This window comes from Athene noctua, chromosome 6, assembly GCF_965140245.1.
Source record: "Athene noctua chromosome 6, bAthNoc1.hap1.1, whole genome shotgun sequence".
Taxonomy (NCBI): domain Eukaryota; kingdom Metazoa; phylum Chordata; class Aves; order Strigiformes; family Strigidae; genus Athene; species Athene noctua.
In genome coordinates this window covers 33,452,749-33,596,927 of record NC_134042.1, presented here as the reverse complement: position 1 = coordinate 33,596,927, position 144,179 = coordinate 33,452,749, and the positions used below count along the sequence as shown (strand labels likewise).

Genomic DNA, 144,179 nt, shown 5'->3' with positions numbered 1-144,179 from the left:
AAAAACCAGAAAGGGGGTAAAATATTTTACAGTTGCTTAATAGAAAATGGGACATTATAATAGGTTTTTTGTTACAGAACAATTGTACTTCTACTTTGGAACATTTACGCCTGACATACTCTTATAACGGCTATTCATATAAACAAATACTTTTTGCCAAGAGACCAATATAGTTATATGATTTACGCAATCATATTAAAAACTATTTATCTGGATGATACAAAATTTAGAGAGTAAAGACCTGACCCCTTAAGTCCCTGAGAATATTGGTTTCACTAGGATCAGGATTTCACTCTCGTTTCTTAGTCTGACATACAATGATTAAAAAAACAGAGTATCATCTGATCAGCCTGTACTAAACTGACTTACAACGTCCTAGCTCATAGGCAGCTGTCACAGTAGCACAAAGGATTCACTATTTTTAAGCAAAACAGAGTCTAAAGATTTTTATGGCATTTTGAATATTGCAGCGGCCTTTAAAGAGCTTAGTGATGATACAGTTGGAATTAAGGTACAAGTCTCAGGTAATGTTTTGTGGCACTTGATACTTGCTGTTATTAGAATGTTTGGTTGCCTTCCTTCTTAGTGAGTCTGTAAGCCATTTGTATGAATCACTGAGGTCCTGAATGTACTGTGTCATGGTACTGGACCATCTCCATCTAAATCAATATGTAAATCCCCTTCCTTAAAACCAACAAAATTAAAGGACGAGATCTCAGTTTAAAAACTAAAAGGGTATCAGCCACCTTCATTTTACTGTCACCTACCTGGAAAGTAATGAAGAGAATTGATCCAAGTGAATATGAATCATAGGAATAAACACAGGGGGAAAGGTCAGGCTGGTTTTTCCTCAGGAGCATGGGCTGGTGTCCATCAGGCAAGACTGGCTCATATCATGAGAAAACACCATGCTCCCACTGTGATCTGTACAAAATGGGATGGACTTGAACCTCTTATTTCTCATTCTTCTGCCATATCTCATTCCCTGCTGCTGCTTCATTTCCTTGTGCTATGCCCTCTTACCACACTTTATTTGCTCGTCGCTGCTATCAACAGCAGCAGCTCCCTGTCCGTGCCAGGCCATGTCCCTCTCTGGACCAGATTTTGTAGTAGTAATATCATACATACCACAAAAGGAACACCTGCTCCATGCTATTCCTTCTTCCCCCAGGCCACCTCTCTTATTTCCTCCTACTCCCAATCTTTGTTCTTTCAACTTAAATATTCCTCCTATGTAATTTCTACCACTCAGGTTTGCATGCTTTTGCTGAGCTGCTGTTTCTTAGCAGTTAAAAACATTTTTCTTTCTTCCACATGGGAGGTCAGCAGCAAGTTTTGGGTTCCTAGTAACAGCTACTAAGTGCTATTGTAGTCAGTTGAGCTAAGAGATACCACCTGTCCTTCCTCTGCATCCTTTCAAAAAGCATATAGATCACCTGAGTCATACTGGCCATCATCTTGTGAAGTCCTAAAGGATTTTAAAGGGACACTACACACTGCCCTGGTTTTGGCTGGGATAGAGTTAATTTTCTTCCTAGTAGCTGTTACAGTGCTGTGTTTTGGATTTAGTGTGAAAATAATGTTGATAACACACTGGTGTTTTAGTTGTTGCTAAGTAGAGCTTATCCTAAGTCAAGGACTTTTCAGTTTCCCATGCTCTGCCAGTGAGGAGGTGCACAAGAAGCTGGAGCATATTGTTGCTCGGGCATAAGTCCGTGGGTGGTGAGCAATTGCATTGCGCATCACTTGTCTTTTCCTGGGGTTTATATTTCTCTTTTTTTTTTATTATATTCATTTCCATTGCAATTATTATATTTTTATGATTATTATTTGTCTTATATTTTATTGTAGTTATTAAACTGTTCTTATCTCAACCCACGAGCTTTACTTTTTGTTTGACTCTCCTCCCCATCCCACTGGGAGGGGAGAGGAGTGAGTAAGTAGCTGCATGGTGCTTTGCTGCCAGCTGGGCTTAAACCATGACAGGCACCCATGTTTAAACACCTAAATGGCTCCCCAGTTGTGGTCAGCCATCTTCTTTCTCCAAAATTCCACATTATCATTTGTTATTGGATCTTACAACTTGGCTGTACCCAGTACTGTTCACAAACATGCAGTGAACAGTATCTTAGTGGCAGGAATTCTCATTGCTCACATGAAGTCATGGAGGCTTCCTGGAAGCTGCCAAAGCCAAAGGAACTATGGCAGTTATTATGCCAGCTCATGACATGACCTGCTGTTGTAATGTATGCATCTTCTTCTTATGCCTACAGATTTCTTGTTCATGCCTTAGAAGAAAAATCCTTAGAATAAGGATGGTTTTCTCAGCACAGAGCTGTACTTCAAGGTGTGACTAAAAGAAAATCTGAAGTGTATCTCCCAAAGGACTGTCCGATTATACTGGTCAATTTTAAGTTTACCTCTTTGTTTCTGTCACTTGCTTTACCATTCTGTAATATTCTGTTTGGAGGTTATATTACCCATTTTGAACTCAATGACAGCCTTCACATTGCCTTGAATGGAAGGTGGCCTGGATTTCAACTGAATGTATAAATTACATGTAACAGGGACCTTTTGACAGTCTTCCAAATTCTTTCATTCTTTCCAGAGCAGGTTATGATGTATCTTATCAAGAGGAAAGTACCATATTGCATCAGATTTGGCCAAGATTTTCAAATAAAATGTTGAAGTTGAGATCCAGTATTATATCCTTATGTTAACTAGTCAATGCAGATGTTACACAGATACATTCTCATAACTCTTGCATAAATTATCATATCCTAGTTACTATTTATATTAGAAGAATGATTTGTACTCAAGCACCTGATAGTATGTTGTGTATTCAGTCCTGTACATCTCTACATATATCATGTGTTTATCAGCAGGAACTCGCAGACTAAATTACTGATAAGTGGTGAAGACAAGCAAGAGGCAAGTAAGTTATCCTGAATGAAGGCTAGTAAAGCCATACTGCTGTACCACAGAAGTCTGTGCTCCACATATACCACAGGAAGATTGCTTTTGGATATTTTCAGATTCTTCCAGTGCTCTCCACTGCATCCTTTCTATCTCTCATGAAGTGAGACTTCTTTCCTCAGTTTCTACCTATGGCATCATAAAAATTGCCCTCCTTGCTTCCCCCCCCCCAGCCTATCTGTGGCTACACGTGTCACAGAAACAAAATGTGCTGTTCATCCATTCGGAGAAAGGAGACACCTTTGATTAGCAGGAATCTCTTGTCTCTAGCTCGTAAGGTCTTTGAGAAATGGCCTGTCACTCAGTATATGTGTATGGCATTTAGCACAGCAGGGCTGCCCCACTGGAGGCCCGGGGGTGGTACTGCAATACAAATGTTAGCTGTGCACGTCTGTGGTAAAATGATGAACTGCACAGCCATGAAGCATCATTTATCACACAGCCTTCACTTCAACAAACAAAGCATGGAATATAATAATTTATAAAGATGTGTATTACCTTTTCTTTTGTCTTCTTCAGGGGGGAAATTTATATAACAACATGGTAAATGGTGACCAAGAAAGTTGGTACCGTCAGAAAACAGCACTGCAGAAGAAGTATTGCTTCAAAATACTAAAATGCTTAAGAAAGCTTCACTAGAGGAGGCTGAAAAATCAACAGCTGCCCTCAGTCTAGGAAGAGTAGGATGATGCTGCTAAAGTAACATTCAAAACTTACTTGAACATTTGTCTGTGGCATTAGGGGTTTTTAATTATTAGCTTTCCAAGTGCACTACAATTTATATCTGGCATTTAGTTATTGCAGAGAGTAAACTGTATTTAGTAATCTTGCCTATTCCTCATGCATCTTCTTGACAGACAGGCTGTACATCTGCCTGAAACCAAAGAGGTCCTCTCACACATGACAAAACCTATTGTCAAAACCAGACCAACAAAAATGATCCCCCAAAGTCAGTGGTCCTGTGATAGCAATGCACAGGAGAGCAGGAAAGGGTGGGAAAGGGAGTGGGAGAGCTTGATGAGAAAGAGTCTCCGGGGTGGACCAGAACCCACAAAGGGATGTGGAAGGCATATCTGAGACCACTGGGAAGGCACAGGGATAAATGCAGTTTCCCACAGACCTGAATCTGCAAATGGCTTTTGTCTCTCACTACATCTGTCTCCCACAGGGAAAAGTCTGGCATCTCATCTCCTGGGTCACTGGGAAGGATGGGGCTTGCCAGTGCATGTGTGACTGGGAGCTCCCAGCTCCTCTTCACACCCACCATTTACTCTGCTGCTAAATGCAATATGCTTTGCCATTACCTAGCTGTAATTTGTTAAATCCTTATAAAGAACTTTATCACTATAAAGAAAAGCTTCAGCTGCAGAGTTGAAAGGCTTGTTTCAAATGTGAATATTCCACATGAAAGAATTTCTCTTGTTTCAAGCCATTTGCATTTTCCTTACATGTTATTGATCTGATTGAACAGTTCCCAGATCAAAGGCACGCTGGTAAATGAGCAGCCAAGGTGGCAATACACGAAGTGGACAGCTGTTAAGAGAGCAGCTTAAATAATTGCTCAAGGATTTGTTGGGTAACATGATTAATGATTATGGAAATATGATGACATGATACCAAAGAGTAGTGTGCAGTGATTGATGGGGAAGTTGGACAAGGCCAAGCTTAGATGCCAGAGTATGTGAAACAGTAATATAGCTTGTAATTATGGTGTATGTGGTGCTTAGTTGTTAGGAAATTTTGGTATTCATTTTTTCCTTCTGATAGGAACTCAAACTGCAAAGTATGTTGTGTGCAATATTTCTCTTGTAATGAGGTAAGAAAAATCCTCCTCCTCCTGCATTGTAATAGCAGGACTGATTCAAAAAGACACCCTCATCTTTAAAAAAAAAAAAAAAGTCTTTTAAATCCCCATAAAACTTCCTGGAAGCTCATGCTGCTGTTTTAATTAACACCTGAGAGAACTACACGTAACACATTAAAGGAGAAAAAGATCTGTTTGTGTAATTGACAGTAGTTTGCATACAGACAGCATTTTTCCATTTTTTTTAAACCTCAAATTCCAGCAGCCAGCAGTAGCTGAGATGGGAAAGCAGAGGATGACTGAATTCCAGGCTAGAGCCACTCCATGGCAAAAATATTGCAAACTCTTGGAGTTGATTCTCTGTTGAAAGTTTCATGAGATTTCTATTGACACTGCACTGGTGGGTGACACAAACCCTCCCCCTCCTTCAGAAATTTTTGTTTAAGAACTCATGAAACAGAAGGTAATATTTGAAAAATAATAAAAAGCTATTATAAAATGTGAAATATTACCAGACAATTTTAGAGGTGAAAGTAGGCAGCAAAATCCTCAGTGTGAAACCTCAGTTCAGGAAAGTGGAGTGCAAAATTGTTACTGACTTCAGCATGGCAGGATTTCATGCTGGTTTTTTGTTTTGTTTTTTAAATTCAATTTCCTATATCGAATGTACTTGAATATAAATAGGATCCTACCCTGGATTTGAGACACACAATTTCTGTGTGCCAGACACTTGGCTGCTGTAAGTGAGGGGACCTCATAAAAATTTTCAGCTGGGTTGTAGTAGATGACAGCTATTAGGCCCAGAACTCTAGATCCTGCCATTAGATGGTTGTGGTATGACAACAATTGTCATAGCTTTAAAAACAGAATGATGTGGGTAGAGCTATTTAAACGACAACAACATTGCTCATGCTAGGCAAAGCAGACAGCTCTGGAAAGAAATATCTATATTTGAAACCTTGGAAATGTTGTTAATCTCTTCAGGGATGTGAGACAACAACAGAGATGGTGTAGGATTTGAGAGAGATACCAGGAAGCCTGGTATTTTAAAGCCATAATCTAGTTTTCAAGCCTCAAGAGTGAGTATTAGTGAGATTACAGTTTTGGTGAAGAGTTTTCATAACAGAAGGCAAGAGGTGGAGTTGGAGCATCTGTTGGCATTTAGGGACAGATTCATTTGTAGCCGTACGTGACTTCCTTGGCATTATTCAGGGCACAGGATTATGTGATGGGTCAAAATCCCAATGTTTAGTTACAGTCATGCTCAAACACCCTGAAATATTTTCTCTTTATTTAATCCATCACAAATACCATCTACCCCATCACTCTTCACCACTGGGAAGCCCACACCTCATTTTATAGTACACACAGGCTTCCCCATGAGAGAAACACCAGCCAGACATGCCAACCCTGGCTGGCCCTTCTGAGAGCTGTTTTGAGGCAACAGCAAATAAGCATTTGCTATAGGGTTCACGTACCATTTCAGTCATTTCAGTATTTTCGAAGTGTAGTCTGTAAATCCTATGTGTCTGCCCGAATGTCTCTGTGTACTGCAGTCATGGTGTTAGAACCAGTGAACTATAATTTATAACCTTGTGCACACCTGAAAAAAAATCTGTTGTGTGTTTTTATCTTGTTCCAGAGATTTGTTCTTACAGCATTTCTCATTAATATCAGACTGCTGGCACTGGCTTTTTTTCTAACTATATTTGCAACCAGCATCAAATCTGGGCTAGCCCCACCTGTCTTCTGCAATGCACCATGACAAATTCTGTGGTATATTGGGATTTTTGAAGCAGCATTCTTTTAAAACCAAACCAAACCAAACCCCCAAAAACAAGGAAAAAGTTTGTTATTGAGTTAAATGTAATCAGGACAATCTTGTTTATCTACTTTATTATAGCATTTATTTTGAGATACTTTGTTGACTGTTCTCCTGATCATTTCAGTTCTCATTATTTATCCAACTGCAGGTTGTGCAAACCTGCACCGTAGAAGTTTGGAAAGCATGTTAATACCACTGAAACTGTGGTCAGCTGAGGTTTTGTGCATCAATTTGGGGTGGAAATGATTATGATGTCCTTGTTTCAGAAAAGTCTGACTGGCAGGTGCTTTGTCCTTTCTCGCCCTCCACGGAGAGCTCATTTCTGGCCAGCCCAGCTTTCACATCCCCAGACAACCCCGCTGGTGTTCCAGGTTCCTGGAACTCCCCCACGCACCCCCCCAACAGGCAGTCCTGCTTCCAGGTCCCCCTCAACAGCCGGAGAAGTGGTGAGATGGCTCTGCTGTTGCCCGGCTCCTGGACCACTCCCTCTAGTACCTGACTGTTTGGTGACTGGGCAGACAAAGACATTTTTCAGACTGCCCATCTTCCTGGCTGTGGTTCTCCCATGAGGATTCCTTTACACCTTTAATGGGAAATTCTGTAGTTCCACTCTATTTTATATTTCTACTTGAGAATTTGATTTTTTCATTTAGTTATCTGGAAGTAGTTATTTAGCTGCAGGACAGAAATTCAGGTAAGAATGTGTGATCAAACCTTTCATCTGTGACTCCAGCTTTAAGCTCAGGTTAAACTGCTCTTGCTGTGTCTGGTTATTGCAATCAAATTATTAGTAAAAATATTAACTGGGCTAATTTGAATCAGTGTAAATGACTGATTAATACTTTAGGCATTATAAGAACCCAGTAGCTCAAGCAAAAAATGAGTAATTTTTTTTTCCATGAAGTACACTGGAAAGTTACCTGGATTATTAATGAAATAGGGAGCATTTGGCACCTTTTGGAAGGCAGTAAGGTTGGTAACAAAGCTCCTTTCACAGAGCCCATGAGTGATTTGCATTGCAGGAATCCCTAAGTCATTTTCAGCTTGTGGGTGCTTGTTGGCATAATGGATGTGATAGCTTCAAACCTACTTTTGACAGGAAGTTGTGCAAACCATAAAACATCGCTGATACACTTTGCACATTTGTTGGAAGCTGTACCAAAAGGGGTACAGCTTCCAACAAAAGTAAATGAGTGTGAATAAGTAAATGAGTGTGAAGGCAAAGGCTCAGATCCAGAGGAACTAGAGTTGCCTGCATGACGAGTTCAGTTCTGTGTCAGAATTGTGTCCAGCTCTGGGCTCCCTTGTACAAGACACACATGGACTTACTGGAGTGAAGCCAGCCAAGGGCCTTGAAGATGAATAGGGGTTTGGAGACTCTTTCATATGAGGAGAGGCTGGGATAGCTGGGACTGTTAAGCCTGGAGAAGAGAAGGCTCAGGGAGGATCTTACCAATGTGTATAAATACCTGATGAGATGGAATGAAGACAAGGCAGCTAGACTCTTCTCAGTAATGCCCAGTGATAGGACAAGAGACAATGGGCACAAGTTAAACCACATAAAACGAAAACTGAACACAAGAAGACTTTTTTTTTACTGTCAAACCCTTGCACAGTTTGCCCAGAGAGGTTAAGTGTCTCCATGTATGGAGATACTCAAAACCCAGTTGGACACAGTCCTGGGCAACTGGCTCCATGTGGCCCTGCTTGAGCAGAGGGCTTGGATCTCGAGAGGTCCCTTCAAACTTCAACCAGTCTGTGATTCCATGATTCAAAACCCATATTCAGCTGCTGCTTAAATTCAGCTGGTACATGCCCTGTCTTCCTGTGTATATCTGCTTCTGACAACTTGAGAGTCCCTTTGCTTCCTGGTCTCCTTGCAGTGTTGCCAGCAGAGTGCTGGGAACCCAAAGAGCCTTGTTCCACCCTGAACATGGCATCTCGAAAGTATCTAATTTCTGCCTCTGCCTGTGTACCGAAGTGCTTCAGTGCTGAGAAGCTTCAGAAGACAGGTACATAAGATCACAAACACAGAGTGTTACACTCAGGTTTCAAACCCAGGGATTCCTTTGTTAGTCTGTCCTGGTTAAACCTGGTAAGTGACCCGAGAACCAGCTATAGGGATCAGCTACATGGGTCCCACAGCAGCTGCTGCTGTTTTCCATTAACGTAGCTGGAGAAAGAGTAAGCAGTGGCATGTTACCTCTGCAGTTACCTTAATGGTTCTTTCTGTTAGAGAATCCACGAAGATGCAAGTTAAATTATTTCTTTAGCCCGAGATATTCAAACCCAAACCATTCACTGCCTCAAAATACCAGCTACAAAACTAGTCTACTGCAAAGTAGAAGCATTCTTCAAATTTTCTGCTGAAATTACTCAACTGTACTTAAAATAATCCATACTTTATTGCAACCAACTTGGAGTATGACAAGCTGGTCTAAAATCTGAAATTTTTCCTTGGGCATACAGCCCTTACTTAAGCTCAGTTTATTTTACAAAGCATCTACCTCAAAGTAGCCTACAGCCATGTTATTGGGGTATTCCCATGGGAGGCAGGAGCTGTAAGTATAAATCCTAACTAGAGAGACATAATTGAGACCTTGCAGAGGCAGGAATTAAACCACACTGCTCTGCTAAGCTTTCCTTATTGTGGTGACTGCACACCTTGCATGCTAGGTGTGAATGTTGCTGCAGATGTTGAGTTCTGCAGCTGTGTGGACTCTGTTTTGGAAGGTGCACACTTAAAAGATAAGTTTTAACACAGTAAGTTGCAACAGTAAATGACAAGTGCCTAAGCATCCTTCTGGATCTTGGCTTTGGTGGCTTAATCTTCAGTGTGTTTCTCCAGATCAGAGCTGAGGTACTTCATCAGAGGTGCTCGTGGGGGAAGGAGGGAGGAGGTGCCAGCACAGTGCATTATCACTGTATTTGCTTTTTCAATAGGCTCTAGTCATTAGTGCTGTCACATCCCTGGAAATTCACTCGAAGAAGACATTTGAAGGAGAACCTCTTTCTTCCTGCACACACAAACATGCACAAGCAAAGTTTTTTTGATGATGCTTTCAGATAAACAGCTACAGCAAAGCTTCAGTTTCATTTTATCTCCATAGATAGCTCCAGGAAAAAAAAAAAATCACTGCTTCTGCCTGCAGCCTAAACAACTCACTTTGCTGCCAAGTGCCATCTCAAAAAGAGGAACAATATAAACTAATTTCATACCTATTCAGTTCAATAATAGGTATTGTTCTAACTATACCTCTAGTGATAAGAGACAGAGCAGCTTATTTGCCATTGCTAAGCAACTGTTAAAACAGTGTGCAGAATTCAGCCAGCTCTAATGGGCTGATAGGAATCAGTGTCTGAAGTTCTGCTTGCATTCTGAAGTCAACAATAACTGTCCTTCTCTATTAACATTAACAACTGCCTGCACCAGATTGAATCAGGATTCTGTCTTAATGGTGTTCTGAATGGTCTGGTCTCCCTTAAGAGGAAATATTTAACCATAATGCATTAAACTGCTTTAATCCACTTGTTTTGTTTTGATGTAGTGATGAAGAGGCATAGAAGGTAACACAGGAAAAAGAAGGTAATATGAAACACTCTGCAGAAATAAAAGCTGGTGGTATGAACAGTACCAAGTTGCAGGCAGAGAGTTTGAGGTGTTTAGGCGGGGGTCTATAAATCACAAGATGACATTTTTGTCTGAGATGTAAAGGCAACTGCAAAAGTCCTATATATTTGGAAAAACGGAATCTAGGCAAGACAGATGTAAAAGCTTAAGTGCATTAAACTATGGGATTCTTTTCCAGCCTTAATTTATGGGTTCAGATTTTAGTAATTTGCATACCTGATTTAGGAGAAGGGACTTTCTGGCTCTGATCATGCCTTACTGAGATAAGGAACAGGCAAATGAATAAATGCAAAGGATGAAATGTTGCACAAGAGGTTCCTGCATTCATAAGCATTTCTTTGTAGCTGCAGAATGATTTTTGTGACCTAAAAGGAGAATGAATTATCATGAGAGGTTATCTCTTCAGATGCTCTGTTCCTTATCTGTGAGTAAGTTAAGATGCATGAGTAAGTAATGATGCATAAGCAAAGGGGCTGAAGGCTTACTGCTGCTGGAGCTGGAATTCTGTGCTTGTACACAGCACCGCTCTATTGCTTTTACGGGTGCGTAAACATATGATTAACGCTTATGCATGTGAGCAATCCCATCACATTCAGCAGAACCACTACTGTTCCCCGTTAAGTAAGCACTTAAATGCTCTGTTGGCACAAGCTGAGAAAATCAACACTTTGTCAAATGGAGCCCATGCAGGTGAGACAACATCGCCTTGCTTAGCCCACTGTGCCTCACACCATGACTTGCAAGAGCCGGCTCTTAATGTAACAGAAGAATAAGTGCTTTGAAATAAGGACTTCAGCCAGTGCCTGAGTCAGGAGACTCGCTCGTCACACAATGACATGAAAATGTGGGGGTAAAAAGTTGAGGCTGTCCCTTTGCAAAGCTTACGCCAATGTCTGAGTCACCACAGGACGTGAGAAAGCTGCAGGCAATGGCACGCAAAGTAGGCTTAGTCTGACTTCTCTTACGTAATTCCTATGTTAGGATCTTCTGTGCTCCATATAAACCAGAAAACATCAAAAAGCTGTTACTGAGAGTAGTGCTCTTATTTATTCATTTGTACGAGCCAAACGTGACTTTAAAAAGTAGGTATTTTCCATGCAAGCTTTAGTACAGGACCAGGCACTTTCCTTGCTGGTACTGGGAAGACCATTTATTTCTGGGCTCATTAAAAGGATGTTTGCACCCCCTAGTGTATAAGAATTTGCAAGAAATCAGGTTCTTATAACAGCCTTAGCTGAATGGGGATGTTTAATATTAAACCATAATAAAATCTCTCTGTTAAAATCTTAACAGCTTCAAGAGAAAGGATTGTAAACTCTAAGACCATCCTAGGTGTAATCCCTCATGTTCCTGTATTCAACAATTGTAGGACCTGAAAATGGGTTCTACTGAGTTGGATTTTTATCCCACTGGAAGATATCAGGGATGTACAGTAAAAAAAAAAAAAAGAGACTGTACTGCAAACAGACAATTTAAATCCAGACCTTCCTGAAACTCAGTGATGTCAGATACAGCTTCAGCCCATTAGTGAGATAAAGTCTGTAGGTGTGCTTTTCTGAAGGACAGGGATCTTTAGATCTGGACTTTACTCCAGTTAACAGAAACGTAAAAGTGAGAGGCATGCACTTAACTGTCCTCCAAAAACTGCTGCCCAGACTGTCACAGGTAAGTAGACTTCAAACTTCTGACAGTGGCCTGCATCCCTCTGTTTGGAATTAGGTCTTAAAACACCTTTTAAAAACTTCTACTTACAGCTGTAAATAACTTTCTCATCCTTCAGATGTGACTTCACTTATGGCAAGTTCTGCTCATGGTGTTAAACAAGGTAGAACCAGTCACTGAGACCAACCAGTTGAGCTTGCCTTGTTGGGACCAAAGTGGCAGTTCAGCTCCCTGTGTCCAGCCTAAGTCTGGAACCCAAGCAAAACCCACGTGCTCCTGAAACCAAACCAAACCCGAGCGCTGGCTCCTGACTGTGAGCGTGGGAAGGGAACGGCTTGTGGGCGCACCTTCTCATGGGTCTTGCACTGATTTTTGAGGGTTGGAATGTGTGACCCAAACTTTCGCAGCACCGTCTGGTATGTGCTGTTTGGCTGACTGTCACCAATGCGGTCATGGGAATGCTCTGATCTGACCAAATCACATATGCGTGTTTTCAAGAATTCCCCTGCTCACCCCTCCACTGAAAACAGGATTTAACCATTTCCCCTGAGGTGCCTGAAACCCAATCACTGCAGCCTTGGCAAGTGCCTGACAACTAGAAAAATGATATTGCCAAGGGAAAGAAGTGGTCTGTTTTCATTATCCAAGCAGAATTAAATGAAAAAAAGCAAACAAACTGCATAAATGATGAAAATTAAATTAGATTTTCTTTACTTTCATTATCTAAGTAGTTTCTTACAATAAATGTATTCTAAAATATGACTTTCAGCCAATGGTATTTACTATATTAAAACCAGACTGATTGTATTTACTGTACAATGCTTAATAGCTCCTCCAAGCCACTTTATTCTGTAATTTTAAATGAATACTTTGGGCTTTTTTCAAAACAAGAAACTTGGCTTTTTGACAGAATAGTCCTTAATAACTCGCACTGAAGATACTGCCAGGAGCTGTGATGATGACTTTTGTCAGGTATTCTTTTCTTGCAGAAGCATGGAGTCATCATGATATTAATGCAGAGTTCTTTTTGCCATTTGTGTAAATAAATCATAATAATGTAATATGTGAAAAGCACCAGCATATCACTGCTAAGTGTTCCCAAAGCCTTTACATTTCAAGGCTCAGTAGTACCACTGTGATATAAACCAGGCAAACCAGGTATAATGAGAACATGTTTTTAAAAAGTATGCTAACAAGAAAATTCTACTGGCATGTACAGGTGCCAATTGTAAAAGTAACACACCACCCATATTTGGAAAATTAAATCTAGCTACTTTAGAAGCTGGACTAGTTATTTGGTTTTTGTTTTTTTGTTTTAATTAAAGAGCCAGATCTTTCCATATCAATTAATTTCTGGTTTAGAGCCTTTCTTCTTCACTCTCATAAATATCCAAAACTGTGATTCCTGTTAGAAAAAATTCCAGCTGGAAAACTACTGAAGTCTACAAACTCTTCGTTGTAAATAAGAATGTGCTGGGACCACATGTCTCATTTCTAAGAACAGAGAGAAAAATGCTACCTGTTTCTTTCTGCAGATTTCATGTTGGTGTTAACTCCAGACCAGTGAGGTCGGGCTGTGATGGTACTGCTTAGCTCTGGCCTCTAAACCGCTCAGGGGTTTGTGAATATAAGACTGGGGTTCCTGGTCGCAGGGTGCAGAAATACTGACTATCAGGTTGAGGTTCAGGTGCAGCTCGACTTGGTGATGATGAAGTCATCACTCTTGCAGACTGTTTGAAGTGAGTTGGTGGAGTTTTAATTTACAGTAGATATTGCTGTTGACAGTAAGCAAGTAGGGGCTGGAGACCACTTGAAGTTTCAACAAATGGCCCGAGTGAACACTTGAATCCTTTTCCCAACCATAAAGGTGATGTTTTAGTAGGAGAATATGGTGCTATCGGTACAGAGCCTGTTACTGGGACACAGAACTCCTAGGTTTCAACTAGAATAGCTCCGGGACTCTAGATTTACCATCTAAAAGCAGTGTGGATAGGAAACAAGAATAATTTTTATTACACTATAAAAAGAAGTCTTGCATAAGCAAGAAAAATCTGCCTATCACACCTGTCATCTTTCACAGAAGGATGCCAACATAAAATGTAGGTAGAGTGATGTACTACTTTCTGGGGGATTCAGCTGAAATCAAATGAAGGAGTGAAGATGTGATAATCCCCCCCCAAATAGTGAAAATAACTCAGGATTTGGAGGTACGATATGGCTTGCGACAAAATATACTGGCTATATTGAAATTCCATATAAACTGAAATAGGCCTTTGCTCTCAGGGCTCTCAAAGAGATCGTTGTACTTTCCTGATCTTCCAATAATGCCCAATGATGTTTCCATAGGAATGGCAGAATGAGTTGCTTCTATTCCTTAAAATACTACACTGTGCAAAATAAAGATTATAGATGAGACAGGCCCCAGCATTAATCTTACATCCAGGATTGTCTGAAATCATATTTAAGGTTTTGATAGTTTCTTTCCTTTTTAAGGAAAAACAGCCCTGCCCTGTTTTGGTGAGGTGCTGTATTTCATTTAATAACCCATTCTTGTCCCTTTTGAATGTCTAATACAGTATTTTAGATTAATATTAGGGTGCTTGTTCACAGGGAGATTTTTTTTTCCTGCTTCAAGAAGGCTGAAGGATTTGAGCCTTTGCAAAGATGCTAATACTCGGTCAGATTTCCCAGCAGCCTCATGCAGCTATTATTCCAAGAGGCATCACCTTAAAGTCTTGGAGAGAAAGCATTACAGTTAATGCAGTTTGGCAAGTCAGTGTAATATTCACTGCATTACCTTGACATGGTTTAATGGCATGAGCAGCATGCACTCTGTGTCACAGAAAATTACCTGTTGACCCTTGCTGTAGCTTGATGCCTGTTCTTAACTGGATAGCTACAAAATGGTGTGGAAAATCTTATATGAACTCCACTCTCCCCACCCCTCTCCAGCTCTGTCCCATAGGGAACTAATTTCCTATCAGCTTGCCTATTAAAAAAAGAAACTTGCTTTGGTGTTTTCATTTGCTACAGTATTATTGCATACACACAATGGAGCTGACCAGCGAGCCTTCCTCGTGGCCTACCCTCCTAATGAAAAGATAAATCAATAATGGAAGTGAGTACAGAAAGAATTAAAGAGAAGGAAATGCAAAGGGACCTTTTTTATTGTGATGGGAAACAAAGAAACTGTGGAAGTCCTCTTGCAGGAAGCAGTCTTGATCCACTCTTGGGAAATTCTTTCTTCAGTCAGGAAACAGACTTGCACAGTGAACACAGAGGTGATCTTTATAGATGTGCAATGTGCAAGAACTAGATTTTACCCCTCTTCACAAATAGATTGAGAGTGACAGCTGGAAAATTTATTTCATGTTCTTGAAAGACACAGGATGATGTCAGAATCCCACAGCAGAGGCATGTCTTCTTCCAAGGACCTCTGACCAACAGATCAAATTGGTAAGCAGTTGCTGTAAACGTGCAGGGCAAATCACTCTATTGCTTGTCTCGTCTGCTCAGACTGCCAGGAAGATTCCCGGTGAGTGCCAGCCCCACTGATGGCTCCTGAAGTGCACACAGCTTCAGAGATGTGACCACCCAATTTACCACCTAAAAATTGGTTCTGCCCTTACTTTGGTGGGAATTTAGGCAACTGGCTGGGGTGGATTTTTGGAGCCTCTTGTGCTGATGCTGCAAGTTCATCCCTTTGGACTTTGTCTCCTCCTCGCTGCCAGGAGACTTATTGTTCAGATATTTGCATCACAGCTCCACCAGGAACCTTCTGATTTGGCACCTCACTTGCCCAGTGCAGGAGGATTTGCTGTGGGAAAGAGGCAGCAGGGTACAAAGTAATGGAGGAATATGCTATCGGTCCAAGGCATGAGCATGTTTACCATGTGGCTAGATGTGACTAGACTTAGGCTCTAAGCTTCTAAGAACTTGAAAGCTGTAAGCTGGAGCCTCCGACACAATAAAGGCTAGCATGCCACTCATCCACACGGATGTTGTACTCATTAGGCGTGAGTGTCAGTGACTGAAAAAGGTGGAAAACAGTAAAGAGGCAAGTCCTCAGTACCTCCCTTTGATGTCTCAGGTAACATGAAAGGCAGCCTATGCCACTGTTCTGGTACAGTGACATTAAATCAAAAAAAGAGAGAGAAATCATCGACCGTAGAGGAGATCCCTGCAATTTGGCAGTGCTCCCAATCCACAGAGCTTCTTTTCTGGTTTCTTCCATTAGCCCAGCTGCAATATGTGCAGAACCAGATTACTTATCAGGCCAGAATATTAACGTTCACAGCATTAATGTTTCGGGGCCCTTAAAATGAAGAACACTAACAGAAAAATCTTTTCAATCCTTTCATATGAAATCCCGCCATTCTGAACTGACAAAAATAAATGCAGTGAACTTTCAGTGATATTGCACCATATAAAAAGGTTATTAAAAATGTATTTGAAGGACTAGCTTTGTCAATACTAATGCACTGAAGAAACAGAGGGCTTCCCAGCTCAGGCACTGATGTGCAGACTTAGTGAGGGAGTGATTACTGCAATAATAGATTTTGGTAGCTTAATTTAAACAAGCATTTTTAGACTTTATATGCAAAGAATCGCCCTCTGTTATAAAAAGATGAGATATTCAGTTATATTGAGGTGAAATAAGAATATCTGTTTAAAGGAATATTGCTAAGTAGATATTGGTTCAGCTCTGAAAATGTGTTTGGAAGATGGTGGGGAGAGATAAAACAGAGCAGTGTGGAGGGATAGAAGAGTACTGGTAGGAATGGAGATGACTTATTGGTTTATTTGTTGATTCTAATTTCCACAGTAATCAGAGGGGTGTTTAGAGGTGATCTTACATTCCCTAAAGTGATGTGAACATAGCAACGAAGTGCCAGTGCATGAAAATTTTAGAGCACAATTAGTTCCACTTTGAGAACTATGTCTATTCTCTCACCTTGAACTCAGACACCTCTGACCTTGCCACTCATTTTTGGATTACATAACTGCTCAATCAAGATGCAGTATTCCTACTATGGGGTTTTGGCACATCTCTTCCAGGACCAAATGAAAACCAGTCAACCTTAGTTTATTGCTGTAAATGAGACTAGAATAAAGAGATAGCAAGGAGAGAAAAAGCCAAGCCTTCAAATGCTTATTTTCAGTCACTTAAGATGATGGTAAGAGATGTAACAATTTGTTTTTAATTTTCATTGTGGGTTTTTTTGATAATGCTCCCTTTGAAGAATGCAAAAAATACTTTACTCCTCCCATTGCTGTGTGCTGCCACTTTCAGCTTTGTTCTTCTCAAATATCATAGCTGATACATTTCTTTTGGTGTGTGAGGGAAGGTGAACATCTTTCACTCCAGCAGTCAGTCCCTGTTGAAGTGAGAAGGTAAGTGCCAACCGCCTCAGCTGTGCTGCCAGCTCTCACACTGGTTTTGTACAGTCCTAGTTTTGTGAGTCTCAGCTCCTAAAGTATCAGCTGCATTCTGTGATTGCCTTTTTGTGCAATTGTCCCAGGTTAATTTAATCAGTGGAAGTGCTCATTAGTTCTTGAGGACTGTCTGTCTTCAGGGTGTAAGGGTTTTAAATACTAAACCCAGTACAATTATTTTTGTTCAAAGAGGGTCCCTTTGTCCTATAGCTGGAATCTGGGGCAGCTCTTGCCCTAGGAGTGGCAGGTCCATCCCCATCAGGACTTCAAAAACCTTTCTGAGATCTTTTTTATTGTTCTGCCTTAGCAGTGATGTGCAGTAGCAGAAGAACACAACCACGGTTTAAGAGAACAATATGGTTACATGTAACAAGTTTCTATACACTTTTTTGTTGTTGTTGTTGTTGTTGTTGGGCTTTGGGTAGGTTGGTTTTTTTTGAGGGGGCGGGTGCGTGTTGTTTTTAATATGTTCTGGACTTCTTGTTCATTGATGCACTTGCATGATAGCCTCCAGTGTGGATTTCACTGACTTTCCCAAGTTCATATATGGGCATGTGGTAACTCAGGCTGAATGTGAAAAGGGACACACCAGAAAAAAATGCAAGGTCTTTTACACAGTAATAGGATTTTTTCCTGTTTTCTGGTGTGTAACAACTAATCATATCAATATTATTTTGATAGGGAATATTCTGTATGCCTTTGGTTTTCTACGGTGTTGTTCTCTTAAACTTCCATTGCATTACACACATGCACATTGACACATACATGCACAAACATGTCTAAGATTTTCTGCTGAGATCCTGCCATCTAGAAAAGCATTAAAGCTGCCACTGGCAGTTATCATAGATCGAAAAGCCTGCAACCTGGCTTATTATCAGGTATAATACCTCAGAGCAGACATGTCCCTAGCAAGAAACAACACAGCAAATAATGTCTGATTAACAGATAGATCTGTAATTTTAACAAGAATATCTTTGACACGATGACTAGAAATACAGCTTAGACTTTCTTGTTCTTTCCAGAGTTAATACAGAATTCAGAGGAAACTCTTAGTGGATTTGAATACTTATCTTCATGGAATATGTTCACAATAATTTGAATTCATACCCATGCAATGAATATCATTCAGTGGAGAAAATGGACCTGCCCCCTGTTGCTTTGTTGACTGTATCTACTAGCTAGCTGCCCCATGGCGCTTTGTTTTCCAAGAGTCAGCAATAATTGTTCAGAGTTTAATTTCAGATTTTACTGATGTCATTTATTACAAACTATCAGAGGGTTAATGTGAGAAAATCCTTTGATAGGAAAACTCTTTGGGCAGAAATCACGTGTTTATACATCTAGCACCCAGAGTGCTGCAGACCCTGATCCCGCTGTGGATTTTGGGGTTTATTTCCATTGTATAACATTTTTTATAAGACTTCGCTAAGCCAAGCCAGGTTTACGAGCATTGCATCCCTTTCCCACCAACTGATACAAGTCTGAATTCTACAGAAATAGGTATCACTAGAGAATCAAAACAGGGCCCTGAATATTGCTTTCTGAAAGGCATACAACTGGAATTTAAATAATTTTATCTGCATGCATGCAGTTTTAAAAAAAAATCAGTCCAGCCATAAGCAGTCGAAGCTCTGTGCAAGGCGTCTGCTTTTATGTGTGCTATTAGGAGGGATGATACCCAGCACCAGCACTGGATGCAGCACACTTCAACGAGTCCTACAGCATTGTCACCTTCCACCTTTTAGAAATTAAGTGAAGCTTCCACCTTCTAGCTCTGAACTCCATAACCTCTGTGAAGGTGGCCTGCAGGTACCAGGTGAGAGAACAAGCTAGGAATCTTTGCGGTCAATGCTTACTGGTGCGCAGGGGGCCATGCAGCAAGTGATGCTTAGAGAGCAGCAGGGCAACACCTCTGTCCTTCAGCAGTGTTTCCTAAACTTCCCAAGGCTACTCAACCTTTTCAGAAAAACTCCCACGCTGCACCGGCTTATGCAGCTTTGTCACCAGAAGTTTTGCTCCTAACCTGTAAAAATCAGGCTGCTCTTCAAGCATTCACCTACTTCTGGTTTCTCCTCTCGTGTTTTTTTTGGCTTGACTTCCGATCAGTTTTATTTCTTGGTTTGCGAAGGTCCCAGGGCCCCTCCTGCGGCCCGGACGCTCCCCCCCAGCTGCGGCACTGACCGGCTGGAACCGCCGTGAGCGGCCACCCGGTGCTGGCGGGCGAGGCTGGGCAGGCGCCAGCTTCCCGCCGGCCGAGGAGCGGCTGCGGGCGGGCCGCGGGCTCCTCCCGGCGGCGGCCGGCACGCCGCTCGGCAAGGGCGGGCGGGCGGAGGGCGCTGTGTGCGGCGGGCGGGCTGAGCCCGGCGGGGGGGGGTTGTGTCCGTGTGTGTCCGTGTGTGTCCGTGTCCGTGTGTGTGTGTGTTGTGTCCCGGGGTGTGTGTGTCCGTGTGTGTCCCTCTGTTTGTGGGTCTGTGTGTGTGTGTGTGTGTCTCTGTGTCTGTGTCCGTGTGTGTCTCCGTGTCCGTGTGTGTGTGTGTCCGTGTGTGTCCGTATCTGTCCGTGTCCGTGTGTCCGTGTCCGTGTGTCCGTACCTGTCCGTGTCCGTGTGTCCGTGTGTCCATGTCCGTGTGTCCGTACCTGTCCGTGTGTCCATGTGTCCGTGTGTCCGTACCTGTCCGTGTCCGTGTGTCCGTGTGTCCATGTCCGTGTGTCCGTACCTGTCCGTGTGTCCATGTGTCCGTGTGTCCGTGTGTCCGTGTCCGTGTGTCCGTACCTGTCCGTGTGTCCATGTGTCCGTGTGTCCGTGTGTCCGTGTCCGTGTGTCCGTACCTGTCCGTGTATCCGTGTCCGTGTGTCTCGCGGCCGGGCCTTGCCGGGCCGTTAGGGACAGCCGGAGACAGTTTTGAGCGGCGGCTCCATAGCTCAGTGGTTAGAGCACTGGTCTTGTAAACCAGGGGTCGCGAGTTCGATCCTCGCTGGGGCCTGGTGACTATTTTTACTGTCCGCTCCGCTGCCGGTTTCCATGAGCAGCGAGCCCAAGGCGGAGGTATTTTGGTGGTGGACGACTAGAACGTGCCTGCGGGCGCCGTGGGCTTATTATTAAAAGGAACGCTTACAAAGCACACGCTCCTCGCAAAATCTGAGCGTTAAAAATAAAATTGGTCACCGAATTAACTCATGGCTGTGCTTTGTGCTGGCAGGGGAGTCGGGGGGAACAATTAGCATTTTGGGAAGCAGCATGGGGACGGCTGAGTAAGTATTTGTACAGCTCACATCACCATTTCCCTGATAGGAGCTCTGGCAAAATGCTGTCAAGGGGTTTAACAGTAACAAACTGCCCCGGAGTGAAGAATAAACTGGACAGGAGTATCAGACTCTTCACAGCTTGTCAAGCAGGCTGAGCTGTGGGTTTTATTTCTGTGCTGGAGACTGGACAGAGGAGGTGTAATAATTCTTTCCCTTTTTTTTTTTTTTTTTTCTTTTAGGATATAGAAAGAGCTAGAAACCTCCGCACAAACCCTCTTGAGCGCCACAGTTTAAAAATATGCATTCATTTTTTTCCCAGAAAACTTGTGAGCAAGGCATTTCGTTTCTAGCACTGCAACCACCACAGCAATCGTTCCCAACATCAAGCAGGGAAATTAATACGTACACTTTGGCGAGGGGAAAGGACACCACCTGCAGCACATACGCCGCAAGGCGCTCAAACCGCGGCACAGCAGCTGCGCAGGCCGGCGGCCCTGGGAGCCGGCAGCTCGGCATGCCAGAGCCTGCAGCTTCATGTGTCGAGAAAGACGCGTGGGCTGTGGCGTGGGGTACCCTCCCGGCTGCTGTCACAGCTTCTCTCCAGCCTCCTTTCTCTGCCGAGAGTAGATCAAAGCGGTGGCAAAGCACCGGGCATATACGAGTTGCCATCGCCACGGTGAGAGGAGCAGGGGGCTGACAGCTATCCCCCTTGTGGCAGGAGCCCTGCTACGCCACGAGGCCCCCAAATCATGTGAATTTGCTGTGTTTTGGGGTTCTTGCACATGAGTGTTTGCTCGGAATGACTCCTTTTTTGCCGCATTGCCTCCCCGTCCCATCCGGGCAGCAATCTCAGCGTTACCAGCTGACTGTCATCCTAGGCAGGTCCTTGGCTCAGCAGTCCAACCCGAGTCCTTGTGGCAGGGTGACGGGAGCGGTGATAACTCCCCTCCTTTGAGAGGATCTGTTCTCTCCGGGGGTCTAGTCGAAGGCTGGGTACAGTGGTTCTCTGTTGACAGAGGGCCATGACCGACCAGAGCATTATTAGATCCCTAGGGTGCCACAGATGGTTTAAAGAAGCAGTCACGCGTGTGCTTACAACTGCTGCGTAGTTTGTTTAGTCTCTCGTAAGATCGTCCAGGGCAGGAACGGCCTCTGCAGCTGGGCCGGGCACAGCGCGGAGTCCTCGGGGTCTGCGCGCAGGAGACGGGGCTACGGCGCTTTGGCCGCGGAAGGGAAGATCACGCACGCGATGCTGGGCTGCTGCGCTCCTCACATCCGCGGAATGTCCCCGGAATAGGGTTCAGCTGTTCCCGTCTGTCGTAGATGTGAGCTGCCGCGGAGGGTTTTCTAAAGTGCTGACAGGCTACGCCGTGCGCCGCGGCAGCAGCGCGGGCGCGGGCCGCAAGCGCCCCATGTCGGCATTTAGACTGCGCTGCCGGCGCGGGGGTTACGCAGGCGGCGGGGCGCGGCCGATGCCGCCGGAGGCCTCCAGAGGGAGAACCAGCGCCTCGGCCCCGGGGGGCTGCGGGGGCTGGGGCCGCTGGGGCCGCTGCGGCGCCTGAACACCGAGCGCGGGCTGCGGCATCTGTTCCAGCAAAGCAGGCGGGAGAGCAACAAGGGCGAGCGGAGGGAGCGGGGTCCCGCTCCAACGTTCACTTCCGAAAATGTGGACCTCTGGGCCCCTCGGCGGGGAGGGGGCCGCGCCGGCCGTGGGGCTGGGGCCAGGGAGTGCCGCCCGGGCGGAGGGAGAGGTGGCCAGCTGCGGGCTGCCTTCAGTCCCGAGGCATTGAATGCTGTGACTGAATTTTCGTTTTTCAGGATTTTTTCTGACGGTTAAACAGGGCCTATTTTCAAATAGCGGACTCAAAAGAGGGTCTTTCACAGCTGCTGTGCTGCCGGGCTGCACACTGCAGGCCGGGCGGCCGGCTGTTAGCGCTGACCCGCCCGCGGGCTCCGGCAGCCGGGGCACGCTGCTCGGTGAAGGGGGCTGCGCTGTGCCCAGGCTCGGGGGAGTTACTCCTGGTGGCACTGCTCCACGCCTTTCTGTGGCACCTCCTGCCCAGTGGCAAGGGCAGTCGGTACCGCCTCCCCTGCCCCAGCGCAGCCGTGCGCCCGTGTGAGCGGAAAGCGGGAGATGCGCCCAGGCCTCCTCTGAGCTGACTTTCCCGGCCCTCTCCACGCCCCACGGGACACCTATACACCATTCCCTGATCCCAGCCAAGGAGCAGCCCCAAAATTTCCTCCATCCTCTACAAGTGATGTCACCCGCACCATTTCTTGCTATAAAGGAAGCTGATTAGTAGCTGGTTTTACTGACGGTGAGAAACCCGTCAAAGCTTTGCTCAAAAAAGCTGAGGGGACCTTCACTAGGTCCAGTGACGCAGTCCTTGACGATAGCACTAGAAAATGGCTTTACAATCTCTTTCTCCAAACTGTGGCAAGGGGCCTGGGCAGTACTAATTGTGTTTTCCATTTTGGACTGCTAGCAGAGCCCCTGAGAATTACCAATGTCTGGAACAACAGACACCTTGCCGTCACTGCAAGGCATTCTGAGCTCATCTTGGAGACATTTCTCCTTGTTATGTTTTTTCCAGGGAATTTGTGCCCATCTTGCTCAGTCCAACAGCAGGAGGCCTTATACAAGAAGAGGCTGTTTTCTTCACAAGTCTACTATTTTTCTTTCCAGACATGTAACAAAAATTGACATATCTAAGCATAGCTTACTGCAGTATGGTATCGTTTTTGACAATGGGAATAGGGAATCAACGTTGATGACTGTGAAACCGGTTTAGCCAACAGAGGGAAAATGAAATACAAACTCTTTTAATATTCCACATGCTTCAATATTGTACAGATGCTGCCAAAACATCACAAATTTCTAAAAATCCCAAACAACCTTTCCTCCACCAAACTCCAAGCACTTTCAAAATCTAAGATTAATGGAGAATATTTCCATTTCTAGTCACAAAAGAACTAAAGAAATTCTGACGTGTTTTTGGACTTTCTGCAAGTACTTAAAGTTTGATGACTTTGGATTTGTGACAGTGAGATAAAGCCAAAAAGTGAAAGTTGAGACTTTTTTTTCTTCACCATCAAGAAAGTCTTCAATGACAGTGAAAATGTTTACTTGTAACAACCTAAGGTGTTAACAGTAACACACACACACACACAAGTGTTTGTCTTCTAAAAATACTATTTTTAATCAGACATTGCTCTTTTAATTCTGTTCTGGTTGCTAAAGCAACACAAAATTCCATGTTTGTGACAAGTTATGCTCCTTGTCATGCTCTTCCAGGGTGTTCCACACTTTGGTGCCTGATCACTTATTTTTATGAGTTTAATGATTCTGTTACTTTGTGTAGAGTTCCTTTTGTAGGGCATCATTAACAAATTTGCAAGAGTTGTCTGAACATGGGTAGAAAGAAGTCTGAACACCACAATCACCAGCTATAATATTGATCCAGTCCAGTATATCCTAACCTCCAGACCGAGCTGTCTCTTTGTCCCTTTTCCTCCTCCTCTGTCAAGAAATCTCTCCCTTTTAAAAGAAAGTAATTTAAATACCACTTTTCAAGACCAGATGCAGGCCAAATTCATCCCCATATGAAGTGGGAGCTCATTGCATAAGACTTTGAACGATGATGCAAGGCAATCTTCACAGGGAAGTAACAGTAGATAAATCTGCGCTTGCTCGTATTCTTGGCAAAAGACCATATTTCTGAGCCAGTTAACTATGGATGGAGGCAGAACTAATGAACCCATTTGGCTTCTAGTGTGGATCTTATTTACTGTGATGTTAGCATATGAATAAGGATGCTTTGAAAAAACAGGGGCCTTTCTGGTAATGAGAAAGTGCAGATGAATTAAATCCTTCAGTGTTTGCCAGGAGAGTGACTGTTGTGTTTTAAAGAAAAATAATTTTTCCTATATTTTCAGGGAATCTTTCCTAACACTTGAAGAACAGAAGAAAAGCAAACAGAAATGCCTTATTGCAACTCCCCAAGACAGTTAACTAACTGTGCACTATGTGATACTAACCTTGCTTATATTTTAATACTGATGTCTGTCTATAGGTTTTGATCATGCACTTCAGTAGAGACATGTTGCCTACGATGAAACATGGCCTTTTTTCCATGCAGTTTATCATCTGATGATGGGAATACCAGGTCCTGACAGTACAGAACCTAGACACAGTACAATAGGTTTGAGTATGATAAAATGCATAGAGCAGTAGAGGTCCTTTAGAAATCTTGTGTGCAATTCGTTATGACTTGAGAATGAATAAAAAAGGGAAAGAGAGATTGAGTTTAGAAAGAATGAAGCACTGTTAATTTAGAATCTATGTATCTTATGTATAGACAAAAAAAATCCCTCCTGTTACCACTAAACTCAAAGGACTCTTCAGATTATTACAATATTTCTGGCTTTCACGTGACCAAAAATTAGTTTGCAAGTAGAACTAGTCTTAGGGATAAGGTGAAGCTTAAATAAGATTTAGAAATGCAAACCTAAAGTATTAGTAAAATTAAAAAGGTAATTCGGCTTTCATGCCTGCTTCTCTAGGACTGGTTCTCTATAAATGTATCCAGTTTCATCTTACCTCAATATAAATTAACATAAATTAATCTGGAGACTGTAAATGGAGAACTTGTACTATAAAATAAGGCTGGTATCACTGTCAACCTCTGTACAAAGCAGAGAGGCTGCTCTGCCGACAACAGGAGCAGGCAGAACACTACCCCATGCTGCATGTATCTGACCAGATTACTTCTCAGAGAGACTGTACATAGGTTTCTCATAAGTAAAGCACATTCGTTCCTTCTGAAGATAAACAGAGGAGTTGTTCCTTTTGGTCACCAAGTTACAGACTATTTTTGGACAGGAATGCTGTTGCTTGCAGTCCCCATGCTGTGTATGTGAGACTTGCTAATGACTGTGGTGCCTGAACATGTAAACAGTCTCCAATCACGATACGTTCCCTCCTGAGGAAAGGCTACAAGTATGTGTGCTCATTCCCTTCAGAGAACAGGTACTGTTGATCCCATCACCACAGCAAGAACTTTAATCCATACCAAAAAACATTTGCAATAGAAAATATTATAAATTTCTATTATAATAAAGAGCAAATCCACAGGATATTTCTCACTGCATGTAGCAGCTGTCTCCACCAGCGTGTTAATATTTTTTTAGATTGATAACACACAGCATTGGAAAGCCATACAGTTGAACAATGCAATAAAGAGACTATAATTTAAATATGAGCACATCTGTCTGTAGGGGCTTCCTCAAGACAAAGGATGTAAATTTACACTGAAAGCACTGTGTGTTTTTTAAAACAAAGTAAATAGCATGAGAAATCTTAAATTTAAGACACTGAAGTGTAATCCATGAGAGACTGTAGATTAGATTAGAAGTTCCTCAGCTATTTCTATTTTTTTAAGCATTGAGTAATGTGAGTATCACATTTTGTTAAGGCTTGTCATTTTAGAATTATCTAAGAACTTGGGATGTGCATGTTTAATTTGGGGCAAGGTACTTGCAGTTACTACTTGTAACTTGTTTTCTTCTAGAAGCTAGATGGAAAAAATCCCCAGGAACTGACTATGTTACGAGTATCTACCATACTTGCTGAAGTGGGCTTCCAATAAGACTGATAGTGGGAAGAGTAAAGCCGGATGATCTTCAATATGTATTTTTTTTTAAATCTTGGATTTGCAAATAAACAATAGTATTTGCATCCAGCTGTCATTCTGGGTGTTATATGTATTACAGATTGCTCACTGCTTTTTGGTCATTACTCAGTTAAACTGTAAATGTTTTTACTGAATCAGAAAGAGTTTTGCTTTCTGGTGCAGAGATCCCTGCCTTTGGTAACATACCCTGCCAATCAGCAGGCTACTAAGAAGAGGTATGAGAAAGCTCTCCCCACTTTTATGTTTTGAAAAAAAAGGGGTTTTTTTCCTATCGTTTTTTATATTTTTCCTGATATTTAATGAGTTTCCTGGGTTCTGCAGATCTATTCTTCCATGAGGCTGATGGAAACGCTGGTATATTTTTGTCCTCTTTCAATGAATAATAGCAGCTGTTATTCAGTATAAAACTTTTAAAATGACAGTCAGAGTGAATGTACAGCAGATCTCCAGGGCAATCAGATGTGTGTGTGCCAGCAGAGTGTGTTCACTTCACCTTGCAAAGATGGGCCATTTGAGTCTACTAGATTTTCTGAACTAGCCAGGCTGGATTTACTGGGGAAAGAAAAGCTTGTTCAGATGTTATAATTAACTGCTTAATAACTTCAGGGTCCTTACCTGATGAACAGCAGGAACTAAACTGGAAAGCACTGGGGTTGCCCCTTGAAAACTTTTCTACTGGGTGCTGTCCTGAGCAGTGTGTCTCTGCTGTCTGCTCCGTGTACTCAGTGGGGAAACACCTCTGTTTTCTTTCAAAAATCAGACCATATTTCAAAGGCTCTGTGGCAACTTTTGTGGTGCCATCAGTGTGATTCTCAGAAGTAGTAAAATACCTGAGTGAAATGTAACTTGTCCATATTGGGTACAAATTTCTCAGAAAATGCAGCAATATGGAGTTCCGCAGCTTGTCATCCGAGTCAGTGTACAGCACCACGGGCTGGCATTTTCAGCCCAAACTGAGCCTCTCATGCTTTGCTCTAACTGTACCTCATGGCTGGTTTTTAGGAGCTTGAGCTCATAGAGTCCAATGCGCAGCCTGTGAGCCTGAGCTGGTCCTCACGCTTCCCACTTGGTGAAGTAATTTGCTTGTTCCAGATTTGAGCCAGGAAGAAACCAAAAATGTGGGCCTTGTGGATGATAAAGGAGTTAGTGTTTGATGGAGAGCTCGAGTCCTGAGTGAGCATAACAACAGAGATATAATTGGAGGCAGTGCACTAGCTGTGACATGCTGCAACACCACTGTTGCTTGTTTAGCTTAAAAATGTCAGTCAGCCAATTAGTTCAGTGAAGCTTTTCAAAACATTGCTTGTGAGGTTATTACAATTAAAGCGCTAACACAAATAGCTCACATTCCAAGATCTGAGCAGCAGAGAAGAAATCTCAGCACAGGGCTGAATCTGGACCTGATAGAAACTGTGCAGATAAACCCTTGACAGGAGAATCAGGGATTTTCAATGCCTAGTTTTCACTGTGATTTTCATCTCTCTGCTCCATTCTGCATAGCTTGTGTAGGATGACAGCATGTCTGCTCAATTCCCCTCCAGCCAGCTGATGAAAAAGCAGACTGCTGAAGTATTACAGGTGTCCTTCATAAACTGGGGCTGTTACAGTATACAGCCCCACATAGTGAAGACAGGTTGTGTTCCAGCTGTGCTTCAGGGATGAGGGGAACTTGCTGTGCAAAGGAATTAGTGACTGCATTCAAGCACAGCAACATCAATCATGAAGAATCAATTCTCGCTCCTCCCATCAGAGCTGCAAAGTGCCAGGGGCCATCTGCCCTCAAACAGAGTTGATAAACACATATGAGGAAATGTCAGAGTGGTGCAGGCAAACCTAATACTCCTGAACCACCACTGACAGGAGCCCGTATCTCATCCAGCCCTCGGTGATGCTGCTATAACAGCTCAAGCCAGCATGTCTTTTATCCATTCTTCCACCCTCCCCTGGGCTTTCCACATATTCTTGCTCTCTTGGCTTCGTGCTGCTTTGACCCTTCATTTGCATTTATCTCTTACTGTTCTAATCTGCTTTTTAAAAAGTCCTCAATTTATATCTCTTTGTTGCTTTATCCCATCACAAAAGTCCTTAGACGTGCTTTTTCAACACACTCACAGAAAAGTTCAATCTTTTTTTCAAAAACATGCCACCCCCCCCGATAGATTTTCCTGTGATGATTTTTCAGTTTCGTTATTTTGCAAGACATTTATATCCCACTACTCCAGCATTTCCAATGTCATTTAATATTCAGCTTGGTTTTTCTGCTTCCTCAGAGGTTCAATTTCCTTTTGGCTAAGAAAGAGAACCTAGGTGAAAATGTAATGCAGCTGGACAATTAGCCACTAAAAATAGTTTGCTAAAGGTCTGTGCAATACAGAGACCTTTATAAACATCAGATTTGCAGATGATGTGGATTCAGGATGAGTAGTTTGCTTAATCCCCAGTGCTCTGCTAAATGATTTACCAAGGCTGCTTTTTAATAACCCTTCCTGAACCAGCTATATTCTCCTGCTGTCGACAATCCCCAAACTTGTAAATACAGTTGCTCGCCATGACCTACAGTTTAAGATAGATATAAAATCCTAAAATAAAATTATAGCGATATCTATATTGTTTTATCTCTTAAAATTTATGCCATGTTTGGTTAAGTCAGAAGGACATCAGCATCAGTTATTTAACAGCAATTGAATTAAAGTAATGTAACTGAGCAGGTAAAATTAAAGTCCAGGGGGTCTGAGTTACTAGTATTTGAGACCTACCTCGTTCAGCCTCTTGGTTCAGTGTATTTTATCTGAATAAAAGCAATGTCAATTCACTTATACTTTGTGCTCTGCAGCAGCATCCTCAGTCAGCATTTTACTCACACGTACCTCAAAACATCCATTGAGTTCATCCTAAGGAAATGTTGGCTAGGTGCTAAGCAAGGACTTCAGCATTTGGCTCTCAGTGATGACAAGTCCCTCAGTCCATATGTAAAAAGGGTTCAGATAGAAGGAACTGTACTGACACTGAATGTCAGTGAAGTGCAAGACTAAGAGCAGGAATTACACCTTGAGTTCTGCACAAGCTTGATTTGTAAGGGTAAGTTAAAAGACACTGCTTTTTAGCCTGTAACATCAGAGTGGAAAGTTACTAAGTTCTGTTCTAGTCAGAGTGCTCATCTTTGGTTATCACATGCCCTGAATTTCCGACATGTAGTTTTGTCAAAGATGCAAGCAACTTCTAAAATTGTTTAGATTCCTAAAGATCTTGAATAAAATTATTTAATCAGTTAAACTGTTGTTTTCTGAATAAGTCAAGGTTACTGTATGATTCTTAATTCCCCACCTTCCCATGCACAATCATTCCTGCTTCATTTAATGTTGCCTCTCTACTTTCTTCAATTTTTAGGCGTGTTCAAAAAAAAACCCAAAATCCCTCAGAACGTTTATTTGCCTCCCTCTTCCAATCCTACAACGTGAAATTGTGTTTTCTAATGCTAGCCTGTAGTTTTTGTCCTGAAAGAAGCATGAGGCTTCTGATATATTGGAATTAGCACCAAAGAGTTTTGTGATAGCAGAGTGATGGTGAGAAAACAGGGAAAAGGAAACCTTGCAGATGCTGAGAGATGTTTGCCCAACCCAGGTTTTGCTTTCTCCTGAGGTTTCCAAATCGCAATAACAATGCAACATGCCAGCTAATGCAAATGATGATCTGACCTATTATCTTGATAAGGCTTACCTATTGAAAAATGAGTGAAGGATATAGTTAACACTGATTGTTAGCTGCATTCCAACTTATTATCTGTGACAATAAAATTATTAACAGTTAAGCTTTAAAAAGCTAGTCAATTAATTAGTTCAGGAGAACTATTCAAAACACTGTCCTTGAGGTTATTATAATTAAATTCCTAATTGACATAGCATATATTTCAGACAAATTCTAGTGTAGCTTGCTCCACACAAATTGGCAAATGCCAGGACCTTGCAATATTGTAGAGTAGACCAGAGGCCCTGTTCTAAAGTTGATGAAAGAATTCAGTGAAATTGTTAGTCACAACAGGCACCTGAGGCTGAGTCAGTGCTTCAGCAGAACCAGAGGCTTCTTTTCCCCTTTCTCCTTGACCTCTTGACTGCTTTCTAATATCTTTCTGCTGAGCTACTGCCTCTTCTACTGCAGTTCCTTTCTAGATAAGAATGTCTTTGACTCAATGGTAACATGGGGCAGTTTCAGACTCCTGTCATTTGCTCTTCTTCCCCTCCAAGCCACACAGAACAAATGATATTTTATGTAGAGTTGTTTTGCTAATGTAGGTGGTACTACTTTGATGGGGATGCAAGAGCAAGTTTGGTAAAATACCTTGCTGTTGACTCAAAGGTAATGAATATGGACTGTAGTTTGGACTTGTGATGAAGATTCCTCCCTTCCTTGTTCCCCACCCTCATCGAGCTGAGAGCAGGAATCTGAGAAGCCAAAGATGTCATAACACTTGCTGTTTGACATAGGGCAGTCATCTGCCATTATACCTCTGTCTTAACTGGTTGTTAATTACAGGCATTCTGCCTTTGTACTGTTTGCCTGTGGATGAAATCTTACCCTTTTTTTTCGAGTGTCCCCTGTAGACAAGCCCTTAGGTGACTCTTGCTAATAACCTCATTTCTGTCACACCACAAAGGCCACAAGCAGAACCTATAGATCAGTTTCTACTTGAACTTAAATCAGATAAGGTAAGTTATAATTTAAAACCCTCCTGAGGGAGAGATTAGTCTTGCACAGTCTAGTAGCTGTCCCTGACCTTGCTTATTGAGTGAAAATAACCCATAGGAAATCTAATAGAAAAAGAAGCACTTTAGTCACATGTATTTTTACTTCATATAAGAATAGAACCTATTACTCGATCTCCTGTTTTTAAAGACAAGAAAAAGAACAGTCTTAACTGCTTTTATTAATGAAGGACTATTATTATATATTAATAAATAAGCCTAGAAAAGTTTAGGAAAGATGTATAAAAATATAGTGGACTACATCCAGATGTAATATGGGGCTTAGGCACATGTGATCCCACCCATTGTGATCCAATTAACTATGGCAGCCTGTCAGCTAAAGTTACTATAGGGGACTGCATGTATGCCTCAACTGCTCAGTTAATTGCTTGGCTCATGTATCTCAGTTGATGAAGATCAGTAATTTAGGAATATAATAAGTACTTTATTGATAGTCTTTGTAAACAGATGCACATCACTTTGTAAACAAATGTACATTTGCAAAATAATGCATGTTATATATTCAAAAAATCCTCCAATTCTTCCCAAATTATCTATTTTATGGGAATTTCATATATATCAAAATTCAGGACTTGTAGTTAATGACCTGAAAGTATCAATTAATGCACTGTGAATTAGTATAAATATATTATTGTACGATCTTTGAATTAGTCAATATTTTGTTAAAGTTGTAGATACTTCAAATTAGAAACAGTAAAGACCAGATGGATGAATTTATATGGCCGTGTGCCTTTCCCATCCGAGACTATGTTACCAGACATTCATCATGGCGCCAGTACAACCAGATTGAATTTGTTTGCTGTACCTCAAGGATACAAGACTGGTATTTGTTTCCTTCCTTTCTGTTGACATGCTGAACAAGGTGCTTTTTGAAGTGCCCCGAGAGAGGCATTTTTTCCACCTGCCAAAGTCATAGGATCTTCAGGCCAAAGGGTCCTAGGGAAGAGAAACTCAAGCATAGCCAGTGATGTCACGTAATACTAATCATTATTTCCTAGAAATACTTTGGTTTATAGATGGAGATAAAACTGCTAATTGCATTGACAGTTGCTGACAATCAGGGTCACTGGAACTCAGTTGTGGCTACTTCCCTCTGCCCTGACAGCACCAGTCATCCTGTGTAGGCAGAGAACTGGCTTAGCGGCGGCTCTCCTGCAGAGATGTTTTAGTGCTTCCAGACTAGCCATCTGCCTCGAACTCCATCAGTTTGTCCTGTGATAAGCTCAGGTATGGTCTGGCACACTTCCTCTGCACAGGGCTGCTCTCACTGCTGGCTAGAAATCACCCCTTCCCATTACGGGTGTGCTGAGAACAGAAGCTCCACGCTGTGAAGGATTTCAGAACTTCAAAAGTTGGCACAGTTTCAAACTGGAATGAGAATACTATTGACTGTTCTTTGAGCAGACCTTTTCCACAGCTGTCAGGCTTATTTTATGGTGATATAATAGAGGCCACACTCCCTGACTTTGCTTGTGGAGAAGGTTGTTTGAAACTGCAACAACTTCACTAAACTGAACATCCATTTCCTCTACTCCCTTCCTCCACCCAAAAAGGCAAGTTTTTCTGAAAAGCCAAGTTATTCACTTGGAAAGACGTTAGCTTTGTTTAACACACATTATTTTAATAAATACAAGCTGGCTGTTTCTTATCATGTTTATGTCTCTAGATGTTTATGCACAGATTGTTTCACATTTTGTTGTGATATCTTTCCAGGTATTAAACATAAGCTGACTAGCCTACAATTTTCCAGCTTCTTCTTTTCCCTTTCTTCAGAAGAGCACTATAGTTCTTGTCAGTCCTCTGTGTGTCCTCACAGTAGTTCTGACTGTTTCAATTATTTCTTAATCTTCTAAGGTGAATTTCAGCAGACTCTGTTATCATGCACATGGCATAGATTTTGGCTAAATATTTGCTGTCTGTTCTCTCCTAATTCTAGCTGGTGTTCCAGACCACTGAAACGTGTTAGGAATCTGGTCACAGCCACTCTTTTTATGAAGGCTCAGGCACTGAACGCTTTGTTCTTTTACATTCCTTCATATATTTTTCATCATTCCTTCTTAAGACCAGTGCAATGCTCTCCATCTTTTACCCTGAATGTATTTATCAAAGCTTTTCTCACTGCCTTTTTTGTCCTTTGATGGTCGCTGCTCATATTGTGCATCAGACTTTTGGATGTTATCTGCAAATCACTTTAAGTTATGCTCAGTGACCACCCATGTTTCCATTTTTAAACAATTAATTTTTGATTTTTAGATCAATAGCGAGCTTTTGATGTTCTTGATATTGAACATTTACAATACTTATCTCTCTTCTCTAGAGGGATAACCTGCTATTGTTTCAATATAGAACACTGCTGTATTCTATTCCAAAAATGTCAGAAGTATATTTCAACACTGGCTGAACTTTTTTCCAGTTTTATTCTATTAAAAAAAAAAATCATAGCAAATCAATTCCATTTCAGAATAATGTGTATTTTGACAGACTGAATATAAGACTAAAATAATATTTTGTCAATTCTTTTGCAGCCAACTGCTATTTCAAAAATGGACAACGTCCACAGGAACAGGAGAAAAGAAAGAGGAAATAGAAACAGTCTGACTACATCTAACATGGCAAGAACATCAGACAATGCTCTGTTACAGCAATGCTATTGAAGACTTACTGGCAATAGAGGTCTGGCAAAGAAAGCCCTTCTTGCCTTCTGCAGGATAAAAGAATATGTGGGACATCCACATCAAGGAACAAGCATGCTGCCCTAAGGCCATTTCCATGGGGAATGCAGGCCATTGGGACTGTGGTACCAGATGGCAGAACTGTAAAACATTTTCTATATGCCCTAGTTATCCCTGATAATCTGCCAAGCCTGGTGAATTTCCTGGACGTCAGGTTTTTTGTTTCTAGCTAAGTGGTGAATTTTCTCAGGTGAAGAATGTCCGACTAAGAACAAATCAGTCAGTGAGAACTTTCAAAATAGTGGAAAATGCTATGCTGGAAACAGTAGAGCTTAGGCCCAGTAGATGTAATATATCTGATTTTTACATATGAACTATCTTTGGAAATCTGTCCTGCTATTCTTTATTTGTTAACTTGAATAGACTGTAACTATAACTTGTTATAATCTGTGCTAGATCCCTATTCTGGAGGTTCACTCTACTGCTGAACTCAACCACAATGATGAAGCAGTCACAGGATGACCTGCAATGAAGTCTGTTGGCACAGCAGAGCATTCACTCATTGGTTTTCCTCTGGGTATATGGAGCCCCACAGTCCAGCTGTCCTCAGCCCCAAGAGCTGTGCTGACTCCCCAGCTAGGTTAAGGACATCTTCCCGCAGACTGCCTCCATCTCCACCTTCATAGGTACTCTGATTAATAATTTCATCTTTCAAAGACTAGAAAAGTTTCTTTAAGTTTAAATTCCAACCATTTTGTTAGTTGATATACAGCATGAGACATACAGCTCTGAACACAACCCATGGCCAAAACCTGCAAAATCACTTCTAAGTTTTGGTGTCTTACTTGAAAGAACTTCTAATTCTAATAAGAGTCTTCCACAAAATAGAGCTTGCCTACTCCTTTGGCCAACTTCAGAATTTTTTTTCAAACTGATTTCCATGAGGTTTTTTCTTCTTTCCACTCTGCCACTTCCAATTCTCTGTGATGGTTACAGCAGATAAGCTTCATTAGCAAATCAGTAGTGTTTGGCAGGCTGTCTTCATCTTCCTGCTAGGACAGAGTCACGCTGTTGCCAATAGTTTATCAGTCTTCTCAGACTGCACAGTAGACACTGAGGTACAGCATTCAGCTCTTCTAAGCCAGTCATGCAATCCAGTGGGATCCAGTCTTCTTGGGAGAGCAGACCCTGTGGTTCATTCTGGTGGCTGGAGACAGGTGAATGCCACCAACTCTGCTGACACTATCAGTCCTGGACATGACAGAAGAAAATGGAATATATACGAGCACTTGTGCTGTGCAGCTTTGCAGGACAGGATGGTGTCAAGGGCCCGGGTCAGGGCACTCTGAAAAGCTATGACAATGGAGAGCAGATCGCCCTGAACAGGCTTAGTTGGGTTAGTTCTCCTTACAGGCTTTACACAGTCCATGAGCCAAAGACAGAGCTCTTCTGATGTAATTGGAAGCATAGAGTAATAAAAGTAAGGTTATAGCCATATGGAGAGTTGATAAAGTAGACTGAGTATATTGGTTTATACAGATAGTTCAGATAATCAGGGGAACACCGTATGGCTGTCACAAAGCAAAGGATGTTTTTTTAGTGAGGAATCAGTTGTTTGATTTAAAAATAAATACTTTCAAACTGCACAATACACTTTACAAGGAGTGTATTATATTTCTAGTATTAGTTAGAATGAACCTTTCTTAATAACTGAAAACACTTGTATGACAGATATGTGAGCAGTAAGCATTAATTATGTCCAATTCTGCTGATTCTCAGATGAGTTTATGTGTGTGTTGCATCTCTGAAAAGACAGTAGTAGAGAAGTTTTCAGCCAGCCCGATGTGATCATTGGTATATAGAAATTGCATTGAGGTGGTGATCAGTACATGGCTTCTTGCAATTATAACAGGGCATTCTAGGACTCATGTTATGATAGATATTGTCACTTCCGAGGGCATTTCTTTTTTATTCAGACACTCAGCTTTGCCTTGTGCTTTACAAATGCACTTGAGGCAGACTGATACTCGACACAGCTCATGGTCTGGTATGTCTTAGCTCTGAATTTCAAACCAGCTGTGTTTTAGATCACTTAGCAGCTGATAATATAGGACTACCTTATAGTTTAGGCCAGATGGGACTCAGCTGAGTTTCTTAGAACAGCTGACATCTCAGTTGGAATAATTCTTGCAGCTAATCAGAAAAAGCTTGAAAGATCAAATTAAAAAATAAACACAAGAAGAAATCTAAAGCCTTTCTCTGACTGGAGTGTATTTGCTTTTCTGAGCTACCTCAGATTGTTTGTCCTTTTTCTTATTATACTTCACCCCAACCCTACTATGTGTTAAAATATTTAGCTAGTGCAGAAGATATAAAAGTTACTACACTGCAAGGGCTTAAGACAAATACCAAGGCTTCATGCTGAAAAATTCTGTCGGATTGCCAGGGTTACATATTGTGGAAGCAAAGCTAAATTGGGGGTTAACATGAGAGAAGTATGGGCAAAGAGTAAGGTATTGAAAGAAAGGAAAAGGATGCTTACATGAACTTTGAAAATAGTATGTTAATAAAAAACATTCGTTGTACCTAAGTTTTCTTTTAGCTCAATATCTAGAGCTTATGCTGAAGCTGGTCAGAGTAATCTGGTTCTGTGAGTAATTCTCAATCTTGATTTAAGTAATAGAGGGTCTCACTGCTCTTGGTAAATTTCTGCTTTTGTAGATTGTTGAATTTGGTTGTAGTTTTTCTTGCTTATTTCCTAGGAGAGTTTAGCTATGACTGCTAATACTGTTTAGTGAAATGATGTCTAATTATTTGTGTGCCTCTGTCAAAAACTGTCTTGTGCTGATGCTGAAATGCTCTTCCCAGGCTCCTATCAGTCTCCACTCTCCAGTGGCTGGGCACTTTCAGCTAATTGTGATGGTATTCTGACATCCCTGGGCCATGACCGGAGGTTAGGAAAATGAAGGCAAGGGGTTTGGAGTGTTCAGATTAAATACAATGGGCAGAATATGCCAGGTAATGATATTGCTAATAAAAACATTGGAGTATGGGTCTCCATTGGCTATTGAAAATCAGCTGCAGAAAACATGAACAATGTGCATTCTGTCCCTTCCTGACTGGTGCCCATCAGTTCTCCATAGATCTATATTGTTCATCATGGATAGCACGCCGCAAAATAAAGTCCCCCAGGCTGTGCAAGTGGTATGTAATGAAACCATAACAGTTCTATTAACCAGACAGATATCTAATTTTGGGATTGAAATGTACTGCTTCCTTGCTCATAAATTTCAAAGCCTACTTGCCCTTTAAAAAGTACCTAATGAGTTTTAAATCTGATGCCATTACTGCCACTTCACTTGGTGCTGGATTCATTGTTCTCATGCGCTAAGAGTAGGGAACAAGAAATAGCGACTGACCTCCAAAATACCCTTCATGATTTGTATATCTACCCTGCATCCCTCTAGTTATAACTAAGTTTCCCAGGGGAAAAGAAAACCAAACCAAATTCAGATGGATTTCATTACTTGAAAAGAACCAAACCTCTTAGGACTATCTGATTTAGCTGTTTTTCCTTCACTTTAGAACTTCTAGAGCTGATTTTTTTTTTTTTATTTTTTAGCTGTTATTAGCTGATTAGCATTGATCACATTGGAAAGCAGTGTGAGATTTTTCACCACAGAGCACGTCTTCAAGTTTTTGGTTCTTTTTTATGTGTAATACAAGCTGATAAGAACTGCAGTTGAAAGGAAGGAAAATTATGAGTACAGAATAAAAATTTATTCTTTAGATTCTCTTTGCAGCACAAGCTGAAATAATTTTGACAGACCATTGAAAGAGACGTGAAATAGGAATGTGGAAAATATTTTGTCCTCAAGTTCTTTTTGACACAAATGCAAAAACAAGGAAGAAAACTTGTTTGTAGGTTAAAAATACAGGTTTTTTTCTACTATGCTTTCCCTGTTTTTTTAAGGAAAAATATCAAGGAAATAATGCTGAGCAACTAAAAGGGAAGGACTTGTTTGTCCTGTTTTAAAACACCATTTTTTTGTGTTGCCTGTTGTTGCAACATATCCTCTCAATCACATAAACAGGTAATTGGGGGAAAAAGGTCCAATCATGTTTTCACTGTTAAAGGCCCAACATTCCTCCCCATGAAGGAAATGATGAAAAATTTTCCCTAGTGGGGACAGATAGTACCTGATATCTTGATATTTTCAAGGTGGCATTAATATCTAATACCTTATTTTTATTTGCTGTGGGAAAATGTTATTCTCCAGTATGCTGTCTTTCATGTTTTACTTACATAATTTAAAAAGGAATCAAATATATTTTTTCTCTTTGGAAGTCAGCGTAAAAAGCCTTTACTACCTGTATCAAAATAACAACTGTTTACCTGGCTTTTTCTACCCTCTTTCAACATTCATTAAGTGAACTGAAGTATGCTTACTGGGTCTGGATTCTTGTTAGATAACTCTAAATAAGGTCAGGTACGTTTAGCATTTGATTAAGTTGTACTTAAAGAAAATGTAGAATACTGCTAAAACTTTACTAATGTAGTTTTTTTTCTAATCAGTGTAGTACCAATTCTCCAGAATACTGATAGAAGCTAGGTGAGGTCAGGAGTGTCAGGCTTCACATGAGCACAGACTCTATCTCTCCTTCCCTAAGAACAGAGCCATTAGCTTGATGGTGGGCCTATTTCTAATAGGTGTAATTCTGTCCTGTTTATCTCCACTTCCTGCTATTTCAATGGATCACGGTGTTGTTTTCTCTACCATGTAATGCCTTGTGAAGTGGCACTGCGGGCTGTTCCATCTCTGTGGGAGCCACATGCTGGTTAGATGAAGTTACTTCTGAACTTATAAAGTCCCCTGAAATCATTTGGGAGTGTAAAGATCTCAAGCATTATTAATATGTTTGCAAATTATTGGAGTCTGTCATTTCTGATGCAATTATTTACAAAAGATATCATAAAACAGCATTTCTCTGAATAGTCTTTGCTCTTAGTTCCAGGTTATTCAAATAGTATTTTGTCCCAGAGCTTTTATTTCCAGACTTTCTAGGCTTTTCCCAGGGTGGTATCTCATCAGTTTGTTCCTCTGCTGCATTCTCTAACATCGTTGTTGTTCCTCTTCTTTAATTCCCCTACTTCTCCAGCCTCTGCTAAAGCAGTATGCAGAAGCTGTTCTTCTGCATAACTCCAATTACTGACCAGACTTCTTTAGGCAAAGATGTGCCTGTTTTGTTGGCTTTAAGATAATAATTTTTTCCTTAGATTTATCCTAAATGATGGATGACTCTTTTACTTCTCATTTTTTATTGAAGCTGGTTATGGTCTGTACTGTATCCCAGGGGGCAGGGGGAAGGAGAAGAATTGTGCTGCAAAATGCAAGATAATAACTTTTTCTCTACTGGTTTCTTAGATATGGCTAAATTGATGCAAGCAAGCAATATTCTTCCCTTCCTTCCACTCCCATCCCCTTTCCTTTCCCCTCCCTTACTAACACTAGGCTTCTTCTCTGGCAGCGTGTAAACTGAGTTCACAGCGGCAGTGAGCAGCTTCAGGCACTCAGACAGTGAAAGCACTGCATAGCCTTCCAAATAGGCTGCACATATACTGGCTAGTCAAGCTGTGGTAGAGCTGGTATTTTCAATATTGCCAGCTAATGTTGTGCAGTACTTCTTGACTGAGAGAGTTAAATTGCTCCCCAGCTCTACAAGATGTTGCAAAACCTACTTATGACCTGCTACTGCTCTGAATCTCTTACCGATGTAATGAATGTTCAGGTATATGAGCCTAAGAAACAGTACTAAGGCTTATAAGGGAGCTTGTGTTATCTCTGAAGTAAACAAAAGTAGCCTAAAACATTTTCTGAAGATCTATCTGTAACCTAACATTTCATCTGTATTAATATTTGTCAAGAGCTGAAGCCATTTTCCTGTTGACTTTGTGCAGTGTGTTAGGGAAGCTTAGCCTGTGCAAGCATCTAGGCTGTAGTGAACTACTGGCCATCAAAAAGATTTAAGTTGCTTTAAATAGACTTGTAGGAATCTGAAATACTTTAATCGCCTAGCTTGCAGCAAAGCATTTGCAGTGTCTGGATTTATTTATATTCTCCTCACATCCTCTGGAGCAAGAGATAATGGCTGATAACATTTCCTTCTACCCCACTAACTTTCCATAATTGTTGTACAAAGGTTTCTGCACATGTCCCCAGACTTAAAGCATGGTGACAGGGCTGCCTGTAAAAAAACAGAGGATCTATTTACTAGAGTAAATAGAAAGTGAAGAGTCAGGATTGGATATATATTTTATGAATAAGCAATATGTGGAGAACAATTATTTTTGTGAAAGAGTAGGTGGTTCATTAAATTTTAAAGTCGAGGAATTTGAAATTCTCCACTATCTACATGGTAGGTTTGTCCTGGCCTTGGACAAGGATAATGGCCAGGTGGAAATCTCCTTGTTGTGAGGAAGGAAGCAACGTATACGGCAGACATTACATAATAACTACATATTTAGTATCTACTCCTTAAATCTTGTTTTGGATATTTCAGTGGCCTTTTTGATATTCCAGCTCAGTTGCTTTCATCATTGCCATGATTTGAACTTGAACTGCATGTTTGCCTGATACAGGAATTGGTTGGATGAAGCTCAGAATGACCCAGGTTCAGGGTCCCGATGTCTGAACTCCTCAGTTAAACACACAGCGCCCTGCGTTTCCTGCTCCGCAGCACTGACTGATGGATTTAACAACAGGCAGACACAGATGAGGAGCTCTTTGTCGGGGCACTAATAGGCTTTACAGGCCCCAACCTGCCCCATTTGGGGTCTCCCCCACTCTACCCACAGCCCATGTCAGCCTCCCAGGGCCATCAGCCCCTGCCCCAGCAAAGCTGCAGCAGGGCCGATCCCCAGCTGCCCGGCCATGGAGCCATGGTCTCTGCTGAGCCAGGCCTGCCCACAGCTGAGCCCAGCCTTGGTCCATCCCACACCTGAGGCTAAGGCTGCCCCCACTGCCCCTGGCTCCCTGCTCCTGGCTGGGGCAGTGGAATGGGCCTGGGGTGCCAGGCCCTGCCACCCTGGGACACCCCACGTCACAGGGTGCATCTGGCCATTGTTGCACCCTGCGGCTCCCTTTTGGTCCTATTTCCAACTCACACCGGATTGGGTTTTCTTAATAAAATGTGAAATGCAACCTGGTATTTCATTTCACCAGAAAGGTCAACGTAGAGCTCATTTGGGAATGCTCTTTCATGCCTTATATGCTGAGAGATCTCCCTGTAGGACCAAAATGCAGTTTGTCCTGAAAGGCTGGGCCCAGTCTTAACTTGCGTATCTGCATAAAATGTATCAAAGGCTCACTTCAAAATTCACTCGCAGTTCATCCACATGCTGGACAGCCCAGCCCAGTTGGTCCCTCCACATACTTTTCACTTCAGTGCTCTTCAGTTTATGCTGAGTTTTTCCTTAATTTATACCATCCACAAACGTTTGAGCTTTTAATGCCCAAGGGGCATCCTGGAGTGAGACACAAAAGGCTGTTGCTGACAGCAAGGAAACAGCTGGAGTTTTGACTGTCTTGATCTTTGTCTGGTCATCTGGGAGGCCACCCATGCCTCCTAGACAGCTGTCAAGTTGACAGAAGAGAGCAGATTGTGCCGCATAGAAAATTTCTAATGAGATTTTTCTGCTTCAGTCAGAAAAAGTCACAAAACTAGGACCTGTGAACACAGCTCTTCGACTAGGCAGGCTTGAGCCACTTACAGAGGTGAATATCTGCATTCCTAAGATCTGAGTCTCGGTCTTGAACACCCTAAAGTCTTGTGGGCTATAGTACAGCAATGATATGACAGCTTGGATTCTGTATTTTGATGGCATTCAGCTCTAAGTTTAAAAAACCCAGTAGTCAGAAGACACCTCCTACTCAAATAGTCATGTTCCTGTAATCACAAGGACACAGATTAAAAAAGTCACCTGATTTGGCTGAATTTTCTCTAGTAATTTTCAGTGATGCTTAGACACAAACAAGGGTGGGTATTTTTATATACATACATACATAATCTAACTTCCTACCATCTCTGTTAACTCCAAGGTACATTTTTTTTAGTTCTGTAAATCAAGCACATTTCATATGAAGACACAGCTATAAATGGCACTAAACTTAGGGTGAGGAACAAACAGCTTAAACACAGGATCATATACACTGATGCTGTTGGTGGACCAGCTACAGCTTTTTTTTTCCCTTTCTTCAAGGAACAACAGGTTCAACCAAGAGCTTCAGCAATGTCAAGCTTTACTTAGAGCTAGCAGGAAAGTAATTTATTTGTAAGGGATAGTGAAGAAAAGATTGGATTTGACATGCACTTAAAATTGTATATCATATTTCTGGTCAGTTTAGAGGTGGAGCTGAAACTGCTGTGTGGATTTCCTAGGTCCTTTCACTCTTCCCAAGATAGCCTGCACGATTCACGCAGCTAAGCTGGTACTCCAGATGACTGCCTTGCTTTGTGCAGTGTGTGTCACTCTCTCTATCCCAAGTCATGCTAAATCTTGTTGACACAAATGTAATGGCTCAGAATCTCTCTCCATGGGGATTTCCTGTCACATCATGAATGAGCATGACTATTATATCACAGTAATTTTGTATAAAAGAGGTCAGCAATATTCAAGTTAAAAAAAAAAAAAAAAACAAAAAACAAAAACCTAAAAAAATAATTTGCTTCCAATTTGCTGCTTTGGACTGAAAGTCAAGAATTTCCAGGTATTTCTATTATGGCTTCGGATTTCAATATTTGATTTTGGAAGACTCCTTCTTCCAAAACTGATACTTTTTTGGCGAATTTTTTTGTGTCATTTTATTACATATTATTATAAGTTGCAGTTTGTCTTTTTGCTAGAATTTGTCACAAATGTTCCAGAGTTGTGTTATGTTAACAGAATTTCAAAAATACAGCAGTTAAGTGCTTTTCATACAGCAATAAAACCAAATCTAGTATTAGAAGGGATGAATACAGCCCACATTCAACTGCTGTTTGCATAGTAAACATTAATTGGCCAGAAAGAAATCAAATTTTATATAAACTTGCAACAACTTGCATGCTTGAAAAAAAAGGCTTCTTAGTTTTCCTATATTTATTACAATTTGGCCAAGATTTTTAGAATATGCAGTGCCTATGTGCAAGATAAAATAAGTGGGTTTTGTGTTTCTCATTAATCAGTTTGAAAGCTGAACATTTGTAGTGTCTGTGATTAAAATCTCTCAATATTGTCTTGTGTATTATGTTCTGTTTCTCAAAATGGCAGACATTCACAGAATTAATAAAAAGAAAGCAATCAAACAGCAAACATCCATTAGTCTGATACAAACTGGGACCAATAAGCCCACTGTACAAGGAAGCAGTCATCCACATTTCTCAGTCCTTGCATAAAGTCCAGATAGCTGGGTCTTTCAATGGCAAGTGACGCTAGAATCGGCAGCAGTCACTCACCTGAACCATCTGTTCTGTTCTCCATTCAGTGGGAAAGGAAAAATAAAATGGCATTGTAAAAGACCTGGTTAACATACTTGTTGAACTCAAGTATCTGGCAGCATCCAAGGCACGTGCAGCTTTTGTATTAGTATGAGTCTTCACTGAATTGATAGTTCTTCATCTGAAAACTGGCATGGTTCTTGCTTTTGTGTGTGTGTGTGCATGCGTGTGTGTGCATTGAATCTGCAGTACGTTATACATGCAGATGATTAAGCATTTGCCAACATTTCTCAATACTGAGATTATTTGGGACCATGAAGAAGAAAGAGGTAAATTGTGGTTTAAAAGCTTCACAGCGTAGCATGCACTGCTTAAAGTGGTCCTCTTACTGTGTGTTCATCTGACATTATACTAATAGAAATTCTCAAATGTAATAGAAAACAGTATTAGCTGTATCACTATAAAAGGTGGCTTTTTATATGCTACTTGTTTATTCAAATTTATTAAAACGGCCTGAAAATTTCAAATGCTTCTGCATATGCATAAGCATTTAAGAGCCAGATCAGAATTCAGTCTGGCTGTTCTGATTTAGTGCATTGAATGACTAATGGGATGAAAATCAGGAAGTCTGGGCTTTGTTCCACATTTTGCTGCTTGTTTGTAGATTTTTAAATCTGTTTGTGCCTCAGTTTCCCCATCTCTAAAAATAGAAACATTTCATGTGTCCATATTTGTAAAGTGTTTTAAGACATCAGCTAAATTTGGTCCATCAATGGAAAGTTGTATTTATCATCTCTTGTTCAGTGCCTGCTGCTCATGGACTTTTTAGAAATGGATTAATCAGATGCAGATGCACTGGTGCATTTGTGAGATTATTTCAGTTCAAGAACTAATTATAAAACCTCAAAATATTTCTGAAGATGCTGAAAGAAAAAAATAATGTAAGATTTAACAAAGGACTAAAGTATCAAGGGTGTAATGAATGAACAAATCTTGAGAAGTTTAAATAGACATGATGAAGCTGACCAGTTTTGTGCCTCAGTTTCTCTGTCTGCAGAATGGGATTAAGGAAATTAATGGCTTCCCAATAAAGCAGTGACAACTCAGTTCAGTCATAGCTACCCAGTGTGTTGAAGATGTCAATTGCTAATCATTACTTTGGTCTTTTTTTAAAGCCACAATAAGGTAGAACTAAGAAATTGACACTCCCTTTAAAAAATAAAAAGGTGGCTTCACATGCATGTTTACAAAAAGATTATTGGCTTTTCCAGGGGATCTGTTCCCCTTGATGTCCACAACAGAAATTAGGTAGACTTTTCTGGAAGTAGAATCAGATTCTTCTTCTGATATATCTAAATCTAACGATGTCGTGTTTTGGAATTCATATGGGTCACAGTTGGCAGTACTCTGACAGATTTATGGACCCTGACAACACCCAGATGTATACCAGGAGCTTCACACAGGTGGAAAAGGCTGCAAATGAATATATAGTGAAAGTCAGAGGATATGGTTCATGAAATCAGTTGGAGAAATTTGGATGAAAATCTAGTAACCTTCCTGCTATTGAGTCCTGTTGACAAGTGGCAGACATCTGTCCTACCCCTCATGCCATCTTGCTGGGTGTCTCACAATCAATCACACATGTTGAGTCATAGAAATGTCAGAGTCAGGGAAACTGAACCCAATCCATTTAGGAGTGAACTCATGGGGTGTGTAATTTTTTTTATAGCTAGTCTCACATAGTGATAATGAGCAGCCGTGTGGCATTGTAACCTACTCCTTATTTACAGCATAAACCAGTTTTATTCCTGAAAGGGCAGAGCCAAATGTTTTGCAAGCAAGCAGTCTGCACATTTCGAATGAGCTGTTTCTTTAAATCTAGCACTTGGTAATATGAACTGAATAGCATAATTACAGGTAAGGAAGTGGTGGTATTGTGAGGAGGTGATGGAAGGGTTTTTCAGCAAACAAGCAGAGCTGGGAGCTTGTATCCTGCTGTTGCTGAAGCACCACAGCATTCCCAGAAGCCACTAAAGGAAATCTTCAAAACATAAGAATATACAATGAGCATATCCTAAACAAAAGCATGTAGCATAAACTGGAGTTCGAGTATGCCTGTCCCATAATTAGCTAAGGAGATACGGACACGGGTCTTCTGATCAGGAGTCCTCTGATCTGAGCTCAAGGCTGGCAGACGGCTGCCGCCATGTAAGTAGATCTGAATAGATTACTTCTGAAAATGAAATAAATATCAGTAAGAAGTAGGGAGCAACAGGGTTTTTTCTTTTTTGCTGCAGCAGCTCTGGTTTAAATCAGTAAGATAGCTAGACTGGGCTATTTTTTTCTTTTCACACTGCAGAAAATTTGAGGAAGGCTGGTCTGTGGGCCTGCCTAGGTGCTATGGAGTCTTTTCTTGTATCAGTAAGAAATATTTTTACAATCACTCACACCTGTACAATATATAAAAGGGAATTTTGGTTTTTTGATAATACATATGTATATGGAGAGCATAAAATTAGAAACTGTTAGTATTTGGACATGACTCAAGATATGCTATGTAGGTAGACAACATAATATATTGCATAAAGTGTTGTACCACTTGTACTGCAACGCACTGTAATCCTCTCTAAAACTATTTTTCCTTGTCACTCTCTCCTGTCTCATAAGTAAGGAGTCAGTATGAATATGTTTATAATATGCAGAAGGGGCTTTTCACTGGTGTGAAACAATTACGTGTAAGCCACATTGCACTGGGCTTTTAGCCAGCCAGGGTTGTAGGCAAGAGCCGTATGTCATTTCTCAAGTACATGATACATCATTGCTTGAGACCCAAGCATATTTTACCACACACATTGCCCATCCGTTTCTTGTTTTTATCTGTGGATTCTGCATGTTTCTCGTTGCAAGCTCTCTGCCTTCTGTTCTCTTTGGAAATCACTTTGCTGATTATGGATACTGTCAGCACAACCAAGTGCAGAAATGATGCCACATCCACATTTCATGTAAAATTGAAGCTTATATTTGTGAAATTCATCTGTCATTATGATGCCCAGAGGAGCTGTGCAAAACCGAGGAACAATACAGCTCCTTCATTAGCAGATTAAAGAGAATAACACTCAAAGCAGTTACTGAAAAGGGTAAAATTTTTCTCTGGACTCTACTTGGTGGTGTCTGATATTGTCCATAAGCTATAAGGACATAACAGTTCTGGTTTATCTGTGGATTTATTCCTCTTGCAAAATTGTTCTTTAAGAAACCTTTTTAGTTTATTTATAGTTTTATTGAATAATGAATGACTGAGTGATTATTTACTTCTCAATCACCAAATAAATCTTTGAAAATGGACCAAACAAATAGGACTACCTGAATAGTGATGAGGACAAAGACTTTTTAAAATGGATGTTTCACACTGAAATCTGTGTTGTATTTCTGTATGTAGTGTTCCACTGGATCTGCAATAATATACACTTTTTGAGTATGTGAGATAGATAAAGGTGGTGAGTAGGGTTGCAACCTTAGAGGCAGAACCCTTAAACTGGTAACTGTGTGGTGCAGATTTTCTCCCAGGACAGAGGAAACTCAGTTCAGTCCTTCTCAGCATGATTAATCCCATGTTTTCTGGTTTTCCTCCTCTCTGTGCTGGTAAACTTCTGGCTGACGTGTTTCACTTTGCATAAATAATTAACTAGTTCCTGGAACCTCGTTTGAGGTGCTTTCTCCAGGCTAGAATATGATTCTCACAGCCTGGCTCCATGGCTAGGAATTCTTGTATCATCACCAGCACTGCCTTCCCCCAGCAGTGATGTGGATCTAGCCATAGAAATCTGGCCAAAACTACCTAGTAAATTCACTGCAGATGTACAGATAGTCTGTGGAATGACTGAAATAGTGTTAAACACTTACAATTATCTTTGTCATGACCAGTTTGCACTCTAAAAGACACAGATAAAATTAAGACAGCTGGAAGACCCCAGCTTCCTATAGCTGAAAGACTATGGTTGCATGCCTCCAGTGTGGCATTTTCTCTTCCTTTTCAGCATGAAGGAGTTGGTAATCTTAATTTTGTGAATAGTTCCTAACAGATATAGTGGAGGAAGAGCTCTAAAGAAGGACATGAATGAGGAGAAGTTAGAGATGCTGGTTATGAGATTACATAGTTGCTACATGCCTTGAGAATAGCAGAGGCACAGTGGCAAGACTGGCAAAAAGAATCCAGTTTGGATCTTCTTCCATACTCTGTAGGGAGTCCTTGCAGAAACCAGCACTGCTTCTGGTGCCACTGTTTGCAGACTAGTTTGAGATGATTAGTAAAAGTTCCCAATCCGTACAACCCTGACGAAAAGTGATTATTACAGTTACTTTATTATGTTCTCTTTTTTTGAGAGACCATCAATAGAATCTCAGGCAGAAACAATCCCTGGATATTTATTTCCTTTAGCATTTGGGTATCTTAAGTCACAATGAACTCTGCTTATTAGATAATTTGTACAGATTTGGTGAGTGCGGGGAGGTACCTGTGTTTGAGATTGTTAGTGATGCTGCAATTTATGCCAGTTTGCATGATACAAGTTACTACTGAATGGATGGAAGAAATGCTAATGGAGTCTTCCTTTGCAGTTTTGAATGGACTTTATATTAATTAAAATGTTGACTTTATAATCCTTGTCTATTAAAACTATCCTGTGTGCTTTTAAAATTAGGTTCAAGGAAAATGCAGATATACTTGGAGAAAGAGTATTATAATTAAAAATACAGTTTCAAAGCAATTAAAAATGGCTAGATTTGTGGATCAGTTTTACTTTGATCCTGAAATCCCATATAATCCGAGTACAACTCACTTTTAGTAGGATGATAATTGAACAGACCTCAGCTTCTTGCTTCTTTTTAAGCCACTGTGCTGTACTTCGGAATAGGCAAAATATATTTGCGGAAGCTTTAAAACTGGGGATTCAGACAACAGTCCTCCACTCCTAGTTTTGTCAAAAACTAAATATGTGCACTTTAGGACACACTTTGGAACAGCCCTTTACCTTGTCAGGGTGTGTCCTTAGTTGTAGTTTGAGGGTCATAACATTCCTTTACTTCAGTATTACAAAGATAAATTCATTAACACTCATTGCACTTGGGCGGAAGGAACTGTAGAAATGCATCTGCTGCCGTAACCTTGCTAAGGACTGGATGGTACTTAGTACTGTACGTGGTGGGGTTTGTGCAGCCTTAGGCAGGCTGTGGTTCAAGACCTATCCTCTCAGCTGGGCTTGTCTGTTCTTCCTCCTCATCCTTTCCCTTCGAGAGAGTTTGATTGTGAATCCTAGTCTTCAGTTCCAGTCTGTATCCCCATTTGCAGCAGATGAAATGTAGCGTAATGAATGCTGTTCCTGCAGTCATGTGTTTAAACTACTTCATTAACGGTGCCTTTACATTCTCTGCTAATATACCAAAAGAGGAGCTGAAAATAACCAGTATGTTGTACCGCTACTAGGGGACGGAAATAATAAATGTATGAGACAACATCAGTCAAAGACTCTAAAATTCTCTTTCTTTGCTACTTGACTGCACAGGAACAATTTTAGTCAGTAAGAGTATCTTTTCTTGCAGAAGGAAATTCAGTGCCAATGATATGTTGGGTTCTTATCCTTAGCTGAATTTGAAATACATAAGTTGACATGTCAAAATGTAAGACCTGAGATCTGAGCAAGATCTGAGATCTCTATTATTAGTTTTTTAACTCTATCTCCCAAGTTTGAGTTCAGTGCAGCACTAAAGATAGCTGAATTTAAGTATTGTTTTACTTGACATCAATATAAATGTTAGACATTTTCTTTTCAGAATACGGGACTGTGCAGCAGTAGAAGTCATTAACTGTAAACGCCTTTATGCAGCGTCATTTGCTGCTGGATTTGCATAAATTTTTCTAATGACTCCACCTGTCAGCTGTCACAGTTTCTGCACTATTTTAATATTTCAATGTTCAGAGTTAAGAAGGCTTATGAGATCTTGGATCATTTATTGGTATTCAGTGTGGGTTTCATTATTCCAGGATGGATTATGTAGGTAAAAACTGTTAGTCTAGTGGCTTCTTTGCAAGTAACTAGCAGTGTCTTATCAGGGGCATTTAATGTAACTGTACAGTATGCTTAAAATAATACAATGTGGGGTGTGCAGTGGACAAGATACCAACATTTGTTTTATTTGTATTCTAGGACACAAGGGTATTAAGGAGAAATGAAATGGCAGCTGCAGCTGTTGTAGGCATTCCCCAAAGGGATAGCACTAATAGGATATATATCTTCATCCACAGCTGAGTTAATTTTGAAAGAGAGGATGAAAAATGAAACTAACAACATACAAAATCTTGGATAATGGGTGTGGGGAGGAAGTAGCCACCCTCACTAATATGTGACATCATTGTGATAAAAAAGGAAATCCTTCAACTAGAAATCCTAAAAAAGAAGGTTTTGTGAGGCAGCTGAGGTATTAGTCTGTCTGAAAAAAATAACCTTTGGGGAACTGTATGTCTAATGGATAGTGTTTAAAATCTGCAAATACTGTATATCTGGAGTGCTGGAAAAGCATTTCTCAAAAAGGGAATAACTTTAAATCTTTTTTACGACTGACATTAAAGGCTGTATTTTCTATGTTTATGCTGTAGATGAAATATGGTGATAGAAATACAAAACCACAAAACCTACAAGAGAAATTTAGCTTTTAGTCAGGCCCTCCCTAACTTCATTCTGACTAGATTTATATTCTGCATTTCTTCTAAATGGTATAATTTTTTTTAATGGAGCAGAATGTAGCTTTTCATTTTGTCTTTGAGAAGCTTTCAGTCTGTCTCCTAGATCTCAGGGTTTATTTCTTTCTGGAAATTTGCCAGGTGCAATCCTATGCAGAAAAATGCCTCAAACCTTTATTTAATCTTTACTTGACTCTCCCACCCGAAGAGCATGATTCACAGTAAGAAGTCCTCATGTTCGATGATTTCTCCCCTGCATGCTGATGGACTTGAATGTCTTAAAGCTGCACCTTTGCTGGCAGTTCTCAAAAGTAATGTCCCAGAGGGGCAGATTCACAAACAGTGATGATGGCATGGGTGTTACGTAGGCAAGACTAATTTACCACTTGGTAAGCTAATAGTACACAGACAGGTCTAGAGAAAACACATCCAGCTGCAGCCTGGCTCTCTGGTGCATAGTCAGCCTAATGCATCATTCTGTTCCTTGAGTTCCTTTTTTAAACAGACTGATACTTAAGGAGCACAGCAGCCTTGTCCTCTAAAGTTTCTTGCTAAAGGATTTCCTTTTTATCTCCATGATCTGTCTTTATAAGCCTATGGAATTGCCATGTTCTGCAATACTTGGGCCTTTACGTAGAACTGTCATAGTAGTCTTGGGCAGGATCTAAGCAACTAGATGTGTTTCCAGAATCAAATGCTAGTTGATTTTGTGAAGTATCATCCTGCCAGTTTCTCTGTCATTAGAGTTGTGCAGGTGTCTCCAACCCTGGTTTAGGCATTTTGAGGAGCCCATGCAGGAACAACAAATGTGTGTCTGTACTCTGTCCAACTCTAGGTATGTTTGAACAGAAAACATTCACTGTTGCTATTAGGCTATGAGAAAATATTATGTTAAATTATGAATATGAATTATGTTAAGTGTACTAAGACAATGGACAAGCACCTTCTAGGAATGTCCTTTTATAGTATAAGTGTTCTGTCACTTCTGAGTATGTCACAGCAGTGTAGGGAGCTTTGGAAAAGAGGTTGCCAAGTTTTGGTGGTAGGACTCTCAAAATCTGAAAATACTTTCTTATTTCTTTTTCCTTTTTTACATTGTTTAGTTCATAAGATATGTTTATAAAATTAAATGACAGAGAGCAAATTTACTAGGATGGAATTTGGTCAAAGGTGCTAGCTGTGCTCTTTCTGCTATTCTTTATGTGCCTTTTTTTTTTTTTCAGTTCCTGTCATTTCAGGATTTTCTTCACAGCTTGTGTGTCATTAAGGATGACTATCACTAGACCTTTCTCTAGTGTTGCATCTGAGCAGGTGCATGGGTAGATCTACAAGCGTTCACAATTCTATTTTGTTCACAATTCAAGGCAAGGCCCCAGTTGAGCATGGTGACTAAATAGGCCTGCATCATTTTTACAAAAACAGGAGACTGGTTCAAACTACAGAAGTCAAATCTGGGGTTTCAAACACCCATTAGCTGATAAGATTCTGAAACTTCTCTTTATCTGTTATGAACACTGAGGTTATTCTGTAAAATCTATTTTAGGGTTTACTTTTACCAGGTTTGCTGGTCCAGAATATTATTAAAATTTGGGAAGATGCTGATATAAGTTTATTTTGTGGTAATTTTGGCTCAAACTAGAAGGAAAATATCTGCCTGTTTAAACCAATTATAGCTACTAAATTACTGATTCGGCATAATGGAACATAGCAAAATAGGTTATGTTAACACATAGAGCATCTGAAAGTGATAATAAGTCTTTGTTCTATACAATATATAATCTTGGTAGGATGTAAGAGTAAAGAAGTCCTCTTTACAAGGTTTAAAGATATTCAAAGCAATATTTTTTTACATCTTTTATGAAGTAGAGCAGAAGTACGATAAGCTTTGATTTTTCAAGATAGCAACCGTTCATTTGCTGTGGTGAAGAAAAAATGTTTACTCATGCTCACTTGAGCAAACTACTGGTTTTTGGTTTTTAATTTCCTTTTCCTGAAACGTTGAGAATGGGTTGCACTGATTCAGTGGTCCTTTGGGTTGGTTTTCTTTTTCTGTTTAGTCCCTGTGGAAATAGTGTAGAAGCTGTTGCTAAGAGCTTGTGGAAACAGAGGTGATAGTGAATCCTTTACTACTATCCAGGAAGCTCATATTTTCCTTTGGTTCCCTTCCAACACTGGAAACCTATCATGCTTGCTAATAGGAAATTTTTCCATGGATATAAACATTTTTCATTCATTTTTTCTCTTCATCATTGTTGCTTTCCCAATCAGCATAATTAGTTATGCTAATTGCAATATAATTAGTTACACTATGTTCCATGTTAAACCCATATATGTTACCAGCTGTTCTGCAGAAGAAAAAAGAGATGCACCTTAAAAGTAATCTCTGAGGATCTGAGGCAATATTGTAATGGATCAGCAGTGACAGCTGCATAGTGGGACTTACCCAACATAGAGAAGCAGAGTTTGCTTCTGATTTCACAGAGGCATGCGCAGTGCTGTTCTGCACCATGGAAACGCCTGTCTCAGTCCCTGCAGTGGAAGCAGTGAAAGATGAGGTTGTTTAAGTGACACATCAGAGTGTCATCAGAGTGTGAGGTTGAGTTTTTCAAGCCCAGTGCTCAGAGGTTACAGAAGCTTGTTGTCAGCACTGGCTCCTGCAGCAGTATTTAGCATTGCATGGACAAGGCCTCTCCCATGAACACACTTTCCACGGTAACCAGTTGTTTCACTGTTTTCTGCAGCAAAACCAAAGCTCTTCGCAGGGCAAGAAGGCAAACAGAGAGAAACAACAAAGTAAAGAGAGAGAAAGCAGTCAGCAATCCCATAATGTTTTTCTTGGACTCTGTGGTAAATTGTCACTTGAGTTTAATGGGGCCAAGTCTGGGTCCTGGGTAGTAAGGAAATTGTGCCCAAGTATCTGAATGTAAACTCATTGTACACGTGATACTAATTTGAGGGCAACATTTCTCATCATGTTGCAATCCATTTTCTGAAGCCTGCCTGTAACCTGGACCGTCACATTCCTATTTAAAAAGAAGAGTGTATCAAGACCAGTTACTGATATAGCACCCTGCTTGGTTCAAGTTATTGTTTTATTAATTCATTGTAATGAGATAATGGGAGATCATATAAAACCTAGCCACTTTTAGCACCTCAGGTGCTTTTACTTCTCTTGGTGGTGCTTCACAGGTAATTGATAGTGACACAGCAGTGTCTTTGAACAGGGAGCTGCTCGTTCAGGTTACAAAGCACTTTCCAGAGAACAAGTCCTTTGATAAAATTTACTAGAATTAATTTTTTTCCCCTCTGGGAGAATGAAGGGGGAACTGTCCTGCCTTGCTTCATGCCCAATGCCACACTGTCTGTGCTGCAGAGGCAGCGAACTGTGTCAAGCAATATACGCTGCAAGACTGGAGCCAGAGCAACCATCTGGCTAATTAAGGTGAGCATTGGCAGAGGTGAAGGTGAATCCTGTTAAATACTTGTATGACTCTGTAGGGTACAGGAAGAAAACTAACGGTGCAGAGAGTGTGATCAGTCCTCTGCTTTCCCCCACTAAGTGCTGAATAAATTGAGTAAAAGTTTTAAAGCATGAGTTCGGTTGGGGTTTTGTTTTTGGGTTTTTTTGTTTTTTTTTGTCATTAGACAGTGGCTTTATAAAGTAACATTCATGGTCAAAGCAATTGTCATGGTTTGAACCCAGCTGGCAGCCAAACACCATGCAGCTGCTTGGTCACCGCCCCCCTGCCTGGGAGATGTTGAAGTGAATTAGAAGGGTAAAGGGAGACTCATAGGTTGAGATCAAAACAGTTTAATAACTGTAATAAAATAAAAAAATAACAATAATAGAGTGTACAAACGGCTAATGCACAATGTGATTGCTCACTACCTGCTGACCGATACCCAGACCATTCCCAGGTAGCGATCCCAAAATACCAAGATACCGCAATTGCAATCCTGGAAGCGAGAGAGAAACCCCTCCTTCCTGGCCACCCCTTCTTTATATACTGAGCATGATCTTACATGGTATGGAACATTCCACTGGCTAATTTGGGTCTGGTGCTCTGGCTGTGCTCTCTCCCAGCTTCTTGTAGACCTGCACACAGTCAGGACGTGAGGAGTTGGAGAGTCCTTGATCTCTTAACAACAACCGTAAACATCAGTGTATTATCATCATCCTTCTCATACCAAATCCCAAACTGAATCCAAAACACAGTACTATTCTTACTACTAAGAAGTAAAATTAACTCTATCCCAGCTGAAACCAGAACAGCAATCAAGAACCACTATGGGCAAAATTTCTCTATTCTGCTGCTGGCTTAGCTGCTGTCTTCATATGTGATGGCGAGCAACACACCCCCTGAATACTTCAGGTTATTCATAATAATTGCCATCTTGTGAATCAGGGAAGAATATGGTATAGCTTCTTGGAAATCATTAAGAACAAGCTCTACTCAAAACAAGAACTGGTTCTTTACTCAAACAACACGCCTGATGAAATAATCTATATGAAGTTTGTGTTTTAAAATAGCCTTCGTATTATGTTCTGTTTAGTGTTCGAACTATTCCTTAAGGGAAAATGTAAGGGAAAAATATTTTGAAACCTTGTAACTTTTCCCTCTAATATATTTGATGATAGAATAGTAACTTATATCTATAACATCCATAACTATAATCTATCTTCGAGCTCATGGTTAGGGAGAAACAGGAAGAGGTAAGCACATCAGCTACCAGATATATCTAGTGCTTTTTCTGTGAAAACTTTTTCCAATGACGGTAACCTAGCATTTTAGAAAATGTCTTACTAAATAATGCAACACGATGAGAATGGATGTCTAGAACAAAACTGATGATGCTGTGGATCAGTTGTACACATTATGCACCTTCCAGGTGATTTCACTCCAGTCTTTCTAGATTGGTCTTGAGAACTGAGTTCCCATTGGTTTAGTTTAATTTGCAAAGAATCCAGGTTGTCTGTGCCAAGACAGCCTTCTGATGCAACCCAAAGCACAGTAAAGTGAGCATTACTCGGTGTTCACTTCCAGAGAGCCCTCTTGATCTGAACTTAAACACTAGTCTAGATACACCCTTCAGTTGATGCTGGATTAGCAGTAAGTATTTGTGGCATGTACCCATTAGAGGACTGTGCCTTCTCTGCCAAGTGCAGAGGAAGTATCTCCAAACACAGCCTCTGCACTTTAAATCTCCCCTAAGGCCTATGAAGTAGAGGAAATCTGCATTTATCTGTGATCTCAGTTAATTCAAACAGCAGTTATTCGGAACAAATTGTAATCATTCCTTCCTGTAACAAATGCAAATATTCAGATTGCCAGATGGATTTGAATGAGCAACAACCTGATTTTGGCTTACAAAAATAATAATAAAAAACTTAAATTGAAATATTTCTGCCCCTCATCTACAGTTAGAGTTAAAAATGAACAACATATGGAAATGTTTTGAGGAGTAGGAGACCACTATGCAGCATTTGGGCCATGGATTCCACCACATTGAGTCTTAATACAGTATATTGTTTGCATAGAAGGTATATGTTATGGAATTATCAATCATGGCCATGTATGTTCAGTGTTTACACAGTTTCCCCCAAACACCTTTGACTTCAATAGTCTTAATCAAAAGTACCTGCCTGTTGACTAATATCTAGTATTTATGATCAAAAATCATTAACTCAGAATGATAAATAACTAAGAGCATTGATCGTGGAGTATGAAATATGACCCTTTCCTAGTAAGTGGAGCTACAGTTGTATAATAAACAAAATGTCTTGGGATTAGCAAGAAATCTGCACAAAATCCAGTATTACTAGCAGCTTTGCACCTTCTGCTTTATTTGTTTGATTTGACAGTTTGTTTTCATTGCAAAGATGCCATTTCTTAGCTGCTTCTATTGCTGTTTCTGCTTTAGATGGAAAATATATGGGTTTGCTGGAAATTCTTTATTTTCTGTGAGAATTATCACACTTGGTATGTCTCAAGAACTAGGGGAACATTCATATTCACTATGGGACATCTTTTCTGGTGAAGCTCTTGTGTCAGAAAATAAGAGGTGAGGAAAACTGCTACAAACAATAGGCTGTTGAATATCTACTGTGTGATGTTGTGCTGCAGAGGAACCAATGGGCACTTGAGAGAACTGCAGCTTCTTTTTTTTTGCTAGCTTGGTAAAAATATTTCTCTCAGATCAAACTTCTGGCAGTGAGACAGACTGAACATGCAAAGGTGGCTTTTTTTTTTTTTCAAATTAAGGATCTCTACCATGAAGCAAAGGCAGTAAGTACATTTTCAAGGTGCTGTTCCATAAGAAGGCTGTGTCTAAACATGATAGTGATGTCTATACTATGTAGCTGTGCATAAATAATGAAATCTCTCCAACTTGTCAAGTGGTGCATGTATCGCTCTTGGCCATATTAGCAATACATAGGGAAGGCTAGAGGCTAGAGGAAAATGCTGCTTCTGGATAACCCTGATGTACTTCTGAACAGGGTAAGCTTTCTTTAGTGGAGATATTATCACATGCTCATCTCAGCAGACTGTCTTTCAAGCTTCAGTGAGCCCTAAGGCTCCTCAACAGGAAGGTGGCTAACAATAAAGCACTGATTTCTAAGGAGAGCTCTCTTTCTATCCTTCTATGTGAGCTGCACACATTAATTGTCCTGCCATTACAGGAATAATTCACTTTGTATAATTCAATTTCAGGTACTGTCTATGTATGAAAGGTGTCTAACAAAATCAAAATATCTTCTCTGTTCTAAGACAGTAGAAAGGAATAATGAGCCATTATTTAGCTTTTCCGCTAAACAGAAATTAAAGAACCCCTCTGTGCCAATGAACTTCAGATTGCAGGGGGACACAAAGAGTCAAAAGTCTTAGCTTTTTTTTCTCTCTCTTTTTTTTTTTTTTTTTTTTTTCCATTTCAGACTTGTTCTTTTTGTCCAAGTTGCATGACATCCCCTTTATCCCTTAGGTTCCTTCAAGTCTCTGTAAAACTGCTATAAAAGGATTGCAGCATAACATTTGTGTCAACAAAAATCCTTCTTATTAGATAAATTGCTACCTTGAACAATTCTTGGAATGACAGCCAGCATCCTTGGAGCATGGGGAAAGGGTGAGAAAGGTGAGACTGCCAGGGCATTTGCAGGTAAAGGGAAGATTCTTCATATTATCTACCATCTACCTGCCTTGCTGACACTGCCCTCCCCAACTGCAATAGCCGTCTCTACTGCAGTTTACCTGACATATGCTATCTTGAGAGCCCCCAGGTCCTGAGGTCATAATAGTGACAGACACAAACCAAGAGCTTGTGGTATGTTGTTGTGCTTCTCAGGGTTGGAAACTTTTGCTTACTAGAACTTTTCTGTGATATACTAACGTTACAACATCCTCAGGTCAGTGAAAGGAAAAATGAAAATGCCTTGCCTATGACCACATAACCAGGTTCTGGAGGAATTCTCAAAAATGATACATTTCATGAAATTATATACTTTAAGAACGCCTTCAAGTAGGGAGATGATCATGTTCCTCTTGCAGGTCTCCTCCATTTGCCAGCCCTCAGGCATAGCAGCTCAGGCCCACACTTGTGCTTGTCAGACCTCTTCCCTGTTGCTCCACATCCCAACCATGGAAAAAGAGCAAAGAGGGCAAATGGGCTTGCTCAGCAGCTCTGCTTGTCAGACCATTTCTCAGCTTCAGTTTGGGAGGTAACAGAAGGGCAGAGGAAGGGGAGCCCTTAGAAATGGATTGTGGTTGGCAGTGCTCGTGCTGCTGCACAGAGAAAGTTCTGCCAGCTCTTCCTAGGTTTTATACCTCAGCAGTGAAAAATTGCTAGAGGTTGAAATATGTCATTGGAAAGCTAAACCTGCAAGGGCAGAGTTTTAATTGTGAGGGTGCAAAGTGATATTTGTCCATCTGTACTTTGAGAATTGTGTTTTAAAAGTCCTTTAATTTTGAAAAGCTATAGGTGTGATTCCCTCTGAGATTGGACACCCCCACAGATATCTAAATAACTTCAGAGGAGAAGTGAAGCAATACCTTATGACTCATTCTTCAAATTTAAGGCAACTTGACCCTGACCAATCATTTTAATTTTTAACACCATTTGCAATGTATACTGTGATGCCAATTCAGGTTCATCAGTTGTTTCTCACCCGATGAATTGTGATTCCTGAAGTGAAAATGTGTGTACTCTCCTCTAATAGGAACCATCTAATAGGCAAGGTACACTCTTGGAAAGGCACTTGAGAATGCTCATCCTAGCAGCTGGGGGAATACTGAGAAGAGTAGTAAAGACTTACTAGTTTCAAAGTCTTTAATGATGAGGAATTTCTATTCCCTGCATCCCTCTACAAACTTACCATAAACTGAAAATCAGGATGCAGTAACAGCTAATGACTATTGCACTGCATAACTTAATGTAACTGAAAAAAAATATACTTAAGAAACTTGGAACAATAAAAAATGCATGCCATTTATTATCTGTTCTAATGAATCATGTTGCTATGAGAGTTCTGGAAAGGCATAAACTATCTTCTGATTTAAAATTTAGTCTATTATTATATACAAGCGCTTGTTAGTGTTGGCTAGCACAGGATTTCAAATTGCTTTATGAAAGAAAACGTTGAATCTTCTGATATTGTCAGTTACTCTGAAAGAAGGGACATTGAGAGGCAAGGGGACCATGCCGCTTCCTCATTTGCTAAAGCCTGAAGAGAAAGCCAGCACTTCTCCTTGCCAGTCTTGCACTTTGACAGCATGCAATTCTAGTAACTTTTAAGAATTACTGTGTGATATGCCCCACTAGCATTGAAGTCCTGACCTGTGCCACAGGTCCAGGAGGTATAAGTTAGGGCATGGAAACTCACCTTCCAGGTTCATTCGTGGCTGACAACTTGTGAAGTAGTTGTGGCTCAGCTCCTAGACCACTTGTGATCCTTGCTCTAGAGCAGGTGAAACCTTCCCTGCCTTGTGCTGATAACTCACAGTCCCAGCCCTCTGAAGTGGCCATGCCCTTTTCCCCTTGATGGGTAAGGAAGCGAAAGAAATGAAGAGCTGTAGAAGCGCATACAAAGGATCATCTTTATCCTGACCTGATTTTCTACAAGATGAGGCTGAAATTCTGCTGTTCTTTCTCAGTTGATGGACTTATGAGTGTTTCCAATCCTCCATATCTGGGTGTGCACCCTGTGTCTTAGCACTGTCTCAGGGTGATCTTTCATGGTTGTCTGCTAGCAGCCTTCCTCAGGATTTCTGGGCAGCATCGGCTGCAATCAAGCCTCACCACCCTGGGATAGAGGCCAAGCACAGATTCCCCTGATTGCACCTACTGCTCTTTTTAATGCTTTCCTCTTAATTATCCAGATTTCCTACTAAAGTAAGTGGAAGGTGTGAAGGATCAAGCCATCTGTGCTTCAAGCCTTAGAGCTGGAGTCTATGTTAAGAATCATGTGCTTGGCATTTGTGTTCCACTCCAAACAAATAAAAACTGCAGCTCAAATGATGCTGATAAGGTCATCACTGTTCCAGAAGGATTCCTGCAGAGCTGGTTCCATTTAGGTGGGTTTCTCACCTGTGGAGACTTAGTATGACTATACTGTAATTAAGAGGACACCTGCCATGTATGAAACATAAAAACCTTCATGAAAAAAATCAACATTCAGGCAGGTGATTTTCCCACTCACTGCGTGATTGGCAATAGATATGTTGTTGCCAAGTGTTGCACTGCAGAGTAGGTCTGGGCCAAGATTTCTTTTTCTACAGATAACTGGAAATTAATAGAAGTTACATTCATAGGACTGAAGATAAAATTAGAGTTTGAGAATACTTCATTTGAATAGATCCAGATCAAAGGCAAAATTCTGAGCTAATTTATATAAGGTTAATTTTGAGATTAGTCTTGTCGATGACTGTTCATCTCTATTATCACTTAAACCAAAGTATATAAAGTTATCCTGTTATTAAAAATTGAATCTATGTATCATTGCTCATCTTTGAGTAGCAGCACCTCAGACAGGCTTGTCTCACACGCAGACTCATGTCATATCCACTTGGTCCCACCTTCACCTTTATTCCATCCTCTCTGATGATTCTGCTGTGTTTAACAAAATACTTCATTTATTTTTTTGTTTGTTTTTGTAAATGAAAAGCGAACTCCCAACAAAACAAAACAAAACAAACCATCATCTGGGTTTAGGTAATATCTTGCTTGTTTAAAAAACAGATATAAAAGAAATCTCAGCATTTTATAATGAAGAGTTTTCCTGTGGTTATTTCAGTCTCATTATATGTGTTCCTATAACTGCCATAATATGGATATGACATATGCATAAATGGAAATAAATTAGGTAGAGCTGTCAGGGAATCCATTACATCTATAAATTTCTAATCTATTCAAAGACTCTTTCCCATTGGGTTCTTTTCAAGCTTTAACTGCTGCCAAAGAGATGGTGCAGTTTAACTATCACAGATAAATAGAGGAAGTTTTACTGCAAATACCTGGTTTATATTTACATTTCTGTGGGTAGGATTCAGTTCTTTAGACATAGATCCCTAATGCCATTTTACATTTCCTAGGACATGCTGCCTGGCCTCCATTTGGCACTGCAATCATGGTGCATGTTTCCCAGGTGCTGTAGTTCGGTTTAGGCAACTGAATCCGGTGCTTCAGACACAGTACATGGTGAAGTGCTATTCATGCTAGAAACCATGAGGGATGAGCTTTGATGAAGATATGGTATAAAAAAAAATAATTAAAAGAAGCTTTGTAGGGGCATCTTATGAAATTATTCTGAAATATCAAAGACAAGGAAACCAGTCCTACTGGAACCACACCTGAAAATGTAGGGGTGAGTCAAATTAAGAAATTAGGAGGTTATGAAGCTGTCCAGTTAGGAAAATCATCCTGCGTGCTGTTCCCGCCCCTGATTCTGAAGGATTTACTTTCATCTACTTTTACTTTCATTTACTTTTATTTTACTTTCATGTGATTGTCCAGTGGTTGACCTCTCAGTCAAACAGGACTGATAGATTTTTCTTTTTTCCTACAGGGAGCAGCTTTTTCTAAGGTACCAGGGAGGAGAAAGCAAATTTGATATCACCCAATATAATTTTCATTCTTTGAAATTATAGGCAGTAAAAAATTCTGAATTGATTTAATCCCTGCTCTGGATGTAGCTGTTATTTAATTTAGGAGAAATAAAAACTCTGATTTAACAGACCAGCTGGGAAACCCAAACTGTTTCATGAACAGTTACGTGTTCTCTGGTGCCTGGACCAAAGCTTTGTCTCTCAGAAAGTGCTTTTCAGTACTTGTCATCACAACCAGAACTGCAGACCTTCAAAATCACATTTCCTGGTGTTTGTCATGCTGAGGTGTCATGGAAGGGAACTATGGAATCATGAATAGTTACTGAATGACAGGTCAGGAAATGAATAATAGACAAACATATAAAATATTCTTTTTTTTTTTCCTTAAACATGGAGCATACTGAGACTGTCATTCAGGTCCTTGTAAGTGAGGGACACTCAGACATACTATTTACTGCTTGTCATTTCTGTCTTTTCCCCATACTCAAATGATCCTGCTTAAGCATTATGGTTCATATGCCAGTTAGTTCTTATACCTTACTTACCTGTCTTGAAGCAGTGTCAAGTAATGTTATGGATGAATAATGCAACAAACTTAAAACCATGCCCTCTGGCAAAAAAATAACTTTCCAAGGCAAGTAGGATGAATCATAGATAAAAATGTTTAAAATACTGAAAAGTATGCCTGAAACCACCACCCCAGCATAAGCTTCCTTTAGCAAATCAGAACCTATGGTAGGATTATGAAACCTAGGCCATGTGTCTAGATTTTCAAACTCAGTTATTGCTGCTATTTGAGTAGATGACATCAAAATGACTTGTCAAAAAGGTATGGAAGGAAACCAGGGAAAAACTGACATTAACTTAGGTCTTCATGACTGCACCCTTTTTCCAGGATAGCTAAATAGCATGGAAACTTGGTTTCTAGTGCTCTTCGGCAGTATTTTGATGGCCAAAGGCATTGCCTCAGAATCCTAATGCCCCAATAACCCTCTATTTCATACGCACATTTCTAAATGGGAGTCCTCGTGGGAAGGGATGAATTCTGACACGTATCAGACTTCACCCTGAAAACTGCAAGTGATGAATTATTTTCTTTGATCTTGCCTTGCCTGCCATCCTTGCAACACCGAATAAGCTGGTGTGTTGTGATTATCTGTAGGAGCCGAAAAGACTATGTGAGCAGATAGGTCTTTTTGAGCACTATATTCCTGAAGACCAAATACCTTCTTCCCTCTGTACCATGCACACTCCTGCCTTTGGGGGAATGAGGAAAGAAGAGTCAACACAGCATCCACTTTAACAGCTAAGCTTAATTCACTATCAAAAATATTAAAGTAATAGCAATGTTATACAATCACATCAAGAAAAAAATTGTTCCTACTTCAAAGACTGTCTGATGGGGATGATCAGTTGTAGAATTCTGCCTGGACGGTTTTAAGGGAAAATATCCCTGAAAGAAGGACGAAGCAAGGAGTTAGCTGCAGTAGTAGCTGGCTTTCAGCCCTGTTTCTCTCTAGGGGGTGGAGCAATTGGCAGTGGGGACTGTGGCTTTGCTCTGCTCTTCAGGGACAGTGAGCATGATGTGCCTGAAGAAGCCATATAAGCTTGTATGTGTACTCCAGAGAGGTCATCTTTTTCACCAGAAAATGTTGACCATGTTGCCTGGTATCTAGAAGTCATGGAGAAAATATCTTGCTCATTCTGAATATATGAAACATGCATGGTAATGTGCATATGTCAGGCAGTTCTATGGGTGCTACACAAAAGCTTCCTCTTCCCTTTGCAACCCACATGAAGTATGATACTATTTAGCAAGGGTAAAGGAATCAGAAAATGTTCATCTGAAAATTATTTGTCTCCTCCCTGCAGGTCAATGCTTAACATGGCTGTACCTGCTTCCACCAGCACATAAGCTGTCTACAAAAGCTGATATCAAAAATAAACTGAGTAATTGCATTTGTCTTTCTGTTGTGTACTACAGAGAACTGATACTGAAAACAGATGTAGTTTGGATGCGCTTCTGGTGGTAAGTATGATCTTGGATGTGTGCCAGGCAGTAGTTGTATTATTGGAATTCCTTAGACATGATATGATTTTTGAGAGTCTCAACTTTAAGTCAGTGACTGAAGCAACTGAAGTTGTTGTCAGGTTCCTTAGTGTGTCTCTGGCATAGTGAAAGCAAGTAACAGCATGTATTATTGACTCTGAAAGATCACTTGAAAGATCAAGGCTTTCCACCTGTTTTGACAGCCTCTTTGTATCTCTTTGGTGATGGCAGAAAAAAGCACTGATGTAGATGGAAATTCCAGCAATAAATACTGAATGTGCTTTATACCTTGCCCAGAAGAGGTGAGTTTTAATGTATTTCTTGAAGCATGCGGAAAGCACTTGTACATCACCAGTACCCATCATCATAAAGCTGCAGCTTTAGGCAGTACTTTATTCCTGATGATAATAATTCAAAGTTACAAAGAGGATTTTTAGACTCTCTGAGAACAGTAGCAAAAGCTCAGCAGGAGCAGGAGCTCTAGATGCCCTAGAGCTTTCTTTTGAGCAGGAAATCAAGAAAGGTGTCATATCCTGAGCTCTTTGCATTTGGTGATTTCTGTGACCTTGTGACACAGTCCAAGGGGAGAAATATCCACAGTGTACATCTTCAAGACAGCATTTAAGGAAATACCAGGGATAATTTTTTTACCAATGACCTATCTGGGATGCAAATTCTTCTGATACTTATCAGTGGTAATGCTGTGTCCTGGTGATTCTACAACCATTATTCTCCCTAAGTAAACAGGCATAATTTCTGGAAGTATCTGCAGACAGTGACTGATTTTCAGAATGTGGGGTGGACCTTATACCTTCTCTGAAAAGATATAAATTTTGATTTGATGGGATTTGTATCAAGGTGAAGTACAGTGCTTGTGCTGTTGGGTCAGTACTGAAGCAGCACCGTCCACTTTGATGCCCTCCCACTCTTTTCAGAACAAATTAATGCATCCAGTCAGCTAGGAGGAATGTCGGTCCAGAGTATTCTGGGAAGATTTCCTCCCAGCTGCTCTACAGCTGATTTCTTGTGAAATTTGCTGAGTCTCTGAACTGTTTAAAGTGCTAAGAAGCCTTAGCAGTTGTGGGACCCCCCACCCCTGGAGTTACTGAGCTGGAAGCAATGAGTCTGTCACTTCAGTGGACTTATCTAAGCAGAAGTTGTTCTTTTTCTTGTGTGTGTTTGGGGACAAGAGCTGCTCAGGGTTTTTTTGTCTGTGTTAAAAGTGGGTCAGAGCCAAAAGCATGTCAGGGTGCATGTGGTTGCATTTGGAACATGTCCTCATTGCATTCACACTCTGAATACTTCCCAGTGTGGTCTTCTTTCTGCCTAGAACCAGCTAGAAGTAAATTTTTTCCTCAAGAATTGGTTTTGTTTATGATACTGAAGATATGTGGAAGGTTACTGAAAATGATTTATTAAATCTCATTGAAGTGGGGCAATTAAATTGTTCCGTGTCAGTGAGATAATGTGTATACAGTGCAGCCGTGGTTCAGCAGTGGAACATCCCCAAATCTGGAAGCCCAGTTATTGTGTGCTCTCCACTCCAGATTACTGCACTGAAGAAAAGTAGGATGTACTTCCACACTTTCATAATTTCTCTTTTCAAGGATATTACAGGTGCCTGTTCTGCAGTCCTAGTTCAAAAGCAATGTATGTGCATGGGACATCCAGACAGTGAGAGCTTCCATCTCCTGGCTGTGCTGTAGCAGATGGTTCCTTTGGGATTTTCAACTACAAAATGCAACTGAACACACTGGGATTCCTATCTCATGTTCCCAGCAGATCCACAGGCTAGGGATGAGGAAAGAAGAGATTATTATATGACTTCTTCTTCCTTCACTTGTGGTGATTCGTGAGGTATCTCCTGGTGTCACAGTTCTAATTTGGGGGTTCCAGACAAAACTGTACTGGCCTTTGGACAACAGACCCTATGAATGCACATGATTGATCATCTCCAGTGCAATGGCAGTAACTGCCAGCTACTTTTCTGTTTTGGAAACAGCGCACATATAGACAAGGCACAAACGCTTTATTTGGCCACAAAGGCATACAGAAACATGCCCAACATGACAGCAGTATTTGATGTGTTAAAATAGTCTGCATGAAAAAAAACCACTTTCCTTCTGTTGAGTAACTTGGCACAGATCCTAGTACCTACTGCATTAGGTCACATCAATGTGTGCTGCATGACATGATGTGACATGGCTTGAGAGCAACTGACACAGCATTGCTTCTCTCCACCACAGAGGTGCATTGGATGCTTGGGCAGCAACTAGCAGTTATTAAATCCTCTCTGTTATCTGCAGTTAGGCAGGTGACTCATGCTCTGAAGCATTTCCATTTAATAGCAAACTGTTCTCTTTGTATCAGCTTGAGGAAAGGGTTTTCTTACAGGACACTTCCACTGCACTGCATTAGAAACTCACATTGTGCTGTGTGTTGATAGCTGATGCTCAGCAAAGTGCTTCAGCGGCAAAGCAGCAGTGAGTGTGAGAAGCCTGAGCATACTACAGCATGTGCCAGGCCCTTCCCACTGGATTACAGTTATATTCTTCCACAGCAACATTCAAATGGCAAATATAAAACCAGAAGCTTCATGGCTATCTGCAGGTATTGAGCGTTTGCACTAACTTCTAAAACCATAGTGTTAAACCACAGCAGGAAATAAATTCTGTTAAAAACTGCTAAGAGGGCGTCTTTCAAAACTAAAAGGTTTGGAAAACTTTTTGAGATAATGAACTCTACATGATAAACACAACCACCTTCAAGGTCACCAGCAGATTATAGCCATACTCCCAATGATTTATATTATTGTGTAGTTTTGAAGTTCAGTAACTTCTAGGTTTTATGTTTTTTGTTAGGTCTTATTCTTGTCTGATGGTAAGACCTTGCCAGAAATCAAGGGTAAATGTTTTTCAAATAGGTAGCAGAGAAGATTGTACCTGCCCTTATCATTATGAAGTTATTTCCAGACTCTCTAAAATTTATTATTCTTTAATGATATGAGTGTTGTGGAAAAAATATCCAAATCCTTTTTCACTTCATTGATGTTAGTGGACTTCAAGTGAAGCTACTAGATTGCAAATGCTGCCAAAGTATTATCTTATTTAATAACAAAAATGTGCTTTACTTTAGTTATTTTATGAATATCTGTTTTAGGTACAGATGAAGAAAGTATGTGAGGAGTAACAAATGTCAGGTCTGTGGTCTGTCTGTCATCTGTGGTCAAGCTAGCGGCCTCCCCAAACCTGTCTGCTGAATTAAAACCCCTAGTTACTTGGTTTGGACATTTTTATTCCTTTATTCTTTTCAAAAAGCTTGATGTTGTCATCTCAACTCAGTGTCTGCTCAGTGTAGTTGCCTGACAGCTTCAATTGCAAGTCTTGCTTTATATGCTTTCAACTGCTTGGAAGTATATTGGGGAGGAGATGTTATGGCTGCTGCCCACTGTGACCAGCATTGATAACAGGACAGATATTTTGTGAGGTCACTTCATGAATAACTGCCTCAATAATATTCTGCTATAATGAAGGCTCAGGCAATAAAAGAACAAGAGGAAGCATACTGCACATCATTACAGGAGTCAAATTCAAGGTGGAAAGCACAAACACATCTTATACTGGGCCATAGGATAGCCTATTTCCTCATCGTATTTGACCCTTTGTTAGAAAGGCTCCATTTCTGTGTCTTAACTCCATCACATCTTCCGAGAAAGACCAAATATCTTGCCAGGTGGGTGAAGGCTAGGGGACACAGTTGTGGCTTTGGTAAAAATGGGCTAGATTGGAAAATATTAAAAAAGTTTCTCCTGCTGCTCTCAGACCCCTTGCATGTGCCTCTCTAGGCAGTGTGTATGACTTGTGGTGCAGGTCCCTGCTGCCAGTCCTGGTTTTGTGCTCTGGGGGTCATCAGAGGGTGTTGGTATTTTCCTAATCATGAGCACCAGGTCGGGAACAGAGTGAGGACCAAGCCAGGAAGCCATTAGAGAGATAGTGTTAGGCTACTGTAATGGCTATGACAACTGCCTTGCACTGAAGAGTGAATTGGACCATCATAGTTGGAAGCTGGAAGGGGATTGTGGCCAGAGAGGACAGTGAGCCAAGATGTCTGGCCTGAAGGTTACAGGCTGACAGCTGGGGATGCACATCCTTCCGTGGGTCACTGATAGCCAAGTCAGAGGGTTTAAAAGGCAGATTACTGTGAAGCCTCAGGTGCAGTATTTCCTCTATTAAATTTGTAAACTGGCTCCTCTTATCTGTGGTAAGTAACTGGGTATCCATGATCTGTTCTGGAGTCAGAAGGGATGTGTGAGTCCAGACCCCTTTCTTTCTTGTCATGTTTGCAGTTACAATAGGAGCGCTTGGGATCAAACTGGTAGTGCCATGACTAAGTATCTAGATCTCTGCTCCCCTGACAGGGACTTGCAAATATTTGAGCCATCAGGCAGACAAGTTGCAACAAGAAGAAAAAAAGACCCCAGGATACTGAATTGCTCTGAAAGCCTGGGGAGACCTAGTGACTGAATGTGCATGTAAAGCAGGGTAATGCTGCAGTCACCATGGCAGCATCTCAAAATTGTACAGTAATATTTTGAAATGTAATATAAATTTTAATTTTTCAGTCTTAACCCATCAAATCATTTTTACTATAAATATCCACACTATCCAGTCTCTGAAAGAACTAAGGCTGACAGTTATTTTAAGACTGTCCAACCAAAGACCTAAAAATGCAATTTATATTCCCTGTCAAAACACACTCCTTCAATTAGAAGAACAGAAGGATTTTGATTTTAGGCAAGCAAAACCAAGGAAATACAGAGATTATGGGAGGAATGTGATCTGTACTTCCTCATATGTCTGAATTATGGCAGCTTTCATTTGCCCAGCATCGGAAAACACTAGGGTTTTTTAGGCATGTAAACAGGCACGGTTCTTACAATGACTAGCTACACTATAGATCAACTACAACTATGAAGGAAAGGAAAGAATGTATACAATAGCCTGGGTTAGAGAGAAGCATTAAGTTTCTTTAATAAATTTTCACTCAGAGGCTCTGAGCACTGCCCTTTACAGCCACTGACAAATTTAAATTAGCTTATTTGTCAAAACCAAACAAGACACCATATAAACATCTTCTGAGATAAGCTGAACATGAATTGTAATGAGCTTGCATACCCTCCAAGAATTTCTCTCAGTCCTGCTGTCTCCATTTTGCTGACAGAGGGAGGTGTGCAGATGGGCCCACCTAGCCTCCGAGGTGGTCGACTCCAGCCTAAAGCTTTGTAACTGCAGTAGCTTGACTTTTTGTCTGAGCTAGGTACCCATCCAGGCTGGATTAACTGAATTTCCACCTCCAGCTAAGGATGTCTGGCACTAGACTTCAGTGTATATACAAGAGGAAGGAATTAGCATTTTCTGGTCCTTGCTTTCTTCGCTGTGTTCTAGAAGCCGTTTCTGCATGAGTTTGTGGGAATGGTCTCTGTGGGTGCCCATGCATATGGATGGAGAAATAGTTACCAGAAAAGAGGCTGAAAAGAGGCAAATTCTTAGAGACATAACCCATGAAAGCCTCCCCAAGAGCCAAGATGCACTATGAGTGTTGAATCCACAAGAAATGATCAATCAGTGCACATGAAGGCTGCTTAATCTGTCTGAAGCCATCAGCACACACCAGGGTCCACCATGGTGTATAACTCAGACCACATCCAAGGAGGCAGTGGCTGCTCTATTCAGACAAAAACTACAGGCTTAAATACACACCTATAGAAACAAGGGACCCCAAGGGCTCTGCTGAACCCACTAGTGTGTCAGTACAAGCCTCCATGTCTGAGGAACGGCTGAGGTTGGCTCCCCAGGTGTTGTTGATCCAGGCAAGTAACTGGGAGCATGTGTGCACACTCAAGGGAGTAATTGAACGAACTCTGTGATGGTTGTCTGCTCTACATAATAACAGCTGTATTCCATTCAGAGTAACAGCTCAATTGAGAAAGGTGTTCAGTTGTGATCTGTGTTTCCACCTGACTTTATCCTCTCTCGGGCAAATTCACAATAATCTTATGGGAGCTGCTGAAAAGTTATTGGTGGAAAACATGCCCTTATTCCTCAATGTGCAAATGTAATTATTATGCAGAGAGCTGTAACTCATTTTGCATTTGTGGTGTAACTCTATATACAGTTGCTATTAGATCTTCAATATTTGCTTAATCATAGTAGACCAGATTTTCTAACCCCACTCCCATTTTTGCCCATGCATGCAGGCCACTTGGATATCTGAGCCCCAGACTGCTCACAGATTGGATGTTTTGAAGCCCAGATGAGAAAAGTTTTGGACAGATATAAAGTGATGTCCCCTATAAACACTAGAAGTTCAGTCTTACCTTCTGATGGAAAGCAATGGGCTGAAATCTGTCAGTCAGGCATGACAGCTCTGACCCATGCTAGAATTACTAACTAAAAAAAAAAGTTACTTGTGGTCTTGGCATGTTATATGTTGCCATCTGTAGTAGCAGATACATCACAGACAGCATTTCTTTACAAAATGAAAGCATTTTATTCTTTTCAATATCCACAGAAACATTCAGGTGTTGCTAGCATCTTTGCTGCTAATTACACTTACAACCAAAGGAAAATGAAATAAATAAATAGAGCATGAGATAATTACAAGGTGCTGAGGATGTCAGTTAAATAAGTGAATAAGCAATAAACAAATATTTCAAACAACTCTTTCTGTGGAAACTGGAGGTTCTCATTATCAAATGGAGATACCAACCTGGTGACTCAGGTTCTGGGCCTGAGCCGAAGATCTGCTGAGTACTCATCACTCCAGTGCACTCACCTTCCCAATGCAGTTGCTTGTAGGATTAAGCCCATTTGTGGTGTGATGCATTTTAATGCTTGCAATAAATCAGAAAGAAGGGTTTGGCAAATGCTTGTCTGTATGAGATATTGGGATTCAGTCCATCAAGTATGAGGCTGCAGATATCTCTGGATAAAACATGACATCTGAATAAGAGAGAGCAGGAGATTACACAACAGTTTGAGGACAATGTGGGACTCATTGCCCAAAGTCGGGAATGCAGTGCCAGCTGTGATGCTTGAGATGATTCCCTTTGGTCTCCGAGAGGTCCCATGTTATATCTGCTGGCACTATGCGGATGCCCTGAATGTGCATGCATAATCGGCATACACTGAGCAAAGCTAAATGCCAGTGGTCATTTTTCAATCAAGTATCTTTCCATTGCACCTACAGTCCTGCTGGTTCGCATGCGGTCACTCCTTTGGCCTTGTGTGTCAGTCTCCAGCTCTCAGGTGCTCACTGCAGGTCTGAACGGTGGCTGACATTGCTCCATCATCATCACTCTGGTAGCTCGGAGAACCCCGGGTGAAACCTGGGTGTTCAAGCTTGGTACAAGAGTAAGAGACTGCTTTGCCTTCACCACCAGCAGTGCAGATGGCAGGAGCATCTCAGCACTCAGAGGTGCCTTTGCCTGCCTTTCATCTATAGCCACATCATGCAGCCTTTGCAGCTGCCACCATCACCCATAAGTCTGTTGCTGCTTTGTAAACACAAGGTTCCTTTCCCTTCGAGGCTTGGAGAGGTCTCCCTGAAGTTGTTTTTTTTTTTCTGTGGTTTTGTCCTTCTCCTTCAGCTGGGGTGAGTGGGCTGCAATGGGAAGTGCCCTCCCTCCTTCACCCAGTGCCAGTCCCCACCGTGACGCAGAGCCCCGAGTCTGCCCATCTCCAGCCCACCAGCACCACCTCCCCAGGCCCCAGGCAAGGAGGCAGGAGGGCTGAAACACTAGCCTGTGATGGAACGTGAAGGACAGCCTGACAGCGTGGAGGCCACCGACTGAAACATGTGGCCAGCACGAATGATAACTGGCAGCACTGGCTGACAGCTTCTACCTGAGGAGGAGGAAGAAGAAAGCTCATGTTATTGCATTTAAACAAGAGCCAAATGCTCGCCCACGGTCATTTTCAGGCAGAAAATTTAGATGTGGTCTTCAGTCTTTTCTATTTGTGCCACAGATGGTGAATACATTATCCAGCTTGTCCCATTTTTTAGCTGTGTCTGGGTATGTTTTCTACACATATTCCCCGCTTTGCAGAGGCTCCCAGTGCAGGTGTTTTTCTCCCCAAAACCTGAGCTATCAGAAGTTACAATCACACACTTAGCGATGGAAGAAGTGAGGCATGTTAGAAAGTGGGAAGGTCACAGTTTCAAAACCAATTCCCTGTCCCTCCTGCTTTTTATAAGCCCTCTATTTCAAATCTTCTTTCTCTTCGGGGGCCGATTCTACTTTGTTATTTGTACAGCGTCTGGTATTATCAAATACAAGTGTGGAACACTTGGCATTACCATTGCATAAATGCTTTAAAATACATTCTTGATTTAGGAGAAATGAGATTCTTTCTCTTTGTTTATATCCTACCTCTGACTTTTTGGATAATTAAAATATATATATAGTAGAAACAATGATTCATTAGAATTTTTTTTTAATTCATTTCTCTATAAAACCACAAAAAAATATGCAAAGAGCAAAGATGTTTCACAGTTCCAGAAATACTTACAATTACATATTATTTCTTAATCTTCAGGTCAGTCTGGAGCACTAATATGCTCAGCCAGAAAATTCAGTTGATCAAAGCAAACCTTAGCTTCCAGCTTAACATTAAAACCTAAAAACCAGTATGTTGATTTAAAACAAGCAGGCACACCCTAGAGGTAAATATGAAATGTCACAGTTTCATACAGGACTGAATTTAATATGATAATAACATGAAATACAATGCAGAAAACCATAAATATTAAAAAAATCAAAACCCTTTTTAGAAAAGTGCTGCCTGTTCCATGTTTATACATATTTTAGGGATGGATTTATTGTTCACAAAAGAAAAGCTGTGAAAATATATTCAGGCTTTTAGCTGTTAAACGCACCGTGGAGAATTCAAGGAAGACAAATACGTGCTTTTTTTGTCAGTGGGGGGTGGGTGGCTTTTCTAATGTATGATTTGGGAGCCTCAGAGAACTGTTTATTTTAGGACAAGTCAAGGACTGAATCAGGGAGAGTAATTATTTATTTTATTTTACTTCACTTCTCTCTGGACAGATGCCAGGACCTGCAGGACTCCCATTTTCTGGCTGGTGCTGCTCAGTGCTTGCTGCCCCTTGTTGTGTAACGTGGTCTCAGCCCCACAGTATAAGGTGTCACCTGCCACCAGCAGTCAGTGGAGAGCAACCTGTTTCACTGGACCTCCTTAATAATTCATGGTGCTTAAATGCCGAGTCCTCATTTCCAGACACCAGCCATTTCAAGTGACTTCTCTGGCTGTCAGTGTGGGCTGTGGCCCTGAGCACATCCCTCTGCCCTCCCTGCAGAGAGAGGAGGCGAGAAGCCAGCGCTCGCTGCAGCACTCTCCATCTCTCCTCATCCCTCCCTCTCACAACCACCCTTCTGCCCCTTGCAAAACCTCTGACACCCCATGTGTGTCCATCTCTGCTGTCTTGCAGGTACTGTTAAGCACCTGTGCTGGCCTGGGGAAGGGTAGCAGCTTCCCACTTGCAGTGATGTGGGCAGCACAAGCAATTCTTCTTGCTTCCAGATCCATATGGGCTTTCATGGTGTAATCAATCAGTGCCCATTGATCTCAAGTTTCCCACTGACCAAGGGCTTCTGGCTCAGGTGGGTTTTGCATTTTCAGTGTGCATGGTCCAGACTGGGCTTTGGACTCTGGAAAGAGCTTGGAGAGAATTGGCTGTCTTTGGATTTCCATGTCTCTGGTGGAGATGCAGCATTTAAGCATTAATTTGTTCTGCATGAATTTGCACAGGAGGCAAACACAGAGGTCAGACTCTGCCACGTTGAATCATGAGGGCCTCTTAGTTCTGCCTGCCTGCCTGCCTGCTGATCAAGGTTAATAAGAGTTGGCAAGCTCCAGAGGCCCAGTTACACTGATGGCTTTAAAATCTTTTGAAAGCCGCATTGGCTGTCATGAGTAGAATCAATTGTACTGATCTCACTGGAGTTATGTTTTCTTGCCCCAATTGTCAGTTTATCTATTATATAGATAAACCTGCTGCTGCAATAAATAATCTTTCTTAGCTCAATATTGATTTAAGCTGAAACTACAGTGAAATGGGGATTGAAAGCATTTGAATAAATGGACCAATAGAATGTCTACTTGCATTGCAGTTTCTATATTGCACCTTCAACATCTGCAGTGCAAAGAAAGTTTTAGAACTGAATGAAATATGTTTTTTCTGTGGCTGACACCAGATAACCCTGTGACTTGAGGACTGAAGAGATTAGTTTTCCCCTCACACTAGAGATGTTGCAAAAAAAAATCTATCATTGAGCAGAATTCTTGCTACAGAACACCTTCAGTTTGGTTCAGAGAGGCAACTCTCTGTTTCACACCCGAACTGAACTTCTTAAGTCTGCATTACTGAGCTACAGCCCAAGGCCCATATTCTCACAATAATGAAGGCAGCATTCAGGTTCAAGAGCACAGCCTCACAATCATTGCCTAAGCTCTTGCTACTAAAGTTCTTGGTGTTCTGCTACTGCCCATGCCTGAAATAGCTTTCTTTTGCACGGCTGGATGTCTCCACACTTATCTCGCATCTGCAGTTTGATTAGAAAACAGAATCTCTTCAGCATAATCCTCCATACAGTAACAGTGTTGCTGAGGGAAGAATAGGGAGAGCTCATCCACTTTTTCTAGAGACTGTAAAGATGAATGCAGTATTGACTGCACTTTAAAAGAGCAAGCCCACTGCCTGTTCTGAAGCAAGTCCAAAGTGGGTACTGATTTTTGAATGCTGGGCTTACATAGGCACCAGTATGAGGTTACAGAGAAATGCCTGCATTCAGGAGTTAAAACAGGATTTCTGGCACTTCTCAACATTTCTGCCTTAGAGGACTCCCTCCCCAGCCTGCTGTTTGGCAGAAATCCTGTTTGGAGGTGGTTCACAGCCCCAGCACACCTCAGCAGAACCCATCTATGTAATGCCAGCCAGGTCCTGCACCCAGAGGATGGGGAAGGCAGCAGCAAAAGTACCATGTGGGAATTCCCCACAGAGTGCCTAAGGGCCAGCTGCCCTCACCCTGACACCGAGGCACGGCAGGAGGATAATCCTATGGGCTGCACGAGGCTACACGGTGTATTTTAACCTGCTGGGCAGAAGTAGCAGCACCGTGATGGCAGCATGGCAATGCTCCTGCGAGGGGGTTCACGCCTCTGGGTTAGCTACTTACTCAGCATGAACCTGTCCTCTCAGCTTGGACACTGGGCTGTCTTTTGGCTACCAAATGCTGACCTAAAAGAAGGCATATGTAACCCAAAGTATGTAATGGCCAAGCGTTCACAGACACTACCATCACAGCAAAGGCTCTGTGGTGATGTTACGTTAACGAGTGTCCATGTGGGAGGGAGCAGAGTACCTCTCTGCACTCAGTGCTAATGCTTTTGGTTAAGCATAATCCGTCTGAAGGTCTTTTCAGTACAGCAGACTTCAGTGGAGGACTAGCTGAGTGTGCTGGTTCAGAGGGCACTAATGCAATTGTGTGATTAATTTTCGTCTGTGCTTCTGTTTGCTTTGAAGGCTGCATTTGGTGGAGTCAGGCAGTGTGATACGGTCAGTCTCTCCTACAGTGCTCGCTGTCCTCTGACAAAGATGACTGCTGGCCTCTGAGATCTGACTCCTTCCGAGCAAGGATGAGTCACTGCCCCTGGGTAAATAGTGAATGCTATGATGACACTCAAGACTGAAAGACAGTGAGTTGGAACAAACAAGGTAATTTCTTAATAAATATTTATTTCAAGGAAACACTGTGCTTAATCCTTCTTCCACTGATGTTAATGAAAGTTATTCATTGACAAAAGACACTACAGCATTTGTAATGTGTTTTGACATCTGGGGATGAAAGGTTCTAAATAATAGCTGAGGATTATGTATTCCTCAGTGGGAACATGAGCTAGCCCACTGGATAAATTAATAAACACATTGTTATGTAAGTATGGTAAAATGCTTCTGATGCTTCATGCTTAAACCTGACATGTTGACAAAAGGAAGCTGAGGATATTTTATTTTATTTATTTTATTTTATTTTATTTTATATTTTATTTTCATACTTGTAAGGCTTGCTTGAAAAGTCTCCAGGTGCTTTCAATTTTAAGATGTTAAATCTCCAAACAGAGATAAATATTTCAAAACTCTTTCACAGGTAGAGAAATTGAAGTATGAAAAAGATCACTGAGACTTTAATGTCATGGGATCTGTAGGCTGCACCCCTGATCATTTCAAAGATACAGGAAGAGATATTTAATCATTTTCATCATGCAAAAACCTCAAAATGGTCTCACAAAAAGAAAGGCACCTTCCTGGTGTAAAAATGTCAGAAAGCGGATGTTCTTTGGGTTTAGAATTTAACAATGTCCAAGAAAAATATACCGGGTACTCATTGTGGTATAATTTTTATTGTACCCTTAGTCTCACCATGGACACTACTATCACGGAAGACCCCATGAGGCTTTCTCTGCTGTTGGGATACACATTCCTCTCTCTAGGACTTTCACCATTACTTTCTCAAAGCTTCTTAAAAAGTTTTTCTCATCTCTCCACCCAGCTGACTTTGCCATTGGAGTCACTGCACAACATTGTTGGCAGGTGCTAAAGCCTGTCCTTGCACTCCAGCCCTAGTGCTACAGCTCTGCTAAGTGCCACTGTAATTAAGCCAAATACCTTCCTTTCTATCTTCTTTCATCTAGATCCCTGAACTTATTTTAGGCATTTGTACAGTGGTCCTCACTGTGGTACTGAAGAATCATTTAAATACCAAACCTGATCTCAAAACTGAAATGTCTAGCACCTAAAAATGGTATCTAGTGATAACACGAACTTGAAATCTGCTTTCAAGCATTAGACTGTGTGGTACATAAGTGATTGGTGTTTGGTACTAAATGCTAGACAGCTTAGTATGGAGTATTTATAAAAAATTACAAAATATATCATGGAAGTGATTCTGATTTCTAGGTGCAGCTTACATCCTTCCTGCAAAGGAAACCCATAGGAATGACCAAGAGTGAAATTAGTTATCACCAACCAATGTGCAGTGCTTCTGACTTAGTCTGGTATTTTTTCTGCACCTCCAGCAACTCCACAATTATTCTTCTGGATCTGGACAAACTAAAGATTAAAATATCACTTTCCAGTGGATGATAATTTCCTTCAGATCTGAAGAGGATTTGGGTGGGGTTTTTAAATTTTTCCTTCAAATTTAGTGATTTGTACCTGAATGAATTTAGTACCTTGCCTTCTGTTTCTGGAGCCTTGATCTGCAAAGACTACTTTGATATCTATGCGATAAGATGTCAGACTTTTAAAAGACTTTTTTTGTAATGACATTATACAGATTGGATGTCCTGTCTTCCAGATGTTTGACTGGAAGCTTCTACAAGGAGAAAAACAAGTGATACAACATCAAGTCACAGAATAATGTAAATAAGAAAGCAAACAGGCAAGCAAAAAAAAAAAAAAAAAAAAAAATCAAGGAAAACCTGTGGTATTTCCTGTCATCCTGCTTTCCGTTCTACCTGAAATTTGTTATTGTTTTCCTGTTGGAATGAGGTTTGGCATGATTGTGCTCTCTATCAATATGTCTCTTGGTATGTTTTCCAATTTCAGTGACATCTGTCAGAGAGGTAATGGTCTGAAGGAGATGATGTTTTCACAGTTCTCATAAACACAGGTAGTTCTGTGCAGGAGGCTGACTCTTAAGTGCATTGTCTGGGAAGGATCTGGGGTGGAAATCTCATGCACTATTAGACAGCAGAGGATTCAAGTAATACAGTCTTTTTATATGTTCCAATCATGGATAAAAGTCAAGAATTTATACCTTCTTCTATCAAAAAGTCACCTCAGAAAAAATATCCTTGGGAAATCAGGTCTGCCTAGTCCTGGTTGTCAGGGATCTGCTTGTTCCCTGCCTTTTTGAAATATTTTATCCACTTAGATGACTCATGGGGACAAGGACTGTGTCTTAATAAACTGTACCTAGCACAGCAAGTACCAGTCTCAGCTGAGTCAAGGGCTCTTCAATGGCAAAGGCGAATTATGCACTGGTGGAGCCTGCTTGCTATGAAACAATAATACTCAGATCAATCAGGTTGATCACTAATCTTTTTCTTCTCTTAGATACAGATAATGAAGATTCTGCCTTCCATTACTTCTCTGGTACGATTAAGAAGAACTATTTATTACCACAGGAAATGAAAAAGCCAAAGATGAGGCTGAAACTCATTCCAACAGAGACTTTGATTCTTCTTTAAGTCTTTCATACCAGAGACTTACTGCACAAAGAAAGGGTGAAGTCAGTGTCATGGGCTGGCAGTTCTAGCTTGCACCGCATTGGTTTGGAGGTAAGGGAGTATAAAAAACAAGGGTGGATGAAACCCGGTAATTTCTCTGTTCTCTCTTTGCAGGAGAGGGGCATGCATTCCCAAATGCATCTTGTCTTCATCCCACCATTGAGGTCACTGGTGTCAAAAGCTCTTGTTGAGTTTTATGTGCAAGGAGAGTGTCTGGCTGCTGGAGCAGCATCAGCAGCCACCGTCACAGGCAGCACATCTGGGTATGCCTCCTGGAGGTCACAGCCTGTGGGTTGCTGCAGACAGCATAGGCCCAGCTGCTGGATTTTTTCTTAGCTTTTAAATAGATATTCTGGTGTGGGGTGTTTCTGGACACAAATACAGTACAGCAGAGAGCAGTGCTTCCCTCCTTATCGCACAGCAGCTAGAGTGCAGCTTGCTTCCCTGCATCACAATCCCTTTCTTCCTTTCCAAAATAATTGGAGATAGACAGCAATTATTTAAGCAATATTGTTGGGAGTGCTACTGACATTTTCCCAGTCCTGGGAGACAAAACAGGCCTTTTGTCTCCTGCTTAGCCCTGCCAAATGCAACATCTGCCTGTGCAAGACCAGTCTCTTGTCACCCCAGCCCGTGATGCAACTCTGCCGTATTACCTCCCTTGCTCTCCATTATTTCCTTCCTCCGCATCTGCCTCTCTCTCACCATCTCCTTTCCCCACACAAGCCCTGGCCAGTCTCTCCACACACCACGCTCCAGATCTCCCCTTCCCACACAGCTCCCATTCAGCCCCTTTTCTACCCACGCTGGCGCTCAGCCTGCCACTGCGCTGACTTTTCAAGTGCATGTAGTGCTGTGTGTGCTGCAAAAACATCCTCCCCTCCACGTTTCAGCACAGCCACAGCCTCTCATAAACTTTTGACCCTAGCTTATCCCTCTGCCATCCCCTGGCAGAAACAATGGCAGGGTTATATGTGTGGGTTTAGTTACCAGGGGTTGAGGACTGCCAGGGAACACAGTGTTGCAGCTCTGATTACACTGACATGGGAGGAAAATACTCTTAAGGCAGCAGCTGCTGTTATCTTGTTTGCAATTGTTTTTTAGGCCGTTTTGCATCTTCATTGATGTGTGTTTTCTTTTTTATTTTTTTTTTCTCTTATTTGTCTTTAGGTTGCTGCTCAGGAGCCTGCTGTGAAAGGCTACATCCCTTGTAGTAATACAGCTGCATGAGAAGTCCCTGTTATAGGTGAAGGCAAGGAAGAGCATAGAAACAGAGGGGTGGCTGCAGTCCTTTTGGGAAGGTGGGGAAGAAGCAGAAGCTGCAAGTCCATGTGCCTGAACTGGAGGCTTAATAAAAGAAATGACACCTTCCCTGATTCTAGGCAGCAGAAGAAAAATCCCTCCCCGGTTGAAAGCTGCACAGGATACTGTCCATTGCTTTTTCCTACTAGTAAATAAATAAAAGTAACTTTCCAATGAGCTCTAGTGTAACCTTCAGTGCTCTGAGCAGTGCTTTGCTTTTCCTGTTTTCAGCACATCATTCTTCACTGCAGTTGTGCTCCAAAGAGTTTATAAACTTCAAAGCCTTGCTTACAAAACATTTTCAAAAGCATTACGCTTTCACATAATTTATTTGTAATACAGTAGTTTTCAGCTCCTGCCACTTTATTATATCAGCCTCAACTTTCCTTCTCAATTCCAGCTCTTAACTACGTTCCATCATTTCTTCCACCCTTTTACAAGATCCATGGTTTTTAGGTGAAAAATTGTTAAGGAATGGATGGTGTTCTCTAAAAGATGTTGCACTGGGCATAGTCAAACTGCAGAAGGGTGGGTTAATTGGCAAAAAAGAAATAACATCCTTCTTCCAAAGGAAAATAGCTAGTGAAGATATGTTTAGATGCATGAGATAATTGTTAATCTGCAGGACTTCACTGAGAGCATTCAGAAACTGGGTTTCACTGTATGGTTCTTTAGAAGGAAATAAATCCCTCAGTCTGAGTTGTTCCTTCTGTATAGAAATGTCGTATGTCACATCTTTGGTGTGAGCTTTGCTCCTTTGGCTCCAGGCTCTGCTGTCCGTGTGGCCAGCCTCACACGTGCTGCAGTGAGGTCTCCATCTCTCTGTGAGCTCATGTGCCTGATTTGCCTCTTCCCCAGTCGGATCAGCTGTGCTGGTAGGCAACATCGTGGAGTGGAAGAGAAGCTGCAGCATTGACTGGCAGGCAGCCTGGCTTGGAGGGCCCTGGTCCCATTATGAGCTAATGTTAAGATCTGGAAAAGATGGGAGATCTCTCTCTGTCACTAATGTTGTCCAAGTGATTAGTGTGAGCAAGACGATAAATGAGCATTCAACAAATAAGGGAGCAGTCTGATCTCTAACAGAAAGTATTTTGCTGGTTACTTACACCACAGTGCTCAATTACATGGTCTCTGTTAACAAGAGTTCACCAATCCACCGGCCACATGTCCTAGGGGTCTTGGGAACCTGGGAAAGGTGTATGGTTCATGTGGCATATGTATGTATAGATGCACATTATAGATGTATGTATAGTATGTGTGTACTGTATATATTATAGTTACCTATGATAATTTTTTTCAGTTCTTTGAAACTGGCAGCCTGTGCATACTCAGGTGTCTTCTTTACCATCCCTTAACTGTTACTTTCCTTATCTACACCTGTCTCATTTAGGAAATAAAACTTGGACAACTATTTCTCTAGTTAGTTTGGTTTGGGTTTAATCGTAAGTGATTTGTTTGAACTGCTCCTCACAACATCTTGACCAAAATCCTGAAGTTTTAATGTGGTCCTTTATCTCTTATCCTTGTTCCTTCTCCCTGTTTAACCAGTGCATTCATGAGCAGGCTGAAGCCCAGATAAGGTGCCTCTCTGCATCAAAGGCCAAATTGATAGTGAGATGGAGGTTGTGGCTTCTTCCTCTCCAACATATATCCTTCCTGCAAGCATCAATTTGAATACGTGTTATCCAGCAACAGAAATCTTTTTTAGTTGCTTCTTTCTTGGACCCTGGCACTGTTTCCCTTAAATCCCATTGCTTCTTAGCTGTTGGAGATGCTGCCAGGCAAAATCCACAGAGAGACAAACAGGCCCCTTGCACATTTCCCCATCCCACACCCCACACCCCCATTACCTTTGCAGTCACCCAGCACCCCTGGGGCTGCACCAGGCTGCAGAGCCAGGGTGAGTTTCCCACCCACTTCAGAGGGTGCCAAGGGTTGATACCTTGATACCCCTTTTTTGTATCTGTACCTACAGCATTGGTGAGGAAGAAGACCTGACCTCATTGATCCATAGAAATAGAAATGAGAAGATGCAGTGACTCCTGAGGCTAAGTCGCCTTTCTCTGAATGGCCTGGATGGAGAAAAGATAATAGCAACAAGCATGATGCAACATTTGTTCCAGGAATGCCCTTGGTGAGTGCACCTTTGTGAGGAAGGCTAAACCAAAGGAAGGACACACATGCTTCTCCTTACCTAGGTTTAAAGCCTGGGTGGCCATCAGCCTCTTCTGCTCTTGTGCCAGCACAGCAAGACAGAGTGCCCACAAGCCCAATGGGATCTTCGCTTTCCCCTGGGGCAGCCATTTGCCCTCAATGAGAGAAAAGATCAGACTTAATTTGGAACCAAATCCACGGGGGGTTTCTTGGTGTTACAGAAAGTTCTAAAATACCTAGAACAACATAGATCCAAACTGCCTTATATTTAAAGTTGCTTGATTTTGGAGGTGAGACTGACTCGACTTTCTTTCCTCGAATATGCCAAGTCCAACATCTTCTACCAGCTGGGCTGTGCCTCATGCCTCAGCCTCTGAATGCTTCACTCCAGACATGTATCCCTGCAATGCAGGTTATAGGTAGGACACATAGTTATTTGTTTCTTTTCTACCTGGTAAAAAAATTTTTATCATTCAATGTCATCTAAATAAAAAGTTACTGTCTTTTTATTGTCATTTTGAAGCACAATTTGATTCTGCAGTCAGCGAAGCACACAGCATTCAATGTTTAAACTGTCTAGTTAGCTCCGTCCAGACATCATGGCCTTGAAACAAATGGGTTACACCACAGCATAAACTCACCGGGGTGAATAAAACTAATTCTAGCTACTGGATTTAACAGATTATGTTTACAAAGTAGCTGTTTGATTCTTTTCATTTCTTGTCATAACCTGTTCCATTTAAACTTGATAGGCTATTTTTTGATCAGAACGGGCACCACAACTTCAATGACTGAGACACAGTATCTCATTGTCCTAAAAAAACCCCAAACCAACTAGTTTGAAGCTTATTGTCATCTTTCATAAGACAACCTGCAGACAGAGCATGAAAGTGCAGTCAGGTTCAGGAACCTGATGAGGAATACAGAGAAATGTTAAATAAATTATTACTTATGCATTATTAAAAATAACAGTCACGCTTCTATAGCTCCTCTCAGATAATGAACTCAAAGCCATTTATAATTAATTTCACAATTCCATGTAGGTGAAGGAACTATGCCACATTGTTTTTATGAGCAAAGAGCTGAGACATTGGGAAGTGTAGTGTTTAAAGTCATGTAGACCCCCCTTGAATAGCACCAGGGAGTTTTTCCCAAAGGGTAAGTAAGGTGGGAAGGCATCCTGGTTGGCTTTCCAGGTTTTAAGGTCCTGGAGGTGGAACTGTTTATCTGTTCTGGATTTGACTGGAGTCTGGCCCAATGGGGTCTTCAGATTTGCCCACAGAGGCACTGATCCAACATCCCTAACTCTATGGGATACAATTCATCATCCTGAAACCCGGAGTTGCCAAAAAGATGTCTCCCAGTGTAATGCTGTGATAGGGTGCTGAGGGCTCCTGACACTGTTGTTGAAGCCTGCAAATTTGAAATGCTGCACAGAAGAAAAGGCCACAACACGCAAGTGCTGATTTAACTCATGGATGTGAGAGCTGCAGCTGCTGAGACTGGAAGCTGTTGTGCTGATGGTAGGCAGCAGGGTAGTGCTTGTCCGATCTGCTGACACACAGTGAGGAAGGCGTTCACCTGGTGCTCGACCTAATGAGAAAATAAAAACCCTACCCCAAATTATTTCCTAACATGGTATATTCTAAAAACTGCCATGACATTTACTGGCATACTGACAACAACATGAATGTTACCCATAACACGTTTTATCAGAGCTGAAGTCAACTGTGCAGCCCAGATTACTTCCACTTTTGTAGACTGCATTGCAGAGTGCTGTGGGAAGCAGTATTTCAGGAAATAGCATGGTTAGAGAATCTGAGCCCCATGAACCCAGGAGAGCATGACTTGCCCTCTTCTCCCCTGAACTGCTTGAGTCTGCAAATGGCAGATATTTCTTTTTCCTAGCTTTCAGCCTTATACTATTTCTCATTGGCCATTGAGTCAAATTGCATTATACATGTGGTATCCTATGGCTGTGTTCCTTATCAGGCAATGGCAATCTTTCTGTGAAACAACACATCTAAATATTTCCTTACATTATCATCCTTGCCCTGATGAAGGTATGCTGCACTTGGTACCTTCTGCACCTGCCCACTGTGTCTTACAGAAAGCAGCAGTGAGGTCCTGGAAGCAGAAAATGCTATTTTTGGTTCTGTACTTTACATGTGTATCTTTTTTGCCTCCTCCTAAAATCATGTTTATTATCTAGTCATGTTTCAAAGAGGCAATTAATTTCTGCATTTAAAACACTTCCCCAGAAAGTGGTGGGCTTTCTTGGTAAAGAGACAGGTAGGAAGAACCTGATCCATTTAAAATCTCTGAAAATAAAGATCCTTGACAACTCTCATTGCTTCCTTCTCATTTTGCTTTTATTTAAGCTGTTTCAGAGTCTCATTGTGCCTGTGACAGGCAAGAGATGTGTGGAAGTTGCCTCCACCACTGGGCTGTGAAAGACCCAATGAGTGCCAGCAAAGAGGATGATCATAATGAATACCCACCTTCTCCTGGGGCCGGCGGGCTTCCTCCAGGAGGTGAGATCCAGACGGTGAAAACAGATGACTTCCTATTCAGATAGTGGTAGAAAGGCTGTCAGAACTCCAGCCGCTGATGGATGAACTCTGGTTCTCACAAGAGTTTGCGTATTTTGTGACTGTGAATTTTAGCGGCATTAAATATAGTTTCCTTCCTCAACACACCATCCTTTTCATACAAAATATTTTGTTAGCTCTTGTCCTGCAGACTTCTACTGACTTATGTGTTAAATATGTTACAAAAACCACCCATAAAATGGACTATGTGAAGATTTAATGAATAATGTGATATTCTTAATAGTCCAGTGAATAGCTGACTCTTATCTCTGTGTATGTGGAAGAGCATTGAAGACAGGAAATCTGTGATGAGTAATGGCCATATGAATAATTTATTTGACACAAAACTATTTTGTATCTTGACAAAAATCATGTATCCCTGTGAAAGCAGAAGTTCCTGATGCAGCGCAGCTTGCCTCTAGGGCAATATGCTTTTTTCTTATCTCCATTTTTCATTTTCTAGTAACAATCTTATTTACTCTATCAGAATTCATTGTTGATAATCACTTGTCAGGAGCTTTCTGACTCTACCAGCAATTATTTTGCCTATCTGTATTACACATTTCCAGAGTGAACAACAGATTATACATTCCATATTTTCTCATAAAGATATGACAAGAAAACATTTATGATGGCTGCACTCTAAGAGTTGCGGCTGACGGCTCAATGTCCAAGTGAAGACCAGTGAGGAGTGGCGTTCCTCAGGAGTCAGTATTGGGACTGGTGCTGCTTAACATCTTTGTCATTGACATGGACAGTGGGACTGAGCGCACCCTCAGCAAGTTTGCCAATGACACCCAGCTGTGTGGTGTGGTCGACACACTGGAGGGAAGGGATGTGCCATCCAGAGGGACCTGGACAGGCTGGAGAGGTGGGCCTGTGCAAACCTCATGAAGTTCCACAAGGCCAAGTGCAAGGTCCGGCACATGGGTCAAGGCAATCCCAAGCACAAATACAGGCTGGGTGGTGAGTGGATTGAGAGCAGCCATGAGGAGAAGGACTTGGGGGTATTAGTAGATGGAAAACTATGAGCCAGCAGTGCATGCTCACAGCCCAGAAAGCCAACCGTGTCCTGAGCTGCATCAAGAGAAGTGTGGCCAGCAGGTCAAGGGAGGGGAGTCTCCCCCTCTACTCCACTCTCATGAGACCCTACCTGGAGTGCTGTGTTCAGCTCTGGGGGCCCCAGCATAAGGACAAAGACCTGCTCAAGTAGGTCCAGAGGCCACGAAGATGATCAGAACGCTGGAGCACCTCTCCTATGAGAACAGGCTGAGAGAGTTGGGGTTGTTCAGCTTGGAGAAGAGAAGGTTCCAGGGAGACCTTATAGAAGCCTTCCAGTACTTAAAGTGGCCTACAGAAAAGATGGAGAGTGAATCTTTATCAGGTAGTGTAGGAATAGGACAAGGAGTAACGGTTTTAAACTGAAAGAGAGTAGGTTTAGATTAGATATAAGGAAGAAATTCCTTACTGTGAGGGTGGTGACACACTGGAACAAGTTACCCAGAGAAGTTGTGGCTGCCCTCTTCCTGGAAGTGTTCCAGGCCAGGTTGGATGGGGCTTGGGCAACCTGATGTAGTAGAAGGTGTTGCTGTCCATGGAACTAGGTGGTCTTGAAGGTGCCTTCCAGCCCAAACCATTCTATGATTCCATGATGCTATGCTTTTGTGAATAAACAGAATGGATGTAAGATCTGAACAGCAGAATGATGTGCAGGTTTGGGATTTGATTGCATTTTTACCAAGAGAAAAATTACATTAGGAATAGAAGGGGAAATATTTGTTGAAAATAAGAAAAGGTTACCTCATTTTTTTTGTAGTTACAAGATGGTATTCCAAAGAGGTATTCTTATACCCATCAGGGAGCCATCCAAGGTTTATGCAGATTTGACATTTTCTTCTTTCTTCTCTATTTGTATCTGGAGCCTAGGGTGAACAGCCTCCTTTTTGTTTGCTCTCTCTAAATATCTTTGTATGGGCAGCTATTGATTCAGGGCCTGTGAATAAATAAAACAAAGAGGACCTCTTGCATGATTTAAAAAGAAGTGTTATTTTCTGAATCCTGACTTGCCATTTGTGGTGTTAGCATACTTAGACAAACAAACGGCCATTTCTCCCTCCTCACAAACATATTAGCTTTTCACTTGTAAAAGGTACAGAAAATGAACTTTCCTGACATTAGTGGGAGGTGATGGAAGGTGCTGCCTTTGTCCAAGAGGAGGAGAAGCACTATAAGCCCCAAGCACCTGCAGTGCTCAGACTTCCTGCACAGCTTTTATTCTCCCTGTGCTTGTGTTATTGAGGGAAATCAAAGACAAAATCCTTTAAGAGTTCAGTTCTGTCACCCCTCCACACACTATTTCTCATCATTGCTTAAGGAGGAATATCCACACAAAAAACCCAGTGCAACTGAGTGCAAGCATGGAAAAGAGGGTCAGCTGACAGAAAATGCATTAATTTATAATAATAATAGCAGCAACAATCCCGTTAACCTTATTTTACACATATGGAAATGGAGGGATGTAAAAGCACAGTGGGCTGAAGCTGGGAGCACCAGCTGAAGCTGGGATGTGGGTCATCCCCTTTCTAGGTCTCTCTTCTAATGACTAGACCAAATTGTATGGTCCCAACATGTGATTGCAACCCAATATTCTTTATTAAGTATGACTATAACTTGTCAGGAGAGCCCCACACAGCTCTTTGAGGTTCAGGTACCCTCAGACCCTCAGTCGTATTTGTGCTGCCTCTTGAGGAGCACCAGGCAGTTTGGATGACCCTTCCTCAACTGGCAGCTCAGCAGTTGTGTTTGTATGATCTAGCTCACCTAAGCCCTTTTTATATCCCATTATTAAATATTCTTGAAGGCTACCACACTACCTGCACCCTGTACCAATGTTTTAGCTCCCATTCCTTTTGGACAGTCCAAACCTAGAGAGGAAGGAGGGGAAAAGGACAAAATTATGGAGACAATATGCCACACTGCTGTGCAATGACAGGAAATGTTGGATAATGAAAGATGCTAGTTATGTTAAAGTTGAAGGTGCTGACAGTATCAGAAAAAGTGCTGAACATCTTCAGTATCTGTTGCCCTCAGCAGGAGCAGAGACACTCAGCTTCTCTCAGCTGACACCAAGCATTCACCAGGATCACCCTGATAATGAGCTCAGATGACTCCATGCTCCTTGGTTGGCACAACATAAGGAGACATGAGAACTGTTGAACACTCAGAAGGTGGAATGGACACTGTAGCTTCACCAGACAAGGAAGAATCCTAGGAAAACCTATGTTTTAATTTAAATCATAAATACAAATATGCTCTGTGAAAAACACTACCCCATGACCATAAAAGCTGAATGACACATTGAAGCTCCAGTTTCCAGGGCTCATGTTAGTTGTGGGGGCTCCTTGGCCAGGTGGCTGCTCCATCAGTCCTCCCCCTCTGCCCCATGCCAGGGGATGGCCAGCACAGAAGCTGCTGTTGATGGGGAAAGGGCTAACTGCAGCAGACAAAAGTGTGTGTGGTAGGAGAGCAAATGTGTAAATCAGGAATCTTCACCATGATAATTTGCTTTCAATAAGCTCTTCAGGGCTTCCTATTCCCCTTTGCTCTTTACCAGCTACGAGTGATGTGCAGGTGATTGGGGGGGGGTGGGGGGGTGAGAGTGCTGATTTTTAGGTAGATCTGGAAAGACTATTGTGTTTACTGTGTCCTCATTAATGGTCTTGAGGGGCACACTTCTGACAGATCAAAGTACTTATATAAGTACCACTTCAGTGCTATTTAGTACATATTCTTCAATATTTGAAATCAGAAAGAAACTTTCAAGTCCTGTCTTTGATCCAGGAGATACTTGGTGGAATAATGTTATCAGCTGACTTCTGTTCACGTCTGCCTGCTATTTTACTTTCCTCCAACATTATTGAGAAGTTTAGTCACCACAGTTTCTTCTCCCCTTCCCTGTGCTGACTCTATGCTGAGAACATGGCCTATGTGTAACTGCTCAAAGCATTCTCCATCCCTTTCACGCTCCATCCCATTTCCTCCTGTCAGAGGGAACTCAATGCCACATGGCATCCAGCAAGTCTCACTGCTCTACCAGGAACCCACAGTACCTGTCTCTGTGTCTGCAACTTCTCTTAATCAAATGAGTATTTGATGGAACATGGAAGTTACTTGTGGGGATGACACCTAACATGGTTATCAAGACACTATCTGTGACCTTGGCATTCTTATGTCCTATTTTCAGTACAGTCCTTTCTTCCTTTATTCTCTCAGTCATTTCTGATACTGTTCCTGACCTTTCTCCACCAGCACCTTTGCAGTATGGTGTCACGTTAAGGTCCTTTCTCCCCAACATCGCTTCCTCCATGGCTCTTAGCTGCTCATTGGTGTGACACACTGCCAGCTGGCTTGTGTTCGACTGACTGCTGCCACGCAGCACTACAGAAGCAAAGTTCCTGCTACTGGTGCAGACTGGGTCCAGCACGGCAAGGCCCACGATGGTGGTGTGAGCTCATGCAATAGGAGCATAGGATACCCTTGAGCAATGTAAGCTCCCCTGTATGGTACAGATACACAACCCTGTGCTTGTCCAGGAACCTCTCGTGCCATCCGCAGCTGGTGGGCTGGCCACCAACAGGTCCAGATTTCTGTTTGTGATGTATAGGGTCATTGTTCCATGGAATTTGGTTTCCAATCCAAATAACACTTTGCAGATTTTATCTTAGTCTTCCTTGCTCAAGAGATTTGTGTCTGAATTACCTTTTTGGCCAGAAATGACAGGTATATAGCCAGAAAGGAATCTGCTTACAATGTATGCTCCTTTACATTATGTCATTGGCTTATGTTGCAGCACAGTAGAGTCCACCAAGATAACACGGTAAGTTACAGGTGCTCACATGACATGAGTCATAGACTACCCTAAGACACAACTCTCTCTCCCCTTCAGAATCAAGTATCTGTCATTATTCAGGCTTTGTTTCAAGTTTATTAAAGTTTTGATCTAACAGCAAAGGCCTCTGTTCTAGTGCTGGTGGTTTTATGTTTTTAAAGGCATTGGAGAATCTGAAGCTTCAGTTGAATTAAAACTGCTTTCTGAGATTGCTGAGTATGGCTAACTTTTTCTTGAAAGATGATGTTGTATTCAGGTAGACAGCATGAGAGTTGTCACATAATGCCAGGGGTTTAAAAGCTTCTGCACTTTGTAATTGCTTAAAAATGTATCTTTGATAAATATACACATAACTGATAATAAAGATAGTGAAGATTATCATAGGTGTGGCTGCAAAGTAGAAATCATCTCAGTAATTTATAAGTAGCCACATTATGTTTATTTACCATTAATTTTCTATATTTTGCAAATATACATACAGCCCTGCAAAATAGGATCTCCATTCCACCCACCTTTCCCAGTGTTCAGTTAGACTAGGGAGCTCTTGGAGAGTTATTTCCTTCACTGTCTACAGCTACTGCCTGATTTGAAGACACAAGCAATTTGTGGATGTTTTATGTATATGTAGATATGTAGTAATGCTATCCCTGTATTATACTGCAGAGATTTTTGGTATAGGATCTTGGCATGGCTTGTGGTACTCTGCTTATTAGCAGGCCTTCCCAGCGTTTATGTTGAATTTCAAATCTTGCATTCATCCAAGTAGCTACCATTTAATATTGTAATAAATAAATGCTTGGTAATGATGCAGCATTTTAAGCATGTCCCTTAAACATGGCAGGATTGAAAGCAGAAGTCAGAAGCTTTTAAAGTTTTTCTACTGGGCCTCCCACATCAGTATCTCTGGAAGAACCAACAATTACATCACTAAAAGCTGGGAGAGATACATGCATCTGGTTTTGTTCTACCAATTGAAAAAAAAAATAATCAGTGACCATATATTTTAGAAGACTGTGGTTTTATCTGAATCTTGAACTGTTGGCTTATGGTAATTCACAGGAATAAAAATAGTCTAGGATTATGTTCCTAAATTAGGTTTTGTGTGGTAACTTGTATACAAATAGATGAGAGTCTCCTGATTGAAGGTTTTATGACCTTTGTTAGGGTGATCTTCATATACTATATGTAAGGATTAATTAACATGTAATAGCTTTAAAGGTTCTTGGCATTATTATAGGATATAGACTTGGCAAAATATGGAACTGATAGTAGTATAAAATAATACCAAAGCTAAAATGTAAAATCTTGGCAATTACTTTATGGCTATGTAACAGAATAAGCTGAAAATGAAATGAAATTGCTGGGGTGGTCTACTTGCTAGAACCAAGTTTCCTGGCTCTTAATGAGTTCGCCCTTTCCAAAGTGCTGAGCAAGGTTTGCATCCTGCTGTTTCTTCTTGCATCTAATTTCTAATGGCTTTTTCAGCTAAACCTTTATAACCCTTTTGTAAACTACACATAAGAAAAGAGAAGAAGGCTGTGCACTAAGCAATTGCTGTGACCAAACAACAGAAAGGAGATTAACGAACCAACAGAAAGGAGAAGGTAAATATAGTACTTCTACAGAACATTCAGTTATTCAGCATAATTTAGGGTATGTTTACTTGATAATTTTGCAATAAAAACTGCTTTCTGTGGTGACTTATCTCACAGATTTAACCTCCTTACAGATGCTTCTCAGCATTTGCAGCTACTGAGCACTCCTAAACTCTGAAAATGTGGTTAGGGAAATTAGTAACACGACTATCTTACCAGAACAGAAATTCAAATGCTATTGGAGAGTGACTGGAGATAACAAGTCTATCTATGACTTGAATATCAGAGGTTCTTGGCTTTTGCTTCATTTGTCTTCTAAGGCACAAAGAGAAAATTAGTTTTGGTTTTATTTATAGAGAAAGGGGCATTTTGCACTCCACATCCACCATCTGCTCATTTGTTCCCAGTGATGGCTGGGATATCAGTAAAACACTGCGGACTGCAGAGCTTGGCAGTGCAAAATTACAATGTGTGTATGCACACAGGCATCTTCTGGGAACAGCAGTTTGGAGCAGCCCTAGACCCTAAGTAAATTCCAACAAGCAGAAAAGAACTGTGCAAGCTGCTTCTTGTCCTGGCCCTATGATGAAAACTCACCCTTTCTTTGAGTCTGATTCCACAGCGGCTTCATGCCCTATGTTTTTGTTATTGCTGTGTGCAATATAAAATGTTTCTTGTCTGGAAACAGGCTAAAATGCAATTCTGAGGATTCCACTGGAGTAGGTGAGGAACAGGGTGGGATATCATGAAGTCTTTTACTCGGCTTATTTAGTTTCCTGGTAGGCAGTTGTTTTCCCCTTGCACTTATCTTGATCAGATTTTTGACCTGCACTTCAGATTGCCCAGTTCTGTCCTTGCAGAAGGGGCACAGCTGATACGGGTCAGTAAATTTTCACAGCAACTTCTTCTTGCTATTTGGAGTAAAACAGCATGTCCTAGTTTAGACAAGTGGGTTGGTGCAAAGAATTCTTCTAAGGTCTCTATTTCATGTTCTCTGTGATAGGGAAATGGTGTATTTGTTCAAAAATAACCACCACATGTGCCAGTGACAGCTTTGGTGACAGAGGCAAAGTAGGTATTGCCTGAAGGAGGCAAAATGGCCACAGTTCTACTCAGCTGTACCAGATTCTAATGACAGTTCAGCTGCTGGTGCTGGGGTATAATCCATACCCACTGGTTGGGGGGGGGGTGTGGTAGGGTGTGAGTGAAGGGGGGACATGAACGAGCTTGAAATCATCCATCAGGAAGCAGAGAAATATATGGTAGAGAGAGTGTCTAAATACAAAATCTATCATGGAAGATGCTGTAGTTTTTTTGTACCAAAACTTGCTGCTGCTCTGGCAGGTAACCATTAGTCAAGCACAAACTGGGTTCATTAAAAAGAGCTCCTGAACTAAAATGTTTGGTGTATGTCATATCAGAGATCAGACTGAATGACCCAAAAATCTCTCCCTCTAGCCTACAAAGATAGGAAGCAATCAAAGAGAAAAAACACCACCACCACCAGCAACAACAACACGTGGAATCATTATCCAAAGTCATTCAGTGACTGAACCGGCATCTTATGGCAAACTGCTCCTGTCCTGCCCAGCAATGTCTGAGGATGCTTTTTTCCAGCCAAAAGGACACACAACCCTTAACTGTGAATGTGATTAATTTCAGCCAGTTTTGTGGCTGGTGCTGTGGCTATAACATCTCATAAAACAATCAAAATCTGTTAATAACCTAACCCTTCATTATCAACTTTTAAATTATTTCATCCATCAGAAAGACCCCAGCAAGAGGGCTGGTGAAAAGACTGGCTAGAATTGGTGGTAACAGCCATAAACTGTACAGACTTTCCTCCAGGGACATAGAAACTTCAAGACCTCCCAGCAATCTCTTTTGAGCTTCCTTCCAGGCAGCACTGTTGTGGATATCCTCTACCCTGGAGATCTAAAAAAAAGTTTGTGTCATTTTTTCATTGTCTTTTATTTTCTGCTCCCAAAGGACTTTATAAATGCTGGCTGGGCATAGCTGGAGCTGTGCTACGGGTTAGAGGAAAAATGATTTCTATGGTACAGAAATGCTGCTTGCAATATTAAGGTCACACTGTCCTAACATGATCCTACTGCAGAGATGAATCCACATTCTGAGGCACTGCGTTGTGCTGTATCGTCCTCAATCAACTGAAGGTGGTTTGCCCCAGGGCCTGCCGATTCATCTGTTTGTTGCAGCTCACACCAAATTAACATACAACAAACTCAAAAGATTCTTCTATGACAAACAGCCTGCTTATTCATCTGCTTTTTGTATTGTGGTGTTGCTCTCATTACCACATCTGATTTAATTTGTACATGTGCTAGTCATGAAAAAAATAACTGTCCTATCCTTGCTTTGGGGCATGAAAGGTCAATGAAGCAAATAGCTTGCTGTCTTTTGGGGCAATCAAAATACACCATATAAGATAAATTTGGAATGGCTTGCAGAAGTACATTGGGAGAGCTAAAAAGGTTTCAATCCTTATTTAGAACTTCATGTGTTTGTGTGTAGGTTTTTTTATATAATTAATTTGCACAAGCATCTTGCATAAAGGACTTTTTGCAATACATTAATATTTTCCATTTCAATCTCCACACATCCCCCAATATTAAAAAAATAATCATGTCAGGTTTATGTTCTAAGGAGTACTGTTTGCTAAAAAGAAATTATTCAGATCATAAACTTGAGCTGTGATCTTATAAGCATCTCTAAGGAACTACTGAGATGCCACACAGGATTAAAAATTGAAGTTGTGTTACTAGTTTCTGTTCCAGTTATTGTAGAAATAATCTTATTTACTATGTAATTTTAAAAATACTTTGAGTTAATAATGATGACATTCAAAAATTCCCAACAGTTGTGTTTAAACTGCTAAAAGACAAACATTTTCTTTTCTGGTAGCCTCCGAAGTTTAGCACTGTCAACTGGAAAGATACACGTACAGTAGATCAAAGGATGGAACTTCCCTCTAATTTATTCATTTTTACCAGAAAGTAAAATCTTATTTAGGTAAGGAAAATTACCAATAACTAAGGATGTCTCTTAATTAGTTTGTGACAAATTTCAACAATATTAAATCAATGTGGAAAAAATAAAATTTCCATTAAAGATGCTGCATCTATTCAGCCAATAATGCATTTGCATTTTACAAAATGATGTGACACCAGTTAATGATAGTGTTTCTGACTGTCACCTACAGACTGCTCATGGGGGGAGCCTGTAGGTCCACTTTTCTAAGTTCCCCAGCATCTGCCTTCACCAGCTACAACAGTCATACTAAGATGAGGGTGGGAAAGTAACGAATAGTAAAAAGGAAAACATCATATTCATAAACATGTTTAGGGTTGATTCCTAAACCAAGATAATCCCTTAATATATCAGAGAAATATGACAAGAATTTAAAGACCTGTTTCAGGATGTGCCATTTCTGAATGCCTTAACATCCCACATTTCTTAAAGGTCTTTTAAAAAGATCAAGTTGGAAAATCATGCAAATTTATCCCTTTTAGTTAGAACACAAAGATATATGACAGAGAAAACATCTTTATTTATTGCTATTAATAGTATTCTTGTAGTTAGGATGATCCAAATATTTATTTAGCAACAGTGCTTATGTGGTAGCACAGGTAACTACCGATCAATGACTTATTCTTGATTATTAGTACCTAACTCTGCAAGCTTCTAAATATCCTTTTCCCTCACTGAGATCAAGAATAAACTTTCTCCTGGGTAGAGAGGAACACACATATTTATGCTATTTTGTACCATTTCTGTGGAGTCTTTCAAAATATGTTAAGATTGCTGACTCTAATTTTCATGGCAATAGGGATGTACTTTTAACTTAGATAAACAAATGAAAGAAACAATACAAACTGGAATTTATTTAATCCATACAGTACAACAAAGAATGTAAGAACTGCTTTACATATGTATTTTAGAATTTAAGGTATTGTAGTTTTAAAACTTAACATTCAGTAAAAAAGTATACTATCAAAAGCCAAGTTTGAAGACCAGTAACTTTTACTCTGTGCTACCTGAAAGAGTGTCACACAGGAATATTTAAAACCATTTTTTCTGCAGAAAAGTCTGAAAAAAATCCTTTAAAATGTTCATCACTATTAAATGGAAACTTACTTGCTCATATACCAGACAACTATTTCAAAGCTGTCATACTGGCAGTGTCCTGCCATTCTGCAATCTCTCATGCATGTAGTTGAACATGTGTTCTAGCTGCATTTTAGTAAGAGATATGTTTTAAGATGACAGAAACTAATTAGGACTCTTAAACCTTTCCTACTAGTCAAAGTAACACAGGCTCTGCCACAGGAATGCATTAAGTATACTTTATCTACTCTGAGCCAGTATTTTGAAAAGATGCATGGGACATTCAGTCTGGTTGTTTTCACATAATAAAAAATATGCATATCAGAGCATAGCAAAGTGCTGTTTTAACTGTTTGATAAGCTGTTGTGTATCAACATGGCCTGGAAATGCTTCTTCTGACTTCTGAGCAGCTGTGTAACTCCTCTGAAGATCTCCAACCTGTAAGAAACACACACACTGTTTTTGTAAATCCAAACACTGCAGTACTTGCATCATGTATTCTGTGCAGTACATTTCTGATCTCACCAATATTTAAACATAGCTGGTCCTGAAGATGAACAAATAAAACAGTCAGTATAGAGGCTTTTGAATTCAGGGTTATGTCCCCCTTACATCAAGGGATGAGAAAAGACAGAAATGTGATTTTAATGGGAGAGATGCTTCAAGACAGTAACTTTATGTTCCATTCCACCTGACTTCTTGGAGAATGGAAAAGGCACACCATGCCCAGTGCTTAAAGTGAGAAGGAATAAAAAATGGAAGATTTGTTTTTAAACTCCACAGAAGTAGTGTTGTATATACACGTAAAACACAACCAATCAGGTCTCTGTAAAAGCCACAACTCCATGTGATTTCCTGTTTCCTCACAGCAAGACAGAACAATGCTGGGGAGCTAATGCTGCTCCTCTGCTTTTAGAAGTATGTTTCCACATTGTTCCCTGCCTTGGGAACTTTATTTTTTCCTAAATAGCCATAATTTTTGGAGGAAGGAAGTGTACATAAGGACAGCATCTCAGAAAGTGAGTTCAGCAAAAAAAGAACCCAACTGGGAATACATCTAGTAAAAGTGATAGCTGCTGGGTGGAAAGGAAGAAGCTATGGAAAGTGTCAGTAGGAGGCCTCTGTTGCCTGTGCACCAGTCAACACAGATCTTCAGTGCGGCAAGAATTCTCTGAAGGAGAAAAAAACAGGGTCCTGGCCAGAGGAATTATGTTTTGTAAACCATGGCCTTACACTGAATCTAAGGATTGCATTATGACTGCACCAACAGCTAGCTGATCTGGCCATCTGTCTTCTCCCAGAACCTATGCAGGTTCTTTGTGCAAAAGCTATGTAACAAGACATTTCCAGACTGCGATTTACTCCTTACTCGGTAAGTACAGAATGCAATTATTCAAAATCATCTTATGTTTCACAATGGAGAGGATATGCTTACAAATTAATGGGTTGTTCTCTCCTTGACGCATGTACTTTAGTATCTGTAGGAGTTGGGCTGCCCACACAACACAGACTCATAACAGAATCTTGAAGGTGTAGGCACAAGCAAAGAAGCACTTTTTTCTTATTAAGGACTTGTACAAGTTTCTCCTTATTAACAAGAATGTTGGACACAATGTTAATTAGTGTCTGAGTGTGAAAGAAATTATTTACACACAAAATTTAAGGGTTGTAAAGCTGAAGAACAGACTTTCATTGAGACCAGTAAGATCATGGAATGAATAAATGATATTTTGTCTGTAATTACTGAGAAATTATATGATACTATTTCACTTCACATCCTGAAAAATGGCAATAACTGTAAAGACTGCAGATGGAATTGTTAATGGATTGTTCATCTTCTGGGCATTTGGAAAATTGCAGTTACTTTATAGCTAGTTGGCCTCACTCATTCTCAAAAGCAAACATTTGAATGACTACTTTCACACACAAAGCTTCTGGGTATTAAAGTGAAAATGTTAACTTTACTTTTCCTTGAGTTTATGCACTCTGTATTCTTCTGTCTTACCTATTTGGAATTCTCAGTAACAATAAAAACCCAACCGCCCAATTTTTCAATTGCAAGAATAGGCTAACGCATTACCTTCTCTGAGAGCACTGCAAAATTGAAATGGGGCTCATACATATGAGGCGCTAAAGAAGAAGCAGTCAGCAGAAAAGCTCTTGCCTATGTAGACAAAGAAAAAAAACCACAATGAAATCTGTGAGAGAGGGAGGGTAACAAGAATCTAATGCAATTTTCATCGTTCTTAAGAGAAACCATCCTGTGTTTTCTTTACTAGGTCTTTACTAAGAAAGCTATCTTCAACTATGATGAAGTTACACCAATAGTACATTTAGGCATAGTATGGTTTAAGAGCATTGAAATGAATAAGACTCATGGTTGAGTCAGAAAAAACATGTTGGTACTTATTCAATTAAGCAATTCAGTTCTAAACACTGAAGAGAATATGTTAATTTTAAAAAAAGTAGTTAAAGTCCTACCCCACTGTATTTATCTGTTGTCTCTGACAGCACTGTCTTAAGCATCCCTGAAAACCTAAATTTTATCATAAAAGTGAAACTTTTCTCACTCAAAAATTTTAATAAAATTAACTTTTTTTTCTGACTAGCAAGATAGTATCATTAAAAACTAATGAAAAATTAAGTATCAGAGTGTGCATTTTCATGCTGTAAATCCAATACAAAATTAAAGTCAATTTAAGCTTTTACTAAAAAATGGAGAACTTTTGGGAAAAAAACCTGATCTTTTATAAACAAAAGTATCTCTAAACTATTTGGGAAGGTAGAGTTAAGAACTTAAACTACCTAAATTGACAATTCTGAGTACATGCAACAGTACTTCTGAAATTGTGAAGTGAAATAAAATAAAATCCAAGATAAAGAAAACATCTTCACTTTATTCTTCTGTGTATAATTTTATTGCCATGATGATCTTGATTTTTAATTATACATGTGATACAAGATGAAAATAGAAAATTTTATGGTAAAAACTAAAATAGACAGGAAACAACTGATAATAATGGAAAGGCTCTGCAACACTAATTGGCAGCAATCACAACCTCCCCAACTGGACGTAATTTCCACCTGGGAGTTAAATGTCTGCAAATTTACTGATAATGAAACTGAAACTAAATCCAAAGTTTGTCACTGGAACCATCCAGTGCTGGGTTCATGTCCCTGTTTCCATGGTAACTACTAGGTTATCTGAATAAAGTTTACTTTGAGAATCTGCTCTTAAAAAAGGTATTTACAAGTCTTTAAATATTGTAGGTCTCTGATATATATATATGAATCCATCAAAATAGGCTTGCTCTTACAAGGATTAAAACAAGCTCATAGTAGTTCAAACTGTCCTACAAATGCAAGTTAATTTTCCCTGCATGTGTGTAAAAAATAAATGCATTTAATCCACTGTGCATGTCAATTATACATCTAAGTGCAATTCAACTTAGTATACTCACATTAAGTAAGACAAACCACCAAGCTTACTGATGCAAGAGTATTTATCAAGAACCTGCTACTTTGGGACAAAACTTCAAAGCAATATCTTTGCTGAAAAAAATCTCTGAAGAGCTGATCTGATTGCTGCTTTCTGTCACCCAACAAAAGTGTATTATCTACATTTATAAACTGAATATATAGTCAAAGTTGTAATTTAAGTGATGATTACAGAGTGATGGGTTTTGTTTTGGATATCAATTTAGACAAAAGATCTCAAAAACTGCAAAGCCACTGTAAACCTTGTTTGTCTTGGATGAACCATTTGGATATACCTAAGAATAAGCAGTTTAATGGGAGATGGCATAACAACGTGGAGGTTACACAAAAACATGCATGAAAGTTATCCATGCTTTCTGCCTGTAATAGTAAGCTAATCCTATGATGCCTCCACCTCAGAGAAATAACATTTCTGAAGTAAACATTTTTCTGAAGTAAAAAAGGGCCAAAGGAAGCATTCTGCTTAGGCTGAGGTGCAACACCAACCTGTTCAATGTGACCTTTACGCATTTCCAGTACAGCCAAGTTGTTGTAAGCTTCCGCATAGTCATTATTGTTGACTAACGCTAGCTTGAAACACTGGTAAGCCAGATTCACGTCTCCTATGCCCTAAAAGTAAGATTGTATTTTAATTTGTTAAAAGATTGGAAACAACATACATCTGTTTTGTTGTCTGGAGTAGCTTTTCACCCATATGTACTACCATGGAATACAAATTACAATAAAAACATGCTTATCACAACCATATGTGCTTTCTTCCCGGACCCTCTCATTTGCTTCTTATCCTTCTTCCAGACAGATTTGTTTCTCTCCACACAAACTTGCATGCTCCAAGTGATAATCACTTAATCTAATTTAACTTTTAGATGACTAAAGTGTCATCTAAAGACTATGCTATCTGCTACCGTCCATAGTAGGATAAGAAAACCAGAGATGTCTCCAGAGGGGAAGTCATCTTGCCTTCTCAATCTCTATGCAGTTTAAAAAAAAAAAAAAAAAAAATAAATCACATATAAACCTAGGTTTCAGAAGATAAAAAAAAATTAAGAGAGATTAATTTCTTTGTATGAAGCAGCTGACTGCTCTTTAATGCTCCAGGGTCATGACCAACAGTGATACAGCATCAGGTTAAACATTATAAGCGACGAATGCAGAAAAATACAGGCACATAAGTTCAAATTTCAATGTTTTAGGTAGCATAAATTAATGTGTTTATCCTAGTTGCAATACAATCATGATGAACAATCGAGTTTCTCTCTGATTTAAGTTAAACCATAATCAGCATTTGAAGACAACTCATATTAGAAAGTTGCCAAAAACTTACTCCGGCAGGCAACTAAACAGAAATTTCACACAACTTTTGGAAGAACATCTGCAAAAATGGGCAATGAATGCAAATTAATTTAGAAATTTAAAAAATTATCACACAATTACACAATATGTTTATAGCAGCCTGTAAGAGAGAGGAACATGCCTTCTCAATTATGACATACATAATGCTTTAGTGTCTGCTACATGCTGCTGAATACATATTTTTATGGCAACAGAATTGGTCTGTAACAGCTCAGAGAAAAATATTTTTAATTCAATTCTTTTTTTTTAGATTAGCTTGTTACTGCAGCAAACTCCTTCAAGGGCTGGTACGTGTTGCAATTTTTTAAGAAAGAAGGTAAGGTAAAAGATCCTCCCTCTCCACCATCTTTAAGCATGACTAAGCCACATTCTATGAAAATGTACAGAATTTTTTTCTTTTGTGTCTTCCTCTCTATTGAGGTGCAAATAAACCTTTAACCTGTACTGCACTTTATCCTGTATACTATCAGGTTTTATATTTCAAAATAGGGCAATGACTCCTAGTTATTCTTTTTTCCAGTTTTTGTAAAATGATACTTATTCAGAAAGGTTGTTAATATTTTTCATACCACAGCCACGTGTCCCAAGTTGTACCACACATCTGCTGTCTCCTCCTCATTTTCAGCCAAAAACAGTGCACGTTCAAATGAAGATAGTGTCATATCATATTGCTGGGCATAGAAGCAACAGAGGCCCAGATTATTAAAAAGTTGGCAGTTATAAACACCCATTTGCAGGAGGCGTCTAGATTGAAAGAAAAAAATTTTTTTTTATTAATTTCAAACAGGAGTTCTAGTCTAAATGACAAAGTTCCCTCCTCCTTTCTCCCTATTCTGAGAGGATATAATAACCAAGTGTTATAGTCTTACACTTGGTAAAAGTTCCAGGAAGGGCAGTGCAAAGCATTTTTGATTAGTAGAATCAAAGTTGTGCAAAACAGTCTTCATGTAAATGATGTAACTTCTGACTGTGACACATGATCTGACTTTACTGTAAGGCAGAGTTGTTTGCAGACTTTCTCCATTTCCTCTTTTCAATTCCTCAACCTCAATCAAACTGTTAATTTGTTGCAGTTACTTTTTATAACTCTTCAGACTTCCATTTTTTGCTTGATTCCTGTCCTTCAGCACTGCTCTAATCAGTAATAGTACATCTAGTATGTGAATCTACATTAATTTTACATTTGAGGCGTAACTCAGATTTTTATTCAAATTGATGTTAATGCATCTTTTAGAATTGAGATGTTTTATAAAAATTCTCTTTACTAATATTTATAGGAAAAACAGATATGCTAAGAAGGCCAGGGAAAAAGAGGGCTGCTGTCTGCAGCATGACTATGACTTTCTGAACCTAAAGAATGAAAGAGCTCAGGTCCAACCAAAATAAGATGGTGTTTCGCCAATTAGGCCTAGCATAAAGGACACAGCCAGCATAAAGATGAACCAATAACCAAATTGTATTTGATACAAAAGGTTCAGTACATGGGGGAGCGCTGGGGGTACAGACAAGTCAGTCAGATTATACATGATCAACATCAATCCCACTGACCCCAACAACAACACCGCATGACCAACAATGGGTGGAATAAATAGTGAAATGCAGTTTCCCACAGAAGGGACAGGAGACAACCAAGTCAACAAACCAAATACATAAGACCAAGGAAGCCACATACTGAATCTCCACACAGCCCACATTTACAAAAGCCAGACCTGACTGGAGCCCAGTCCCAGGGAGGCAGGAGGTCCTTCCCCAACAGGGAACTCTGCACAGGGCATCCACCTCACAGACAGACACTGCCCCTGCCTGCAAGTGGTCCCAGCTTTTATCCCTCAGTGGGACACCTGACCCTTGGTTACTCAATGTGGGACACCCGGGGCTCATTTACCCAATGGCTCTCCCTGCCAGGCCGGACCCACCCTGGAGGGAAGCCTAAAGGTAAACTCACCCCCCCTTTGTGAAGGGCTGTGGGAATCACCCATATGTCAGCCTTAATTTGGGGCTTGGGGTTGAAACCCCAGCATTTCAGATGGTAGTGCTTACAGTGACTTACTCTGCTCTTAAACTTAAGAACATGAGTCAGGCTCCTTTGCCCTCTCACTGTAGTGAAATGAAAAGCAAGCAGCATCATTTAACACTATCCTTTTATTGCTTTCAGTATGAGGGAATCCCAGCCTGTATTCAAGGAAGGGACTTTGTGGTAACAACTGCTCATGACTTCAGGTGGAGTTTTTCAAAGAGTACCCATTTTCAAAGAGGTAAATAGAAAGTACATGTGCCTTCCAAATGCAACTGAAGTTGAGCGTAAGGTCCAGTGTTCTCAAACTGCCTCATGCTGTGAAAGATCACTTCTTGTTTAGTAATCAAATACTGTTTTGATAATCTTTGTTGATACTTCTACATATTTCACATGTAATAATGATAAGTTTTTAAGAGAGAGATGTAATTATCACTGGCCGAGAAGATATGTAAGTTGGCATACTCATTTCATGGTGATACTTGTCCAAATTCTCAGTCATCCTCCCATGTCAATCTCCTAATGCTCTTTTTTTGCTATCAGCATTACAAAAAATCAACCCTTTATATTACCCTGCCATGTGTTCAGTTTCCCCTTCCTCCCCATAAGTGTAAGATACCTATAAAACCGCAGAGCTATCTCAGGCTGGTCCGAATAAAAATGGTTACTGCCAATGCATGCGATGGCTTCCACATGAGTATTGTCTTGTTTTAAGACATCTTTATAGTACTCTGCAGCTGAGGAGATATTGTTCATTTCCTACAGAATTGGAAAAAACAGAGATTAATGCTACTCTTTATCAGCAATTGTTATCGTAAAACTTATTAAATGTCAATCTACTGAATGCTTTAACTATGTCCTGTACAGTACTTAACTGAGATTAATTATGTATGCTCTTACAGTTCTCTGATTGTACAATGCAACATCACCAATTGGCATCTTCACAAGCAACACAAACATCCACATAAAGACTGCATATTAATTTATCAGTGCTAGCTGTACCTGTCATTAACTTTATGCCATAGCTACAAAAAGAGATTTATTTGGTTTTTATTTATTAGAAAAAGAGATTGGTCAGAAGCTTAGCGTATGCAATAGGCACTTGCTACTTTTTGCACAATGCCTTGCGATACACAGTGCTGTGTAGTTGGTTTCCCAGTATGGTACCATACAGTAGAGTTATTTCCCCTGTCAATGTCTCAATTATTTTCAGTGCTTTGTAAGTCAACTCATTAATTACTTTGAACACAAATGAGAATATAATTGCATATGAAGAATTATTATGTGCCTTCAAAAACGGGAATCATGGATTTATTAGCAAAATTTGTACTAGCTAGGATATGCCAGTTAAGAGAACTACGTTGTATAAAAATATATGCTTGTATGTATGCTACTTTGAAGATGAATTAGCATGAACTCATTGCTGTAAACAACATCACACTGTTTCTGAGGAGTGCAAATCACCAGAGGACTCTACCCCACAACTGAAGAAAATAAATTAAAATATCAAAACACACTTCTGTGTTTAGAGAGGAGTAATTTCTACCTGTGTGCTGTACATACACTATACTCTCAACATGACTACATAAGCTTTTACTGAACCTCAGCAGCATGTTTAGCTTTGAAAAAGTGTATTCCCTGTGATTAAAGGCAATAGTACTAAAGCAGTCTTTTTAAAATAATGGGGTTTTTTAAACCAAAAAAGGACTACAACTCTTCCTATTGTCAAAAGGTAGTGACAAGAAGAAAAGTTCTGATTAAGATGCCTGATGCATACATTCCACCTGTGAGTCTATGTAACGAGAACAGCCCTGTGCTGTAGTACAAATCTTTGCTAATGAAGCTATAATCCTGCACTCAGGTGTCAGTGCAAAACTGGATCCTGTCAACTATATGATGCTCTTTAATAATTCCTTGAAGGGTTATGCAATGTTATGTATGGTTCTGAAAAATAATACTCATATTAAAAACTGTTTAATAATTCAGAAAGAAAAGCCTCCAAAAATTATGCAGCTGTTTTCTTCCCTGCTGAAGGACAAAAAGGATTTAATATGAAAATGGATTAATGCTTAGGGGTTAGATGAGAATGATGAGAACTGGAAAGAATGCCAAGTATAAATGTAGACCAAAAAAAAAAAAAATTCATGACTCTGTTTAAAACATTTGTTCTGGAACATCATCATTACAACTTTCAGTAAAAACCAGTATTAAGTCCTCTGTTTGACATGCACATACACACTTTTAAAATACACAGTACATAGTTACCAAGCTAAAACAAAACTACTTTACAACTAATCCTACTTAAAATAACATCTACTTCCTAAACTAAGAAACACACTTCAACTGTTCTCACTGGCTTAAGAAACTAATAGTAACAGGTAGTGCTAATAAAGAACACAGCTGAGTAGACTATTCTGCCATTTAACCCTGCTAGCAGGCTGTTGGTGACAAGCAGTTTTAATATGAAGAAACACATATAAACTAGACCTAGGTACATGGACAACATCTGGACTACTTGACTTAACACGGACTTGTTTCTGTGTGTCAAGGGTAAACAGGATGTCACTAGTGTGATTAACCATTTAAACAAATAAGGCTGGAAGTCTCCCCTGACATTACTTTGGTATCTTTGTGTAATGTTACCTGTTTTGCATTAGTGATACTGAAAATCAGCATAATTAATTTTTTATGACCTTATAGTTCTATTCAACTATTGGCTCTTTTTTCTTGATCAGACAGCTAACCTTGGCCACAATAAGGATTGCATAGTGGGTGCATACCTCGTAGATTCTGGCAATTCCACAAATAAGAGCCACTTCTCCAGGAAATCGATCTAACCCTTGCTTGAAAAGGTTCAAAGCTGTTACAGGCTGATCCAAGCGCAAATACACCTAAGTAAATAAAAAATGTATATAAATGTCAAATGTCTGACTTCTATACTTGTACTGCTGTTTAACAAGGGAGATAAATAAAAGGGAAGACACTTTCCTTTATGCAGTAAACCATTAACCGAGATGGTGAATAACACTGGGAAAATAATGGAGTGAATACTGAATAAATATCTAATAAAAATAAAATAGGCTAATTAAGATAATTAAATTTGCATGCATATCATCTTGACATTAGTAATTTATCTGGACATTACTAGTAAACCAAAGAAGTATTTTGTTATGTATTAGCATATCAAAATAATATACTTTGACACTGAGGTGAAGGTATCACCTTGAATATTTTCCTGTCTAATGTATTTTAAAAAAATTATGTTTAGGCTTGAAAGAAATGGATCTTCAGGTTAACAGTGCTGGAATACCAAAATATTTTACTTAGTCAAATAAGACTGCAATGCACAGAGCAGTGACACTTGCAAATTTCCTTACTGCTCTGCCAACCTCCCCTGTTACAAACAATAAAATCCCACAGCAGAAAGGAGGAAGTTTGGTCTCTGTGATTTTGGCTTCTCTACTGATTACAACAACGTGTGATGTGGATAACGTTGTGTGAGAACTGTATAGGGAACATCAACATGGACTGATAGAGACCACCTCTGCAGCGGTCTGAGTGTGTAACTGTAAAGCCCTCCTGTTGTGGGGTACAGTAAATACAGCTGCAGTAAAGGAACAAACCCTGCACACCTACTCTGGGAAACTAGACAGCTGGAGTGATTAATCTGTCTCCCACCGAGTGGAAAAGTGCTTTGAGGGCTCCTGAAGGAGAAACATTACATTAAATACTACTAATAGACTAAAAAAGGGAAAGAATCTGTGACGGCTATCCTGACACAAATACTTTGTGATGCAATGTAAGAAAAATATCAGTGTTAACTGAATATCTGAGCAACATCCAAACACATTTTCTGCTTCTAACACTGAGCTTCATGGACTTTTGAGTGCCAACAATCAAAATACTAATTAAAGCAATAAGTTCTTTATTTGCATCCCTATAGATATATATTGCTGCAGACATCTGCAAAGAGTTCTTTCCTGTGACCATTCAAGTGACATTCTTAACTGTCAAAGAGCTGTCGACTGTGAGTGTCTTCCCAGTACAGGGACTACCATTTCAAATTGATCACTGGCAAAAAGAAAAAAAATACAGACTTTTTTTTCCAGTCATTTTGCTAATGTAAATTATTTCCTGTATTAATCTAGAAAGCTAACTCCTCTTTGTGAAAAGCAGTAAAAAAGCAAAGGGTTTGGGTTTTTGGAGAGTGTGGTACTTGGTAGACTAAGACTGCACTGATGACACAACCAATGAATATGCTTTAAATCAACAATTTATTCCTAATGCACTCTATCTGGAAATGTTCCTGTATCTAAAATAGACTTCAAGTCATTTGCTATAGTTTTTAATTTGTAAACCACGCAGCAGTTACTGATTAATTTTATGTCTGCATTAAATTTTAAACTTTAAATAATTGTCTCTGTTGTGACTTTCATGCTCCTTGTTTTCTTCTAGCAACAATTTTCTATAACTAACTACTCTGTAATGAGTTTCAGTGGAAAATACACAGATGAAAGAATACATGATAGTTGGGTATAACTCCTCAATTAAGAAGAACCTTGGCTGGTTGTTTTACTCCTAAGTATCAGCTATGTGAGTGACTTGTAAATTTATCCTAAATATGTGTAGTAAGCTAGTGTACACTGCCATGACTACAAATAATTTCATATTTTCTTTGTTTGAACAGAGAGAAAATTTTAATTAGCTGGGGTTTTTTTGCTTTGCTTGCTTGTTTTTTGACCTGATCTAGCTATCAATATGAAGCACAGCTATCTTCATATTCTTAGGGCTAAAAGTGTAAAAAACAGAGGACAGGAAACTCCACTAGATCTGCTCCTTTTTTATATTTTTATGTTTCTTTACGAAGTATGTTTTCTGAGCATTATGACTCAAGTCTGCTCTATTGCTTCCCCTGGAGGTTCACTCCCAAAGATGCACTTGCTACAGATCCTCTGTGTAACTATTACACTAAGGCAACACAGCCACAGTAGTCTACTATACAATTCCCATGTCCAGTGGTGTATCACACTTCCAAACATCTCTGCAGACTGTAAAGCTGTTGTCAAGATGAGTGGCAAAAGAAATTGAAAGACAGGTGGGACAACTTCCACCTACTCATAGCGGCTTTGGGGAGACCTGCTCTTTAAGAGTACTACAGGTATAATCATTAAGTTTTAGATGCTAAATGAAGAACGGTTCCATTTTCTTTTTGGTATCTCTCTTATCTCTGGTTAAAATATCCCATTTCCAGTTCTTTTGGGTCTTGAAATACTTTGTAACTTCTCAGCCCTGACTTCTTTAAAGACTCTTTAGTTTTTTAGTTTTGTTTTGGTCTTTCATCTTTTCAAAAATTACATTTCAAGGGAGAATCAGCTTTCTAGAAAATATTTTTAAAAACCCAGATAGCTGTTGTAATAATGAATATAAACAGAAAACTAATTGGTACTGTAGTATTGGTCTGTTTGCACAGAACTTGATGCAATCCTATTATTTTTTTAATGGCTGCTTAACTCAAGTCTTATCTTTTCAGTACTGTCAGATTGAGCCATATCTCAGTGCCCTACTCTTCTGCCTGTCCACCCACAGTCACTAAATCATGTTGTGCGATGCTTTATACTTGAGCAAGCTGGTCTACGGAGTGGGAGGTGGAAGTTCAAATGCAGCTCCTACTTGAGCTAGTAATGATGTGGGGGGGATGTGCATCTCCCATAACAAATCACTGTTAATCCAATTACTCTGCCAATTTAATCACTCTGTAGCTCTGTTTTGCAGAATGACTCCTGGTGCTGACAGAAATCTAAAATTACAAAGCTCAATTGAGTCAACTAACTCCAAGTGCTGTATTGAAGACGTCTCCAGATAGCAATGATGATCACTTAAATACAAAACATAAATTGATCAAGAAATGTAAAGATAAAGCAAGTATCATAATATGAATATCTGAATTATCCACTAGTAGTGATGATTTTTGGATAGTCTGTGACAGCTGGCTTAAAGGGAGCTGATAAAAAGCAACTGATTTAATCTCTTTCTAGGACAAGAGGAAGAAAAATGCAGTTCAAGTTCCTTGTTTTTCACAGGGTACCTTTTCTTGAATGTCTTGGAAAATGTTTAGAATCTGATGTGTACCCTGGTAAACAAGTAATTCTGAGGCTTAGCTGTGCCACTTGTTTTTTTAAAGCTTTTAAAGCCTTTTTTTGATGGAACAGCTCTGTTTCAAAGGTCTCCGATTGCTTCCTTTAAGCTCACTTTGTTTTGATTTTGCTTGTGAAGCTAGGATTTTGAGCTTCACTCTTCACTTACTAACTTACTGCATTAGTTTCCTAGGAGACAATATATTTGTTTTTCATACTAAAGCTCCAATAATTCTTTAGCTATATAATCCTCATTGGAGTTTAGAGCAAAGAATATAGTAACGTAGGAATTTTAGGGTTTTTTTGTATGTGTGAAATCTGGAAGCTCCAAAATCTTAAATTTCAACTGTTCGCACATCCTGTCTCAGGTCTATATGGAGATCACACACTATTAAACTTAATGGTGTCTCAAATTCAATACTCAGCTATTCTGGTGTATGGACTTCTCAGGAATAGTCTGGAATTTCACTTCATTCTTAAAAAAGAAAATCTATGACTTACTTTTGCCAAATACAAGACTGTATCAACCATGTCCTGTTGCTTGAGAGCTGACTTAAACTGTTTTTCGGCTTCACGGTATAATCCTAACCTAAAGAGACAACAGATAGATACAGAAGGTATTTGTTTGTTGGTTTGTTGTTTCTTTAAAAAAAAAGAAATTTAAAAATGAAGCAGTGCACACTAAACCAAACATGAACTGCTAAAAAGCATACTTTAAGGTCCTATATTTGTGTTAACAAAAACCATGATGTTAAATATACTAAGGTTACAGACAGCCATTCAAAACCAAGAAAAAGGCAAATTCATGAAATTTGGACCCCTTTTGTGCATGCAGCCTTCTGGTGCTAACTGAATAATCATGTACTCATTTTCATAGGATTCCTTCCTGCTCTTTGTACAGAATGGACAGTAGAAAATGAGCAATTAAAGTCATGCCTCAGCCTCTAGCCACATGGTTTTGGAGCAGAATTTCCTCATTCATGGCAAAGTTTAGGGATCATCTTAATCATCTATAAAACACTTTCTCCTGGCCTCATATGGGAAATGGTGAAACTTCTGTTGCTGATATTAAAAGACTTTAACCGTGTGTTGAAAACATGCCGTACTATAAATGGCACCACAGCCTAAGACCATCCAAGCAGATCACTTGGGAGAGGGCAGTATATGGCACATGAACCTCATAGAAGTCTATTTCATCTTAAAAACATCAGTTTTGCAGTATTACTGTATTTTGCAGTAATCTATAAATGCTATATAGACTACAAAATTAAGAGAATTGTACCATTTCAACAACAGCAAAAAGGTACACCTTCTCATAGGCAAATCGCCTTTTCTTTCCTTTAGCCAAAGAGCACATATACTTGGTGAAGAAACACAAAACACAGTCAGAACAAGCCCACCAAAACAACAAAACACAGCCAATGCAGACATAAGGTAATACTGGATCCTGGAAGTTCATGTGCCTGCTTGGCTGCTTTAGTCTCTGTAACACTGTTTATAAAAATCCTGAAAAAGATTAATTTACCTATAAGCGCAGGTATTGGATTTGCACGGTAAAGTTTTCATAGCAGGGGAGGCTACGGGGGTGGCTTCTGTGAGAAGCTGCTAGAACCTTCCCCTGTGTCTGACAGAGCTGATGCCAGCCGGCTCCAAGATGGACCCATCACTGGCCAAGGCTGAGACCAGCAGCAACAGTGGTAGCGCCTCTGGGATAACATATCTAGGAAGGGGGGAAAAAACCCAAACTGTGCAACTACCACCAAAGAGAAGAGTGAGAATATGTGAGAGAAACAACTCTGCAAACACCAAGGTCAGTGGAGGAGGAGAGGGAGGACGTGCTCCAGACACCAGAGCAGAGATTCCCCTGCAGCCCGCGGTGCAGCCCATGGTGAGGCAGCTGTGCCCCCGCAGCCCGTGGAGGTCCACGGGGGAGCAGATCTCCACCTGCAGCCCAGGGAGGACCCCACAATGGAGCAGGGGGATGCCCGAAGGAGGGCAGCAGGGGAAGCCCACGCTGGAGCAGGCTCCTGGCAGGACCCATGGAGAGAGGAGCCCATGCTGGAGCAGGTTTGCTGGCAGGACTTGTGACCCCGTGGGGGAACCACATTGGCGCCATCTGTTCCTGAAGGGCTGCACCTCATGGAAGCGACCCACACTGGAGCAGTCTGTGAAGAACTGCAGCCCGTGGGAAGGACTCATGTTGGAGAAGTTTGTGAAGAACTGTCTCCTGTGCAAGGAACCCCATGCTGGAGCAGGGGAAGAGTGTGAGGGGTCCTCCCTCTGAGGAGGAAGGAGCAGCAGAAACAATGGGTGATGAATTGACTGTAACCACCACTCCCCAACCCCCTGCACTGCTGGGGGGAAGGAGATAAAGAAATCAGGAGCATAGGAAGGAGGGAGAAGTGGGGGAAGATGTTTTAAGAATTGGTTTTATTTCTCATTATGCTACTTTGATTTGATTGGTTATAAATGAAACTAATTTTTCCCCAAGTGGAGTCTGTTTTGCCCATGACAGTAACTGCTAAGTGATCTCCCTGTCCTTATCTCAACCCACGAGCCTTTTGTTTTATTTTCTCTCCCCTGTCCAGCTGAGGAGGGGAGTGATAGGGCAGCTTTGGTGGGCACTTGGCATCCAGCCAGGGGATGCGAGGGTCAACCCACCACAGATCAAAATAAAATAATCAGTCTACTCTTCTAAAGAGTATCAAACAAAGCTTAAGGGTAGTGAAGAATTTAATTAGTTTGGGCATCTAAAAAGAAGAAATAGTTTCAAGCCAAGATACAACATGGCATTTTAAAGGGCTAACTGCATCATAATACCAGCCTGTTCATACAAGAATTGCTTATAGAATTGTGAAGACTGCAGATAATGCTTCATTTTTTTAACAACCAGTACAGTATTAATATGTTTTACATTAATGGGACAAACACACTGTAAAGAATGAAAGGGGGAGCTGCCTCAGTACTTGTTTGATTATGGGAAGCAGGCTTGTATCAGGAGGAGTTCCACCTGATTTGATAGAACTGGCTGTTCAATCATAGCTAGATCCTCAGCAACCACTCTAAACTGCTTGCAAGAAGCTCTCCTCCCCACTACTGCCATGAGAGGCATATTGCTGCATAGTGTTGGGGTACTCCTCAGTTATTTGTATGATATGCTCAGGTACAGGGTGCCAGCCCTCAGGCCTTGGCATCTTTGGAACTGATACTTCTTGGGAAATGTACCTCTGTAGAAACTGTCTAATATGAATATTTTATTTTGTATTATTTCATCAATCTGAAGCCCTCACTGACAGTTAAATTTCTCAAGCTAATATTGTAATATTGATTTTGTGTGGTCTGTTTTATCAGTGGTTCTTTGCATTTATTTAGTGACTTTTCAATGACTTTGAAACATTACAAAGGTGAAGATGCAACTAATTCAGTTACTTAAAGGTACTCAATGTTGATGTCTTTACCTCAAGCACTTGAATCTCCTTGTATATTAAAGGAGTTTTAACTGTAAAGACAGCACTCCAGCTAAATACTTACTGAACTATTTCTCAGTGTTCAGCACTGTGCAATACACCCAGCAGTTCAGGTCTTACACTCATACTCACTGATCACAGAAGAAATGAACAATGGCTCACCTATAGTAGCACTTCCCAATTTGGACTTTCCACCACCAGTCTTTGAATTGTGCGTGCTCAGTGGCAAGGGCTGCCAAATCTAGAGCCTTTGAAAACAAATCCATCATCTTAACATTAATGCCTTCAATGTTTACACAAAGAAAAACAACACAAAGTGAACAATGTAAAGATTTTTGTAAAGAGAAAATTTTGAACCTGGTCCTGGTAAACTTCAGTGGGGGCACTGTTTTATGTTTACTATTTTTATAGCTTAGTGTATAAAGTAGCTGAAGGGACAATTTTTCTCTATAACAACATGTAATCCAAATAACTTCTACTAATTCAAGGAGAAAATACAAAATAATTTGATCAGACTCCTGAAGTGCTGCTTCAAAATATATAGAATACTTGTGTAAGCTGACACACTTTTTTCAAGCTTCCTATCCTTGTTCACTAGAAGTTGTTGAAAGCAAGTAAAAAGATACTAAAATAAAGAAATCAGTTCAGTCAGTTTGAAATACTGCAGAAATTGTAATCTCATTGTTAATATGAGGCTGCCTCCACTTCTGAAAACTCTCAGATGTATAACAGTAAGAAATACCTCTTTCTTTAAAAAGTCTATGATGTAAATAATTATTTTACAACAGATAGGAAAAATAGATAAATATTCTAAGAAATAGCTATTGAACAGGGTGGAAATCTAAACCTTTTATCTGGTGTATTGGAAAAGTGGTATGCTAATCAATGTGCTACCATCAGCCACTACAGACAGAATTTATGGCTTTTCATGTTTTAGCTATTAATTCACCATTTTTGTTAAAACAAGCAGATACGTGTTCTGCTCTAAAACCTACCGAAGAAGCAATTCTCAGTGTTTCTTTTTTTTCAAATTCCATTTTGTCCCAGAACATATCAAAGGCATGCTACGTTTGTTACTTATATTTCAGGGATATCATCAGAAATAGTCTAAATAGCTTTAACACAGTATTTTTATAACAAAGAACTGACCCTTTGGGGTTTTTTTGCCAACCACAGAAATCAAAAACTAGCTATTAAGAACTTATGGAAAAGTTCTGTGCACCAGACACTCAGTAACAGAGGAACCAATAATCTGCAGGAAAAAAAAAAAAAAATCTGAATACTTGAAATACTAGAATGAGCCTAATTTAGTGACATCTACCTCTGGGTTTGATTCTTGTTCTTTCTGCTAGCAAAATGAGGCTGCAAGTAATCACGGGTGTGGATTTGACATAGCACAGCAAAGTCAGTGGAGCTAATGAGAACTTGTCTAAGTTGCTCTCTTTTGGCTCTGTGAGAAAGAGTAATTTCTGTAGCAGTTCAGGCTCAGGAGTTGGTTGCATTGATGCTGACCTCTAAGAGAAAGAGACAGTTGTCATTACCTGCCTCTGTGACAGGAGAGGGAAAACTGAGGAAAGCTTACAACTCTGAAGTCACTATTTCTTCCAGTTAGGTGGAATACTTGAAGACCTCAGATGACAGCTCTTATCTTGGTTGACCTTTGTTTCTTAATGGCTTTTCAAACTGCACAACGGGGCCTCTGGACCTACAGCTATAAATGAAGACGCTTGCTTCAAGACAGAGATTATCAGTTTCCCTTCCCAATACTTTATTTAATCTCTAGGTATACAAGCAATTTTGTCCTAGTACTGGGAAAATCTGGGGAAGTAGTTGATGTTAAAACATCAGTTACTTTTGCTGAGTTTACAAATGTATAAACAAATGTGTCAAATACCACACCTGCTTCTAATGCAGTGTGAGCAGCCGCTTAAAATGAGTAAGGAGCATACTGTAATTAACGTGCTTTGAAAAGCTTTCCTTAGAGTGCTCTGATGACAAATATTCAAGGAGAAGGACTGAATTTCAAAACCCAATCCCTTCTGTAGCTACACATTCAGCTTTCTTTCTGGCACCCTAATTATTTCTGATAACTATTTTATGCAAGGCTAACAATTCTGGCTGCTATTGGAAATTGGGAACTAAGACTGCTTCAGGCTTAGCAGATACTTAACATCAGCAGTTTATCTGTCAGTGCAGATCCTGAACTGCTACTGGGATCTTATTACTTACTTATTATAACATCAGGAAACAAAGCATGACTTAATTTTGAAGTTAGTTTCTGAAATTAAGCCCTGTTTTTATACCTTCCTATCAAGGAAAGGAATAGGAAAATCCTGTTTCTGATACTTCACAAGTGATTACAAAAACATTAATCCAAAAATTCTACAAATGTTACCAATATTTCTAAACAGTGTTTGCCTGAAAAGGCTTTGTGCATATCAGTGTCAGCTTTTTGTATCCTAGTAGTCAGACTTTCTATCGCTATTACAAAATCTGTTGACAATGCGGCCTTTGAAATGTTAGTAAATGGGTTAAAATAGACTTTTAAAAGTCAAAGCCTGCACCTTGCCATGCCAATACCACCTGCTAGCATCTTTCAATTTCAGTTTGCTGCAAACCTTTTTTTTTTTTTTTAATTGCACAGTTCAGGTACAAATCAATGTTTCATCTGCACAGCATGTTAATTTAAAACCAATCTATAATAGCTGTACTGAGTGTTACGCCTATCCTGCACTCCTGTGCATTGCTGAATGTTGGTGCAGTCGTATTAATAGCTAGAAAGGAAAAATAGCATGGATTGTGGATTGGCAGATACCGGTATGTCCTTTTAAGGATTTTTGCTTCTAATGTACATTAGAAAAAAACCCATACTGATTGTCCCAGAAGTTTTAATAAACTTTAAGGTATAACTCATTGTCTGGAAATGCTGGTTAGCTGAAATTTTGCTCTATAGAGCACTTAGCATAGTTAGTATACTTACTCATGTATGCAGGAGTTCATTTCAGTAACAGTCTCAGCCCTGGGAAATCTTCCAGGACAAATTTATTTTACTCTCAGTTCTTACATTTGTGCAAATAAAAATAATAAAACCCCCTAACACTTAGTGGGTTTTCTGTTTTTTGTTGGTTTTTTTTAATGGAAAAAGCTTTTCTAAAAGCTTTTCTTAAAGAATGAATCAGATCCGGTTTTAAATGAAGAATGCAGATTCTTTAATTGTAACTGTATTTAGCATGATTCTGAGATTCATTTTTTTAGCATTACTTTCCTTAGCTAAACTGTATTATAACTAAGACTTCCAAATTGTCTACCAGTTGTAACTCAGTACAAAACAGTTTGTAGGGTTCTGTTAATTTACTAATGTATTGCAAAATTAAATTGGTAAATGTACATTTGTTTGAAACTTACTAATTTCATACATAGTATTGTATGTACCAAGAAATTGGATAGATGGAAACAATAGCAAGTGTCTGCTGCTTCCTTCACATGCTGTTGAATGGCAGTAATTCTTCAAGCAGCACGCAGGATAGCCTATAAGATAGCTGAGTAAATTACATTAGCCATAGTCAATTTAATGTAATTTCTTTTGGTGAATGTCTTTGGATTTCTACAGTTTTTAAATCTAACATAATTCCATTATAAATAGATTTCTATGAGAGAGTATAAACTTCAGAGTATTAGGAAGAACTAAGTATCAGAAGTCACGACTTCTGGCCCCAAGTATATATTGTGCACTCATATTTTTTTTCCTCAGGACAAAGTGTCTTCTCATCATTATCCACCTGTGAATAATGACAGCGTAAGACGTCATAGTCTACTGATGAAAAAACTATTTATGGACAAGTCTTTTAAACTGCCCTGCTCTTACAGCATTTAACTCATAAAATGGCTTTTAGAAATAGCTCAAGGGGTACAGAGTCAGTTATTAAGTATATGTGTTCAAAAGAAAACAAATCAAGAACAATAATGAATAGGGTAATAGTAATTTCTTCAGAGAAGTGCTGAATTTTTCATTAAATAAGATTAAAGACATTTGAACACATTTTCAAGTGATGAAAAAGCTCAGTGCTTCTCTCTTCTTGCATCCCTGTGTTTCTGATAACTGACAGATTACAGATGTATTTACTTTTAATTTGAACCCAGTTACTAGCATTATTTGTCCAGTTGAATACACACTGATCAATGGTATTTCTCAACTGAAATTAGTGAGGCTTTTTTTTTTTTTCTTTATATATACTGGCTGAATACTAAACAGAAGATAAATAATAAAACTGCCTTTGCTTCTTAAATAATAATGCAGCTGAGAATAGTACAGACTGTTCTAGATCACAGTGACAAAGGAAGGATATTGCCACTGCTACTTGTGTGTTTTATTTGCAAAACTGCAGGAACTGGTCTTCCAATTCTACCCATGCAGTCCGCAAATAGAGGCTTTTTAGACTATATAGTCACAAACTTAAGCCAATTTCCCAGGCTTCCAAGCCTTTCATGCTCTTTCATCCCATCTCATGCAAAAAAGTGGTTTGTTTTGTTTTTTATTTTAAGAATGTGCAACATCACACAGTAGCAGGTAATACAAAGATGCATGAGATGTGAGAGAATATTCTAACGGATGATCATGCAAGATGCAGATCAATTTTTAAATAGTTAACATATGTGCTGTTTCTCTGCTGAATCCTAAGTGACTGAATTCTTATCAAGAAGAATCAAGACAATGAATCAGTGAAATGCCATTGGTAGAAGAGGTGAATAAACAATGACGCAGTAGAAGTTAAAGTATTTCTTTTTTGTTCAAGAAAAATTAATGCAGATGAGGTTCAAAAGGAAGGGAGGACGGTTTGAAGAATAATAATATTGAAAAATAATATTGAAAATGGTGTAGAAAGTGCAGAAGAATGAAAGGAAATAAGAGAAAGCAAACTGAACAGTTAAAAAGAACAGTTAAAAAGATATACACATTATGTTATAAAGGCACCTTGTATTGTAAAGTGTGACACAAATTTATTTCCTTCAAGATGCTATCATTAACCAAATATGTTGATCTCCCTCTCATTACATAATAAACAGTGGTGACTAAGCTGACACTTCTTTGCTTATGGATATTTATTCAAATGTCTAGAGTGCCTAAAAAAACATAGGCAAAACTTTTCCTGCAAGACAGTGATTTGGGATTCTCAACAAGGATTTAAAAATACATGTAGTACAGTGTAAAACATCTTACAATTTTTTTTCTTAAAAGCCTGGAAAATTCCTTGTATTATATGAAATTATCTGTCTAGCCTAGAGATCTTACATGTCCTTAAACTGTAGGTCACAGGCACATGTGGCATCTTATCAAGTGACTTTCATTCTTAGTGAACTCAGTTCTCAGGAACAAGCAACAGAAATTTTAATTAGTAGCATAAAGCCCAGGCACTTTCTTCATATTCAGTATCAGAACATGTAAATGCTAATTGCTATTTCTCTCTGACATTTCTGACACTTGCACTTACTGTTTCAACCATATTTTGGATTAACAGTGCATTGCACTTCAATCCTCTTAAAATAATGCTATGCAATAAATTGACAGTGTACAACTATAATCATTTGATATTAGATTAAAAAGCTTCACACAGCAGTAAATTTGGAAATGGTTCTGATCTATGTCAACAACAACAAATTTTTTTTTTTTTGTGTTATTAACTGGAGAGTTTAACTTCAGATCTAACCACACAGCAATTATTAGTAATGCAGAAAATTCAGTAACTGTTTAGTCAGCTATGCATTATTTACAAAACCAGTTCTTTCAAACAAACTTCAAGCAGAAATTTTGATTCTATTTCAACTGAGTACATACATCTAACACAGTAATTAAATATTTTGACACTTTATTCATTGAAAAAATTAATTATTTCCCTGGGTGAACTGCCAAAAAAGTTCTGCAACCTTTATCTATTTCTTCATATTTAAACATTATGTACCCAAAACTGATCTTACCCATTCAGTGCAGTAACATATGAAGAATCACAGAAGAAAAACTTTGGATAGGGTAAGGGGGCACTGTACAATTAGGAAAACTTTTGGAGAATAAAAGTTATAGACAATCATATCAACAATATAATCTTTCTCTTGAGGCCACAAAACACCTCAGTACTATGGAATTAAATTCCTAGAGAAAGTGTCCAAAGTCCTATTGATATTTTATTTTTCTGCAGTTTCACCAAATACCTTTCCTTTCTATTAATCCAAATGCATAAACAATCATCTCAGTAATTTAAAATGTCAAATGATGTTCAATTCAATCAATAACTATTTTGTCAGATATTTTCACCTTTTCTGTTAACGGACAGTCTTCCATAACTCATTGCTTACTATCATTATGAAATCATTAACTATCAGGTTGATAGATGAGGGAACTAGTTTTAAGAATTGGAATGTTTTGCTTCTCCAAAAAGAGAGCAGTCCATACGTTGGTATTTGCAAGTTACCATCCCTGATTATCAGCCCTGTAAGAAAGGATTTATCTCTCTTAAATGACTTTTAATGCTTCACTTCTGTACTCAGATGTGTTGTACTACCTGGATCCTTAGTTCAGCAAAATATCAACAGAAATAACTGAATGATAATTAATATAAACTGAAAATGAAACATATTAATTACTCACATTTTTTACGTCATTTTCGTGGTGAAAAATATAGTCAAACAATGCCTGTCAGAGGAATATTTAAAACATTGTCATATTTGAAGATAAAAATTGATAATATCATATTAGAGGAATACAGAATCTTGATTATGTTAGGCAGAAATTAATTATTTGTGAAAGCAATCATACTCATACACCACAGTTGCTGACATTTACATTTAATTAAAGACTTTAATAGACAAAAACTATAGGTGTGCTACACTGTCATTACAGGAAAGCATTTTAATTCTTAAATTTGTTGCAGGAGATTAGTGGAATTGTCTCTTATCTTTGATCCTTAAATCACTTTAAAAAAAAAGGCCGCTTTTATTTGAAAGTGAATATAGATTTATTTGAAAACCTGGTACCATCTTCATGTCTTTTTAACTGTAAAATCAACAAGTGATCTAACAAATACTTTTTGCAATGTATAGTGCTTATGTGCTTATGTAGTGCAAAATCTACTTAAATCAAACAGGTTTATTAAGAATATAAACTGAGCAAATTTTGCCTTAGGGAAAAATAAATTCTAAACCTTACAGAATTTTGGGATCTGTAAAAGAAAAACTTCTTTATTTGTAAATGATAAATGCTAACAATACTGAGCTTCTAGAACTCAAACACACCATCATAGTATCGAAGCTTTAAGAAGTTGTATGCATCAGCTGTGCTGTGGTAACTGCTCATAAGCCCACAACAATTGCACGGGAATGTAACCGCCTCCTTGTTTACTCTTGTATAAAGCTAAGCAAGTCATACTACCTTGTAGCTGTTCTGCACTAGAACACAGAAGAGTATATAACAGGTAACAGGGGTGACATTTTAAGTGAATAAAATGATATTGAAAGATACTAGGTAACTAAATGGAGACTTGTAGCCTCTGCTCCCAGACATGTAGTATGGTTGCTAGCAACACAAGGTTCAGCTGAGTTGAACCTTTATCTTTTTCTGCACCCAAATCCCAGGTCTTAATTGCATTGAAAGAACAGAATGTTTTTCTGAATTCTCATTATTTGTTATAAAAAATAAAAATAAAATATTTCCCCATGAGGAAAGATATAAAAGAACAAGACAGCAGTCTTCTAAGGGCTTCCATGACTCTTCTGCTAGCTTTTCTTAGATAAAATACTTTAAAATATATATCTTAAGGAAACTACAGAATTACTAATGAATTGTCATGTTTGGTGAGGAAAGTAAACAACAACCTACTTTTCTTCTACTTTTGCTCAGAAAAGACTCTGAACAGATGATTAAAAGACATTAAAGAATTATAAATAAAACCACATTTATAGGGAGATTAGAATAGGTGGATAACAAAAGAATAGAAAATAAAGTAGTGGAACATTTCATCCTCTTGTTCAATAACAGGGAAGCATTCAGTAAAAGTGAGTAAATATAAAGTGATAAAAAAAAATGTTCTCTTGCATGGCTGGCACAAGGAATTTACTGCTGTTATCTACAGGCCCTGACCTTCAAAGGAATTTAAATAACTGAACATTCCCTTGGATAAAAATATCTAGAGTTATCTTAAGAATTCTATTAAAAATCCACAAGATAAAAGAGATAAAACTTCCTGTTTCATACCATAAACCGGTTGCTCACTGAGATTTACCAGAGGCTCTCTCTGGTGACAGGTGATACCTCACATGTCTACCGGGGGGTTTCCTGCTATAGTCCTTAACATGGCCAATGCTAGTCAGAGGTAAGCCACATTCCTGAAGGCATGCAATGAAAAGATAGATAATCTAACTTAAAAAAAAACATGTGCTGACTATACTTTGCAAACACATAAGGAAGAAGTACACAGGAGGAGTATGTGAGTATACAGGCTAAACATGTGCATTTAATAGTTGCAAGATTTATCATCTTTTTGCACCTGGAAGAGGTAAAAGCTCAGAGTTTTAAAAATTTCATCAGTGATTCTTAACACAGAATGCAATCTGAAATCTCACCTCCTGCTTTGGCTTTAGCCTTAATGCTGTCTCGTTTTAAAAAAGTTATAAATCCATGTAGCTCCAAATTTAAACTTAGATCTTACATTCTGTGTGAAATGTTAATGTCAGAATGTATTAGCTTCATAATACTGACAAGCACACTTGTTGCCTGTGTATGTTTCTATGACTGTTGCTTTACATTTTTTGGCTTAAGCCTCTTCTTATATGAAAGTGAAGGAAGACAGAGCTATCTCACTGTCCCAAACAATGCTAATTAAAAAATATGTTCTCATTCCTGAGAACTGTTGTTGAGAATAAATATTTCATCTGAAAGCTAACCTAACGACTTAAATAGTATATAGAGTTACTAAACACAACTAAAAGCTATCTGTCTTCAATCAGAAGAACTAAGCCTAGTTTCTTATGAATGCATCCTGTGTTTCCTAATCCCTCCCAGGTTTCCTACATTCTCCCTGTTGTACAGACTTTGATAGATTTAGAATAATATGTGTGCTGGCTGATTGCTGGCAAGGACATAATTGGACAAAAGGCCTGCAGTTTTTTCAGAACTGATAAAGAACTGACTCGTAACTGCTCTCAGATGATAGTTTGGAAGTCTTGCATTATCTCTCCAGACTAAAACTTACTATATTTGATATTTATTCTTCTGCCTAGCTTGGTTAAGAGGCCAAGGGACAGTGATGTAAGGAGAGGGTGAAGAACATAGTGCAATCACACAAAATTTATTTCCTTTGAAAACCACATTGAAAAGCAATCAGTCTAGATCAGGTTTTGAAAAACAAAGGAATTTTCCAATTGTTTATGAAAAATTATTAACTGCACTTTTGGACTGCAGGAGCTAATTTCCACCAGCAGATTGTTAGGTACTGCTAGTCTTCTAACAGTGTTCACTATGTTTCTCAGAGTAGAGTGAATACATATGTGTTCTTCCAACTCTAGGCTGCTAGCCAAATATAGCTCCTGAGAGTGTCTGATAGTCATTTGATACCTTGTGCAAAATGAGTTGTTGGTCTCAGCCCAACAGTTGTTTTTTGTGAACAAAGTATGCACAGAAAACATCTTCATCTATTCAACTAACTGGCTGTGTTGCAGAAAGATCCAACTGGAAGGCCACAGAGTGATAAATCATTACACAACTTTTAGGTCCTTTCCACTCAGAGCTGAAACCTGTAAATTGGGTAGATAAGCTGGATAAACCTGTTCTATTGGCAGATAGTATGTTTCAGTGGTTGTCAATCATACGATCTTAATGGAATATGAAGAAAAATTCTGACAAAAAAGATGCAATCTTTTAATATAAAAAGTGTTAACTCATGCCATAAAATCAAAGGGAAAAATACAAACCATTTGAACATCTTTTAGGACAGGATTGCCATCTATTCGTACACAGAACCACATTTCCAGACACTAAGAAGTATTCTGTTGGTTTTTGCCTCCTGGCTATTTTTTTTTTAGTTGCCCTTCACCACCCTATATGCACAGTTCAAAGTTATCTACCAATGGACTATTTTATTCTATACAAACATTTTTCCTAGGTTATACTTTCAACATAGTCTCTTCAGAAATATTTTCAATTTCAAGTCTAGTAACTGACCACTGTCAAAAGTTAAGTAACACACTTTGTTTCTGAACTTTACATCTACAACACAGTTCATCACTGTTTGTATCCCCAATCCCATGTACAGTTACATTAGAATGCTCCCAGAAAACAAGAAAAAGATATCACAATATTAACCAAAATAGTTACATACCTTTGCCAGTTTGGGTTTTTGAGCATATTTTGCTAAATTCAGTCGAGACAGATTTATGAAAGGGCCATCTGGATTTGTTAGCATTGAAGCCTGAAGAGGAAAAAGAAGGTTTTAATGGGAAGATCCCCTACACTTTTCCTAAAAATGTTCAAAATATTAGTAGTATACAAAAAACCCAAACCAAAGCAAGCATTTACAGATGTATTGCTCTACTGTGCAGTATAGAATCCTCTTACTGAATTTCATCTTTTCTGAAAGCCAGAAATTTGTCCTACTCCCATACAGTTCCTGAAAGAGATGGAATGAATTACCTCCTGGCACTACCTTTTTCTTCCCTCTCCCCACTATTTCCATAATGCGCCTAAGCATGTATCTTGGACTAACTTTTAGATGGACTGAAGACAATTGGGATACATAATAGAAAAGTCTTCAAGAAAGATTTAGGAAGATCAATTCATACCTGCGATAGGGAAAAGATATCACATTTTGCCATTAATGTGATATTAATCTGTATTACATATTCGTGCCAGTTGCGGTTTATTAATTTTGCCAATATGACAGGATAAAACTAGTATAATTTTCACACTGACATTAGTAATTGTATTGTAATAAATTGAAAAATTTGGAGAAGGTTTTTAATACACTTATGGTGAAATTATATCATAGTCTTTCCATGGCCTCAGTGAATAAAAAAAGAGTCACAGAGAACTTGTGAATTTAGAATTTATATGAATTTTTGTGAACTTGTGAATTTATGTATATTTTTTAAATAAACAGATTAGCAAACTAACAAAAAGTAACATTTTCAAACTCTACTTTGAAAACAGTTTAAATAAAAAATTAAAAATGCTCACCTCCCTCAAATTTGAGTTTAGATGCAGCTTTTAAGTCAACTACAATGTCACTGTACCAGACACTATGACCAAGAAAGCCATCGTTCTGAGAAGAGTCAAACAACTTACCGTTCCTAGCCTGACATATCTCCCAGAAGCACTCGTAATTGGACGAGCTGTGAGACCTGTTCGAGGTGTTTTTATAGCCTGTTCCACAGTACTTGGCCGTCCACTTTGTGTGCTGGGTCTCACAAATCCTGTAATAGGCCTTCCTGATTGAGTTACTGGCCTGAGGATGTTAAGCACATTATCCTTATGTTGAGTGGTATTTATCGATAGAGAATTTAAACACTTATATCTGCAACATTTCATTTTCAGAAGTTAAATTTAGGATTTCCTCATTTGAAAGTAGTCACATTAAAAAAAAGAATCACATACCTAACAGCTGGGCTGGGACCTCCACCTTGGCTAGTTCCAGGGAGTTTCAAAGATGTTCCTGGTCCTACAAAATAAAAAGTATTTCTCACTTCACATTGTGATACTACACCCTTGTCCAGAGGACTTCAAAAAATGATTGTGTCTTACAATAAACTGTAAATTTCTTTGTTCAAACTAAGGGGACATAGCACTAGGCAAAGAAGACAAAAACCAAATACTGCACTGTACTACTGATAAATTGTCAGACTGTTGCAAGGAACCTGCCACAATGAACATGGTTTTCTCACTTTTACTCTTCCCATTTGCTCCCCCATCCCACCTGGAGGGAGTGAGCGAGCAGCTGTGTGAGGCTTAGCTGCCTAAAGGGGTTAGCCCACAACAATTCTCAAGAACATCTTAGGAGCAATAAAGTTGAAGTAAGAAAGGTTATTGGAACAATGGGATCATGCTAATTTGAAATGGTATAATTTCTATCTGGGACTAAAATAACATCGAGGCTACAGGTCAGATGGAGAATGGTCTCTCATGTCACTGGACCCACACTGGACTCCCACCCACAATTTAGGGCACATTAAAGGTCTATCTCACCCATATCCAAAGGTCATAAATGAAAATACTAAATTGCCTTGAGCCCAGGTGAACAGGTGACAGGTCACCCTTTTCACATATTGCTGTTTTGATAGTGGATCATTAACAATTACTAGTTCCTGCATGTAGATTTCCCACCACCTTCACTGACACTTGGTTATAGTCACTTTTTTTTAACCTCCTAAGTGAATGTCTAAGGGATGGTTTTTAAAACTTAGTTAGAAGCAAGATATGACATCTATACCTTCTGGTCTGTTCACTGCTTGTTATCACATACAGAAAGAAATGAGATTTAAATTGACACAGCCAGTTCTTGACAAATTACTGTTACTCATCTACTTACTTTCCAGATACTTATGAACTGCTTTTATTTCAAAAGTTTCCAAGAACTGAAGTTAAACTGATAGGTAGCTAGTTTCCTTCCCTCTTTTTTCCCTGCAAGATAAACCCCAAATTTGCCCTTTTTCAGTCTTCTCTCTCTCCCGCCCTCAAGCTGTAATCACCTCTGACATACTACCAGCCCACTGTTTAATCAAGTTTAGAAGACTTGTTCAAATCAATAACTTCTAACTCAATCTAAATGCCTTCTAGCTTTTTTAATCCATGCTGATACCAAGCACCTCTGTCTTCAATACTGTAGAAGCCATCCTGTCTACAGCTGTATTTAAAGGAAACAAAAAAGGTATGAACCACTATCACCTCGGTAAAACCCAACAAATACGTAATGTTAAAATAAGAACCAAAACTTGGACTTCTTTCTCTTCTGGCTGGCTGCACTTAGGATCTCTGTTTCTTACTTGCTCTTTATAGTCCTGTAAATCTTGACTTTTTTACTCCACAAGAGAGTGTTCAGTCCACCCAGCAGAGTTTCTAACATGATAACTAGGGAACTCTTCTGAGAAATGGGAGAAATTTGCTTTCAGCTTTTCAGGCTAGCAGACAATGAACTAGTCTTCCACTTTCTGAACCTGTTTTTAACTATCACAATAATATAAAAAAGGTAGGAGCATTACAATCCCTTTTCTTCTTATGTTTTTTAATAATTATGGGGTTTTTGTGCTTCTGGTGTACTGGGAAGATGCTTAGAGGATTTAGTTCCCTTGATCTCATCCCAGGCAACTCAGTCCTTACACTGAGAATCCCAACTGAACTAGCTATGAATAGATATCAAGAGGCCACAGCAGTGCATATGGTCACTAACAGTGACAGAATTTGAAAGTGTAATTTCAATACTTAGTGATGACTGCAGTTGACTCCTTTAACTCCCTAGTTAATGAAATATCTGTGATTATCCATAATGCCAATTAATATGAGCTTCTGAAAAATATGTTGTCAAGGTAACATTTTAAAACATGATTACAAGCTTAGCTCATAAAATTAATAGTGTTAAGAGTCCAAAGGTAACATACTGGGAATTTTCTGTAAAATTATGCTATCTAACATTTTTATTAATAATCAAGACTGATGGAAAATTAACACAGCAAAATTATAAAAATTTAAAAAGTGGTGGAAGACAGATTTCATTATATATGTGTGAAGAGGAACCACAGAAAAGTAGCTGTTTCCAGTGGTCCCTATACAATTTCATAATTATTTAATAATGCAAGACACAGAGCAAAATCATTATTAAGATAGTTTAACCTGGAAATTAAGATAAGGACAGATGCAAAATTGAAATGGACATGTAACTGATGAAAAAGGATTTGAACTGCTGAGTAAGCAAAGTGCAAACAATACTAGTTATAATAAGGAAAGTATGACTACACATTTTTAAGTTTGTAAGTTATAATTATAGTGGAGGAGGATATCCTGGAAGATTTGCCACAGTAAAAGACTCTTAGTCAAGACCAAGTATGGCTAACACACTTTAACAGCAAAAGAAAAAGCCCACATTCAACAAGCATCCATATTTATTAAATCGTGTAAAATTGGAAGTGATCACAGAATCACAGAATAGTTGAGGTTAGAAGGGATCTCTGGAGTTCATCTAGTCCAACCAGGCTCAAGCAGGGCCACCTAAAGCCAGTTGCCCAGGACCCTGTCTAGACAGTTTCCGAGTATCTCCAAGAAAGGAGACTCCACATCCTATCAGGGCAACCTGTACCTGTGCTCAGTCACCCTCACAGTAAAAATGTTTTTCCTGATGTTCACACATCATGTTTCTTGATGCCTCCTGTGTTTCAGCTTGTGCCCATTGCCTCTGGTTCTGTCACTGGGCACCACTGCAAAGACTGTCTCCATCCTCTTTGTACTTTCCCTAGTGTTACCTGTGCTTACCTTTTATATAAAAGTGGAACAGAAAAAGACTTCAGACATCTAAAGAAAGTAAAATCAAGCTGTAAAGAAAAATGCATTTTCAATGTGTCAGTGGACTGTTGTCTGGTTTAGTGAGTACAACTGAAAAAGCATGCAGATTAATTGGAAAGGATTAAGAAAGAGTTTCAAGACTCAACTCAAAAATTAAAAGATATACGTCAGTGAGAAGATTGTTTAGCTTATCAAAGGTCACTGGATAACTTAATGACAGTTTTAACTATTTACTCTGGAAATATATCTTTGAAAAGAAAGACCATATCAGGCAACAATGTACACAAAGAAGCAACAGCTGGATCTACAGTTGTTAATTCACACTAAAGATATGCCATACACTGGCAAAAGCTAGCAAATTTAATAATTTACTAAAGACTGCAGGGGGGTCTTTCTCTCTGGAAAGTTCTTATACTTTCTGAAAAAATATACACTAGCTCAGGCGTATCTGGTGTATTTGAAGCACAAATAATAAAGTCTTATCTCAGTGATTCAGGCTACACTATCATAACAATTTTCTTTGGCTTTGAAATCTGTGTTGCACTATCCAGAAAGTCATCATTTTTCAGTTTAAATATAGTAAGAATGTATTTTTCCAGAATGCCTTATTTCTCAATAATACTCATCAAATTATTTTTCTTGGCAGATGGTCTCTACCACAAGGGGCATAAAATCAAATAAAAGTCTAAATGATATTATTATGCTCTTTTAAGACAGATACATGTAATTAGCTTATCATAATGCATAAACACAACTCAAGTACCACTTGGCTGTTTATACGTGATCAAGCATGTAAAGGCCATTTTAAAAAATGTAATCAGATAGATATGCAATTGTCTACTCCTACTCAGATGAAAAAAGCTTTTAATGCTTCAGATATTAGTTCTGGTCTATGTTCAGTTCTTCCCTTGAATTCCTTGACATGGTAGGTGGTTGAGAGCCACATCTAATAAGGTGCATAAAAATTCCCATGTGGACTGTACTAAAGAAACAGGGAAAAAGAGAAATAATGCAAAAAGTAGCGGAAGACTACTAATTACTGCCCCTTTTGAAGGGAACTGAGGAAGCTGAAAAGAACTGCATACAAGAAACAATTACAGGGCTGAAGAACTGTCCTGGGAAGGAAGAGAGGAAAAAGTAAATAAAAGCAGAAGAGAGAAGATCAGTTCAGAAAATGTTTGGGGAAATTATACAAAAAGGTGATGTCAAATTTGGCCAGACTGTTGCTGACAGTACAGGCTTATTGGATGAGATTCACAGTAATTAGGGGCATATACTTTTTGCTAGCTTCCCACAGTGCCTAAAGAAGCCAGAAAGGAGTAAAAGAAATCAATGCACTGATGGAAAAGAGCTAGAGAGTACAGAGATGCAGAGGAAAAGCTGACAAACCACTACTTGTCTGAAGCCCTATCTGACACATCTAAGCTCTACATCAAGATCATGTGATGTATCTCAACATTGCCATACAACCATAACACAATCTAAAACTCTTCTTGTAGCAATAGCTAAAAGTTGTATCAGGTCACCTCAGTACATGCTGTTTTATGCTAGATGACAATCCTGAACAAAAGAGCTCTTGTTGCTTCAATGTATTTAAGTGAAAGTCATTCTTACGTGCGACTTGAGCAATGGCATTTTCGTCTAGCATCATCTCTGCAATTCCCTCTTCATCCATATCGATTTCATCCACATACACCATTTCTGTCAAAGCTCGTGTTTTCAGGCTCCAGGCAGCCTGAACAAGGATAAAGTAAAAAGTAAAATGTCTTAAAGACACCAAGTAAATAATCTAATCAACAATTTTGCCATTTAAAAAATTATTATTCCCTTCACAGTTGTAATAGGCTTGAATAAGGTATTGACTCAAATGGCTGGGTATATCCATCAGTTGCCTGATGGAGGTGGAGAGAGAACTGAGACTTTAGACAACCCATTTGGAGTGGAACAGCTATAGTCACTCAAATTGATGGAATTTCACACCTCATGAAAAGCTATAAGTAATTTAGGTCACAGGCAACTCTCTGAAGATCTTGTGCTTTTGAAGAAATCCTCAGGTACCAGTGCCATTCAAAACCCACTCCTGACAGAAACCTTATTTAAACTGGAATGGGAGAGGAAGGCAAGTAAACCATTGTAATGTAAAGTAATGCCCCTCCCAGGCATCTGTACAGAAAGAAGGGAAATCCTTTAACTGGCAGTTAAACATACAGTATATTACTATCCACAAGCAAGAGTCTTTAGAAAGATAATCTAAAACTCCTTCATTTAAAGCATCAGCTGTAAAAAATGTGTAAGTGTATAGATCAAGCATCGCAGATTGTGAGCTCACTGGAATACTTGTTAGTGAACTGAACTGATAAATTACAACATTATATGTTTTAGAGGATTATATGAGCAGTGTAGAAAGGCAAGCATAATTCTAGTCTATGTGACAAACTTTGTGTAGACTATAGAGGGACCAAAGCAATGGGGAAAAGAAAAAATGGTGGCAGCCATACAGAAGTACCAATGAAATAAGTCCAGATTCAACCACTCCTATAACTTAATATGCCTGTAATGTACTCATAGAGCTGGCACAATAAAGGGAGCCACAAGACCAATCCTCGGTCTTCATTCAGATACTGAACAGATCATCATAAATTTCCCAGACTAAAAATCACTGTCAAAACAATTAGATTTGTTTCTTTTCTGACAGGGGGTACAGCAGTCTGCTGGGAAATCATGTTTAATATTTGCTAAGAAGACATTTCAAAACAGAAACAGAATGATCCTACCTGAGTAGAATTAAAGGTCAAACACATGGAAACATTTTCTTTAAATAAGAGGTAGGGCAAGATCTGGAACTCAGGCTTATTTAATAATTTAAGTAATCATTTAATTGGACACTTCTCATCATTATGTCTCAGACCATCCCTTCCTCTACACTTCCTTCAAATTTCTATGCAATTTTACAACTATCATAAAGAAAGTATATCTAAAAATGTTGAAATATTTAACTCTCCTTTTTAAAAGTGCTTTCTTCCAAGCAAAAGCAAAGGAGGGATTTAGCCAGCCAGTTCAACCACAACTAGAAACTTTTGTTTAAATATGAAGAGAGGAACAGGGCAGGATGATTTGAATCTAGGCCAGACAGACATAATCCAGATCTGCTTTATTATCTTTTAGTTTCTTCTTATGTAGTAGGGTGACAACCTTTAATTAGCATTGAGATTTGCAGTTAGATGTTCAACACCCTTAACTGTTTTTCATTATTCTATGGAAGTACTTAGTTGGTAGAATTTTTAACGTCTTGACAGTACTCAGCTTTTTCAAACACTTATATGTCTGAAGTCAACATAATCATGTCTATATTGGGAATATGCTGAAATTAGAGCTCTCAGCATAGTCAAACACAGGCTATCTTCCTAGTAGAGATAAGAAAAACTGCCCATAGTCTTTCTCCTGGAGTTGAATGTAGCAACTTCTCCACACTAATTGCTAAAACTGGGGCCAGTTCTTAACATAGACCTATCATTGTGATTTTTCCAATAACAAACATGAAATAATGTGGTTTTAAAACTAACATCTCTTTGTCATTATTGGACAAGTATCTGTCAAAAAATAGATTCCTCAGACTGCTCTTCCAGTCTTCAACTCCTAGGTTTCACAGCCAACAAAAAATTCAAATATTGCACATTATTCCTTAACTAAACACCAGTCTGTAGATTATTGTCTACAGCAACGTTTGCTACAGGACTTCTGATCAAAACAGCAAGAGAGAGAAAAATGTCAAATTTGTTACTTAAACTACAGAAAGATGACCTTTACCTTGGGAGACAAGAAGACTTCAAAATTCCTAACTACTAATTACAAGGCCCGTATGAAACAAAAGTATCATTTCACTGCATGCACACAGTTATGCTGAATATCTGAAAAATCAAAGCATGGGAAAAGAAATTAGAAATCTATACTGACACACAAATAGAAAGGGAGATGTAAGAAAATGATCTTTTTTCAAAACAATTAAAAGAAATTTCTGACACCCTTTTTATTTATTAAAAATTTGCTACTTATTAATAAAAAGTCACATAGGACTTTTTAAGAACTACAGCATATGGCTATTACCTTGCTTTTTAAAAGAAAACCTGAGATGTACATTTCTCTGTTAAAACATACTCTCCCCAACAAATTTTGATATTTTTGTTCATAAAGATGTCTTTTACCACATGAGATGTACAACTCATGCGAGGTTCAAACATTTTCTTAACAGCTCACTAATTTCAACTTTTGCTGACTTTCTGTAAAGAATTTGTACCAGTAGTCCTGGTATTTCCTATAGCTACTTTATCTTTGTACAAAGCCTACTTTCTGTGTTGCCATTTTTAGCTATCCAGAAAAATTTTAACATTTCTGTTCATAAGAAAGTACACAGTTTTAGTAATTTACTATAGTACAATGCACAATTTTTTTTTTTCTCATTAAAAACCTGTAAGGTTAATCTGAAACTAATGCAGAAAAACTTCAGCTGAAGAACTTCAATTAAAATGAATAAGAGCACCACAAAACTGGAAGAACCACACTGCCAACTGTGAGAGGAAGGCTCACTTATAATCACAAAAAGCCATAAAAATGAATGCACACATTTCTGAGTAACCACATAACAGTATTATTTATACCTCAACTTAGCACAAGTTTGTCCACTCAAACTGTTGCCTCAGATTTCATTTATATTACCTGCTCTCTCTTTGTGAGACTGGTAGTTTTGTTTCGTGACAAGCAACATGTCTGGCATTTATGAAGACAACTTGCATTTTTATGAAATGGACACTTAAACAGTAGGAACAAGAATAGGACAGCTCACGTCAGACAACCCACACATTCACAACATAGTAACAGACTTAGCTTACTTGACTCATAATCAGAACAGAATTTCACAATAACTAATAGTAATCAAAGAGGGATGCAATATCTTGAGTACCATAAATACAGAAATGTGATATAGTATTTCTTAAGAAGTCTAAACTCCAGAAGGAAAAGTGACAAAGTGTTTTTCACTTAGTTCCTGAGAACTGTTTTTTCACTGAATCACGTATCTTCCTCTTGTTTGTAAAAAATCCAAAAACCAAATTAAAAAAAGATAAAATCTAAATCTAAATGCTTTCTGAATCTGTTAACGCACATTTCTAAGAGATTTCATTCTCCAATAATCCTTTCCATTATCATAAATTTTATTCTGTACACAATGAAAACCCCAGAATGCAGCAATTACCTTGTGAAGTGTAATCTTTAAAGTCAAGAAGATACCCGGCAGTATTTCACTGAAACCATTTTGTATGCAAACAACTTGCATGACTTCATTGGAATATAATTGGAGACTTGTAAAATATGTTATTGAGTTATATTTGAAGATGCAATTTTACATTGCATTTAATCTCTTCTGACTGTGAGCTGGAGCCAAAAGATGCCAACACCTGCACATTACTATTCTTCCCATTGCTGTAATCTGGTGTTAATGTGGACAGAGTGAAAACGAATCAATTACTCGCTCAGTCTTCCATCGCTTATGCAAAGCATCATCATGCAGCTTCAAGACTACCAGCCTGTACCCAAGGCAGGCAGTGAGACTGAGCTGTAGGAGCAGGAAGGGCATGGGTAACAGCCCACCATTACACTGCATTAAATAAAACATGAAAGTGAGCCCTAAGAGCATAAACATTGTTCTGTCTGTTCTGGCTTTTTCCTAATCTCATCAGCAGGTGAAGGTCATTCAGTTCAAGACAGACTGAATTTAGCTTTTAGAAGGCACTAAGCTACTGAACTGCTGAATAAACCTATAGGATATATATGGGAAAAATAAACTTCTATCAAATATAAAAGCTGCCGATTTAAAATACCCCTTATCAAATGCACTGCCTTACCAATGATGAAAACTATATTTATGCCATTAAGGATTTAACAACAAAATAAGCATTATTCATTGTATCAGAAATTTTTCCTAATGGTTATATCTAATAATTGTATTTATGAAAAGAATTTTACCTGAAACACAGTGTATTCAGAATCAGGCTCCTGAAAAGGGAAGAAATAGAAACTGAGGAATGGTAATGCCAAACAATATAAAGAACAACAAAAAATGGAATTATACTCTGTGACCAACTTATTTTATACAAACATCTCTTTGACACATATACCCAAATTTCCATTTTATTACATTACCCCAACTTACACACACTATGGAGCTAATCAGTGTTTTTCACACTGAATGCAGATTGGCAATAAATACATTTTTCAGATACCTTTTGCTTTGTTGCTTCTGCTGGATCATGCTGGTCAAATCTTAGACTAATATTACAGAACTATTAAATTGAAAAATGGTACATTTAAAAAAATCCAAACAACAACCAACCAAACTTGGAAGATGTAAGCAAATCTCTCAAAAATTAACCACATTATCAGGCCATGGGCTTTAGAATGCCTACGTAATAAAATGTATCTTTGTGCATTTTTGTTAGCTGCTGATGGTGATCAAAATGGTATCACTGAAGTACATAAAAGAAAATTTCTGCACGTATCGGGTTCTTTTTTTGTACTTTTATGATGGAAGTGATGTATTTATTGCATTCTAGACAGTAATGCTGTAGGTAGAATAAACGTCAAACTAATGGCTTATTGCACCATCCAGTAAACAAAAGGAAAACTACCAGATGAAGTTTACTACAAACCAAAAGGCAGGAACTTGCATCTGCTTGAAAACTTGACATAAAAGTGTGTAAACACAACAGGAAATGCAGGTTTATCATAATTTATTGGGTATTTATCACGTTTATATAATATTTAAACTATCCTTCATGGCTTCTAGTGCTAACTTCCAGGGACTGGGGTGAATTTTTCCTCTCTAATGTATTACTTAGTTTTAGAAGGAAAGACAAGGAAGGTGAGAGATAAATGTTACTTTCTCTAAATCACTATTAGTCTTTTGTAGGGTCAGATCATTTCTGCTCCTAGAGGCAGTGGAAAATTTTTTATGTATCTGGCTTTGTGTAAGACTGTCACAGTTACGGCAGCTAAGTTAGACCGAATACAGAACTTCAGAGTAATTCAGTCTAGAAAAAGGACTTCAGGTCTCTAGTCCAAAGCCCAGCTCAAAGCAAGGTCAGCTATGAGGTCGGTTTAGGTTGCTCAGAGCTTTGACCAGTTGTGTCTTAAAAAATTCCAAGGATGAAGACTACACAATGCCCCTGTGCAACCTGTTCCACTGCCTGACTGCCCTTGCAGAGAAGTTTTTCCTTATATCATGTCACAGCCTTCATTTCAATTTATGTTTGCTGCCTCACTCTATGCACCACTGTGAGGGGACTGGTTCCATCTTCTTGATAACCTCCTCATATGTATTAGAAAGCTACTATCAGATCACACCAATGACTTCTCCAAGCTGAACCACTGCCCAGAGTGCTGTTAGCTTCCTTTGCAGCCAGGGCACACTGCTGACTCATGTTTCACCAAGAGAATGGCAAGATCAAGCTTGCTCTTTTCCTCTGTAGTACGAGACATGGTCTACTTCTTTCAATTTGAGCATTTTTACTCAGTAAATTCCATGATGGCAGGGACATGGAAGACTGGTGATGACTCGCATCTTCCTTCTGTAGCGTACGGGAATTTCTGTGGCCTTTTAAGGGTCGTATTTGGAATCACAAACTTGTTCACTGGTGTTAGAATGCATAACACAGTTTATAAGTTGAGCATTCTATGTAACTAAATGTTAATTGAGGGATTAATCTCAGCTGTCTGTGATGCAGCTGTGCTTGACTAAGGCACTAAAACTGCCTTTATACTTTAGATGTATGATTAAATGAACTCCAAGTTCTTTTATTATGTTGTTTTATTTATATTATTCCTCTTCTAAAAAATAAACTGTTTCAACCTTCCAAGTAATAAAGAAAGGGACATTGAGATATTTCAGCTTGTATTTTATTCACCTCATTGTGTCCAAGTGCTACACATATGGTGTTGTAGAAAACGGTTTAAGAGCAGTAGTTATCTTCCATACCATATGCGCTGTAGTAACTAATGAGGACAAGGTTACAAATATTACATCAACACTAACTTGAAAATGCCTTCATGTTACAGATGTGTAGCTTACATTAGGCACTGTTCATTAGTTTAAAAAATAAGTTAAAAATAAAACAAATTTGCTTATGTGGAGACATTCATATTAGTAAAAAATTCAGAAAAGTAGAGTTGAACAATAATACTTACTAAAACATTGCTCTGGCATAATAGTACATGATAGCACGCATTGTTGATACATCATAATATAATGTTCCAGTTTCTGACAAGAAGTAACTTAAGATTTTAAATAACCCTCAAGCAAGGTGATTAGAACTTTCCTCCCGTTAAACACGTCTGGAATCACAAAAATTAACATTAAATATAATGTATTTTATCATGGGTGGATCCAACAGTTGCTACTCATGCAAGTAAGCCACTGGAACTGGATTCAGAATAAAGATTTCTTTGAGAGGATTAAAAGTGTTGCCCTGTAAGCTTGTATCTCAAAACAAAAGGTCAAATTTATTCTTCATTTACACATATAAGGCTCCTTTGAAATTAGTAAGATTGTAAAAACAATGAAGGAAGGATTTAAATGAAATATCTAAATCCAACGACGGCATTTTATAATTCAAGTTAATGTGTAAAAATCAGTTCATTTGAAGACCAAAAATACTTAGAAAAATTAAGTCTTCTGATGTTTATAGACTAAAAGAGGGGATGAAACAAGGCTACATACCTTATATTCTAATAAAGCTTCATACTACAAGTAATTTCAGGCAAGTATGATTTAATACATGCAGAATATTAAAATTAGTATATTCTGAAAATGCTCTTCAAATGATTAAGAGCAGAAACACAGAAAAAACATTACCCAGGAACAATGACTTCACTGTATGTATCACTAATTTTTACATATAAACTTAATAATTACAGTCTCTTGAACCAGTAACTGATTTCAGTTGAAGATGCTTTCTCAAGTTTCATGTACATAAACATGTCTATGAAAACTTAATTATGACCTTATAAAAACCTGTATGCACGTAATAGTAGCTGAAAGTTCACCATGGGAGAAGGACGAATGAACAAAAGCAAATCCTCATAGTAGACCATTAATCAAGTTAAAGGCAGGACATCCACTGTATTTCTATTAATTACATTAGGGATTTTTTTTTTAAATTATTGTTAAACTACAGCAGGCCTCATACATCAGTGCTGGTTATTGCCTTGAATCTGCCATATGGAAAACAAAGAAGAGTAATCAGATTAGGTAACTAATCAGGATGATCAGCACAAACAGCCTTGGATTGTATTTCCTCTAGGTCATGCTATTACTATAACCATAGAAGACAGTGTCTGTTTGCTTATGTCGTGGTTTAACCCCAGCCAGCAACTAAGCACCACACAGCCACTCACTCACCCTTCCTCCCTCCCAGTGGGATGGGGAGGAGAATCAAAAAAAAAGTAAAAGTCTCCAGTTGAGATAAGAACAGTTTAATAACTAAAATAAAATAATAAAAATAAAAAGTTAAAATTATAATAATTGTAATGGAAAGGAATATAATTTAAAAAAAAGAGAGAGAAATAAACCCCAAGAAAAGCCAAGTGATGCGCAATGCAATTGCTCAGCACCCGCTGACTGATGCCTGAACAGTGATCCACCCCCAAGCCAAATCCCCCCAGTTTATACACTGAGCATGATGTCCTATGGTACAGAATATTCCTTTAGCTAGTTCAGGTCAGCTGTCCTGGCCATGCCCTCTCCCAGCTTCTTGTGCACCTCCTCACTGGCAGAGCATGGGAAACTGAAAAATCCTTGACTTAGGATAAGATCTACTTAGCAACAACTAAAACATCAGTGTGTTATCTACATTATTCTCACACTAAATTCAAAACACAGCACTGTAACAGCTACTAGGAAGAATAACTCTACCCCAGCTGAAACCAGGACAGCTTACAACAGGAAATAATTGAACTGAATATCAGTGCTCATGTGTTTGTAAGCCCAAATGCTAGTCATAGTAAATATAGATCTTATCTATCCCGAGATAAAATTTTCAGCATAGAATTAAATTCCAACAATTTTATATTCCTAATTCTTAAATGAAGAAATGGACAGGATATTTTATAGAAAAAATATTTTAGTCTTCCATAAAATCTAACTCAGTAACAGCTAATTATTCTTCTATGAAAATGTTCAGCATATTTTATTCATTAAGAACTCTTCAGGAAAACATAATTGATTTTAAAATGTTTTGATTTCACTGACAAGTTCTTTAAGAATTCAAGCTTATAATGGCATAGCATTTAATACTGCTACATAAGAAAATTCCTGATTAATGCACAGTTAGCTAAAAGGTCAACGTGATACCTTAAAAACCTCCTAGGGCTTACGACATCTGGTGACAGAGTTCAAAGAGAGTTCTACACTAATTAAGATAGCTTCTAAACATATGTACATGTAACTATGGATTGGATCATCAGTAAACTTATTTCTGAGACCTTCAAATCACCTTTTCCCATGTTCTTAAACGAGAACTTCTTAAACATCATTATACTCGTAATGAAAACATATTCTCAATAATAAGCTAGATGTACAGGGAGTGGTAAATTAAGAGAAATATCAAGATGTACTGGTCAAGAAAATTTCTAATTACAGTTGCAAGTATGACTGGCAAAAACACCTATTTCTAAGGCTACTGCAGAAAGCCAATTTCAGCTGCCCATAGTTCTGTGACAGTGTTGCCGATGCAATGGAGCAGGAGTGGTGCTATCAGTTAGCAGACCAGCTGACAGATGGGAAAAATGGTCAGGCTTTCACATAGGCAAGGTCGTCTCTTTCAGGCATGAAAACGCTCTCAGATTGTGCACCGTTAGTCTCTTCCTTTACTTATTGTTCCATTACATGTCTTAGAAATGAGAAGGCTAGTTGTCTGAGCATGAAAAAGTTCTGACCTGTAACAGTCACAGCTTAACTCAACCACTCCTGAGCACCTCTTTAAATGATACTGTCTCCTGTGGCTTGGTTTGTATCATATCCTAACACCTGCTGCTCAAAGAACTGAATCCCTGAACAGTGACTGAGGCTACTGTTCTTGTAAGATCCTTCTTTCCCTGGTTGCAGAGGTTGGAAGGCACATGCTTCACAGAATATGGGACAAGAGGATGAGAACAGATGGCATGGTGATTACAGCAGTTGAGTATTCCCTTGTGCTGCACGGCAGCTCACTTAATCCAAACTTTCCGTAAATTGTCATTTGTCTGTTTGCTTTCCTGGTGTCCAACATGACCCACCTTGGGCCTGATTTGCAGAAGTGTCCCCGATTAGGGTTTGACCATTAGTTTTAGAATTGCTATGTGCTTTTTAAGCATAATAAGCCACACATATTGGGTCAGGTACCAAAAATGATACATACTTAATTTTAGATGTAATTCACACAGATGGAAGACAGCACCATTTTCTGGTAGGTGGCTGAAGAAGACAGAATTGAAGTTCGATCAAAATCAAAATATTTAGGAATTATTGATTTTTATTAACACACCACCGTCAAAACACAGACTTCAGAAATCAACAGCCAATCTACCTGAAGATGGTTTTGAGTTCTTAATTAACGCAAAAAAAAGAAGTAATCTTAGATCACTTTAGATCACTACAGCAACTTAACTGATATGCTACTATTAGAATAATTACAGAATAATGTAAAATAGTATTAGGCTAAGCAAGTCAGGATCATTAAGTAATGTATGTCACTTATTTGAGTTCTAATTACCTCAGTGTTCAGCCTTGGAGATTAGTATCATTCAAAGGTTTTATAAAAATAACAGTTCTATTAAATGCAAAGCATCCATCTTGCAACACATAAACCTGATTTTCTTTTTCACTCTGTTGTACTAAGTAGGTTCAAAATAGTCTGTAAGGTTTCAACTACATACAGAACACGTTCCTGAGGCACGTTACTTTTTCCTTTACTCTATGCATGAAGTCTAGCAGGGCAAATGTGACATATTGGGACCTGAAAACAAGTGCTTTCTAACACAAGCAAGTTTTAGAAAGTAATGAGCTGGAAGTGCAACAACATGGCTATGGAAAAGACCTTTAAGGACTTACAAATGAGAAGCAGAATAATAAAATACAGACTTACGTGGACAGATAACCAGCAAAGATTTTGTGTTGATTACAATAAAAAGTGTAAAATCTAAAACATCATGAGCACAGCTGACTGAAGAGAAACGCCATTTCATGTTAAGTCTGCAATGAACGTTAAAGCTATATTCTAACTAGATAATTAGAAAATGTTTTACTTGAAGAGATTTCAGGTGTAAGATTTTGTATGCTAAGTTCGTTTGAGTTTGCCTCAAATTGTACTCTTCAAAGTTATTTAACCGGTATTCTGATTTCTCCAACCTGCTGTACTAAAATAAACAGGTGGTATAAATAATGCCAGATCTATTGTCAGGTGCTGTCTGGACTAACGTTGTGGAATGATGGAAGAGCGAGCTGTAGAGCCATTACATTACACCATGAAGTACAGTATACTTCATGATCTTTCTGAAGAAACATGATGAATCGCCACTTAATAACTACCCCTCCATTTATTTATTTATTTTTAAAGTCTCTAAACTGTTACTCCACTTAAACAAAGAACTTATATAGAGTAAAATCCACTTGCTGGTGTCTGCAAACTTGTGATGTGCTTTACTTGAACACTGTTCTATGAAATCTATTTTCAGAAAAAGACTGACACATATCCATGCACTTTTAAAATGTTAAAGATGAAGACTACTATTTTCCAAGCTAAAGTAGATATATTTTTAAATACTTTTAAAAGTTATTAATTCCTGTTCAAAAAAAGCTTTTAATGAAGATTCCTCAAGAAGATGAGGCAAGAGGCAAACTAACCATATTTTAATTTTGCCTCTACAGAAAGCAAAGACATTTCTCTTCTTTCTAAACTTTCAGGTAGCTTTGAAATATGCTGCTGCTGAAGAGTACCTTTTTCCCCCAAAACTGTGAACAGAAGTATAGTTCTGAAATAAACAGACTGAAGTTATAAAGTCCAGTCCTTTGCAAGCAACCATGACCCAGAAGTCTTTTCAAAACACTAATGAAACTTGATCTTATAATTCAGAGACTTCATATAGGACCTCCTCTAAGAGCTTGTGATTTGATGTAGTGTAGACATGATTTATATCCCCATCCTCCCACTGTTTCTCAAAGCATAATTATCTTAAATGTTTTCACCCTTTCATTCTTACAGAAGATGAAGCTTATAGGCTGGTGTGATCATTTCAAAGATTAAATTAAGTGATCGCTTGTCCCAGCTTTATATAGTATTTGAAAATACTCTTACATTACTGGTATGTAAGGTCCTGCTTCTCTAAGAAGAATGTGTAGCTTTATACAAGATGACTAATTTATATACTTAAATGTTTGCAGTATGTGTGATCAATATTTGGAAGAAAAAAGGAAAACTAAGTGGGATGTACATCCTCTCATTGTTGTTTTATTGTCCTCCTAAACATTTTTCCCAGCCTTGTACACCTTCTATTCCTTATCCCACTTCTGTCTGTTGTAGATCCTTCACCAAGTTCCCCAGTGCTACCAGAAACAGCCCAGCAGAAGTATGGACTTGCCAGGTGTAGCAAAACAACTTTACACTGGAGTTTCAACACACAATAGAAATGCAGCTGTCTTTTCATCTCCATGTTGAGATCACAGATTGGAAAACATTTTACTAACTAAAAAATTTATAAATTAATAGTAACAGAAGCACTAAGATCTTTATGACTTTATTTACTGTTATCTCTACTGTCTCAAGAGTTTCTATCACAAACCAAATGCTGTATGTCCATATGCAAAGACTGCATGTATTGAGACCCAGTAATGTAAATAGACATAAATGATATTGTTCCCAAGACTAATTTTTGAAGGACTTGCACAGAACTAATGCTCAATCCCATTTAGTGTTCAGAATTAATTTTCTGGGAATGCCTTCTCTGTTAAAAAAATTTCTGCTCATGGCTTCTTGTTGGTGCCTTACATTATATAACATAAACGAGAGAATCTTTTAAATATCTATCCTAAACCAATTTAAACAATTACTGTGCTTTACATTTACACAGTCATGTGATTGTGCAGCTTTCTTTAAAGACTTTTCCTTTGTGATTAAAAGAGCTGCCTTCAAGATTCTTAAAATATGTGGCTATACGATACTTTGAAAGATTAATTTACTGTAAAGTATTTATGATGAAGATAACGCCCATTCAATGACTGTTTTCCAAATATGGCAGTAAAAATCTTTACGTGCATACAAATGTTAATCCAGAAACTACGTTCTCAAATCCTTCCTTCTTACAGAAGGGTGAGAAAATACGTAGATACTGAACAACACATGCCTAGTACTTCCAGAGACTTTGCAGCTGGGAAAAAAAAAGCTGAAGAGAGGAATGGGAACGCCTTCTGTCCCGTGGTAATACTCGTACGTAAGCTGAGCTAAAATAGGTGTCTCTTAACCTTCCTTATGAGGTTTAGTCCATACAACAACTGTGATACCTGAATGATTCGGTGTGAACCCAACAGTAACGTCCTTAAGCAGACCTGATTTTCAGTCTTGGCTTTTTCTTCCGCAAAATCGCTGTTGAGTTACAATTCCTGTTGTGGGGAGCCCTGGGATTCCACTGCTGTCATCCGCCGGGGCCGGGGCGCACCTGCGGAGGAGCCGGCAACCCCGCACTCACGGCCTCCACTTTCAGGAGATATTTGGGAGCTCGGCGAGCAGGCGCGGCCCGGCCCTCCTACCTCCCCCTCCTCCTGCTCCTGCCGGCGGAGCACGGCGCGGCCGGGCCCTCGCCGGCCCCTGCAACGGGCCGAGCGGCGGTCCCGCGGTGCAGCCCCGGCGGGCGGCCGTGCCGCTGGGGGAGCGGGGGCCGGGCCGCTGCCGACCGACACCACCACCTCCCGCCCCGGCCCCCGCTACCTGCTCGCCGGGCGGCCCCTCCAGCAGCTGCGAGCAGAGATCGGAGCACTGCCGGAACTTCCTCCGCCTGAAGCAGCTCCAGGCCTGGAACAGCGGCTCCAGCCCCATCCCGGCGGCAGCACCGCCGCGGCGGCTCCGGCCGGGCCGCCGGCGCCTCCCGGGCCGCTGCTTGCCGAGCGGGGCCCGGGGCGGAACGGGGCGGCCGAGCGGCTGCCGCGGAGACGGCAGGCCCCGCCTCGGCCTGGTGGGCCTGCGCGCCGCGCCGGGAGGGCTCGGGGGAGGCGGGCGGCGGCTCGGGGCGGCCTCCGCGGGGTCCCGCGGACGGGCCCAGTCGGCCCCGGGGCGCCTCGGGAGCTGCGGCCCCGCTCTTGGGCAGAGCCCCTTCCTGCAGGGGCCTGTCGCAGGCTGGTACACCGATGGCCGAAAGCAGAGTTCGATCTGTAGTATTGAGAACGGTAGATTTCAAATAACCCCATAATTTTTAACTGTGTCCTGTTACTGGCTGGCCTGTTATCAAGAGCCATTTCGAACTGGGACACGTGCCTAAACAAGAAGGATACAGTCCTTTAATCCTTATTTGCGTAAAATGTCCTTTAGAGCCCTGGGAGTCCTGATGGAGAAAAATACAGATTGCAGTGAACAGCACTGGTCTCAGTCTTGCAGAATCTGTTCGTTCCTTTAGTTCATTAGTTCTTGCAGACAAATAATAAGACTGAGATATTTGGAGATGGAAGAAGCTGAAGTACAACTACTTTTACTTTGTATGTATTGTAAGATGCTGATTGCAATCATCAGCCCAAGGAAAAAGAGGGGAAAAAAAAATCTGTAGGATTGCTTGGAGAAATAAGTGAGTTTGTGACGTGACAACCCCTGATGGATGAGCACTAACATGATAGCTAAAATCATGTCATGGGTATTTTAGCAGATCAGTCTGGTTTTATTGTTTCTTTCTCGCTGAAACAGTTTGTCCAAGAACAGATGTTATCCAAGTGGATATCCAGGCCAATAAGATCAATTTCAGGTGGAAGGATTCCGAAACAGAGATGGAAGTGCCAGTCCCAGGACTGTGGTTTATTCTAATACAAGAGTAAGTGGTTTGAGTGGAAGTAGCAGCTATAGAGAGCTGGGTTTTGGCTGTTCCATGGAGTGTGCACAGGGAAACACTGATTCGAGTGAAATCTCTTCTGGGACCCATGCCATCCCCAGTTAAGAAGTTTGGAATGGAAATAGTACAATAGTTTATGTCCCTTCTCTCTTTTAAGTCATTGTGGGAGTCGGTATGAGCTGTATTCCCACAAAATGTGTAGGAGACTTGCACAAGGAGACTCCTGTATGCCTCAGGTTGGTCAGAAGAGTGAACAGTATTTCTTGTTGCTCTGTCAGACCAACTGCTGTGATACTGCTATTCAATTGTAGTACTGTGTCTGAGCAACTACTGAGCTGTAAGATATCCCATTTTGTTTACAAATTCTTTTAAATGGCAAATCCTTCAGCATGTGTTTTATGGTCAGGCTTAGCACAATGAGCAGAATGTGCTCTTCAGAGAGGTTGTGAACATTGGTCAAAAACTACAGATTTGTTAAAAATACTAAGATGTTCCTCTACTTCTGTGTACATTTAGGAAATGTTTTTTTAAATGCTTGCTGTGACCATGTTAGGTAATTCAGCATGTCTAGGCTGCTACTTTTTTTATAGAACATAATGTCAATGGCACTTTAAGTTTGCAGAGATGCATTTTGAGGTCTGTACATGAGTTCTAAAGTTGTTAGATTAAAATGCCAAACTGCTGTTAGTTGGTTTACCGGAGACAATGCCAGAATGTTTTATACTTTGTTTTAAAAAGAAGATTTCTTTTGTGAACGGTCCACCACATCAGTTAAACACAACATTTATCTGCACAGGAAAACAGAGGAGACCAATAGCTCAGAGTTAAAGGGCTACATGGAACTTTTTTTTGTGAACACCTATTTTAAACCTTAATATCTTAATGGCTACTTCCAGACTACGAACTAAATTAAATGTCTAAAGATGCTGAGAATATTTGATTATAAGTCTTCTTAATGGTTTCCATTTTGAGCTAGTGGATCAAGACGAAATACAATGAAGTGGTGATTGTGGCAGACTCAACAGGTTAAGGTTTCCTAGTACTGTATCAACCTGGGGGCTGTGCATTCACATGAGCAAATATTGGATGGGTCATAGACATTACTGACTACTCTGTGCACTAGCTCACCTGACGGTCTTTGGCTTGACAAGGAAATGGTGTTTTGTGTTTCCTACAGAAAAGAATGGATCTTCAGGGTGACTTGGCTTTCAAGTATAATAGAAAGCAGTGGAGACCAGAAAGAGGCATGAAGCCGTGTGCTTTATATGGGGGATGAACTTTATGTTCCTGTGATGAAAGCTGATGACTTTTCAGAAGAAAAAAAATGAGATGAGTCTGTGTGACTGGAAACTAATGGGAATAAATTGTGAGTCATGTAAACTGCCAGTATTTGGTCACTGGTCATGGGAGGATGCCCCTGAAAGCAAGAAAACCAATAAGCATCTTAAATAGCTCTCTTGGGAGGAGAGATAGAAAATGAATGTTTTTCAAGTAAAAGAATTACTGTATATTTAATCAGTAATACATATATTACTGGACTTCAGCTGTAATTTTATAGTACCAAGATTCTATCTATAACAAGGAAGGTCACAGTCTTCTAAAGTTATTTTGTCAGATGCTGCTATATTGTTTTTCAGAAAAAAAAAAGGGGGAGATGGTCCCAGAGCAATTTTTATTTGTTACTCTGTTGGGAAAGGTATTAATCGCATTTAGTCATCAAACTGATCCTATAGTAGCAATTAGATCAAGATGGATCTTCTTTTCTACAATTATAAGATTTTACAGTGTTGAGAATGACAGGAAAATTACTTTTCCTTCTTTTCAAGCTGTAATTGCAAGGGATTTTTGCTCTGTTTGGCTGCAGATATCAGAAGGCGTTTTATCAGTTTCTGCATGTGGTAGGCATCTAAGTCAAATGTATGAAGCCAGAAAGAGTTGTTCTGGCAAACCTAATTCATCTACCCATGGCAGTGTGAACACTCAGACCTAAAATCATAAAGCAGAGAACTGTACCTTAGATCAAAGTTCAAAGAAAGATTAAGCTATGTAATAATTTGTCAGCAATACTTATATGAGGAAGAGCCTTTGATTATTTCCTTTATATAGCTACAAATGTAAAGCAAGTGTGATTCTTGAAATTTAGCTTTTATGAAACCATTTACTTTCATGGCCTACCTGCCAGCATGTAGAATAGAAACACACTGTCAGTCTCCTCCTTCTTCCAGATCACATCACAGTTTTGTCAGTGTTCCAGAAGCTACACATGGTGCACTGAACATTTCACTGATAAGTGCTCTAGATAAAGTTTGTAAAAGGGGAAGAAAAAGTGAAGATGGACAGAGAAAGGTGTGTCCACCCACGTCAGCAGTTACAGTACATGTAAGTCCCTGCTCATGTGTTTCCTCTCTGCACTATTGAGAGGATGAATAGAGACCTCACAATATGTATGTTCGTCCTTCTTAAAGTCTTACAGAATGTCAGTTCTCTAAACTGGCACTGTCTTAGAAATAGCTGTCTAAAAAGTATGTCCTGACCCTGGAGGAACATTGCAAAAATTACTTAATCCAATATTGACAGATTTCTGTATGAGCAGAGCACTTCAACATAAAATTGCATATGATTAAACCGACGCTACCTTTCATGTAAGGCCAGTCCCCTGGTGCAGATGCTATTTGCATGCATGGAGTCCACTCCTACCTCTGTAGCAGGCATAAAAATGCATTCTATCTGTCACAACCTGCTGCTGCTACTAAGTGAGGCCAAATCCCCTAGTGTGCTGCTGGTGTGCTTTCTTGGCACACTTCTATCCTGGTCTGTCCCTGGTATTGGCATAGAGATCCTCCTATACGTATCATCTTTGAAGTCTTTTCCACTGATAATGCTGGCTTTCACTTCCTGCATAGAGGAGTGGTCTGGGCTTTTTAATATAGGGACTCTCGTTTACCTTGGTTTTCGAACTCCCCGAATTTGAACCTTTTAACCAGT

At 39.6% G+C, this 144,179-nt stretch overlaps 1 protein-coding gene, 1 long non-coding RNA gene and 1 other non-coding gene across 10 annotated transcripts; 2 read left to right on the top strand and 1 right to left on the bottom strand.

The window, feature by feature from the left end:
- Nucleotides 1-20,245: 20,245 nt before the first annotated feature.
- TRNAT-UGU (transfer RNA threonine (anticodon UGU)) lies at nt 20,246-20,318 on the top strand. Its single transcript has one exon. It is a non-coding gene; the product is annotated as a tRNA-Thr (tRNA).
- Nucleotides 20,319-74,643: 54,325 nt separating this feature from the next.
- Nucleotides 74,644-80,073, top strand: LOC141961886 (uncharacterized). The gene is made up of 3 exons (XR_012633839.1): nt 74,644-74,860; nt 77,261-77,484; nt 78,604-80,073. It is a non-coding gene; the product is annotated as an uncharacterized LOC141961886 (long non-coding RNA).
- A 13,772-nt stretch (nt 80,074-93,845) lies between these two features.
- Nucleotides 93,846-140,351, bottom strand: TTC8 (tetratricopeptide repeat domain 8). Of its 8 annotated transcripts, XM_074908511.1 has the most exons (17): nt 140,090-140,348; nt 131,103-131,132; nt 126,699-126,819; nt 122,190-122,253; nt 121,881-122,040; nt 120,919-121,008; nt 117,191-117,239; nt 114,935-114,956; nt 113,387-113,424; nt 110,717-110,816; nt 107,589-107,676; nt 103,734-103,844; nt 101,573-101,712; nt 99,509-99,683; nt 98,073-98,195; nt 96,169-96,252; nt 93,846-94,526 (listed from the first exon to the last, which is right to left on the bottom strand). In XM_074908511.1, exons 1-17 carry the CDS (start codon nt 140,195-140,197, stop codon nt 94,410-94,412), a joined length of 1,620 nt encoding a protein of 539 aa, XP_074764612.1. In that variant the 5' UTR covers nt 140,198-140,348; the 3' UTR covers nt 93,846-94,409. The 8 variants fall into 8 exon arrangements, with proteins under 8 accessions (XP_074764612.1, XP_074764614.1, XP_074764613.1 ...); XM_074908513.1 differs by lacking the exon at nt 131,103-131,132 and having other exon boundaries at nt 140,090-140,349; XM_074908512.1 differs by lacking the exons at nt 113,387-113,424; nt 114,935-114,956 and having other exon boundaries at nt 110,717-110,802; nt 117,195-117,239; nt 140,090-140,345.
- Between the last annotated feature and the right edge of the window lie 3,828 nt (nt 140,352-144,179).

What these genes read in the sequence shown, in the direction of transcription:
- TTC8 (XM_074908511.1), bottom strand. Translation starts at nt 140,197, where the DNA reads ATGGGGCTGGAGCCGCTGTTCCAGGCCTGGAGCTGCTTCAGGCGGAGG. An exon ending in ATTGGGAAGTGCTACTATAG is followed by an intron (nt 107,677 to 110,716) that starts GTGAGCCATTGT and finishes TTGTCTCTTTAG; the next exon opens with GTTAGGATTATACCGTGAAG. An exon ending in GTAAAGGTCACATTGAACAG is followed by an intron (nt 96,253 to 98,072) that starts GTTGGTGTTGCA and finishes TTGTCTACATAG; the next exon opens with GCAAGAGCTTTTCTGCTGAC.